At 37.7% G+C, this 144,179-nt stretch overlaps 1 protein-coding gene across 1 annotated transcript; it reads right to left on the bottom strand.

The window, feature by feature from the left end:
• Positions 1-30,781: 30,781 nt before the first annotated feature.
• ADAMTS18 (ADAM metallopeptidase with thrombospondin type 1 motif 18) lies at positions 30,782-97,775 on the bottom strand. Its single transcript, XM_042877055.1, has 23 exons — positions 97,674-97,775; positions 97,431-97,515; positions 95,289-95,605; positions 70,884-71,166; positions 68,592-68,791; positions 68,027-68,110; positions 67,046-67,205; positions 66,294-66,399; positions 63,300-63,437; positions 61,679-61,832; positions 61,131-61,226; positions 60,621-60,814; positions 55,217-55,389; positions 53,692-53,822; positions 53,402-53,525; positions 52,008-52,252; positions 44,062-44,200; positions 42,884-43,010; positions 38,433-38,637; positions 36,149-36,340; positions 35,569-35,781; positions 34,510-34,657; positions 30,782-31,465 (listed from the first exon to the last, which is right to left on the bottom strand). Exons 1-23 carry the CDS (start codon positions 97,773-97,775, stop codon positions 31,350-31,352), a joined length of 3,732 nt encoding a protein of 1,243 aa, XP_042732989.1. The 3' UTR covers positions 30,782-31,349.
• Positions 97,776-144,179: the final 46,404 nt, after the last annotated feature.

Here is a 144,179-nt window from a genome sequence, read left to right as displayed (position 1 = left end):
CTGCACTGAGAATGCTAAACTTCTATCAGATAAACTTCTGACCATCCATCCAAGGTCAAGCTTTGCAGCTCCAGCATGGATTACAAATGGTGATTTTGAATTAAAAGGCTTTGTAGTCCATTCTCATTCTTTTAGCTATCTGATCCCCTGGTGTGTTTTACTTAATGCATAAGCTTCCATTGACATGACAGAGCCAGAGGCATTACAATCTATCATGTCAAGACTTCGTACATTAGCAGTTCTTGTTAGCACGCATTGGCACAATACACTGTAATAGTTCTGAATTATACTAATGATCCATGGATAATGGGTCACAGGGAGATTTTTGAACCATACCTTTAAACCAGTGCCACAGAGCTTTTAGGATGTGTCAAAGAGCATGGAGGCTTGGCACTATAACATGCTTTAATGCATCTTCAGAGCACCTTATCTTGTATGCTTTGCTTTAATTGAGATTAAATGGCTTTGAAGGACCTAACACAATTTCAAGGACAATGCAATTTCTCATATTCTCAGTGAAAGGTTTCAAATGTATTTCCTTAAAGCTGAGACAAATATTCCATACAAACACATTACACCAAACTGATGTTAAAGGTCTAACTCAAACTTAGAGGAGCCAACACAATTAGAATTAAAAGCATGGCATACTATTCCTGACTGTGACTAGGATGGGGATGAGAGAATTGCATGGGATCTTGGGTTGTGACACAGCACCAACTAGCAGAATAGTAATGGAAGCAACAATCTGGAAAGGAGACCACTTTCATTTTTTAGGCACCTAGATACTGTTGAAAGGAACATCTAATTGGGGCCAGGAAAGACTGATGACAATATTCTTCTGGAGGTGTATGCTCTGAATATTTCACATGATATCAGGGCAGGAACAGAGTTGTCATGGAAGTTAAGTGTAGTTTGTACTTGAGTCTTTAATACATTCCTGTAACAGTGATTTAAAATAAGATTCAGCCCCCGTCCTCCTTTTTGTAACTTCAGTTTCTTATGTAGTGATTTACTTAGTTGCAAACTTGTCCTCTCTGGCTTGTTTCGATAATGATAAAAAGGTGCTACAGTATCTTGGAATGAGGTGTTGTACTCCAGTAATGGTAACTGTGGAGTTTCATGACCCTCCTGAGCTTACATTTGAGGACTCTCTAGAAAAACTGCCATCATATCACAAGAATGTGAGGTGTAATACAGCCATTTTTTTGAATTATTCATCAGAAGAAGGGGGAGAAAAGCAACAGAGTCATAGGATTTCTCTTTTTATTTATAGTTTTACTACTCTTCATATTTTTTAAGTGAAGGGAATACAATTCTCCCATCTCTTCCACAACCACAACTAAAAAAAGAAAAGAAAATATGTATGCTTGAAAAGTTGGGATTTCTGGGAATACATTTCCCTCTTTTAACTTGCATTTTAACATAAGGTAAAACATTTTTTTGACAAGGTAAGTAGAGTAAACAAAGATCAGTGAGAAAGCAGAAATTATTGAAGTACTGGAAAAACTGCTGCAGGCTACTTTTTCACACATTGCTGCTCAAGTCAGGATTATGCTATGACAGTTCTAACTCTCCTGCTGACATCCTTATAGACTCTATTACATTATTTACTTCTTGTAAAATAACATTCTATTACAGCTCCTTCATGTCCTGCTGCTATCGAAGTTCAAGGGAAAGAAATTCTGCTCAACCATAATTCTTTGCTTCCAGCTCGTTAATATGGCTCTGAGGAGATCATTATTAAAAAGACTGATATGTGGCTTCTATTTCATGCCTCATTTTCTGCTGCAGTAACAACTGTATTTCTAGAGTGTTGGTCCGCACTTAAATCAAAAGCAGTGCTGCATAAGATGCATTAGCCTGTGTCTTGGAGTATGAGATGAAGCATGCCCCATCCTGAGCCGAAGATGTAATGTCATTTTTATGTCAGTAAGGGATAAAGCTTTCAGACATTTCTCTTGCTCTTTCGTTGCAAGGAAAAGTGAAGCCAGTCATGCAATCAGATGTGATTTCAAAAGAATTGATTCTCAGTAGACTTGCCAGGAACATCTGTGGATAAAACAGGGTTAACAGCAGATAGGTTGCTTAAACACTCTGAAAACTGGCTTAGAACTCTGTCAATGTCAGGAGATAATCAAACATGTATCACTGAGTCCCACATCAGAAGTCTGTTGAAACTTGTTTTCTGGGAAAGCATACTTATTAGGGCCCAGAAAATTCATTTGCCTACTGTATTTGAATTCTTATGCCTTTCATCACTGTAAGGCCAGTTAGCAGTTAGGTGTACCGCTGGCAAAATATTCCCACAGTATGGTAGAATGCTCCCAGAGCTCCAGCCTTTGAAGAGCGGTGCTTTCATGACTGCCTGAAATCATCCTAGCTAGTCAATCATCAGCCCTGCTGCTTGCAGTGCAAATCTTGAAAGCAGCACTCAACACTTGAAGAACTGGCATCAAACCAAACAGCAGTGACCACATGGAGGTGGTCAGAGGACAGGGAACCTCCAGTGTTACACACGCTGTTCTGAGCAGAGTGCTTCAGCTGCTTTCAGAACCCGTTTGGATGATCCCTAATGACATTTACATTGCATTTTATCACTGATAATACAGGTAACATCATAATTATCAAGTTAGCCAGCCATTGGGAATAGATACTTGAGTTTCCCAGTAAAAAGTGAATCACTTATACTCTTTCTCAAGGCAAATGGTGAAGCAGCTAGGAAATCAGCATTGAGCATAGCAGCATTTTGCTATGTACATAGTGGGTCTTGATAAGAGAGTGCTGTTGGTCTCTGAACTTTGGCAGGGGCTAGGTGGAAAGGATGGGTGAAATTTACCTCTAACTCAGTCTGAACCAGAACTCCAGTGCCTGTCTGGTGTTTTCAGTTTGCTGCACAGCTTAAAGTTATGGCACTGAAACAGGGGATAAATTTCTGTACGTGGCTATGCGATGTTACACGCTGGCAACTGCTAACTCTGTCTTCCTGGTAAAGGATGTAGCTAATTACATATCCCACTCATCATGAGAAGATTCTCTGATGATCTTTCACAGAGGCAGTGTGAGGGATGAACTGCAGGGTGGTTACAGACTCTACTAATCAAACAGGATAGGTACTTGCCATTTCTTTCAGATAAGGGGCTATTGATCAATCTGAAAGAAATATTTTTATTCCTGGTACTCTGAGTTTGGTGGCATTTAGGATAGATTCCCATTACTCTGCTTCATAACTTTCTTGGTGGGTTTCTCTGTGTTGTCCCTGGATGGGTCACACAAATGCAAGCATAGGTCAGGTTACTGAAAAAGAAAAGCAGGTTACTTGTTAGTGCTGCAGATTTCACCTCGCTCAGGAAAAGTGATCCTCCTCTTCATCCCACTACTTTTCCATTCCCCTCCCACTCCTAGTCTGACCTCTTCTGTATCTGCATCTTCTATAGGAAGGGATGATTCTTCTCTGGGAAACATATTTTTGGTGAATTTCAGTTAAAAAAAATAAAAAAAAAAAAAAAAAAAAAAAAAAAAAGGAATATCTGACCAGCTGTTAAAGTAATTTAGTTCAAGTGCCTGTGGAATGTTTATAAGATCCAACATTGTAGTTCAGCTTGCACTGCAATCCAGTCTGTGGACCAGGGAAACATTATACAATATCTGTTTGGGTTTGAGTTTTTTATATCACCAATTACTATTCTCAAAATATCTTAAGTGAACTGTGTTCTAGGAAAGCGGATAATTTCACTGTAGACTGGCTAATATCTGATTAAAAATGAAGCTACCTTCTATTTATTGTAAAGGCTAGCACATTCATCAGCATGCCTAATTAAAATTTAACAATTAATAAGCTGTGGCAAACCCCATACAAAGGTCAGTAGCAACCTAAGAAAACTTATCAAAAATGCAGGGGGGTTTAGAGTTTTTAAAAAGTTCATTCTGTCCTTAATTAACAGATCTAATTACAGCTCTGCCATAGCAAAATGCAAAATGATCTCTTTAAAAGACAAGAAGTCAAAGATTTAATAGCGCAGATAACCTTCTTCTTCAGTACATACTGACCCGAGTTTAGAAGAGAATTTTATGTAGCAGGCATCAACACTGTTGATGGGATGGCTTTGATAGAAATTAAATCTAAGCAATACACAGAAATCCCAAAACAACAAAGGGATTGAGAAGGAATAAAAACTCTCTTGTGTTCTGGGATTTGAACTAACACCAAGTCAAGACTTTGGATAATCTCCTTTCTTAGCAAGTTGTCAACGTATTTATTCTGTGACCTTTGATGGTTAATTTTGAATAACACTTTCTGTTCTATAGACTGCATGTGTTTAATTATCACCTCATTCAACCACAATGGTTGGTGCAAAAATGAAGGATAATCTAGTACAGTAGAGATAAATACAATAGAACAAATCACTTAAAATTCCTGAAGTTAACAGTCAGCATTTAGGAGATGAAGGGCAATATTCCAAGTTTCATCAAAAGGTTTGGTTATGCATTACTTCTTCTAGAAGACTAAGACACCAGCATCAGATGCAAGATCTCTTCAGGGAGACCTGACCAATGTGGCTTGTGAATGAAATTACAACCAAAGGGATGCTGATAGCTCAAATTCTGGATTTCCTGCATCATAATTTTTTTTTTTTTTTTTTTTTTTTTTTTTCTGTGCTTCATTTTTCCCATCTAGAAAATAGGATGATGAAATAATTTTCTCACGGAATTATTTGAGATCTATTGATGAAAATGGTCCATCAGAGCTGTGGTTTTACTAAATAATTCCCAGACTTCCTCTGAAAGCCCTAGATGTAATAGGATAAAATACTAGATTTTTATTCTCTTACTCATAATAGTTGTTCAGAAAAGTTCTCTAACCTTCAAGAAAGTTTTGAGCCCGGATCAGCAGATTAATGTACTTTCCTCAAACCATGTTATGATTCAGGGAAATCAAATCTCAGAGTGATTTGTGTCCCTCTTTTGCCATGGTTATAACTTTATAGGAATCTTAGGATGTGCGCTAGTTGTTCTTTACATTCAGTGGCTGTTAGAAAAGGATTTATATCTGAAGCTTAATGTGTGGCTGTACTGCAGGTTGCCCAGTTTCCTAATACATCACAAGGCTAATTGTATTCAAGCATGAAGCTGAAGTGAGATGTTTTCCACAGAGGTCTTCCACTAAAGTCAAGGGGACTTCAGATCAGCAGCAAAATGTCTGAAGATTTACTTCATGGTCCGCAGCAGCTGCAGCCATCACAGTCATAAGCACTGGTCTCCACGAAGGAATCTTCCAGGGCAAACACAGCATAGAAACGCCCAGAATAGCTCTGTGCTTATGTTAAGCATTTTATCAGTACAAGAGGAGAGTTCACACACTTCAACAAAAGACGAAAGCAATGTGGAAATAAGCTCTGGCAATTAACTTCCTGTTCTTCTGAGCAGAACAGCCATGCTAACTGATACTAATGAAACTGCCAGCTCTGATCTCTGAGCAGAGGAATTGAACATAGTGTATAAGCTACCCTCATCTGCTGGCTCCGGAGCACAGCTGCCTTTGGCTATAGAGTTGTTGCACTCTGGAGTTACTATTAAGCCAGTCACAGTACTGTGCATTAGGAAGGTGGCACCTTTACTCATAGCTTGAACTAGAGACAAATTAGGTATTTCTCATAGTCAGAACACAGAAATTATTTAATTTGGAGGTTATTTATTTCATAATATTTGTATAAGCAACCTAGACTGGTAAGTAAGCTGCAGAAGAATGTGAGAAAACTGAGTTCAAAAAATCTAGTTACTGCTTGCAACTGCCTGAACAGAATTTTGTCCCTGTACTCCTTCTCTGCTCTGGGAGAAAAGTGAAGCTAGATATAGTCACACTCATTAGATCTGTTCCCTGTGTGTCTGCTTTCTTTCACACAAAAACAAGATCTCCAAGGTTGTCTTGAATTATCCTCGTTCATCCTGTACAATCAGAGCTGATGGGAAGGAGTCTGGAAGATTTTTCATCTTAAATTATCAGTAGTTTTAACTAAGGTGCCACATCAGAAGAGCAGTAAGGAAATGCATAGGCTAAATGCACAGCTGTGACTTTCAGATTTTGCAAGGCTGTCAGCTAAAGAAAATATATCTTTACCGGTAAAGTGGGGAAATTTATTCCATAAGACTTTGAAAGAAAATAAATTTGGAACTTCACAGTGATATTTATTCAGAGTCACTTCTCAGCGAAGAACCACTTCTTAATATTCTCACAATAGTAGGAATCTCGTAAGCGTCTCAATGCACCTTAAATTCTTACCTCTGTCAAGAGTCAGCAGCAAAGTTTATAAAAATATCTGGTATCTTGTATTTTGCTGGAGAGACTCTTTTAATCAGTTCACAGTTTTCTGGTACATGTCTAATTTTATGTAGCAAGAAAAAGATGAGCATATCTGCACTAACTTTGCAAGTTCAGAGATATTTTGCTTTGAAATGTACAAACAGATAGGATCCATGACCAGAATTACAAACATAGATAGGCATAACGCATTTGGCATTGCATTTATTTTCTTCTGAATTGTTTCTCCACACCTTGTCATTGCTTGTGTAACATATCAACAGGCCCAGGACAGATACAGTAACATAAATGCCATTAGGCCGCATTCACAGTAGAATGGAGGCTCTGATTTTGTATTTACTAATATATATGCTAACATTATTCATATTTTAGAAGAAAGCTACACATGAGATAATACAGGGGAATAACAAGGAACAAGAAAAGTTCAGTCTTAAATGCTTTATTACTGCTATATCTGGAGAATCTCTACTTCATTCTATGGAGTTTAAATAGGAATATCCATACTTCGTATTTGTAAGGTCAAAGCACATATGTGATGGTTTCTTCGTGCTTGGATTTTACTAACAGGAAAGTAAGAGAGGAGCCAGGATGAGGGTCTGTGTGTCTTCCAGTAGAGACTGGGTCCAGCTGCTACAAAGTAATTTACTTCCAGGTGGCACATGAGTGGTAATGAGTGCTTAAGCTCATTTAGGATCGGGGCCTCACTCTACTTCCAAAACAAGCTTGGCACTAATTAGCTCTTTAAATCACTGCCAGGTGAGTGTACAAAATGAACAAATGTTTATCTTCAATGTAGTCATTTCCAAATTATGGTGAGATATTTGCTGAGGATAGAAGACATCTTGAGTATGTTGTGCTTTGACTCTACCTGCTCTGTAACTAAGCGGAGAACTTGTAGTTCTGGCATTGCTCCTGGACTTTGCAGTGTCTTTGCTTTCAGTTTCAACCAGGTAAGTGATAAAAGGTCCTTTTTAGAAATGGCTGCAAGTATCAGAATTCACACTGTGAGGAAAAGTTTAAATATTCAGAAATTCTTTTCCAAAGCAACAGTTGAAAATCACTGTAAGAATTTCTGCACTCTTCTTTGTCTTTTATCTCAAGAAGAAAAGCAAATCCACAAAACCTTGAGAAATGAAATCTGTCTTCGACTTTATCTCTATACCTGAACTTGATACATGTGTGTTTGAAAACTGAGTCTTTTGTTAATTAGCAACTGCATGTGTTTGCAAATTTAATGATACTGTGTCTAGCTTTTTTTATTAGGATAGGATAGCTTAAGTATACCAATTAAAAGCTAATACAGATATTGAGCCTGTACTCTGCTAACAGTGCTAATACTTTTTACCTGCTACAGTGCACTTTGGGCATCTCTTAGTTTTGGTAAATCTGAGTTGATGTTGTCTTAGATATGGAAGAGAAAACCACAGCTGTATAACTTTGATTTTTTTTTTTTTTTTAGAAATTTGGAAGGGCATAGTGTGAATTGAAGAGAGTTGTCCCTTTGTTCTTAAGCTTTAAACTTTGAATAAATGCTTGTCTTTGTTATAAGCTTTAATTGTAGGCATTGGAACTGTAGTTGACTTCGCATGTTCTTGGCTTGCTGACTTTGCTCTACCCTCTTAACAGAATAAATGATCTCATGTAATAACAAACCTGACAGATCTTCATAATTGATCGCTATTCTTCACAGATGAAGGGCATAGGAAGCAAACAGAATAAAGCAGTGTAAGTATCATGAAATGCAAGTATTGATTCTCTTAATAGCAGTACTGCTTGTCTCTGTAAGTGCCTACTTCAGCAATAAGAAATTATGGGGAAAAATAGAAGTGAGAAGTAAAAAATTAAAATCAGGTGAGGGGGGAAAAAAGTATTACAGATAGCTCAGTGAGGGCCTGCCAAGTAGTCTTTTTGCCTAAAGGTTCAGCCTTATGCAAAGCCTTTAATTGTATCAGTAGATTATTTTTGAGTTTTTGAAGGCTAAAGCAGTGTAACTGAGGTAGGGGTAATACATCAGCTCTGCTGGAACTGGATACAAGTTAGTGGTGTTCAAGACCCCTTTAAATAATTGGAATGATTTACAGATGAGTGATTGGTGTAGACTGAGAGGTACTGTGGGTAATGGATAGAATGATGTGGGGGGGCAGCTTGTACCTCTTACAGCAGGCTTGCAATCTAGCAAATTGTGCTTTCAGAGTCCGATGTCCTTGATAAACAAGAAATGGCAAGACTTATTAAAGTGCAGTCCAATCATTGTTATACCCTGATACTGGATGAGATAGGTGTCAAGTTCTGTTATTGCTGAAGTTTTCACAGCATCTGAACGATCTCATTTGAGGTGTGTGAGGAGACACACTGGCATAATATGTGCACACCTATTCCCAAACCTGCAAAACCACTGCAGGAACCCTTTAACCTGCTCTTTCATCTTCTCTTATACATCACTGTTGTCTCACAATCTGCTCCCACTGAGCACGCTGCAGTTGTCTAACAAATTTCACATTCAGATGGTTGACTCGCATTACACTCCACAGGGTCATATGAATGTTCTGAAACTGACAGTTGTGATTACAAGTTAGTTGGGTAAGAAGAGGACCCCTGGGCACAAATCTCTGATGTACCTGAAAATTTTTTTGGCAGCAGTGACTAAATCTATCCCAAGCCTACAAGGTCAATTTGCAGCTCAGTTGCTATCCATATTTATCTGCCTCACACATGAAAATTTTGTTATGACAATGATAGGATCTCTAGAAGTAGTTTCTGTGGATAGCTTGTAATGCTTGCTCACTTGAAACAATCTTCCAGAATATTTCATTTTCCTGATGGTGATATCTTCTATTATTTTTAAGAAACAAAAAGTTCTTGGGGTAGTACAATTCACCTTGGTTTCAGATGTCAGTGGCCTGTAGCTTGGTAAGTCTTGGTCACACTGCTGTCATGGAGTGTAAGCATTGTTCTACTAAACAGTGGAGGGAGTTGCTTGTCTGCTAGAAGTAACTAGGATACAGCATAAGATCATCAAGTTACCCAAATTTCACATGCTAGGTATGACATCTCACATCACTGAGGCACTTGGGATTTTCCCTCCATTCCATATTTTTTCTGTTCCTGTTTGCACTCGCTACCTCTTAAGCACTTCCAGTTTCTGATGATTTGTCAGTAGGAGTTTGTGTATTCTCACATATTTAATCACAGCAGCAGTGTGACAAAAATACCAGGTTAACTACAACTATAAAGGGGAGGAATTGTTCACACATGTAATGTAAATTTTAGAGTTAGTAGGTTTTGGTTTTTTGGGTTGTGGTTTTTTTGTTTTTTTTTTTTTTTTTTTAGCAAACAGAAGGGGCAAAAAATTTGGCTGCTGAAACTGGTTTTAAAGCATATATAATAAGGTGATACTTGAAAAGTTTTGAGTTTCATCTCTTGCCAGAGAACTGCATGTTTCAGTCCATAGAACAACCCAAGCACTGCATGGCATGTGTGATATAGGTACATGCCTGAGATGGATAAAGGTTTTTACTATGAATTTGTAATTTACTAAACGAAATGGTTGACTCTTCTCAATTCCCAGGGCAGTCCACCTTTGAGCTGTTACATACTGCTAAAAATAAGAGTTTCATTGCTCTGAGGTACCTGTTTAATATTGGGATGGTTTAGCTGATATTGTTCTCTGATCTTCTTCAAGAAGAAAATTGTGTAAGGAACGTTTCACAGTGGCTGGGAGAAATTGTGGTATTTTTGTGGTAGGCAGTAACATGGGCACTGAAAGATGCTGGGGAGAATAGCTTCCTCTAGCACAGCCTTACATGTCTTCTGTAAGTTTTAATGTATCTAGGTAGCATGAGAGTTCAGGAACTTAAGCATTCAAATACTGTCACTGCAATTAATTGCACCAGAGGCCTAATATACCATATGCTGAAGCCAACGGGAGTATTTTCATCAGCTGGAATGAATTTTGGATCAGGTTCAACGCAGAAGAGTTGCAAACTCTGCAGCTCTTCACTCTCAGAGAGAAGCTCTCCGCTCTGTCAGCTAAAAGAAAACTCACTATTAGCTGAGTTCATATCGTCATCTGAGATACTGAACACATATACAGATTCTGCAAATGTAGAAGGTAGCATGCTAGATAGGCACAAAATGCATGTTAGTATCTTCAGAAGCACCAACTCTGTGCACTGTGTATGTGCTGTTATATGCCTTGCACAAAGTTTCTGCTCAGTCGAATTAGTCTTTTTAGTCTAGTAGTTAATCATAAGACCGTATCTTAGAAAATGCTCTCTGTTGAGTAACTTTAAGATAGGGAACTAAACTACAGGGAATGGAAATGCAAGTTTTTTTCAGCACCAATATGCAGTTCTTCCTTGTGACCTAAAGAAAAGTTGCTTCAGCTCTTTCTCCATCATTATTCAATTGCTAAAATAGCAGTTACACTCAAGTAGGGATCACAAAATGCTAACAGTGTTCTATTGTGAATGTACGTTCTTGCTGTTCACAGCCTGGAATACTAGCCCTGCAAATTTTCACTTTTTATTTATGGCTTTCTAAGCACATTTCTAGAGGGAGATGTTACAATCTCTGTCAGGGATACAAACAATAAAATATTACTACATAGACAGCATCTCTGAAGCTACAATACAATCCAATCAAACTGACACAACTGATAAAATTTGGTGCCACAACTCGTGCAGAGTCTTTACAGCACTCTGAAATGCTTGAGTACAGCATGGTTTTGAAATCAGTATGATGTTTTTGCTATAAAAACGCACTACATCAGTGCTAAAGAATAGTGTCCTTCATTGCAGTGATTTAGTGCTCCATCTCAACCCCATTCTCATCAGGAATTGGCCACCAGAGACAGCTTCAAGTGTTTTGCTCCTTTTAAGTAAGAAATCTAAATTAGTGGAAGCTTCAAATGGAAATGTATATTTTCTTTTGCTCCCAGAAAACACTCTGTCCTTTGCATCGATAACACTGATTGATTCTAAATGTGCTAATCTTGTTGAAAATGGTTTTATTGTGCTTTCTCTGAGTCTAGTAAATGGGGACAGAAGGTGATAGTTACAGTAGATACAGCGTAATGCAGCTGGTGAGTCAATTCCTATATACCAGCATGTGGGAGTTGTATTGCTTTAAAAAGTATTGCAGGGCTGAGTTGCAAAAATAATGCCTCCTGTTTCATTTTGGTGGCCCAGGATGTCTGAGGCAGATGTTGGTGATATGGCAGTAGAGGTTGAATCTTCCCACCAACACTGCATTACATTCTGTTGCTGTGCTACAGATGGTAGCAGAGAGGCAGTGTGACAGAATGGCGCCTGATGTGGCAGTGTGTATGAAGCAAAGGTGTGGAACTGAATTCCTCCACGTGGAAAAAATGGCTCCTATTGGCATTCACCGAAACTTTCACTGTATTATTTTCAGAGCAACTTATGTATTTCTTGAAGAACTAACTTTATATTTATTAGGAAAGCGTTTCTTCTCTAGAGGAGAAGTTTTGGTCTCATATTATCACTGTCCATTTGATGACAGGAGAAAATATTAACCATATTCACCTTTAAGATCTTTTTGATTATATGGTACACAGTATTACAGATTTTAAGACTAGAAGAGGCCAATCCTCCTATATGAATCTTGTCAAAGAATTTGACTGACAATTTGACTGACTTCTGCAGCTAAACCCAAGAAAGTTGTTCAGTTAACTATCAAACTTTACCACTTTTTGTTGTTCTTTCTTCTTCCCCTAGGAGCAATGTAAATTTAAATGAAAGAAGCTTTATTGTGCTTTGAAATAATTTGGTACATGTTGACTTCTAAGTATCAAATACTGTTATTAGACTTGGTGGGAAGGGTGAAAAAGACTGAATTTCTGTGTGGCATGGAATACACTCTTTGTAAGGCAAGCTCAGAGCAAGTCTCCCACCCCAGCACATTTCCTACTGCTTTCCCATATTGCTGCAAGTGATGCCACTGCCTGACTAGACAAAAAGAAACAGATCTTAGTTTTTCAAAGCTGCATCTTTCCTTCTTTCATCTGTTCTCTGCTTATCTCCTGCTGTCGTTCAGACCCCCTCTAGGAGGAAGATTAAAGAACAATATGGAAAAATAAAGGAAACAACAAGAGTGTTTATTTTTAAAGATGACTTTCTCAAGAGCCTCTGCTCTCAAATACTTACTGTCAGGTTTTAATTTTGTTGTTTGCTTTTGTGTTTAAACAAATTCCACTCTGTCATAAACACTTCTTGTATAATTTCTAGTGTCAGGAAGAGAAAATTGAGCTTTGAATTAATTGTATAAAGGTACAATCATGAGGAGAAGCACACAGCAGATAAAATAGTGGGTGAGTTTTCTGTCTGTCTAGCCATCCGTTCACTTATTGTTCATTTCCATCTGTCTTTGCCTCACTTCCAAGATTGCACTGTGTATTTTTCTAAGTGCTATTAAGTGCCAGAGGTTTGACTGTTGCATTAGCTTACCTCAGTAAGAAATAGTATTTGGTTATACTGAAATTATTTTCTGTTCAGATTTTTTAAAAATGTATTTATGTCTGCAGAAGGCTTTTATAAGATTTATTGTGTAGCCCTTCTTAACTAGAGATATTCTCCCTGCTACACAAGACATGCTTCAGGGCTTTTCTTTTCTTCACTGCTCACATTGTATTATTATTTTCTGTAAGACTTATTCAGCAAAATACTTCGCTTCTAAGTCTTACAAATGGTGAGGTTTCATTAGCATGGAAAAGGACAGGTTTCAGTAAGGTGGGTGGGATTGTATTCGTCATTTAAGATGACTTTCCTGAATTCTAAGCAGGTCTGATCCTACTGGTAGTTGTTCCATTAGAAGGGACATAAATTTCTTGCCTTTGTCTCCCCTGCTCAAGTACAGGGATGGTAATGCTACTCTCAGGTGCAAATAGCTGGTTGGAAAGGATCGTTAAGCAATACTAAGTGTTGACTGTTTGTATACAATGTTGGAAGCTGTAAAATGCTGCAGTCTCAGAAGAATCAAAGAACACCAAATTCTTTTCACTTTTCTTTTCTGGTGTTACAGCAGTATTTTACATGTCACATGAAAATCCGTGTATGTCAGAATGCAAAATCTGCTGCGTGGATTACCAGGAGTTTCAAGTTAGAGGATTAAAGTAAAACTGCTAAAATGTCACAGAATGCATGTAGAATAGTGACAGGAATATCCAGTGAACTGAATGATGTGATGTTAACAGTTCCAGCATGTAGAAAATGAGATGAGTATTTTAAGTTAGACAGCTAGAGTTAATGGCCAGGCACCAATGTCAGGACCTGCTGGAGGAAGGCCATGGGAACTGACCCAGGTCAGATCTGGTCCTGAGAGGGGATGCACGTTTTGAAAGAAAGATCAGGGGCTGGGGTGAGGCTATTTAACTTCAGGTTATCAAAGCAAGATGACAATTTTAAAGACTTAAAAATACAAATTCTGTCACTTTTGAACACCTAGAGGTGTGGTTACTGCTTTGTTCTCACTGTGGTTCTCTTCTAACTGAGCATTCAAACTTCTGGTTTCTTGTCCTGAAATAATGATTATGTGAATTGACTGAAAAACTCCACAATGTTGCTTAAGATCTTAACAAATTCTCAGCCGTAGCAGGGGAACAAATCCTTTCTCCTTGCTGTATTTCCAGGATCTATGTCCTTCCTCCTTTTACACATAGGTGTCCTGATTTCCTGTGTTAGCTGTGAAATACTTAAACGTTGCTGGACATTGAACATCATTGTAGAATCAACTCATCCTTGAAATGCCATACAACTTTATCAGCAACTGCTGTGCTATTATGAAAAGAGAGATATGCAAGTTATTTCTCAAGTTTGTCAAATGCCTACTTTTTTATCAGCTAAAATATATTACTGTTCTTTTTCATTATTATTTTTCACTGAGAATACTTAATGCGGTAGACTTCAATAAATATCATTTGGGTAAGAATTGTAGGATTAGACTCTCTTTTCAAAGAAAAAAATGGTTTTTTGTCTGTAAGCAGTTATTTTTTTGTGCTACAACTGGAAGTTCCCCAACAACCTATGCCTGAATTTCTGAAAGGAATAATCCCATCATGATGATTCCCATATGTTTTGTAAAGAGGGAAAATAGCTGTCTGTACCCAATTTGCTTGAAAAATATGCATTCAAAATATGTTATATATTTATGGTGGATACATACAACATATCTTAATGTCTTGTAAATAAGTACTTCTTTGGTTTGATGACCATTTTCATGTTGTAAGCCTTTTTGAGATACCATTCTGTTAAAATCTTAGCTGACATGCTTTGTTTACTGCTTTCTTACGACATTTCAGTGGTTTGGGACCTGCATTCTAATACCTCTCTAAATCTGATTTATTTTGTTGTTTTATTTTTGAAGTTGTATGGTTACCTCAAGGCTGCTAGGATGTTCAGAATGAAAAGAAGCGAGGAATGTTCAGTCTGTTTTACAAACCTGGCAGCACCATGACATGAACTGTTCTCTGTGTGCTCTCATGAGAGATTCCTGGTCTGAGGAGTCTCCAATCTTTTTAAAAATACCACAGCCAGCTCCTTTGTCATGTTCCCTTAGAGAATCTGAGAACATAAGAAAATTGTGCTTAATGTCCTCAGAATTCCTTCCCGACTATCTGCTTATGGGATATGTCATACTGAAAGCCACCCATTATAGACTATACTAATTGCTCTGAATTCCATGACTATTTAGATGCCATAATGATGTTACTGATTTTATCAGTGTAGTCAGTCCCATGTGTAGAAAATGTTTTCATGCTATACTCCCATCAAGCTATGTAATAGCTAACTTTGTCACCATTTTCCTTGGCACCTCTATGTGTGGATGCAGAGAGAACTGCAGTATCTGGGATATACTTGTGAGATCCCTCAGGGTAGTACTAATTCCTTAATGGCTACTGCGATTCATTCCAGTGAAATACTGCTTGCATTTTGTGATGCTGTTAGACGAAACAACATTTCTACTCTGACAAATAGACTAGATTTTCCTTAAAGTGTTTCTGAAGGAGGAAGAGAGCTGTTACAGTGTCATGTAGGCTGTCTTTCCAACCCCTCAGTATTTTTGGCAATAAATACACGAATAGGAGAGAGATGAAGCTGTGAAATTGAATCATGATATCTCAACAGATGGTCATAAGAATCCTAAACATGAAGTGAGTGCATTGCATGTCTTACATGACTCTGAGATTTACTCATTCATGTTTTACCTTAAAAGGAAATAGCTTTGCTAATCTAGATCTGTACTACATTATTTTCCAAGATACAGTATCTCCATTGCACTCTAAGGTAGATTATTAGTTATTCTGAGCCAGGAGGCATGTAAAAAATGAAGAAAGGGAATAGGTTTCTATTGAATTTATCAGAATAAGTTGATCAGTTGTATGTGAAAAGGAAGGTTGGAAATAAAAGTATGTTCTACATCCTTGCCATGACAGGCTATGGAATATTTATTATAAATGGAGACATAAAGCAGGAATAATCTTCCCCATGACCTCACTGTGATAAACTGGCTTCCTAATTCTTGCTGAGTGCTGATTATTGCTTGGCTAACACTCTCAGCTGAAGATGAAGCATGTGCTAAGTTGCAGGAATTCTTACAAGTAGGCTGAGCTATTTTCAGAAGGGCAATTTTAAGGACACATTCTTGTTATTACTTGCAAGATTATTTGTTTCTTAAAGCAATACAAGCAGATCCACATATATGGAAAACCATCAGGCAAACAGTATGAATGCAACTGCTCACTTAAGTATTCCATTTTGTACTTTCAATGAAGTAGGCTTGCAAAGTGGGGTTAGAGAGCTTGGTGACAGGCTGTGAAAGGCTTTCTCCATAAACACTTTTTCTTTTTTTTTTTTGGAGGTATATATCAGAAGAACAGGTGAAACATTAATAAACTTGCTTCCATTTGTAGCAACTTGAATAGAACGCTTCTAGCTAAGGGAGCTCAGAATGAAGTGGATATAGCATGAAAGAGCAGAATGAAGTGATACCTTATTTTGTCACTTGCTGGAAAGTTTTGAAATATATTTGTGCACTCATAAGAGGAAGGAAGGGTACAGCTTCTTGTAGCAATTTTGCCACCTGCTTTCAGATCTCTGGAGAAGAGTTACTATGAAATGTCAGGATTAATGCTACTAGTCACGATTTTCCACTTAAATAAGCATTGTGCTTTTCATTATGTAAGAAAAACATGGTTTTACCACTATTTGAATTCAGACAAAACTGCTTCTGGGCTGTGCTTTGGCAGTGGTAGGCCTTAATCAAAGGTTGACCGGAGCTTTTTGGACATACTTAGGCCATCTCCTCCCCAAACCTGTAACTGTAGCTTAGCCAACCTTTCCACTGTGCTGACAGCAGTGTAACTAAAACTTTGAACCGTTTAGGCTTAACCTGGACATGTGATTTTAATCAAGTGTACTTGAGCAGTTGTCTTGTTGCTCCATTCTCCAGGATGTGCTGTTGCCAATCTAGCACCAACTTTTGATCATTTCCTCTTATGTTTACACAACAGTGAGTGGTAAACATGAGCTCACTCTTCCCATGTTTTCAGAGCCTTGTAATGGTAGCCTCTCTGCAATTTTGTTCCACAGATCTCTTGATATATAGATACAGGGACAAGGTGAAAAGTGCTCAGGTTTTGCTGATGCCGAGTAGTAAGAATAGCACTCTGCTGGGTATGACTGTTTTAGCATTTCTATTAGTAATGTCCATGAAATATATATATAGCAAGGGCTGATCATTTCATTATGATCTAAACACCTATAATTTGCCTTAAAAATTTTTCCCACATGACGTACGAGTTTCTCTAAACAACTGATTCTACCATCTCACCATGCAGCCTGCTTCTATGACACAGCACTTCTGTTCCAAAATTAAGACCACTAGGGGAGATCAGTGGAGGGAACTGTCTCACAAGGGCAATGTAAAACGTCAAACGGTAGGAGTGGGCACTCTATTAAGTTCTGGATGAGCTGTGGGAAGTTTTTGCTTATATAAAGTGGCAGAGCAGCAGTATTGAACAGATTGTTGAATGAATGAAAGTCCTGGAACAGAATTTAAGACTATGCTGTCTTGTAGGTTCAGAAGCTGTTCACATTTTTGTTGCTACAGGCTGAAATTCTGTAATGTCTTATGGCTACTGTCAGTGCCACAGAGGGTAATTCCAATCACAATATTATGTCAGGACAAAAGGTCACAGAGGGGAAAAAATAATAATAATTTTAAAAAGTAACATCTGAATGACTGTTCATAAGAGAGGTGTTCTCTGTATCAGATATCTATAAACGTGCAGAGCTCATCCACTTTTCAGGAGCAGAGGTCAAATACTTGCAAAAAGTGATCTCTAAACATGATGGGAACACAGAATTAGAGAAAATACTCAGAAGGATTGCTTTTAGGGTTTGTCACTGAAAAGGTGTTAACTGCATAATGTAGAAGTTAGTGCCATACAAATATTACCTAAAAGAAGAACATAGAACTTTTACAGATGTAACAAAGAAGAAATACATTTTACACTTTTACAAGTGTTAAGAAGTATTAGCTGCTGTGTAGTCCGATAGCGATGAATTTTACACTTAAGGTGAGCTGCATAAAAGCAAGAATGTGTTATATATGTAGATAGAAAACTCAGTACCATCATGGCTTCAGGGCTAATAGTGATTATTAACGTTCAACTATTTTTGTAACTACAATCTTTGGTATAATGCTGCCTTAAAACAGTAGTAGGTAGCTATTTCCTTGTCTGTGTGTATAAATACTTAAGATCAAGAAAGGAAATCACAAGAATAAGCTACAGGACTTTGTCAGCTATGATAATACCAACTGTACTGAAGCAGAAGAAATAGTTGCATTATCTGTAAACATCTACTTATGTTCCAGTTGCTGGGCTGATGGCAAATCAGATTGCATTTGTGAGAGGACAAAGGGACTGTAAGTCACAGAAATATAGAATATCCTGCATTGGAAGGGACCCACATGAGTCACTGAGTCCAACTCATTGCTCTACACAGGACTACTCAACATTCAAACCCCCTGTCTGAGAGCTTCTTGAACTGCAGCAGCTTGGTGTTATGCCTGCTTTCTCAGGGAGCTGTTTCCATGCCCGCCACCCTCTGGTGAAGAACATTTCCCTAACACCCATCTGACCCTCCCCTAATGCTGCTTCATGACTCTCCACCTGTCTATGAGGAGATGTAGACCACCATAAGTCACCCCCTCAAATCAAGGGACCTCAGCCATTTTTCATTTGCATTGCCCTCTAGACCCTTTGTGACCCTCCTTTGGATGCTCTCTAATAGTCTTATATCATTAAATCTTCCTGAAATAAATATGTGAATGTTATCTCTCCTCCTCCATAGATTTTGCGTGGAACCTTTGTGCAGCTTCTACAGAGAAGCATGCCATATGTGCAGGCTAGCTCTTCTTGAGATGTTAAATAAAATCAAATCAAATGACACCAGCCCTACATGTATAGGTAGTGTCAGAACTGGAGCTCTGAGGGCTGGATGACAGTAAATTCCTAAGGAACAGGGTGGAAATTGGGACAGAAAAGCAGAAAGCAATGTGGAAAGGAAATGAGGCTCGGACAACAGCGTGAGATCTCAGTGTGACTGTGCATTTTGAAGTGAGCTGAGCCATGCGAGGAGTGCAGGAAGATTTTTGAGTGAGACCTAATTAAAATCATCTGGCCCTCATGAGGGAGAGGTCTTTTTCTTTGCAATTGTTTAGTGTGTGTGAAGGGTATTTAATTAGACATGTGGAAGTGGTGTTTGAGAGGGATTCAAAGTATGCTACTTTTAATATATTATTATGTTATTGGATTTGTGGATTACAAACAAGTCTGCAAGAACAAAGAAACTGTATTTTCAAGCTCCAGCAATGGTTTAGGACTGACACAGTCTACAGCTATGGTAGTTCTCTGTGTCTGATTTTTGGGAGATAGCAAGTAGACGCTTGTAGAAACTATACAGCATCCCAAACAGATTGTAATCCACAGTGTTTGTTACTTCTTTGACCTACTCACCTTCGTACAGTTATTTTGTGGCTTATTAATCTTAAACTTTGGAGAATGGTGATTTTTTTTTTTTTTAAATATATTTTCCATTAGTGTCTTAATGTTTTATTTCAGCTGAACTTTTCATTTTCAATGATCACAGTTTTAAAAGATACCATCTGGGAGCTTTCTCTTTTAAGAAGTCTTCATAGGAAAAAGTAATTTAAGAAGCAGTGGTTAATATGTAACCACTGGACAGATGAGGTTCAAGCTCTGGCTGCTTTGCTATAAATCCACACGTTCTGCATCTTCCTAACATGAGGATGAAATTGCATATTCTGCCTTTGTGGCCATCCAGAGCACTAACTAAAGATATGAAGCCATAAGTATGGAACTTTGCGGTGATCTCCCAGGAATAACTTTGCAAAGACAAACTCAGAAATCATACCTGAATATTCTGTGAACATTTATGGCTGTCTGTCAGGGGGCATTAGTTGGTTTTTGTTTTTTCTTTCACAGGGATGGAATTTGGTATGTAGTACTAAGTACACTTACAGCAGTAAATGTAGATGCTATTCTTTGTATGAACAGTAGTCATAGGTTCTCTTGTATCACTTAAGTCTTTATGTTATTTTCACAATGTTCAAGTTTCAGTAGCAGAAGTGTTTCCTTGAAGACATACGCCAGTGATGCATACTCTCTGTCCAAATTCTCAATTGCAAACCTTAGATTCTGGACTTTGGCTCCTTTTTTTTTTTTTTTTTTTGTTTTCCTTAATGTTATGTGGTGTAAAACTTTTCTATCAGTAGAAGTCTTTTAGTTTAGAAATAGTTATATAATATATAGGTGAGATGAAAAAACATATTGCAATCACACATGAACACTTGTTCCTAAACAGTTTGAAATTCACTTAGCCTTGATATCTTTTTTTTAATACTTAAGCTTCCACCCAAACATTAATTTATAGAATTGCTAGGTAATAAGGAATCTTTTCACAGCTGTTTAGTAATTCAAGAGCCTTTCTCAGTCACTGTGTTTACTATGAGGATAAAAACCTATGAAGCTCACTGGTAATTTTAGCATTGTAACTGTAGAGTAACTCCAGTCTCCCACAGTTCACTGAATTTTCTTCCAGCTCTTGATTCCTCACTAAGCTCACTAGGTGGCTGTCTAAGAACACATATTTTTATTCACTTGCTAAAATATAATTCTTTCACTGCCATGCCATTTTCTGATCTCACACTGGAGAGCACCCTTACATCAGCCATGGCAGGGATCAGCTGCAAGGTCTGGGCTGAAAGAGCCCCTTCTCCATGAGTATTGGACATCAAATGTCTCTAATTAAAACCACTTTCAGCCTCCAAGACCATGAGAAAGTCTGAAGTGCAGAATTAAGTATTTATATGAGCTAAGTCTGAGCCTTGCTTGAACAACTTCCTTGCAACACCAATTTTTCAAATTCTAGATAGTATTCATACAAGTAAAATCAGGGAATAAGAAATGTTATGCATAACTAAAGATATGTTGTTCTTCCAGGAAGCTAGAGGTGAGGCAAAGCAGCTTCCAGAAACCAGAAGCTGTAAGTTGTGAAAGCATAGATTCAGAAAAAAAAGAAGTGTGCTGTTCATTTAACATCCTTCACATTGTTAAAGTCATAGAATCATCTAGATTGGATGGGACCTTCAAGGTCATCGTGTCCATCCATCAACCTGACCTACAGAGTCCCATCAGTAAGTCACATCTCTTAGTGCCACATCCACATCTCTTAAATACTCTTAAATATTAGAAATTCTTCCAAACATCCAATCTAAATCTCCCCAGCACAACTTGAGGTTATTTCCTCGTGTCCTATTGCTTTTTACCTGACGAAAGATACCAGTGGCCTTGCTGCAGCCTCCCTTCAGATCATCATAGAAAGCAATGAGCTCTCCTCTGAGCCTTCTCTTCTCCAGGCTAAACTGGCCAGTCCCCTCGCCACTCTTCAGAATTTTTGTTTTCTAGTACCTTCCCCAACTTTGCTGCTCTTTGTGTGTGCCTGTGCAATTCATTATCCTTCTTGTAGTGACAGATTCAAAGCTGCAGAGTTCAAGATGTGATTTCACCAGAGCCATGTGCAAAGGGACAGTCACTTCCCTAGTCCTGCTGGCCTTTCTTGGCCGCCTGGGAACACTGCTGGCTTGCGTTTAATCTGCTGTTGACCAGCATCCCCCGGTCCAGTTCTGCTGGCCGCATTTTTAGGCACTCTTCTCTGGGCCTGTACCGCTGCATCCAGTATTACTTTATTGCCAGCTGTCCTTACTACCAGATGTGGTCTGAGTTTGGCTTGTATGTGCTGATTTTTGTATGGTTATGAATCCTTTGACTTATGGGAAATTACATCTGATTGAGATGAAAATTGGACCCCAAGGCTCAGACTGAGCTGATCTTTGGATACGTATCTCTGTTTTCCAGAGCTTTTCATTGGAAATCCTGACTTATGAAGGAAAATATGTGCAGATCTCTCTCAAGTCCATGTGTCATCCTATTGTCTTCAATACTGCAAAATATAAAGCACAGAATAAGACCACACAGGGCTGCATCTCTCTAGAGCATATCTCAATCTTTCTTGCATGGTCTGTGTAATTCCGTATTACCCCAGAAAGATGAGATATGGAATAAGCAGTATCTTGTCTTTGCCTTAGTATAATTGCAGCAAAGCTGAATCAGCACATGGCTGGGAATGATGTTAATTGTGTATGCATAGGTAGGGAGAATAGTAGGGAATATTAATGTTATCTGTACTCGATCCATTTTTTCCCATCATTGTATTTTCAACAGGATACTTCTGTTCCATAAAACAATATTTTTTCTTTTAGTGTAGTCTTGTTGAAAACCTTAAATTTACCTGACGCTTCAACAATATTCAAGTGGAAAAACTGAAACTAGATACTTCAGGCTGGGGGCTGGGTCAACTCTATATCTATCTTCCGGAAAGTCTTCAACTGTGAAATAGTTTGTTTCCTGTCATCAGGACATGAAATGCTGATGTACAGCTCACCAGTGCCTTCTGAGAGTTGTAATTTGCTTGTTTGCTGCCCAGCTCTCATATTTTGGCACCTTGCAAATATATGATACCTTTTCTGCATGAAGACAAATGCATAGTTTTAAGCCTTCATTTACCATAAATCTTAATTTGCATATTGCAAGTTTAGCTGAAATAATAACAAATTGCTGAAATGTTTTTGCATGGCCATCAGGAGAATAGAAAGCTAGTGTTCTTGGCTGAGTATCTGCAGGATTAACATGAAATGCTAAAACATGATGGTGGAGCTGATCAAACCATGCAGCCTACACCTGAGGGGAATTTTTCTCATGGAATTCATAAAACTGTCCTTATTTCTCTTGATTAGATGTGACTGTTAAGTTTTAAATAGAAAGCAGCAACTTATACATGAACAGCAGTGGGAGCCTTACTGTTCCAAAGCCATAACTTGTAATCAGCATAGTTCCCTGTCAGAGTGGATTATCCTAAGACACTTCACAACCAGCTCTGCTCTCACCTCCCCCATGGCTTCGAGGGAGAGAAAAACAGGAGAGAAGCAGCGAAGAAAGGGGATGTAATTGTCTGAGAGAGACGGAGCTATGTGCCAAAATGTCTGAAGGTCTCAGGACTGTATGTTTCTCACATTGTTGGTACTTTATTTTTAATCAGCTGCTGCTTTCAAAAAGATAAATACACTGTTTGTCTCCCTCATATATATAGTTAGTATGCTGCAGTAATGCAGTTTGGAAGCTGAGGTTTAAACTTTGCTTTCAAAGAGTTCTTTGGTAGTTGCTGGCTGGGATCCATCCAGTAGGCACAAGGTTCAGAAGGTTAATGAGAAGATCAGGGAAGAGCATTTACAAAAGCCACCATCAAGAATAACCCAGTTCTTGAAGTACTCTGTCCTTGAGCAAAGTATGACTGTCATCTAGGAAGCTTTCTTTACTTTGGTTATTTCCTGAACAAGAACAGATAGCATATACAGAATAGTAATTTTTCTTTTTTTCTTTTTTTTTTTTTTTTAAACTTAGTTTCTCATATAAACAAAAAGAAATAGCCTGGAAGGTTAATACTATGTATATTGTATATACACTGATAAGAACAGTTGGGTGGCAGATCATAAAATCTGCCTTGGTAAGGGAATCTCTATTCTGACCTAAAAGCAAACTAAGACATGATCTCTCATTAGAACAATGCTTTACCAGTGTCAGTAAGAGGGCCCCCATTGCATTTGGTTTCATGCAGGTGTGAGGTACTATCTGTGACCACCCCAAATAAAAATTATTTAACCAAGCTAATTGAAGAGGGATTGCTATACTTGCTATACTGAACTGGGGATGGATGGTCAAAGGGCTGAAAGCAATGACTTGTTTTGTCTAATCGGATCTGAACACAGCAGATGATTGCATCATAAGTGTAATGTCCAGGATGAACCAAAAGATTATCTGCTCTTTTGTTCTCCATTCCCTCTTCTTTCCCCAGTGAAAGAAACAAGCTGCAAATTTACTGCCTAACACCTTATAGCAGACAATACAAAATATTAAATACTCAAAACATGGTAATCCACAGAAAAATTGTAGAAGAGGTTAAAATATATGCAGTAATACTGGAATGTGTCTGAAAATGTCTGGATGATCTTATGTGGGTGAGAATAAAATCCCCCTTGTTGTTCACAGATGCAGCAATGGGTATAAAAGGAATGCACAGATCATCCAATTAAGAACAAGAGAGTATCAGCATATCCTCGGCAATATCTCTTTTCTGCTTGTTGCCAGTCAGAAGATAAGTTCCCTTCTATTTTCAAGTTATGCTTCAACGTGGAAAACTAATTTTTGGCTCCCACTGGAGCATGGATCAAAAACCAATGTGGTTTGATGCAAATACCGTCTACCAAACACAAAGCTCTTTTGCCTTGCATTTAGTGATCACAATAGGTCAAAGCTCAGGACCAGTGTAATTTCAAACTGTACTTCGTAGTTCTGGCATCAACCCTCACCTATTAGACAAGCAGTTCTGTGAACTCACTTCTCAGCTACTTAGCTCAGATGAAGCTCTTTCACCACTGCTCACACCCAATTTGCAACACTGTGGCATGGGCACAGGTTCTCTGGCTTAGCTCTACCTTACAAATGGCAGTATGACTGGTGAAATCAAATAGGATTCTTAAAATATACTGCGGTGCAGAATTGCTGTAGTAAGTAATAAATAAAATGAGTCATGAATGTGCCAGATGTTAAATGCCTTAATTATGTTCTTTATGTCAGCTACCTGAGAGTTGTGCTGATATGTTCTTGAATCAATATGGCTGATGTAGCATAAGTCTAGTCTAGCTAGAGGTTAGTAGACACTGACACTGAGCAAGCTGTATACTTAAACAAGAAGCTTATAACCAGTTCATAATTTTCTTTGCAAGTTCAATTGCAGTTGAAACAACAAAAAAGAAGTCAGAATTACATGTTAACTGGCCACAAGACACAACAACAGTTTGAGTTCAGAACGTGTAATATGGTAGACATATATCACAGTTGCTCATATACAATCTTAAGGTCTCACTCAATAGCTGAATACTTTCCAAATTAGATGTTACAGTTTGTTCATAAGCAATTTTGGTTTGTAACTAGCAGTTTAGAAGTGGACACCGAAAACCTCAAAATTAAATTGTGGTAAATGGTACAGTTTGAAGAAGTATATTCTACGTTTAATTGGAGCTGTGTTTACAGCCTATTATTAACTGCTGGTTGACTTTTCCCCACACACCAGCAAAGACAGTAATAAGTAAATCATGGTAGTGATGGGCAACATAGTATTTGAAATGTATTTTTACAAAGTCTCAGCTGATGAACTTTCTGCTGACAGGCACTATCTGAGTCCAGAAATGAAATGCTCTGATCTGATTAAAGTATTATCTATCAATGGAGAGCGACTGTATAGTAAAGTTCTTTGAAAGTTAAACTTCTTTTAGAGGTCTTAGAAGAATGACATTTCATCTTTCACAAAATATGATTTGCATATTTAATCTTCTTATTAAACTCCAACATGTAAGTGGTGAAATATCATTTACAGCATGAATAATCTAGAAGCACTTTCCTTTTTGAGAGGTTTATCTATTTGGGGAAGAACAAAGAGAGAAAGAAAGAAAAGAGAAAAGCCAATTGTGAGATGATTGGGAGATTCAGGCTGGACATTAGGAAATGCTGCTTTTCTGAAAGAGTGGTCAGGCACTGGAATGGGCTGCGCAGGGAGGTGGTGGAGCCACCGACCCTGGAGATGTTCAAGGAAGTTTACACGTTGTGTTGAGGGATGTGGTTGAGTGAGAACTATTGGTTATTTGTGGGTGATTGGACTGGATGATCTTGTAGGTCTTTTCCAACCTTGGTGACTCTATGATTCATCTGGATATTAATAATATAACATTGAAAACAATTTCAGCAATTTTTTTTTTTTCATCTGTCAACGTTTTGTTTAGAAGTATAGAGAAATCATTGGTGTGGGGAGAAGACTTCAATTCCTTCTTACTTGTTCAACAGGTATGCTGCATATACAATGTGGACATGTGAGTTCCAGTGCTCTGAGGACACATTGCATCAGAATGGCTTTTCCTGCAAAATGGGTCATAGCTGTATCCAGGGAAAACATCAAAATGGAAGTTCCTCTTATCTTTCTTTATGGAAGGAAAATCTATCTGTTTCTGTGCTAAAATGCTGCTTCTGCGTGAGCCCTGCAGGAATCCTGGCTGCCACTACAGTTTTCTGCAGTGCCCGAGGTAAGGAGTCCCAATGGTTGCCATACATCACCATCCCACAAGCACTATGAAAGTTGGTCAGAAAGAGCATTATAGATAGGATTAAGTATTCCGTACAAGAACAGCTCTTGAATCCTGCAGATGTCCTGAATATCTTCAGCTGCAATCTAAATAGAGCTGTGAGAGGGCCAGTATTTCCGTGGAAGCACAGGAGTGCAAGCAGGGGATTCCTGCTTTGGGGAGAAGCCTTTAGGCAAATCTGATGCAGATATTACATACACAGATATAAGGAATGGAATCCTTATGTATGCTTTTCTATGAAACCCGTTTACTTACCATAGGTAAGAATTTCCTAAGTAAATATTCATATGGTAAACCTTTTAATATGATTTTTGAATGAGCTTTTGTGTCAGTTCTCCTGTGTTGTTACAAAAGGATTATTGAACATTATCACAACAGAACATAATAAACTAATGCTTAGCAGGCCAACTCGCCTAAAGGATGTTAGGGTCTGTCTTAAGTCGCTGTGAGTAATCAGCATTTAAGAAGACTGAAATATATGGTGAGAATGGCTTGATTTAATGCTTGGAAAGTAAGTCCAAAAGTGAGGGTTTAGCTAAAGGTTCATGCCTCCGTTGGCAGAGTTGAGAAATTAAATCAGATACTGTTCACCATTGAATACTTATTATTGAATAGAAACTGCATAAAATATTTATTAGTTTGAAGTACGGCTCTTAGATTTTTTTTTTTTTTTTTTCCAGAGAGCACAAGGAAAATTGCTTAGATATGTCATTCAATTTTGAGGTCAGAAACTCAGGTTTCACCATTAGTTCTATTCACCTGGGACATTCAGACAGTTGAAAATGAGTCAGCAGCTACTTCCTTTAACCCTACGCAATGTGCTGACTGTTAGATCACTGGCCAAAAAACCCACTTCCTACTTACCTCTGTCCAGGGCAGAGACAATGACTTGCCATGGGCAATGCTGCAGGTAGCAACCAGTATTTGTGCCGTCCGCAGTACAAGCCAGTCAATACAGCCCCATTATCGCTGCATGTTCTCATGGGAAGCAAGTGCTACTTGTAAGTTGCAAGATAAAGAACTCCAGAAATATATACATCAAAGGGCACATTTCAGCCAAACCAAGTCCTGAATTCATTTAGAAGAGAAGAATAGCTGTGCTAATGGTGCATGATGTGCAGGAAGTAGACAGGAAGGTCAGTTTGATTTGGCTTATGTTTATATAAGGAAAAATTTAGGGTATTTTCTTTAGCAGCTGTATCTTCTTGTTTCAGAACTCTTTCTGATGGCAAGATGACTTACGTCCTTGCCAAAAACTCATATCTCTGCAGTCCTTGATAACTGCCAGGCTAACAAGTTGAATGATTCATAAATATTGCTTTCCTCTCATGATAGTCACTTTCTTGGTCAGGACTGCTATTATTATTAACAGTTTCCTACTAGCTCTGCTTTCCTCTCAGACTTAGCAATGCTCAGTATTTGCTTTCAAAGTGCAATCAAGATAGTTCATCAACATTTTGCTTTCAGATCTCATCTGCAATGTCCAGGCAGACAGTGACCCATGAGTAATATTTCTGATCACAATGAGCTTACTGTTAGCACATTCTTTCCCCATTGTTTCCTGTTGTATTCTGGGGCAGCAAGCCTTTCATGACGTACTTAGAACGTTGTACACAATGGGGCTTCAGTGACTCAGAAGGGTTGGGCTTCCATTACAATAGAAATAATAATGGTAATTTATTTTATTGATGCATTTGAATAGAATTTGCTGAAAAGTAAAGGAAATAGGGTTTGTGGATTGTGTTACTATAAAACCACGAGCAGCAAAATATTCAGCTCTTTCCAACATTTCATGTCTTCTGGGCATCCAAGGTAGTTGAGTTTGATTTACACAATCAAGCCATTCATTAAATATCTGTTTGAATTTTAGGCAGATGCATCCTTTACCTGAGTGATGAAATCTGAGTACAGGAAAGAGAGCTATTCCTTTGTGAAAAGACCCCATTCTGCTTCATAAAGTGAGCCTTGCAGCAATATACTTCTAAAAAACTGCCAAGCTTTGTATACCAAATACCGTTGTGAGGGCTTAGCAATAAAGCAGTTGTGGACTTGGGGTTGATCCAACCACACAATAGCACATCTTTAAGCAATATTTCCTCTTTCAACATCCATCTACAGCTCTGTAATTCACTGACAAGCGTCAATTCATTTTAATTCCAAAATTCTAGACTAGAACACGAAGCAGTTAGAGTCTGAATTCTTCTATGTGCTTAATAATTATTTAAATCACTAGTCCAAGTCACGTTCAAAAGAGCACTTGCTGGGGATCTGTCAGGAGCAGACTGAGCTATCATTTGTTAGCACCTACTAGATTACACTGTGAATCAGAAGTAAGGTTGGTATTTTCTAACAACAACACTCCATATAGCTCGCTGTTATAAAAGGCCTGAGTGCTAATGAGTGAATGGACAAGTGGCAAGTAAATGTTAGAGAGTATATGTAAAATATTTCAGTGAGTAGATGTTGTCCCTGTTAGTCCATACTGGGTAATGACTTGGAAACTTGTTAGTTCCACAGGCAGGTAGGAGAGATGCTGGTTCTGTGACATACGTGCTCGATGTACGTGTTTCTGCTGTCTTTAGCAGGTGAAGGGTGAATGGATGGATCTGTTCTGTGTTGCATATAGGGATGCATCTGTATTTTTGTGCATTTTAGCTTGTGTTATTATGGATAAAAAACTAAGAAGTTATGTCCATTTTACCTTCTTGTGCCAGAAAGGGGCAGAGCCCAGAACAACTGTTTCAAGGTAGCCATTCAAATGAGAACTACCATCTACTCTCGAAAGGCAGCTACAATATACTCACTTTGTTGAATAGTCAGTCATACATTCCACACTTACCAGTATAAAGGAAACTTCAAAAGTAGACAAGTTTCACATGACCTTGGAACATACGCCTGACTTTGAGTCCCTGAAAGGAATGACCTCCCCACCATTCATCATAGTGGCTTGTTAACACTCAAATGCACTGTTTCGAGAGCTCCTTACCAATATTAACCCATACAAAACCTGAATGGCAAGGGCAGGGTTAGGCAGAGAATTCATACGTAACTAAATTTCCACTACCCCAAGGAGCCCACTCTTCTGGGGGCTGCTTTAGTTGCTGTGCCTCCTCAGAACTGGAGTGAGTTCAGAGTCACCAGCATTAGGCAATTATGTGGTAGAAGAATAGAAGAAAATGTTTTAACGGTATTAAGGCATGATCAGCATAAACACAAACAAATGCATACACCACTTATATTACTTGATATTTATTTATAACCTCCATATTTTATTCATGAATTTTACAATTCCAAATATAATGAAACAGTTAAAGTACTTTATTACAAAGCTTATAAAATAATTAAATAATACACTTATATTTTTTGCTTTTTTTTTTTGTTTTTTTTTTTTATATCATAAGTCATATTTTGTGACACTGCCATTTTCTTTTCTCAGTTTTCACTTAAGGAAGTGAGCAAAGAAATATAAAGGAAAAGCTATGCATTAATAAATTAATTCTTTACATCAAATAACAAAAAGGACACAATTATAAAAACAAAACAGAAAAAAACCTTGTTGTTTTCCTAGAAAAGAATTCATAATTATACAATGTCGAATATCAAGACAGAGCAGTGTAGATTGAGATATGTTTCCAATCATCATTTCTTACAGTATCATAGAATACATGTTTTTAATTTAAATTGTTGCAAAAGGAACTGATAATTTTAAGTGACCACTGTCTGGCATTAGTGCTGAGCTGGCTAATCTTATGCTGAATTGATACTTTAAAAAAAACAGTAAAATGCAGCTACATTCATCAAAAGAAGTTGTGGGATTGGGTGGAATTAGATAAATATGTCCCTTATAGCCACTCCCCAGAAAATTACAGTAGAACACAGCTCTGTCTCAGAACGGGTTTGGCAAATATGTTGGGTTGAATTTTTTTCAAGAGAAGCTGTACCATTTGATGTACAGTGTCACATAACATCTTGGTATGGAATGATGACAAATATTGTTTACATTTGTTTTGTTTGCCGGTGGATTCTGAATTAAATGTAAGTATTAAGAGAGTGTATAAAAATAGAAATGATTTTTATTTGGTCAGAGAAAATAGTCTGCTTAGTATTTGCAATTTTTTCTTGTCACCTGTATGAAAATATAACTATTTAGAGAAGTTTGGCATGAATTAATGGACTATAATATTTCTGTTTTTTCATTTGGGCAACTGATGAAACAAAATTTGCAGAGATTTGAGATTAAAAGGAAGACATTCTTCAGTATCTTGGCATTTAAACAACCTAGCTTCTGAAAAAAATCTACTTTAATATATCAAGCTTAAATTTTAAATTTACATATCTTATGAGCTTAGAAAGTTGAAAACATAACATTGAGCTCAATAAATCTGAGTTCCTTGAGTTAGTTGAAATATGAAATTCTATTTTACTTGTAACACAGCAATGTTAAAAGTCCAAATATTCTAACACTGAATATTTCTAGGAATACATTTCAAGTTACTAGTTAACCACCTCTGAGTTTCTAGACAAAGCAGAAAATGAATTCTTCAGAACAAAAACATAAGCATGATGCAAAACTTGCTTTTCCAGCAGCAAGTACAATAGAGAAGCACCATATATCTTTGTAGTGCACTATTTACTTCTCGTGGTCACACGTGTGACACTGGGTTCTCCAAACAGTCATTTGAAAGTCTTTCTGTGAAAATGGCAGTAAACAGCTTCCTTGCCCTGGGACGATATTATCATAAAAGATAAAAAAAGGAGACACTTCTGATTCTGTGATCTGTCATGCTGCCATGCTGTAACCTTATTCCTTGAGATCCCAATCTCGTTTGCTTTGCATTCTGCTAAATTAGCCACAAAAGGCATCCTTGCCTGATTTTCTTCCTCATAACGTGACAGTGCAAAGTGACACTTGTAAGGAAAGAACTGCCCCTTGAGTCTGAGTGTTCAAGTGATCCATAGTACCCTGTACTTTAGTGAGGTCAGCAAATAAAAAAAAAAAAAAACATTCATTTTTCAACATATATCCAACAATTACTGTACCTCAGACATTCCCTTAAAAAAAATGTCTCTTCCATCAGTGGTTTACATGGCACCATGTCTTGGCTCAAAGCAAAGTTAATTTCAACATAAATTGAAGAAGAAAATTTTGCCAGTGAAGGGTTCGGATAACATGCTGCTATCAGTTCTTCTTTGTGCATGATTTACAACATTGCTTGCCATAGAATTTGTGGTTACAGACACCGTGCTGGGGTACCAGATGACACCAGCTGAAGAAATCCACGCAAGAAGGATCATCTGAGAGAGAGAAATCCAAGCAACGTTTTAGCATTTCTACAAATCAGACAGTAGTTCCACCAGCACCTTGCGAAGTTAATTTTCTGCATTTAGCTTTTCAGGGAATGTAAGGAATCGCACTTCTAACTTAAACACTTCAGTTAGGTGCCACGGATCAGGCTTTCAGGACTTTGACTATGCCATAGTGGTGAAAACTTAACTAGTGGGAACAGAGACAAGATGACAATGGTTCTGAAAAGCCCAGCTTCTAATTACAAAAATAAGTTAGAAAAAATGTATCATTATGATTTCATTTCACCAACTTATGTGCAGCTCATTTATGCACATGGCCCAGTAGCTTTAAAAGCATTTCATAGTTACTCCTTACTAGAGTGGATTCTTTAGTTTTCTTTAGAAGAGCAGAGTGGTGATTCATATGGATGCTTTGTAAACAAATCGACAATGTCTGTGAGAGCAGCAACACATTTCAGTGAGATTGAGCAAAATTTGTAGCTAAACTGAAATCTCCTATGAACAGAGAACAGAATTTGTTTACATGATCTATAAAGGGACTTCAAAAGGAGGCACTGAAGAAAATCTAGCCAATGTTGTCTGCACTCTCAGATCAATCATGTGGTTTTGGGAATTATCTTGATCTCTGTGTATGAATTTCTTTTGATTAGTTCACTACTTCACTTTTTTAACTTTCTTTTTTATGATGGTAATAGTGATACTTTTGTACCTTTATCATCCTCAGATTTATTTGAATGAATAGAAAAATGAAAAATACTGCTCAGCTTTTAAAAACATAATCCCATCTGTAAATGCTAATCCTAAGTAAAGAAAAGACTGTCCTTGAATAAGGTGTTTTATAGGAACTAGGAAGCTCAGTGTCATACTGCATATGCCTTAATTGAGTGTCAGGAGGGATGGATCTGGTAGTTTAGCACCAGCTTTCACTTTGCTTCAACTACTGCCCACCACACAGAACTTGGCACTGGGGAACAGACAGTGCCACTTTCCAAAGCAGTCAACAGATGAAAAGCTGCACAGCTCCAGGTAAGGAAAGCTGTTCTGAGTTGGGACGATCACCCAGCATGCAAGGGTAGATTTTCAAAAATTACAGATGACTGTTTTTGTTGTGGTTTGTTGTTGTTGTTGTTCTAACTTTATATGCAGTGAGGAGCTAATGTTAATAAATCTTTATCCCCTTTTGAAGACCAGAGCACAATGCTAACATTACAGAGGTGTGGCCAAAAACTTTATTCTTGGGACCTAATCCAAAGACTATTGGAATAAACACAAAGACTCCCACTAACTTCAGTGGATGCAGACCAGGCTGTCAGCTCCTTATTTCTATTTACTCAAGTATTTACATGTTGTTTTAATTTTGATTCATTTCAAGCAGTTGGATTTGTTAGGAGTTATGGTGACCGTAACTGCATCTAACAGATGGAAGTGACCCAGCTTGTCTAGGAAAGTGTGTAAACTCTCCCTGAAACATTAATTTCTTGACTGTGATCACTGAGCTGGAGCTGCATGGCTGATAATGGAGACTGATTTGCTTCGATGTGATTCCAGCACAGCTGGTTCCTTCTCTTTTTGCTGGTTTAGACAGAAAGTTAGAGAGCAGTGAGGAGATAATTGATCTCTAGAGCCTGACGACCCAGTTATAATAAAGGTGAAAGAGTTCTTGCAGATGTGAGGCAAGAAAGAAACAGGCCAAAGCCAAAATTAGTAACAGACATTACTTCAGACATGAAATATAGCAGAGGGAGACTGGGGTGAAAGAAGAGTGCTTGCTGTATCATGACAGAATAGAATGTAATACAGAAATTCTGAAGTACAGCAGAACTTCTTAGGAATGTTAATTAGCATTTGAATTGCTAAGAATATTTAATTAGAAAAATGGGAAAACTGCTCATGTATCTGCTTTAGGTATATTTTATCAGTATATCTTAGTTTGGATTCAGGTCTGATACTCTGCGTGTCTTGAGTTACTACAGTGGGTCTAACTCTTCAGACACCACTTCAGGGTGTTCTGCACTGAATATCAGGAATCAGTATAGATGAGGGGTTGTTGTCTAATGTCAAATTACAAGGTGCAGGGCCAGAGGTTGACCGTTGCTTCCAACTCTACTTCATTTCTCTTGCAATCCAGACGTTTTACAGATGTTACTTTCAGCATCTTGTTTTAAAATGGTAACAAGACACTTAATGTACAGTATATGAAATATATGAAAATTATTATATATTGAAAATTAACATTTGAAGTGCTTTAACATGTCTAGGTAACTGTTATTACACTGGACAAACCTGGACCTCCATTAATTTTTTTTTCCATCACTTAAGGCGTCACAAGCAATAGCCAGCTTTTGAGCAAATACTCTGGATGGGATAAATGCATCTCTCTCTTTCTTTGATGATTCTGAGAGAATTCTCATTCCATCACTGACACAAAGATTCTTGCTACTCCAGAACTCAAAACACATTGAAGATAGAAAGAGGGATATAGCAGGCATACAAGTTAGAAGAAAGCTGAATTTCATTTTCCCTGACCTATTGGGCCGTACTGATCAGGAGAAGAAGCAAAACTACAGTCTAGCAAAAGCATTTTTGAACACCCTGGAGGTTGTTGCAATCTGAAGCGTGGGTGGAATTTAAAACACTAAAAATAAATTGCAAATTCTTACTGTTTAATTCTAAAGCCACTATTTTTAATCATAAAAGAGTTCCAGCATAGGACATTCACAAAAGCATAAATTGAAGCTGCAGCTCAGAACCACACTGTGCTAACTTTTATTTATATATATATATATATAAAACATATCTCTATTCTTAAAATCTCAGTTATACTCAAGTCTGCTTTAAGGGAGTTAACTCTGGGAAGAGAGATACTATAGTGTTGAAAGTAACTGGAAAGCTGAAAATACGGGAAAATTTGTGGAGGAGGGTGTCAAATTTAAATTTTAAGTGGGTGTAACGAAAAGGTAATTTTTGCTGGACATAGAGTATATCTATGTACATCAGTATAAGCTGCTGCAGAACGTAGAGATGAGTTTTACCTCTTTTTGAAGGGGCTGGGCAAAAGTTAGTATTGCAGGCTCTCAGGATTGCTGGTTTCTGATGGGGCAGGCACCCAGAGGCTGGTCTCCCTTGGCGTAGGCACTGCACGCTCCGGGTTTGCACTCCCCCACCACATGTTACTGTACACTGTAGACAACAACAACAAAATTAATTATAGAGAATCTATCGGAGCCCATGAAAGCCAAAGGAAAACATTCTGAAGTGCTTTAGATGAGACTTTCAGAGAGAGGTCAGGATCAGATGTGTTGATGCTTGGCGATTCCTATCAGGACCAGATTTTCAAAGGTGTGTGCATCTGTTCTGCATTCTTGAGTCCTTTCGAAAGTATGGTTATTTAAGGACTCAACTGAAAATTTGGTTCCTTACTTAGGCATGTAGACAAACTGAATATTACAGAAAACCCATTCCTGATTGGCTGCACTGACTTCTTTTGAACTCTAAGCCTCTGGGCCCAATCCTGCTGTCGGAGCAAAGATAAAGCTCCCCCTGGAAACATAATTATGGCAGTGTCTGGGGAAAAACACTATGCATTTGCAGGAAGATCTATGAAGTATTTTAGAGTGAATAAGCCTTTTACTTGTATGTGTTTCGTGAAAAGTTGTCTTTAAGATAAATATGATCATTTTCATCTGATTACAATTGTCAGGCATACATTGCTTCATATAAATGTTATTAAATGAGTGTGTGGCTCATTGATATGTGACTCATAAAGTAGATAAGTTCCAGAAATACAGAAGCTTATTTGCAAGAATGTAGAAACAAATACAGACTGATCCTCAAATTAATCATAGTATTTAGGGAATTCCAGGAAATCTGTGCAGATCCTGAAATACATTGTGCATATTGCTATGTAATAGTTCAATCACAGTGCAGTTAGAACACTGAAAAGGAAGTGTTGGGAAACAATAGTGGAATCAAGTGGCTCTGAAGCACAAATAACATTTTAGGGCAACCTTCTTGAATCTTATGACAAAGAAGTTAACTGAACCAAAATACATAGATGGGAAAGGAGGGACGAGAAAGCTTCCCATTCCTACCTTCTGCCAGGGTGAGGAATACCAGCCAGACACCATGTTATACAAAGTTTGGGATGGACAAGGTCCATTGTTACAAGCTTCTTCCAGGTCTATGTTTGGTTTCTTGATGTTTCTACATCTTCTCTGAGGAAAGGTAATTAATTTCCCATGGATGCTTTTCTCACCACATTTTAGTTCTCGCTTGCGTACACCTGGGCCACAGGAGGCTGAGCACTGCAAAAGCAAAGCACACCTTTTAAATCTATAGAAACACATTCAGAGGAGACTGGGCTACACTCAAGATAACCTAAATTACATGAAACTACAAAAGCACTATAAAACCCCAAAGACCCCAAAGTCCACATGTGTAAACAGAAATATGAAGCTAAGTCACCGGAAGTCCAAAAAAGCAAAGACATCAGAGTACATCTAACTACATCTGAATGTAAAGAACTGTGTTTTTATAGCGGCTTGCCCACAGCACCTGATTTTCAAATGTCAGCTTAGCTTTTCTTTTTTTCCTATGCTGTTTGTGTATGTGTCCCCAAGTCAACATTGTCAAAATGCCAAAAGGAAGACAGTGAGCCCTACTTTACTTTACCTCACTCCAGGAAGCAATCACCCACTGGAGCCGGTCATTTTTGGGGCAGCGTCCTAGCACACAGGTCTGCTGGGATTCAGGTTTATGGTCTTGGCTGCACATACTTTCAGGCAAGATTTTAAGCTTGGGAGAAGTAGTACTTGTGCAGTAGACATCCCGCTTCTTAACACCTCTCCCACAAGTCTTGGAGCACTGTGATGGAAAGAAATGTTAATTTGAGCTAGAAGAAATGGACATTGACATTATTTGTATTTTACAGCAGAGCACAGGAACCATTGTTAATGTGCTCTGTAGCTGCTATTATAATGCAAGTAAGCTTGAAATTCCATAACAGTAATATCTACGTGTCAGTCTTACAGTGTTTTTCTGAGTGCTCTCTTTTTGTAAATTATGAACTCTTAACAGCCCCCATGTAGGACAAGTAACATCTTTTTTTCCGTTGATGAGGAAAGTTGGATTTGTGAGCAAAATTGTTTTTTCTCTAGACAGCACAATTGAAAGCTACTTCTAACCTCCCATCTGAAAATCTCCCACAGCAAGATGTTCTCAGCTATTTGTTATCTTGTCCTCATGTTGGCCCAGAGGGACAAGAAAGAGACAGAGAAAACTACCTAGGGAATCTATACATAACTTCTTCACAAGAATCTCACAAAAAGACAGAATCTGACATAGAAAATGGTTAAGATGCTTGACCGAAGTTAATTGCCAAGATTACAACGAAGCTTAGGACAAGTCACTAGTGAATAAATATGTATTGCTTGAACTGTGGTTCAGTTGAAAAGACATTCCATAGCTTTCATTGCCTCAGCAGCCAACAAAATGCACTAATGAGCCATTTCTGATGAAATGAGGAAATAGCCCTGAAATAATTATGTGGACTCTCTATCTTGTTGCATTCTCTTCTAAGTGTTCTTACAATAATTAACAGGCACATTCCAACGCAGAATACCACATTATCAGTGTACAAATTAAATCATAAATGTTTTCTAAAGATTTCATGAAAGCAGAGTGCACTGACATAGAACAGAAATACCTGTTTGCTGAAAATCTCTAGTTGTAATCTTATCCCCAAACAGATGGAAAAGCCTTTCATTTAAAATGATTCTCTGATTTGTGAAGAGAGACTGGGTAGTTTGCATTTTTTTCTTTTAACTCTTTTGAGCCTGTGATATAGCAGCTTTCAGCTGACTTAAAATCTTTGCTAACTTGTTGAATAAGTCTGATAAGGACTTGTGAACTTAATTTTTATAGGTTAATTTAAAAAACCCAACTTGAATCATACAGCTCCTAAAGAAGGGGATAATTGATTATTTTAAAATTTTTGGTAAAGTTTGAAAATGTGAATGTGTCTGAAGATTTTGTTCTTCCCTTTTAAATATCTAATTGTCATATCTGTTTTTCACAGTCTTTTGCCATAGTAGCGTTGCTACTAAGCTAAGCTTAGTTGCACCTAAGGAATAAAAGTACCAAGAAGAGTAATAGAATTTTCAGTAAATTTAAATCCACCTTGGGTTTCACTAAATGAATATGAAAAAATCAAAATAATTCTTTCTTATATAGGTTTACTGTCATCTGTCTCTTACATCTACAGATTTCCCAATACTTGATTTATCTTCACGTTCACAGCTCGTGCCAGCAGCAACAATAGTCACAGACAGAGCAGAAATGACTTTTGTGTAAGCATGTGTGTGCTTTTTAACTCAGACTGGTTTAATGTCAAGCTTTTCACAGGTTTGTGAAGCAGGGTGTGTACACACAGGAATCTGCCTAGGGGCCTTATGTTCCTCAGGGAGATTAACTGCTGCAGTGTTCTACTTAGAGTTACTCTAAGAAAGGCAAAAGTAGAGAAACAATTATTGTATGTGTAAATCACAGCTTTATCAATTCACAATTAAAAAATGTGTGTGCATTAATAAGTCCAAATATTTCTTCATTCCTTGGCTGCCAGTCATCTCTAAGAAAAGCTAATACTGCTGTAGGAACTTACCTCAGACAGGAGTTAATGGCTTTGAAGAATTCACTGAGCATTAAGTTACAAAACCAGAAAAAAATCTTCCATCTGCTTGTATGCAGCAGAAAGGACACCACATGTCCCCTTCTGGAAGCCCTCCTTTCTGACCACTTACAAAGGCTCATTAAAATATAGCTTACAAGTTATCATTTCAAATAGAACTATTTGTACAATATTGGTTTTCACAGTTTGCACTGTTTCTTTCTGCATAGAATTTTTGGCATAATTTTCATTATGTCAGCAATAGGAAACACAAGTTTTTCTGCAGATTACCTGAGACCATTGTCCAGGGCTCCATTCAGGTGGGCATTCTTGACTATTGCATATCTGCACTTGTGTAGGGGTGCTAACAGGACACAGGGAATGGGCAACTACCTCCTCCCTTTGGAAAGCCTTTTTCTGGACACACTGGATGAGACGACTTTGTTGCCCTCCTCCACAAGATTTGCTGCATGCACTCCATTCACCTGCTGACCAGCTTAATGGAGAAAATGTGTATTAGAAACACAGATGCCAATTAATTTTATAAAATCAACACACGTGAGTCACCTATGAAATGTGAATTATTCAGGGATTCTGCTTAATCTACTCTACTGATGTACTGATTTCAATCGAAAAACTTTAGTTACTTAATCTTTCTTCAAAGAAGAGAACATTTTGAGTGGGATGAAATATAAGAATACAGCTAGAAAAACTAGTATTAATTATTTACAACTCACACGTCTACCAGAATTATCTTGCCTATTAATCTAACCTGGAATCTGGAATTCCATTTGGACAGAGAGAGGCACTGCCATTGAGGCTGGTGCAGTATCTAGAAAATCTAACAAATCACCATTCCTTTTTAACCACGTCAGTATTTTAATTGAAAAAAAGCCCTCCCTGAAAATGGAAAAGAAAAATATTCCCCAAATACATGAGTGAATGATCACTTTTGTCACTTCAGCTGCTGAAGAGACCTCCAAATAGACTAACAGAGAAGAGAACAAAACAGAAGTGTGATGGATAGGCAGTAGATGAGATTAGCTCACTGGACAGTCCTGACCTTTGCTGTTACATTGCTCTCCTTGTTACCTCTCCTTCAAAAAAAACACAAACTGGAAGAAAGTTCATTCAAGCAGATACGAGGAGAAAGCTGGCATTGCAGGGAAAATGGAACCAACATGAACCTCCCAGTGCATTTGTCACAGCTCAACAAATGTTGACATGGTAGTATTCAGTGATATTAATGTCAAACCTTAGCTTGCCTCTATTTACAAAAAAGAATAGGCTTGCTAAAATCAGCAGTCCTGTCAATAGCGTTTGGAGGATTTAAATCTCCTCAGACTAACAAATTTGGCAGACAGAAGATGTGGGATCTAAATAAAACAGTAAGAATTTAACCAGCAAAAGCTGTTGGGCAAATCTACACTCCAGTCGCAGGCAAGCTTCAGTTATGAATACTGTCACTAAAATTACACAAAGACTGAAGAATCTGCCAATTGCTTAGGCTGAGTTCACTTTTGAAATGTCAATAGCTGCTTAGTATTGCTATTACTAGCACTGAGTGGGTCCCCAACCCTTGTGTAACTCTTCAGACACACATCCAAGCGTCTGTCCTCAAAGGTTTCCAATGTAAGATCATAAGGAACAACTAGATGGGAAAATAAGTGAAGAAAACAGAGGAAATTATGAATGATTAAAAGATTACTTGAAATCTCATATTGAAATATGCAGCACTGAACGTAAGTATTTTACAGATTTTTAGTAATTTATGTCATAGAAAAGCTTGGTTGTCTTTTTTTGTCTCAAATCCAGCTGCTTGGCCTTCTATGGTTTCCTACAGCATTCACCCTGTGAGGACTAGAATAGCTGCTTACATACAATTTTAATGACAGGAAAGGTTTTTTTTTTTTTTCTTTTCTTACTGTGTGAAAGATGACCAGCATCCCATTTGCCTTTCTGATCACATCTGCCTGAAATCAAAACTATATTTAATCGTTTAAAAATATATAAACTCCTACTCTGGTAAAATTCCTTTGGGAACAGAAGCGATCCCAACACTCAACCTAGTAACTTCAGTGACTGTCAAAAATACTGAGAAATATAAAAGGGCCTGCTATAAGGACAAAGAAATATTAATATGAAAAGTCAGTAGTTATGTATTTCCAGAACACATCAGGCATTTTCTTTTTGTCTGATTTAGAAGTATGTGGACCTTCGCAATATAAACATCTGGACAGAAGTTAATAGTTTTAATCCATTCTACAACTTTTAATTACTTTCCCTTGATGTTTTTGACAACCATGACTGGCAGAGCAATCAAAAGCAATCATTTTAAAAGTCTGTTTGCACTAACTGCCCAGAAAGCTCCCTTCTTCATAGAGGAGAGGACAATAAACTTTCTTTAATGTCCTCTAGTAAACTGCCGTTTTCCAAAATTATCTGGGCTGTGATCCAAGAGTATCTTTCATTAGCTCAAATAACATAAGTAATTATGAGCAGATTTGCCAGTTCTGAAATCCAACAACAGTGTGTAGTTCTGATGCCTATGTTCTTACTGTTGGGATGGCAGTTTTGTTCTCCCTCAGTCTTTGTTCCTATGCAGTAATTATTCCTCACTGACCTTTACAAGTCTGGTGTCTTCTCTTTCAAGTCACAAAACAGACACACATCTCATCTGTTAGTCACTTGCTTTCCTTGCCTACTATGCCCACCATATTTGTTTCTTCTTTATTCGCTATTGTTTCCTCCATTATATTTACTAATTTTTTTTTTAATGTTGCCTCATGTGGTTTTAAAAATAATTAATTAGTGAGTTGAATTGTTTTTTACCCACATATGTAGTTTTGGGAAGCTCAGGGCTTTTACAGTTCTTATTTCTGTACTTTTTTAGGGATCAAGTTATTAATTGTGTTGTGGTAATCTAAAAATATCAGAGGAATTTTAGCATGACCATGTTGTGCTGCATTTCAAAATGGACATTCAGCATTTTCAGTGATATTTATACCAGTGGATCTTCAAAACATATCATGATATCAGTTCAACAGAAATAGAATTTTCGGTATGGTCCAGAGAGAGAAAATAGAGATGAAAATCATTTTGCTAAAGTTTTATAGCATAACAATGCTACATGAAAATGAAGGTGAGCATAAGCTGATGAAAAAAGACTCCTGGGAGCATCACAGACACTACATTTCTGCCTACATGATGCTAAGTTCATTGGTTAAAAATAAGTCTGGCAGGAGATAAGTCATATGCAAACAGATTGTACAAAGATTACTTAAAATTAGTATTCAGAAATTCATGTGGCTAAAAGCAATCTAAAGAAATTGCTGAAGCAGGAACATGGGGCTCTGATGTGACATGCTGCCATTATTTAAATCTTATCTCTATCCTTTTGTGGTTGTAATGTATAATTTACCATTTGGATTCTGTGCTCTGTGCTGTAATCTTTAAATTTTGCAGGAAATTCCAAACTATTACCGGACTATTTTTTAGAATGTTTAACATATTGCAAATTAGGGATTTTGAAGCAAAAACAACACTACCATAAAGCATATCTGTCTTTTTGCCTTGCCCCATCATCCTTGTCTGCACTGGGGCAGATAGGGAAAACCATTAAATGTGTTATTTTTATAACACATTTGGTGGGCTTCACTGACTGCTTTTACACTTATTGTATTCATCAGCACAAGCACCAGCAGATGACACGAGGACTGATGCGCCTCACTTCTTCTGCCGTCTGCTGCTTGTGCACTGGAACTGTGTTTTCAACAATTTTCCTGTGCAACAGTTATTTTTTTCCACCATATCACTGTAGAAAATCTTCTGTCCTGGAAGTCAAAAGTTTTTTTCTGATCTTTAATATAAAATTAATATAATGTTAAAGTTGAAAAGTCAGGAGTCCAAACGTGAAAAAAGCAGCAGAAGACAGACAGTCAGTGTACTCTTAAATCTCCCCATTTAAATTCTAAGCCACATGATACTGTGTTTAATTATATGAACACACAACATTTTTTTTTTCCAAAGGACTCCTACCACAGCTACTATAAATCAGTGTGACTCCTTTGTTTTTAAAGGAGCTCTGTTGATTTATACCAGCTGGATTCTAAAGGCTTATCTGTATGTCATTGTCTTCCTTTGCATCTCACCTTCCTTATGTCTTAGAAAATAAGGTTGTTAACATAAGAAATGTCTTTATATTTATTTTTGTGGGAGCAGGAGCATTGCTGACAATTTATTTGGCTAAGATAGTCCTCTTACTGGTATCAAAATACTGTATGAAGTATTTTGCCCAAAAGTCACTAATTGCACTTCACAAGATTCTTTTAGCCTAATCTAATATGTGGAATCTGAGTCAGAAGGCCAAGCTTCCACGTGGGGAGTAGCACTTTACTCAGGAAATGGTCTTATTGATTCAAGGTGAGTAAAGGTGGCAGAATGGGCTTCTAAGTAACTTAGATTTACTCAGTGTCACATAGCTAACCCCAGCATGGTGACAGAGCTGCAAGCAATCCTCAGGAGGTCTTGCTTAGCAACATTAGAAATACTGCCTCTATTATTATCATTGGGCAGAAGCCTACACAACTAACGTTTTTAAACAATTACTGTTTTAAATTATAGAATTAAAATGGGTTCATCTAGCGGGCTGTACAATTCTATGTGCCTATCTCAGAGAACTTCCTTGCTGGCTAACTCAGTCATAAGGCACAATGAAAGGCAGAAAAATAAAGAGAACTTACTGTGCTGGGCAAGGATTAGTATTGCATAGTTTTGTTTCAATTAAAGGCTTCATCCGTGGACCACAAAAAGAGGAATTAACTCGTGTACGATGATCTTCCAAACAAATTGCTTTTGCTGTAATGTGTCCTATGGAAGTATTAGAAAAAAAATGTAATAAAATAAATGTTTACTCAAAATTCAAAAGAAAAATAAGTAGGAAAGAATTTTATCTGATCCAGTCCAGGGGCATCCTTGGTACAAATCCATTGACTTGAACTAAATAAAACAGGACTTCATTTGGCAACCAGTTTTTTATGCTAACTTCCTTAAACAGTCTGCTGGCATGCTGTGAAGTCTTAACAACAAACTAACAAAATATTTCTGAATTTCACATTTTTTTTCAAATTCAGGAACATAACATGGCATTTACTTGGGTCATCCAGTCCAATTCTCTGATATTATGGGCAATTGCATCATAGAATCTTATTTACATGACCCACTTAAAATTTAAAGGCCACTCAAATTTTAGTTCTCTTTTTGTTTTTTTTTTCTGCAAAATTTCCTATGTGCCACTTTTCTGCTTTCATTAGATCCTAGAATTACTTCCATTGGTGGAACATCCAGAATTTAAGAAGAATAAATACACATTCTGGTTCTGAGGAAAGCAGAATACCCAGGAATACCCAGAGGAGTATGGTAACAAGAAGTCTTAGGTTATGTAGGATTTCAGAGTTTAAGTTTGATGAACTCAAATATTTGTAATTAAACAGTGAGGGGATCAGTGTGCAACTGTCAGTAAAGTTCTTTATAGTATTTTAGTCCTCAGTTGCTCTCTACAGGTAGATAAAATTTACTCATTATTTGTTATCTTTCTGTATTCCCAGGATACATCAAAGCACATATTTAATTCCCATGTTACTTCAACAGCGAGATATGTGCGCAGATTGACCTGAAGAAAAAAAGACTGCCATGGTAAGTGACATGAATTGAGACCATCATGATTTTTTCTTTCTACCACAGAGGAACTAGGAAAGGTACTTGATCTGTGCTGTAAGTTGTCAGATTACAAAAAGCGACCAGGTGATCAAGGTATGTATTGTTACACATGCTTACAAAATTAAAGGCAGCTGAAATGTTGGAGATGAATGTGTAAAGAAAAATGAAAATGAAGAGCAGCAAATATTAAGAAGTTACCTACCCCCACCACAGGTAGCTGAGCACTCTGACTGCACTGTCACCCAGGAGTGGCTGTGCTTTTTGACAGATGTCTTGTTCTCGTTCATTTTGGAAAATGTGTATTCCCAAGCAATCCCAGGATTTTTGCCTTGTAGCAGGATCTACAGATGGGGAGTTGGAGTTTGGTTTTAAGAAAAACAAACAAACAAACAAAAACAATTGGCGGGGTGTTAAAAAAAAAAAAAAAAAAAGGGATTCTGTGATTTGGAAGGAAGATTAAATAAGCATGATATATATATAATGTATTTATACACACCATGAAATCATTTTCCAGAGGCCTAGTTCTTTGTTATACTAAAACTCATCACAGCAATTCCTAAACTGATTCTTTGGACCAACACCTGCAGGATATACAAGGACAGTGCAGAAAGAGTCTGTGTGTCCTTTTAGTAAGTCACGTGTCCAAAGAGGAGGACATTTTTTTCATACCTCAAGATCACAGTAATGCCGAGCTCTTGCCTGAACTAACAACTGCCATGAAGTTGTTGTATTTAAGTGGCCAAAATAAGAGTAAAGCTTAAAATGTCTTGCAGATATCTTGAAGTGTTAGGCTGTGAATATTTGTCTTCGAAAACTGTTCCCCACTTCCCCACAGCAGATGTAAGAAACAAAGCAAATGCATCCTAAATAACATAAATCAGAACACAGAAGGGGGAGGATGAGAAGATATTAAAAGAAAAAAAATGTGGCAACCAGCTTTACTGCTGTGGAGCAGTATTATCTTGGTGCTTCAAGACAACAAATGGGAAGAGAGCAAATGATCCTTGGCATGTTGGAACAAGAGATGTTAGTATCTATCATTCAGAGAACAACCTCACAGTAATGTCAGGAACTTGCAGCCTCCAGCTGAGTGAGAGCCTCTGTGTAGCTCCTGTACATCATGCAGGCTGCTCTGTACACATTTTAAGTCATTGGGCTACACTCCCTTCTTCTGCATTGGGAAGTAGATACAATTTTTACAGGGAGCTGAAAACTGTAACTTCCTCTCGTAGCCAGCAGCCAAAACTAGAGCCCCTTCCCACCCTTGAAACCACAAGAGGATATGTACACAAAGCAGGAACTGCATCACATTCAGGTTTCTTATATCCTGTATCATCCCAGCTACAGATTAAAAGGGCAAAAATCAAACTCTGGAAAAGTACTGGAGACAAAACATTGTGCAGAACAAAACCATGTAATTTAAAGTCCCTGGCACTCAGTTGAAAAATGTTATGCAATGCATAATGTTCAACCAAGTTTTCATCAGGAATGCAGTGCTATTGCAAGGTTACAATTTTGTCAAAGTACTGAGCATATAAAAAGTTTTCTATCGTATTTTCAAACATTCATTATAAAGCCTTCCTTTAACAACCCAATAACTGAAGTCTGCACATACAGCCAAGTTATCAGACCTACAAATTTGGAAAGACCTCCACTGCTAGTTCTACTTAACTGGATGCATTCCAGCATCTTTTCAGCCAACTGGCATTTGCTCCCAAATTTACAGCTGGCAAAAAAACCTCCTTAAACATTTCCAGTTCCTCAATACTGTTTAATGTCTACCTTTAACACACCAACCACCTGACTTCAGACACAACACTCAGCAGCTCTGACCGCAGGGCGCAGAGTTATAAAATTTACAGCTTCTTGAGTTTGAAAACCACAGACTCTGTGGCTGGAATCTGCCAGATCTACTCTGAAGAAAAAGGACTGTGGCTTTTGCTTAGGGCATAAAATGTTAAAACAATGGATAAATTGAATTCTCTTGAGTAAAGAACCTTTTCCTTTTGCTGCTAATTTTGATTTCAAAGCTAAACCAATAAGTTTTCAAAACTAGCTGTGCATCTGCCTCATTCTTCGAGACTCCCTTTTTTTTTTTCTTTCTTTTTTCTTTTTTTTTACTGTGGTTATCCTATGTCTCCTGTGCAGTACTCCATTTTGCAGGTCAAAATGCTAAAGAGGCTGTCAGTATGCCTTCTTATGATTGAGACTTTGTGCTTTTAAGGTGATCTGAAGTTGCTTGCAATACACTGAAATAAAACAGATCAATTTACACAGGATAAACTTCTCTTTCTCCCATAATAATCTAACTAATGTACAGGAATATATTCAAGAGTCTAGCAGGTTAGCCAGATGTAAAAATGACCTAGTCTCTGCGAAGGAGAAATAGGCAACTACTACTTACAAAGTCAAGCTGATCTTAAGCAAACAGCCAAGTAAAGGAATAATTACTGTTTACCTGGATGTGCTTCCTGTATCTGCTGAAAGAAAATATATTTTCTTTTTTAACTCACTCTGCATGCGCATCATTTATGAAATGGGCACGAGCCCAGACTTTAAGCCCTCGCATACATGGTAGCTTTGATTTGCATCTCCAAATTGCATCAACATTTCCTGGGTCCCTCCCATGTCATGTAAGTCTTTGATAATTTCTTGAGGCGCACGTTAGAGCTAAGCTGTTTCCACTGAGCTGTAAGTTACACCAGTGAGGGCAAGCTAAGAAGCTTGTTGGTGCAGAAGATCAGTGTCTGGCTATGTTATTTGGATTTTCAGAAAGATGCTTGTGAGACTGCAACTTTTATCCACTCTGAGTCTACATGCCATTTAATAAATGTATTAACATCCAACATGCTAACCCAGATTCTGATTTCTTTGATCAGTCAAGATTAATCTCACTGGCATTCACGAATTCAGCTTGTTTTCAGTAGTGTAAATGGAAGAATGGAGTATATGATGCTTGTGGAAAGCTGTTACAAACAGTTAAAAAACAGGATCACTGGCTCAATGGGCAGTTACATTGGATCCCTGACCATGGCTAACACCAGGAGCTTCAAAGGAAAGTGAAAGAATACCTGTAGAGAAAATCATCACTAAAGGAAGAATTGCAGCTATGTTGGTTGCTTAAGCCAGACCTTAAAACAAAAGAGTTTTTATCCTTTCAATATTTCTAAAGTCACTTTAAACAAAATCTTAACTAAAAGCTTATGACAAACAGTTTTTTTTCAGGAAAATCCACTAAGGTCATTAAAAGGGAAAAAAAAATAATAGAGTATCCTTGAGAGGTCCTGCATGATCTCATTCCTACTTCAGCTGTTTCAAATTTATCTTATGTTGTTATTGTGTCTCCATTTTTTAAATTTTTTTTATTTTTTACTGTTCACATGCCAAACGTACAACCTTCAGGGACGCTGTCCAGCTAGTCTCTCTTCACTAAAGGAGAACTCTTTTATCTGTTGTATTGAATCAACATCTGTATCTTATAAGCACATCTTAGCTTTCTTTAACTTACTTTCTCTTTAGGGGAAATCAGTACAAATTTATCATCTAGTAGCTAATAATAAATGTAATGTTTTATAACTACAACTTGGCTTTCTCCCAGTGGCAGCTCTACCATCAGAAAAGTCTTTCCACCTGGCCTTCTTTCTCTTTTTTTTTCCCCTATTGACAAAGAGGAAGTGATTTACTGATTTTAATTAGACGCTTGCTTTCAAGATCCATTAGCCTTCCTGTGAATATTTACCTCTTTGTAAAGCATCCTTTCCATCTGTTACTTACCGTTGTCAAAATAAATCACATTTTTTTCACCACTATTTCACAATTCCTTGATCAGATATTTCACCAAGTCTGAGGTAAACATCAATGAAGGCACTGATTGTATCTCATCCTGAAAAATGTTACAGGGCTTTCTCAAATCAGATAGAAGTTAATTCCTCATTCATTTACTGATAGAATGGACAAATCAATCATCAAACTATTGTGTTTTTAAGTTAGCTTATACAGTATTCTTGGGGTTGGCCTAGTAGTTCAATTTCTTTTGCACTGTCAGAGTCTTTCCCTTAATTCCAGTCAGTGGTGGAAGATGACTGAATATTTCAGCAAACTGAAGTCATCAGTGACCCTCATACGTTGAGACCTGTGTCAGTGGAGCCCTCTGATGTCCCTGATGCTCTGTGAGCATCTTATGGAAAGTAATTTCAGCATTTAGAGGTGATGACTTTCAGCCCTCATTTCCTAATCTAGATGAATGAATGACAAATTTACTGTTCGTTCTTCCTCAGGTTAAGTATTTTTCAGTTAAGATAAAAATACTGTCAAGGTCTTTAAGTTGGCAGTGGTGACCTTACATGACTGACAAATAAATAAGCTGAATATATTCAACTACTTTTAAAAAAATCCAGTATGTTTCCATTTAAGATGAGACAATTATGCTACAGAAATCATATTTTCAAACCTGGTATTGATTTCTGATCCTGAATTATCATTTAACTATCATATTTCTACCATGTTGACCTTTGTTATTTCCTGTCTCATCTGAATTTGGACATTCTGGGAACTGCCTTCTCAAGCCCTGAATATTTCTCATTTAGGCTTTTACTGGTTTCTACAAACCCACAATCACCAAAGTATCAATATTACAAACAGCCATTTCAGAAAGATTTACAAATTTTGAAGGGCACTGGTATACACTGCTTTGCTTTTGCTACATCTGTCAGCTTACTTCTTCAACAGTCCAGAAAGTGCTTTGATAAATTCTTAAAATCTCATTTAAATCTGCATTTAGGCTTCCAGAAGTTGTACTCACGAAATACCCATCCTATAATTTGAATTGTGCATTCTTCACACAATGTTCTCCTCCTCCTCAAAAAACATTTGGCCACTGAATTTTGTAATTTTCAGTCCCACAACCTAGCTGAAGTACAGAATTGCTGCTCTTTGTCTTCTTTGGTCTGACTGGTTCCATAATTACACATACATAACATATGTAAATGTATATATGTGTGCATTTGGGGTCGGGTTTTTTGTTGTTTTTTTTTTTTTTAATTCCAGGACAGATAAAAAAAGTATTTTGTGATTTTCGTCTCTCATCCGTTACTGAATAGGACTGCAAAGTCTGATTAAATGACACGTGTCAGCTTAGCTATTGGAAAAACCTGATAGAAGAACACAGATGCACAGGAACATGCTGTACAATGAGACATAAATACGAAACGTAGTATGACTGTAAGGCTGAACTATTACTTGTGGTATGCAAGACAATAGGGAATTTCAAGGTTTTTTTCTTATTTAGGTTTCATTCTTCCTTCTTAATACATGCTTCAGATGTCTCTTTCAAGAAAATATTTTGGAGAAAAACTGCATTTCAAAGGAAGTGATTGCCTTGAGCACAGATGTGCTAGACCTTGCTGGACCCATGTTTGCAGAGCACTGCTCCCATCCTCTCCTGTGAATGTTGCTCAGAGGACGTGTGTAACCTCAACCTTCTGGATGCAGCAGATTGATTTGCATCCAGAAATGCAGTTGAAACCCTGGGTTGCTTGGGTCACCACACAAATGTCTAGCAAAACTATGACTACACAACTAAGCACAAGCTCTGCTAATCTGTCTTTCTGATCATGGTAGAAAAGCAATAAATACATCTACAAAAACTTGTATTTGGTGCTTGCTTGAAAAATTCCAGTATTTACTCCTGCAGTTTATTCAGTTTCTCAGTCCCCGCAGTGTGTGTTCTTACAAGGACCTCCACTGAATTATTCTGGAGAAAATCTAATCCAGAAAATAATTATTAAATTGGTGTTGAATATAACATAATTAAAAATAAAGAAAAAATATTTAAATTACAGGAAGAAATTGAAGTCTGGACCCTGGAAAGCTTCATCTTACTGAAAAGCAACTTAACTGGATAAAAAATTTGCTGGCAGGATTTATTTTGTACAATTCTTTCAAAGTTACAAATGAGATAAAAGCAAATCTACAACATAGCATGCTTAAATGTTCCATCATTCAGCCTTCCAACGGTTTCTAGTATTTATTGCTGAGTGGGACTTGTTTCACTATTATGTTGCAAATAGATATTCAGCAATCTGTGTTTTCACACAGAAGTGTGTTCTTTAGTTTTCATTGGCATTTTTTTGCTGCTTAGTTATTGATAAAGCATAAATAATGGAGATCTCTGAACAAACAAGATTTTGCATATTTTCCAGAATTCAGCTTGTTGCTTAAATTATTTAATGACATCTTTATTACAGCTTACAGATACATATAATTGGGGAATACATAACTTTAACATTTGCAGTTGTTAGAATCCCTAGTTACTAAAGTCAGTGGTGTAGGTATTTCAATAAAAATACAAGGAAAGTTTAAATAAGCTTTTGTAGGAGCAATAGCCTCGAGTTAAATGCTAAATCTCAATAAAACTGTTTAGCATAATATGATAGGATGAAAATAGAAGTGGTACTTGGCATTAAGTGTTTTTTCTTTAATCTTTATTCTGTGAAGTATTTGCATGACATGCAGCCAAGTAAGTCATCTAGAGGCAATTTATTATTCATACTTTAGTTCTATAATAATGGTGTTCAATTTACTTTGTATTATGACAAATAAGATTCCTGAGAGTTCAGATTAGCATTTCATAACATTCATAAGTATGCTTATTTCTTTGTTATATGGCTATTTTGGAAATGATTTATGGACATGGAAGCATGTCTGTAACTTGTAGGCCAAAACTCTTCTTTGGACTAAAATGTTCTTGCTAACCTATATTTTAAAAAGGGAATGCAAAGTGTGATGATTTGCTAAAATACACACCTTTTTCCTATGTCAAACTGTCCATCCTAAGGTAATTTAACATATGTTCAAGGTCTGTGAGCTTCAATAGTGCTTAAATAGATGCTCATTACTCAGTATGAATAATGGTATGGCTTCTCAGTATTTAAAATAAAACTTGACTGAATAGCTGTGAAAGTTTAAATAATCCTTGAAGAATGTATTTCATATCACAGTCTATATTTGTTGTGTTTCTAAGTTTAAAGGAACAAAGCTGTGTAATGGAAACAGGATGCAGATTTCTTGGTTAACCGCTCCTGCTAAACTTGTGCAGAGAGCAGTGTTCAGTTACGGTGTTACGTGATGGGATGAAGAACCACCAACCACTGCCTCAGAGTGGGTACAGCCCTCATGCTCCCCACATACTCTCTAGAGAAAGGGGTGTTTGCTAGTGAGCTGGAGAGGGTATTGCTGGAAGAAGTGGGAAGGAATTGAATCTCTCCTGGGGAGTGCTTCTTCCTTCTCCCATGACAGGATTAATCAAAACACACATAACAGACAAGTTAAAATGCAGGGATTTGCTAGAGCCTTCCAACAAAGCAGGACAACTAATGTGGTGAACGATCCACTTAGGTGATTCAGTCAGATATTGACCCTCAGATGTTCTGATACATTTAAACAGAAAATCTAGTGAGGCAACCCAATGCAGAGATGTTTCCCACAACAGAAGTACTTGTGGCTCATTTTCAGTGCATCGGTGTATCAAACCATCTATGTACCAAATTTACTTTCTCCTCAACGTAGTCTCAACACAGGACATCTGGCAGACAGAGTAAGTAGTACAAAGTCGAGTGGGAGATAAACATATACAAAAGCTTTTATTCTAGATGCTATCGCCAATAAAACCGAATTAACAGAAACTACCCAGGAGCCTAATGTGTGGTGCTTAGACCATCTGTGTCCCAAGGTAGACGTAAAAAGGACTACACGTGCCTGCATTTTCCAAGGTACTATTTGAAAGTGTTACTTTTAAGCCCTATAGCATAACTGAGATTTGTTTTTTTGCATCACTAAATTTTATAGCACACCACTTGTGGGATGTGCTTATAATCACTACTACCATTGTGCAGCAAAGGAGAAATAATGATACACGCTATGTTCTATGCACCTTTCTTTTCACTGAATTTGTGACAGTTTTGTAAACTTCAAACCTTGATGAACTGCTGAAAGGCCTTTCGATGTAGCATGACTACACAATTAAGTCTGAATACTATCATGACTCAACGCTGTTCTTTAATCTCTCTGAGAGCTACAGCACAGAGCTAAAGCTGTCGTTACTGATTCTGTAATAGACATCAAGGGAAGAATAAATAGAAAAAAGCTTACTTCAAAGACCAGCGTCTCATTAGTTGGTCCAGCTGCATATAGACTCTCTGGATGGTTAAATGAGCGCTGATAATCAAAAACTGTTCCAGCAAAAGGAAACTTTCCTGGCCAGTCAATTGTCCAGTCTCCTGTTAGATAATACTTTTTACTGAGATTGCGCACTGCGAGGTAGCTGGTGGAGATCTGCATTTCATGGAGGTGAATGCTGCGTGCTCCTGCTGGGACAGTGACCACAGCATAGTAGTCTGAAATAAAAGAAGTAAAGCAACATTTTTGCAATTGTACAGACAGAGAAGGCTTCTCCTTCTTGAGCCAATTTGGAAGATACTGAAGGCAGCTGTTCTGATCTACCAAAGTTACTCCATTTCCATAAGAAGAAAGCAGTTCTGATTTTAACCCCCCTATGCAGTCTGTAATCAGAGTGACTCTGAGGTATTTCAATTCCTAGAATTTTTGTGTCACTCAAGACAAGAAGCAGCAAGTTCACCTTAGAAAAATGTAGAACAGAATAATGATGGTTTCACTGTAAATGTTTTACTATGTTTTCCCTGTATTTCTCTACAGTAGGGAAGGTCCTACTTCAGTCATCAACAATCCTTTTGAGGTCAGATGCACCGTGATAGAGCCCCCACAGTGCCCCATATAACACTGGATCACTACTTCATTCTACAGTCAGTTCATACACTGCTGACAGCCTCCAGCACTCACATTGCACACAGCTCATTTTGCAAAGCATAGTTAGATTATTCTAGTATTATATTTCTATATAACAATATCCTAAATAATTTCCTGCTACATCTCACTGTAGTGAGATGTAAGATGTCACATATCTTATATCTTCAATTAATGGATCTGCGAAATATCCATGGGGGTAAAGAGATTGTGCTTCAGTGAGAGGATTTTATAGACCACTGTAATAGACCACTAAAGAAAAGTCTTCATCCTAGTGACTGGCTTATCCTCTATATCAACTGGATTGCTTTCAATCAATTTAATTTGAAAATGGGCATGGAAATACTCTCCTGTTTGGCATTATGCTGTGTTTCACTTCTTATGGTACACATAATGGGAAATTCCATTGTCCCATTCCAATCAGAACTGTTGACACACTTGCACAAATCCTAAAATCTTTTTAAAAAGGAAATTCATACATAAAAGGAAAGTGTTTTAAGAAACAAGAGGAATTCCTGCAGATTAACTAACCAAGACTTATGTTCGTAGCTTTCTTGTTACCAAGAAACAGGAGAAATGTGAACTCTTCTCTCACTCTCCCTGTGATTTTCAGTTCACATCTGGACTTTTAACCACTGCCCTAATGAGCAAGGAATCATATATATTATATGGGGATACAGAAGAGCAATGAGTTGATGATCATGTGGAACAGCTTTCCTTACCATTAGCTTTGTGCTGGATCAAGTATTGGCCTTTAAAGAACTTGCATGTTGAATTATCTCCTTTACAAACTCCACAAGCATCCAGTACAGCTTTGGAACCAAGTCCATGATCACACCCTACTTGCTGCAACCAAAAGGCAGAAGTGAAGGACTCAGACACAAGAGATTTGAAGAAACAGCTGCATTTTCTACAAAGGAATCAATTTCCCACTTATTATTATTAAAAAAAAAAAAGGAAAAAAGGAACAGTAAGAGACATTAGGATTGTAAGGAACTTAATTTTATCTTACTTCACAAATTCCATCAATGCAAACGTCGTAATTATTAGGAGAACACAAGGTTCCATCCTTCACTTTGCTGGACATTGCAAAGAAGAAGTCAAAGTCTTCAGCTGTGCAGTACAATTTACATCTATCTTCCTCTGAAGGGAAAAAAACAAAAACAAAGAAGTATTACTAGACCTGGGGCATGGCTTGAAAATAAACAAAAAAAGCAACACAAAGCATCCAGCTGCTTCTTCCTGCATCCTAGGTGGCAATTAGCAGCTACAAGAATTAATTGTGTCCTGACATGTTAGGATCCCAAGATAGGTGGAATTACAGCCAAATATCGTTTAAAACAATGTGTGGGTTTAATGGTCCACATACTCAGAGAATTAAGAGTTGAACAGCAGTGTAAAAGCAGGCACATTCTGTGAGCTTTGCTGATGTGGCCATGATTTCAGCTCTATTTGTCTCCAGTTTCAAATTTCATTTTTTATTAAGAGAAATTGGAAATTGCAATATTTGTACTAAATGTTTATTAAAATTTTAAAAAGATAAGATGGCACAAGTGCTCAGCTGGAAGCTAGTACTGGGAACAGGTTTTCCCCTAAGCAAGGCACATTTCCTCTAAAAAGTCCAAGCAACTGTCAATCAAATTTCTTCTTATTCACATATAGTGCTTATAAAAGACTGATAAATTATATGCTGGCCAATACAGTGATGCAATTGTATGTGTTGACTCAAAGCACCATTTTAATACCAATAGAGCAATATATACAATGTTCAAGAACATGAAATTAAATTTGAAACAGTATTCTTTTTTATTCAGTTGGGTTTTCAGTTGTAATTAGGACTCCACTTTCTACAGAGGCAAAGCATCTGTAGCAGTTTTGAGAAAGAGACCATGTTATCAAGAGTACAGTGGAGAATACTGATGCAAAGTATTTACAGAATAAAGATGCATAAATTAAAAATATTATTTAATTCCACAAAAGACAAGAGATAGCTATTGATACCTAAATTTTATAAAGATCTCTCAGTGAAAGATGACTTCAGAAGATGTTTGTCAGTACATTGTTTATCTTTCTGATTCTTACGGGACTGTACCAGTAGAAAAGTGAGTTTTGTTTATGATTAGATTTTGAAATCTGAGACCATTCCGTAGAAAAGAAGATTCTGGTAGTTTTACTGTGTGAGCTCACATTTCCCATGCAGAAAAATTAATGGCATTTTTGTTGTTGTCTGTTATTTTGGCTTTATACTAAAATATATCTAATATAATATTAAAGAAAGGAACAGCAATGGCGAGGGAGTCATGCTAAGGACAAAGATTTAAATTCTCAACCGAAATGAACTCTGCATGTTCGTACAGATGGTATCACATAAGAGGACGGATTCAACTATGCTGGAAAGCAAACATACCTCAAATAAGCCAACTGAATTTCTGTTTGCTTACATCAGGGTGATATTTGCCTAACGAATATGGATGAATTACAGCTGATAGCTTGCTTCCTGCAATTGCCTTTGTCCATCGAAGCTGTGGCATAATTACCTTCCACTTTAGTATATGGTTTCCATTTGTAGTACCATCCCCGGAAAGGTTTGCTGTTGTATTCTGCACACTGCTGGGCACGGAAGTCCAAACTATTTGCTGGACATGGCTGATTATTGCAAAGTTCATAAATACGACTGGAACCTTGGCAGAATTTGCCACCATACTGTGGCCTTAAAAAGAAAGAAAAGAAAAAAAAATCATTAGCAACATCTACTTTTTATGTGATTGGCATGTTACACACACATTAACAGAGAAAATAAGAGTTGTCTTGGGGAATCGGTATTTCTTACGCAAACCATTAATTTTCATAGTTGCTAAAACCCAGCAAAGCAGTTGCCATGAATTATCTTCATGGATCACTGCAATCTCAGCAAAGATGCAAGCATCTAGAGGTGAACAGTGTTTTCGCTAATTAAAATTTATAGGGCTATTTGTGTTGGCTGATTTCGCTCTTTTTATATGGCTATCCTTACTCTGCTGTAATGCAAATGAACATGTGCAAAAATTGCCTGTCACACTAGGAGTTAATAAAGGATAACGCAAAACCGATCAGATGAGAACAAAATAATCACATTTCATTGTTTTTATTTTCTGGTAAATCGTTTTTTAAAAGCTTGGTTTAAAACAGTGAAAGGTAGTAGGAAAGTATGCATAGTTGCCTCCTGTAAGATACCACTGATATCTGTGGGTAACTTCAAATGTATCATATCTGCTTCAACAAACCATAATTTCCCTTACTCTGGAGAGGATGAAAAGAATGCATTCTGTTAGTTTGCTCATATCTTATGCTATCAGAATAATATGTACGTGTGTGTGTTTGTTACTACTTGATCTATGCACACAGCTGTAAGCCAATGTAAAAATGTAAGAACTGCATTTTTTAAAGTGACTGAAGGGTCTCATAAACTGCTGAGAAATATACTCACTCACTTTTTTATTCCCTCTGGATCTCCTAAGAATCCACTGATGTTATTTTTGCAGTTCCATTGCTCTCAGATATATATCTGCAAGCATTGAGCCAAGTCTTCAAAACCCCAAACTCTTAAGAACTTTGTGATACTATATTATTTCTTGCATCAAATAAAAAAAAAATAAAAATTATTCACACATCTATACTATGATATTTAAAAATTAGGAAAACTTGGAAAATAAGCTATGATCTTTCAGTGGTTGCCATGAGCATATTACACACACACACACATTAGGGAAAAATGAGCATAAAACATATGAGATGGTAAAAGTACTTAGACAAATTATTAGTTATTTAATAATTAGTAGTAGTTAAGATAATTTTAAATATAAATACTATCAAATACATATTTAAATGTAAAATATTACATAGAGATGATAGCTAAATGTATAGTTAATATAAAAGGTATGGGTGCAGCAAGTATGATCAGTATTGCTTGTTTAAAGCCTTAAAAAGCATACTGTAAACTGTAAGCCATACCAAGTATCTCAAGCAACTTCTGATTATGGAGTAATACGGACACAGCTTGGTCCAGCTTCGAAGAGAGAAGCACTTTTCTACTCCATTTAAAACTGAGTTGAAGCACCAGAGAAACATACTGTGGAAGAAACACTTTAGCTGACCTTTTCTTGTGCTCATCTACTAACTATGCTGATACTAGACAGTACAGCAGTAAAGGTCTTAGAGTCAGATTTTCTGTCTTAGGTGGTGGCAATTCATTCCTTGAAGGGCAGGAAGGATGTGAAACATCCATGAAGTCCAGGAGTGTTTGTGTTGACTTTGCAACTGGGGGAGCTTGCAGTTAAGTCAGCCAAGTGTTGGGTTCTTACTCAAGTCTCTACAGATTTTCTTTTCAGCTTCAGCACATGTGTGATTTTTTTGACCTCTTCTACCCCAGAGAACAAATCTGCTTTAGTGTACAGAAAAGAAGCAACCTTATTCCAAGTAAATGCCACCAAATAAATGATATAATAGAATTATTTATGGCTAGATCATGATCTCTAGCCACAGGCTTGTATTTGAAGATGGTATAAAATTCCACCAAACTAGGGAAACACTGAAACAGGCATTCTGTTCTCCAACCCTGTCACAGCAGTATTTTGATCTTACAGTACACTCTCATTACTGAAACTGCTGGCCAGAAAATCCATAGAAGCATTTCCAACTTCCTTTCTTACATCATGATGTCAGGAAGTGTTAAGTAACTCACAGGAATCTAAAGGGCTATAAAAGCAAATTTCAGGGAAAAGGCTATTATCTACACCGATAAAATCATGCTTCTGTTAGTTGGTTTATACCAACAGGTTTTAGCTTTGAGGCTCACAGAAGCTCTGTGAGTATTACCATGCTCATTGGTATTCCACTATAGCAGTATAGTGCCCTGAGTGCAGATGAAGCCTAAACTTTCATGTGTGTACCTTCCCAGCTTTGGCATAGGCTGGTAAAGATGCTTGCATGAATAAATGCTGATAGAACTGAGGCCATACTGATGATAACTGGAGAAGTAAGTAAGTAACTAAGTAAGAAAGGACTGCAAAAGATCTGTGTCCAAAGAATGAATTGTAAAAGCAGCATGAGTACAAAGTTGCCAAACTCCACTTCATACAAGAGTCAAATATTAAAATGCTACAAGTGGAACTTAAATAAATCGTACAGTTTCTACCCTTTTCAGAATACACTTAATGAACAATGACGGAAAATAAAATTGCTATTCACTGGAATGCAACATGAAGTATAAAATCATGGAACTAATCTGATGAGGGGAAACATTTAATACATTAAACTGAATAGGGAATTAAACTGAAATTTCTGGACTACTTTTTTTTCCCATGGTTTGTAATTAATTTAATTCAACTTCCTACCCATATAATGGCCATGTTATGACAGTGTCACAAAGATGGACAATAGTTCTCTGCACATATTCAAACGGTCTAAAATGTCTTTCACAATCAGAGATATGATTTAGGTATTCATTTAAATCTCTCACTCTTTAGGTTCTTTCTCAGCAAACTATTAACTGATTTAACATATTTGTATCTTGGAAAAGTACCTTGATTGTAAAATGTGATGTGTGAAAACCAGATCCATGAATTTACACTGGGACAATTTAGAGAAACATAGTGATTTTAGCAAATCTTGCTGGCCATGTTCTACAGATGACCTCCATACGTGTTTGTTATTACAAATTCACACAGAACTGAGGTGATAATTCAGAAGCCATAGCCAGAGCTGCTTGGGTATAGACAAAACATCCATCTTGTAATTATCAAACAAAAGGAAATTGAATTGGTTGGATATCATTTTCAAGAGGTGAATTTCACATACAAACACAGATAATGAGATTTTCATAAGCAGCAGCCTGGAGCTACATTCCTCACCTGTCTTTAAGCTTTTAAGTAAGGTGTGTCACCACTGAAATCACCAGAAACCTAGAAGTTTCCCTCAGTGTTCCTAAGTCAGTTGTTCAGAAAAAATGGAGTACTAATCTTAAAAAAACATGTTAGAGTCCAGTCAGTTCTTCAGAGATCCACAGCCCCTGTCATAATCTCTTATACAAACACATATTATTTATTGGCATTCTCAGAACTTTGCTATCCAAAATCATCTGTCAGGCATTTGAACAAAACAAACATTAGCTCCTACACAAACCTGGATTAAGAAGACTGAAATAAATATCTTACGTATGAAATAATATATATATTGAAATGTATAAACATCTGAAATGTATTTCAGAAGTTCAGAAAGAAAGGAATCATTATTCTTTGTTTATCTGTAGATTTAGAAGTGAACAATGAACAGTCAGTAGGCTATAAATCTTTCCATATGGTTTAACATTGAAAATGGGTAGGATCATTTTTCTAATGATTCTACTTACATACGAAAGTTCTGTGATGTGAAATACAGTCACCTGAATATTCATTCACTGTTATACAGTGTTGTGTAGATGGCTTTTATACAGTCCTTTAATCACTCTTACTCTGAGAGAGATTTGCAGTTTATTCTCTTTGCTCTGGATAAACTGGAGTTACTGGATAAACACTACTGTAATAAAATTAGATTTTGTAGAGATACAGTCCAGTTCTGACATTTGGTTTTACATCAGGTTTTACAGAAGTTAGAATAGACAGATCACTCTGAATGCAAGTTTTAAATTCAAAGTGCTACAACAAGGCACATTTCAAAAAGAAGAGCTTTTGCATTAACATCATTTGAAATCATTACTAATTATTACAATGAGCCAATCTGAAACATTGCAACTAATGTACTTTTTTCTGCCTCAGAGGGAAAGTGACATCCATACATGCAAATGTAGCAGGAAAAACAGACTCTAAGGTAAGAAAAAGATTTTGATATATGTATGACAAAATTAAGGCTTTATTCTCTTGCTAAATACTTTTAAAAATGAAAATATCCAACTAGTTTTATGTAAGAAAAACCACAGAGAAATGACAGAAAAGGTTGAGAATGCTCTGCTATGAATCTGCAAAGATTGACTGACTGAGGGTAATAAAGACTATTTTAACTAATTTACATTTTTGCATTTTCCCTCAACATAATATATGAAGCTTGGATATTACTAGTGTAGCACTCTATAATAGGTATGAGGGTTCCTTACAGCCTCATATAAACTTCTCATGTTTTCTTTTTTATTATTATTATTATTACTGTAGTTTAAATGCTGTTTTTATTGTGTGCAATGACAAATTCATATGTATGTGCCTGTTAAAGTTTTGTATGGAATAGTGAAATCTTTTTTTTTTTTTAGTAAGTTGCAATAATTTGAGTACTTGGAAAAGATTTTGATCTGATAACATTTTATTTCTACCCTGAAATAGTAGTGTGTGGAATAGTAGTATTTACAGCAGTAAGACATTCACTAGAGGAACAAACCAGAAATGTTTTATGAGGTACCATACAATTCTATGGCTCAGCAACTTTATGACCTGTGAAACGTGGAAGAATACAAAGAACATGGCAGACATACAAAGTCATCTGTCTACAACCATTTTGATATTGACTTTAAACAACTTTGGTTTATTATACAAGATAGTCTGATCCCACCAGGAGTCTTTTAATAGCTTATAAGAATTATTTCACTTACTCTTAAATTATTAGGTGTGAATGTGTCTGTGTGGCATTTCTCTACTGCAGCAGGTGTTTGATAAACTGCAGTGTCACACAATAAATTCAAAAAGTTGGGCTGTATAGATGTTTCAGTGTTCTAGAAGTCTTCAGTCAGCCACTACTTTCTACTAGCAGAACATACGCCTGTCCTTCAGCTACTGACTGGTCTTACTGGACATGGAAAAAGAGCCTGAGAAGCATTTCACACATATTTCTCTCAAGAAATTGACTATATTCTTTTTGTTTTCTTTTGTTTTAATAACATAATTAGTATAAAAACAATACCTTTTCATATCTATGTCTTACTTTGGATTGTTGCAGTGTCTTTCTTGATATGTGACCCCACTTCCACAAGTCCGAGTACACTGTGACCACTCAGACCAGGCAGACCAGTGGCCATTTACAGGCTTGGGTCCATGATCACCATATTTGACACACTGTCCTCTTCGACACCACTGCCAAAAGAATGCCAAAAAATATCCCATCAGAGTTAGTGGTACCTAGTAGGTGCAAAACAGAAAAAAAAAAAAATAGGACATTTAAAAGCTCAAGTGCTTTAGCCTAATAAACCAAATGTTTCCAATTGAGATAGTTTTCAGTTTGACAAGAACTCTGAAGTAGAACATTGTCCAAGCTCTGAGTTTAAGATCTTTAAAGTACAAGTCTTCAAAACTGTTCTTTTGCAGAATATATTTTTTGGGTAATGTTCTCCAAAAAAACCATGTTAACTGATGGTCCTGGGCTGTCAGAACCCCAAAACTTCCCACGTTATTTAAAAATTCTGCTAAAATGTTTCCCCTTTTGTCATTCACTTACCATATTTATACCACAAGCTGTTCCTTCTGCTGCTGGCATGAATTTTGTTTCACATCTGTGACCCACTTTATGGCACCAGAGAGATTTGCAAATATCCTGAAGAGAAGAAGAAAAAATACTAATCCTTCATCACAAAGTTGAGTCAGTTTCCCTTTTTTCTTATATAACTTTATAAATCCTTACCAGACTTCCAAGTTAATGCATAGTAGTAAAACAAGAAGCTTCCTCCTTTTGCCACCTCCCACATCCCATGAAAGTTTTCATCAAAGCTGTATTGCCTGTTCATTTCCTTAAGCATAAGGAAATAAGCATAAAGGCAAGGTCTTGGGTCTTATGTATTCAACTGCACTTCTTACAACTCCTGAAAAGAACAAATTTCCCTTTGAAACTCCTCTGGAATGATGACATCTCTTAAAGGAGGCAAAAAGCCTTCAAAGCAAATTGCCAAGCAAGGTATGGTAGATAAATAGTCCTGGCCTCTGGAAACCTCACTGTTATTTTTACATTTTTACATATTGTAACAGTGTTACAATAATATCAATAGGTACCTTTACAAAGCTGAGGTTGCACACTTTTGCTCTTATTCCAAATTGCCATTTGCACTGGGTGTCAGCATCATACATCTGCCCTGGCAGTTTGTCAGGGTATTTATACTGTCCAGTTTGCTTAGGTTCATCAATCAGGCAGGCAGCTTGAGCTGTACTATAATGAGAATGTAGTAATAATGACTGTGATGTTCGTATCAAAACAATTTGTTACAGAACAGTAAAAACACATAGCATGGTATACAGTACTTTTAATTAGATTTATAGTCATGTACTGAAATAAGAATATCTGGTTGCAGGAGCCAAAAGATCTTGACACATCTTGTTGATAGCCTGACCTGCAAACTTTTATGGAGGCAAGAATTTCCAGGCTTTGGCTGTTGTGACAAGAAAGAATTATGTCACTTTCTTCAGTTCTCTTTATTTGCATATAACCAAGAACAAGTTAATCTATTCTGCTTTTTTCCTGCAGTGGGTTCCCAAAATCAGGAAACAATGGAGACAACACAGATACCAGCTCATTGCAGCATTCACATATTGTAGATTGACAAACAGAAGCCTGCTGCAGCTTGTGTGCTTTAGGCCGGCTGGATCCAGCTAAATGCCAAAGCTGTGCTATGGTCTACTTTTTTTCCTTTATCTGTGTTTGAGAAACCATATATTTGGAAGATCACTTTGGATATATCTTCCAAGTGTAAGTCTCTTGGGCCATACTGCACACTGGAGGGCTTACATGGTTTTTTAATTCTAAATTTGGGTAATCTGAATATGCTGCATCACTGAGGAAGGCAAAATCACCAGAGCTCTTTCTTTTTTCCCTTTTCCCTTACTGCTTTAAGATACTGAATTGGAATTCAAGCATTGGATCCACAGAACATAGGTGCTTGATTCTTGCTTACTTTAAATCCTAGATCTACAGAGATCCTCACAGATCCTTACTGGATCTCTGTCTGATACCTGTTACACGCTTTTGCATAATGAAGTATAGCCTCCCTATGTACGACAAACTCAATAAAAGGAAAGTTCTATGAGAAAAGAGTGCAGTTATGATGACATCAAATGTAAACTAAAATACAGCTTGTTTAAAAGCATCACTGAATAATGCTAACACTCCGGAGAAATAGATAGATCTTCAGATCTTCTCTCTTTTTTTTTTTTTCTCTCCACGACAAGTGTATGAAAAACTTAAAACTTAAAACTCATGACACGAGCTAGATCAAGAGAGAAACTTTAGGGAGAAAGTCCACTAATGTTAATTTGCATTTTGTAATGACTTTGGTAGCACTGACTGCTCTCTTTTATGTTTACTTCCTGCTAATTCTCTAACAAAGCTAGTTGCTGACAGGAATGCCTGAGAAGGAATGATATGCCAGTCATTAATGTAGGATATTCATAGAAGATGAAAGCCATTCTTTTGAAATGAGGCAGGACAAAGGCACTTAAATACCATACCACCTGTATGCCTCAAAAGTCCAAGTGTGAGAGCTCAAATAGTGCACTGGTTTGAGTACATTTTAAAAGACGTACATTTCACACTTAAGTAATTTTTATGTCTGTTCAAAAGTTCAAGCCCAGTTAGTAAGATACATTCCCTGGCTCTGGCCCAGATTTACATCTGACCTACCTGAGAAATTTGTTGAGATACTGCCTGCTGCATACAGACCAAGAAAACACTCCATTGTTTCCTGTGAGTGTGGGAGACATAATATTTCCCTCAGCTTTTCTACAAGGATTTCCTTCTCCATCATGAATCATACCAAAGCTGAAAAAGAGCCATACATAAGAGTGAAAATGTTGATTAATCAGAAGCCAGAAACAATTTGAGGCAGGAGAAACACATTACAGGCAACGCTTCTATGACTGAAATCCACAGAGTTGAAAACAAGCACAAAACACCACAAAAATGACAGTTATTATGAAACAAGCTCCATTTAGTAGCATTCAGATTTTACTGCCTTCAGTCTAATTAGAAAAAGATAGTAATTTTTCAAGAAAGACCCATATTGGTGATGAATAGGAGCTCTGTAGTGTGAGCCCATGACAAGACAGTGGCATCTAATTACCAGCTGCAGACTGTATGAGAAGTTTTACATTTAACCATTTCTTATTTTTTCATGAAATCCTGCCTGTTTGGTTTTTCATGAATTGCAAGTGAATGTTATTATCATCTGTTTTATGCTACATCTAAAATGAGCAGATGCATTCAGTCATGAAAGCCTTTCCCTGTGCTTACAAAAACAACTACTGCACTTGGCCACCTTGTTGGACGTTCCATAAGAAGCCAACAACTTACAGTATTTGGAGTCAACTGCCTCTTGCTACTAATGATATTGCTCTTTGAAGGAACACTTAGAGGGAATACAGAGAAGAATCTACTATATCACCTTCTTCAATAAACAGATTAACAGATGATGAATTCCATGCAATATCATGGTGAAACAGAGAGATACTAAGAAGTTCAAGTCAAAACTATTGTTCTTTGTCTTCACAGTCCTAGTCAAATGAAGCAAATGAATGTCAAAATCAGGTTTGTACTCTAGATGCTCTATGTTCACATCTCTAAAATATTGAGTACTTTATAAGGAAGAAAAAAAGTCAGTCAACCAAACAAAAAAACTGCAGCTGATGAGTTGTGCAGCTAACTGTTGTGCAGAAATTACCCCAGAGTCACTATTATTACTAGTTAAGGACAGCATGTAGGGCCAGTTGAGGAAAACATGCATAGTATATAAAGAAGCATTTAGTAGCATTAATAATAAGTAAGCAATAATAAAAGCCACATTGAAAGTGATAAATGATGTGGAGCTTATGATCATAATAAATTTAATTTTCATAATAAATTTAATTTAATAGGTTTTGTTTCACTATGTTGTATTTACTCATTATACAGGGTATTTGTGAATTTCAGTATGTTCTGAATAGAAATTTCATAGTCTGTTACTTCAACATTGTAATACACTGGCAACTTTATAAATGCAATGCGTGCATGTGCAGAGAATATCCAATTTACTGGGCTCAATCCTCTATTATAAATCACTGCAGGCTCATCAGTTACTGAATGTGTTGCCATCAACTGTGGCTCCAAGCATGCTAAAATATACGGCTCATTCCACAAATGGACAAAAAAAAGTCCCAACTGAGCTAATATTTTATAATCTTTTATAAGATACAAGCTTTGTTCACATGCATTGCAGCCAAAGAATCCAGTTTTAATATCCACCGACAAAATGGGCTCTGAACTCCCAAAGAAAATGTTAAAACTTTCAGGTAAAGACATAAAGTACTTAAATGAAACCATAAAAAGACCGTAACAAAGAGGTGTGTAACTTTCAAAGACACACAATGAGTGAAATGAGAAAACTCCAAGAAATGTCCTTTATGCATCATCTTGTCAAACAAATACTTTTTACCATAGTATGAACTTTCATTATTTGCCACAGAACATCACTTGTTCTCCAACACAAACACAGTGTAAGAGCACTTCTTAACCTGTTATATAAACACTGATCAGTAGACAGAGATCCTGAATGTTCAGAATTGCACTGAAGTACCTCACACCTTTAGATCATAAAACTGAGTACTCTTCCCAAAGCTGCATTCTGCGTATTTGTGATTGCTAGGATTTCCTGGCAATAGTTTTGAGGACATTTTTCTTCCACAAATCTTTGTATCACAGAGACCAAGTTCTGTCATTTTACATGTTACCCTGGGTAGTCTCAGGAACACGAACATGAACATAGGATAATAAAGCTGGTTTGTATCTGGGGTAGATGTTTTCCAGAATGTAAGATGCATATCATTAGACAAGAGTATAGAAGTATACCAAAGGCTGTGTAATCAAAAGAATCAAAAGCAGTGGTGGAAAAGAAAAAAAAAAAAATCAACACTGAAGAAAAGATATTGCAAGTGTAATCTCTCAAAGTCAGTAAGAAGAAAACAAATAAGAAGGAAGATTAGTCTACCAAAGGGGGTAATTCTTGAAAAATGAGCTATGGGCATAATTCTCTTCCTAATTCTGATGGAAGCGCATTAAAAATCTACTGAGGTCAGTGAAATTGCATTAGTGTGGCAGGAGGATCAAGCCCTACGCATTTTACATATTTGGTCCTACTGAATGCATTGGCTCTGTTCCCATGGACTTCACTTGTAGCTGGATTATTCTTTAATTCCTTGTTTCCCTTCAGATGTACAGAAACTTGTGAAAGGGTCACTCATGTAGACGTTAGGTCATAGTATATACTGTAGAGCATATTTGTACAATGAAAACTAAATAGTCCTGATTCAGCCATGCAGAAGGATTCATGCCTTGAGCAAACAACAGAATACAGTAGCACTGCTTTTGAAAGATACACAGTAAAGTGACCATATGTCCACACTTTCTCTAAGCCTTGATTTCAGGTTTGTTCCATAGAGAGTAGTGATGCTACTGTACTGCCAGTGGTTAGCCAGAATTCACAGAGTCACAAAATCCTCAGGATTGGAAGGGACCTCTGGAGATCATTTAGTCCAAATCTCCTGCTAGAGCAAATTCCCTAGAGTAGGTTTCACAGGAAAACATCCATTCACATGCAAATTAAGCTATAGAAGGAGCAGGTGAGACTCATGAAATGTAACTTACTTGTGTCCAGATTCATGAGCAATTGTAAAAGCCAGTCCAAGGCCTGTATCTTCATTAATGGTACAGCTACGGTATTTGCTGCACATACCACTGATAGGTGCAAATCCTGAAGGAAGGAAACAGTAGAAAAGGTTGTTCCTCTACAGACTGCTAAATATATATATCATCTGCACTGATCTTAATAACCATTCTATCATGGTGCGTAAAGATGCAATATGATTTTCTTCTTCACCAGATTTATTATGGAAAAATTAAAGCAGACTTCTATTTGACAATAAAGGAGATCCTGTATCAGAAGTTAATGCAACACAATCCTAACCATCCTAATTGCACTTTATTGGTAAGGATTATTCTTTACCCCTACGTGTCTTTACTGTTCCCAAATAAGGGAGGAATCTCATTCAAAAAGGGTAAGTAGTCATAATATAAAATATAAAATGTAAAATACATAAAATAAAAGAAGGTCAAAACAAATCTAATCAGAGTGGCTCATAAACATTTTCAAAATCCCAAATATTCCTTCCAGAGGTGATAATTCAGAAGAACGTCTTCAATGCAATAATTCTGGAAATCTTTCTCTGCTAGGTACTCCAAAGAAAACTATGTAGTATTAATACTGCATGGTAGTACTGCTTTTTCCTGTTCAACAAGTCTAACATTATATGCAAAAAATGACTTTTCTTATTTTAAGACACTGCAGTGTCTATAAATGAAGATGTTGCTGTTCACATCCAGAAGTTTTCATATCATACCTAAAGTATCACAGGGCTCATTTTTCCAGGAGCAGATATCAAAACCTGTAAGCAAGATGGCATGGTCGTGGCGCTTTCCATTCTTCCCAACTAGAGCAGATTGCCATTGACAAAAGCTATTCAGTGACTGGTCCGCATGGTGGTTAATCAGTAATCCACCCTGTAGGTATTTCAAAGACAGAAATAAGATGCTTCCATCAGTACTTGAGAAAGATCACTGAAGGAAGAAGAGTTAGTTAGGGAATAGGGATTTTTCTTTCTCTATGTGAACTTATGCATTCCTATATTTATTGTCTGTGAGGACCAGCTGGTGAATGAATGTATTAGAATTATAGAATAAAACTGAAGCATTCCCCAAATAATATTTTCAGAGTCAATGGTTGGAATTACAGCATACAAATACATTTGATTCCCAATTAAGCTGAATGCTGAAATATTTTCTACCTTGTGATTAGTATGTGTGATACTTCTCTGGAGGACAAATATTATCCAGGTAAATGAATACCTCACAAATTTCTTTTCATCAGAAAGGTTTTTTCTTCTTCTCTTTCAGGACTATTGACAAAACAGTCAGTTCCATTCCCACTTCTGCTGTATGCTGTCTACACTGTGACTTTTGACTCCTTCCTTCTGATTATCACACTGGAGAGCTTAGTTCAAAACCTTTCAATGTATTTAAATGATTCTTAATTAGATTTCTCTTTACAGCTCTCTCTAAGAAAATGCAGGATTACTGTTAAGATTTATCTTAAGGTTCTAAAGAACATTTAAGTGAAAATTAAGATTTAGTATTAAAAAATGGAAAAACATGGAATGTAGAAAACATGCTTTTTGAGGTTTTTGTTATTTCAGTGTTCTTCTTACATTTTATATCATAACAAACTCTAATGAAAGTTCACATACATAAAATGGGAATGTCCAGTGCTCCTTGCGAACAGTATGAAACAAAATATACACCACAAAAATTCTGACACAACTCACAGGCTCTTGTTCCAAAAGGAGGAGGCTCACAACGATAATGTTTATGTCACTTCCAATTGTTCCATCTTTAAACAGACTAGAAACCTGTAGTGATTATTGAAGAAGAAACATCAACTACATATATTAAAAAATCCTTTTAAAGTAGACTAGACGCATGAATTGAGTTATCACGTTCAGCTTCAACTTTCAGTACATTAATGAAATTATATACCTTGTAGGATTAATCCAAACCCAGAATTATGCCCCAAACCACTCCACTTATTCAAAGTGAATTTTTATTTCTCATGAATGACTCCTTTGTACTACACGATACACATTTTAGAATTTAACATTTTTAAATATTTTCCAAACATTTATGTTCTTTACACGACAGTGATCTAAAAACCCCTTTTTTAAAAAGCTTCTTGACCTAAGTAATACACTAGATGACACCTGAAGAAGAGTTTGTGTAAGGTGTGCATGCTCTTTTTGGTATCACAGTTTGTCTGATGAAAGATACGAGTTTGACAGGACAATATTCCACAGGACAAACGTCATAACACACTTCAAGTACATCAGATCTTACCATATTCATAACTGTTAAAATGTATGTTGTTACATTTTCCTTGCCATGTTTCTCCACCATTTTTTTATCTGCCACAACAAGAGTTTCAACATTTAGACTTCCATTTTTCTGAATTTTAGCAGATGATCTCCTGAACCTAGCAGAAGTCCCATATTCATCTGAACGAATATATGTCTCTTCTGTGGGTGGCTTAGGTGCATCTAAAAGGAAATAAAACTCAGTTTGGGGAAGGGTTCAGATCATTTGTGAGCAGTTTTCATCAGATAAGGAAATAACAAAGATTTAGAGCCTTAGATTATTTTTACAGTATGTAATACTTCTGGGCAGGAAGCTCTTGTATATTTATCAAGATCTGATTCCTTCTTCAGGGTAGGATGATTACAAGAAGAGAACTAAATAAGAAAACCATACACGTACATATAGTGTAAAGTAAATAAATAAATAACCAATATAATAAAATGGTGGCATCTGTAGGAAAAAAATAAAAATAAAAAATTAACAGAATACCCACATTTGGCCTGTCCTGAGGAGTTTGGGATGTGCTACTTACATAGCAGGGTTCATAAAAAAACTCCACAACAGATGTCCACTACCAACACAGAAAGGAAATACCACAAAAGTAAGATTCTTGTATTCCTATTTACATGTTCTGTAGACTAATCTACAAGCAGTAGAATTTTGCTCTTGGATGAGTTTCACTGCTGCTAATAGAACCTAAGCAGAAATATGTTTTAAGCATGATCTACTGACTAGTCACTTTTTATGATCTGAAGCCAGATTGTGAGGAGGAGTTTGAAAGATGATTATCTTTTCCAGCCCTTACAAACTCCCAATACAGGAAATTTTAAAATATGGTGAGTTGGTCAAGCTGTCTTTATGACAGACTGCTCTTCCCTCCTGTTCAGCAAGCATTGATTCATTCCTAGGTTAGGTTAAATTAATCTTAAATACAGGCAGTATTAATAGAATTGATTTCTGTTCTGCTTCATACTCAGTGCTTGTGCATTTGTTTTTTCAAGCTAAAATTTTCTATTCCAGGTGGCCAAATTAGATGTTCTCATTTAATACAGGAACCAGCACTGTGTAAAAGCTGAGGAGGACATGAATAGTTCTGAATTTGGACAGGCAGTAATAGAGGATAGAGTGAATAAGATGTAAGAAACTCAAGTGAACAACACAAATAAAATAAGATACCACAGAGCACATGAGCTATTCTAGCAACATTTCGTTTGCTCTGAAGCAGTCAGCATGAAAACCAGATAGGAGGGAAGGGTCTCCTGTATGTAATGAGGTAGCTTTGACCTTCCTCAGAATGCACAAGTTTACAATTTGAATCACAGCACCTGGCATTGAAGCCTAGCTTTCAATTCAGGAAACAAGGCTTCTGAAGAAGCAGTCAGTTTTTAAAAAGCAGTTTTCAGGCTTCAAATAGGCCTCAGTCTCAGACAGCCATCATTTCTAAGATCTCCTTTCTCATTCCTTCCCTTCTATTTGTTTTTTTCTCTGCATTCCCTTTATGGCTTTTGGAAAAGGAACTTGCTCACTTGCTCAAGCAGGAAGCTGGAAGAATATAACTGGATTGACAATATCTTCAATACTGTGAGCAATCCTAAATCCAAAAGACCCTTATTAAGAAATTCAAGTCAGAAGCAGATCAGCTTTCAAAGAGACTCAACTGAACATTCTAAGTACACATATAGAGTCCAAAGGGACTCTAAAATGCTTAGAAATCTGGGGCCTAATGAAAGACTCGGAATAGACCTTGGCAGGATAATATGTTTTAAAATGTCTTTTAGGAAGTGGCTCCAAAATTTTATTTAAACAGTTTAGTTAGGAAGTTCTCAGTTGCTGAAAATTTCATTATCATACGGTGAGTTCCGACAGATTTATTCTCCATCCTTCATAAATGAATGATTCAGAAAGCTTCTCCCCCATCTTTAAGCCTAATTAATTATATTTCCCCAAACTAACAGGGAACAGTTCAGGGACTATCTGTGGAAGAGCAGCAATCTGAGACAGAATACCTTACTGAAAACTATGTAAATGTCAAAAAAAAAGTCAGGCAAGGGATCTTTTAATCTAGATAAACTAAACAGTGATTCTGATTGCTTAATAAAGAAATTATGAAGTCAATTTAAAGGAATAATCACATTTCCCATATCTATTTCCCTTTATAGCCATACTATTTTAAATTATTACATCTCCATCACAAAGCTGACTAAACTGCAGCTATCACCATACAGTCTCTAAGAGCCACTATCTCAAACAAGGAGAGAAAGTTTCCTTACATACATTTCTTGCGACGTCCACAAAAATGTTGCTTTTGAAACCTTCCATGATGGTAACCATTCGCTTGCGTGTGATACTTGTGGTAAATGTGAGTTCTATGATGGCCAAGAGAAAAGGATTTGGGATTGGACTCTACTGTGTACCGGTGCACCTTTTCTTCAGCTGTTCGTTTATATAAGACATGAGGATGGTGCCCAGCAGGTGATGTGTAGTTGTGCTCCTGCGCCAGCTGCTGAGGTAATGGAGATATAAGGAATTCGATCTTCCGTGTCCTTATCAAACCTGACTAAAAAAAGGAGCACAAATTAGAGGACGATTGTCAAAGTTTACAACTGGAAAGTGCTAGCTCTTAAAGCGATCTTCCAAAGCCTCTACACAGACTGAAACGTGGTCCTCTAAATTGGATTTACTCAAGATTTAATCTGGATAGTCCTCCCAATTAAATATACATTGTTTCACTTTGAATATGGCCAAGTTTCATGTTCGGTAACACGAAGAACAAAAATGTTGTACCCCACAGTATTAGCATAGCACTTTCGCACAGTGTTACAATTAACTTTTTAGGCAATATTAATGCTGGTATCAGGTTAATCTAAGCAGAAATCTAAGCATGTTATGGTACAGCCGTGCAAAAATAAAGCATCTAAAAATTTGAGTGCCATCATTCAGTGATCAACTCCCAACAATTTAATCAACATGAAGCTATTTACAATTTTTGTCCTCATACAAAAAAAAAAAAAACCTGATCAGTGAAATCAAGTATCTTGTCGTTTTCTTTCTTGGAGCCCAGAAGACCGAAGTATGGGAAATCTATGTTGTATTTTTCACATAGTGTCTACACATAAAAATCCACATGTGATGAAGTGTTTCCAGGATCAGGGCCAGAGAAATGTGGGTGGCACTGAGGAAGTATTTCCATGCAGCTCATTAATCAGTTATGATTTTATTTCATTTCTTGGTTTTGTAAAACATGTAGCAATAAACACTCCTTTTTACCAAGTCAAAACCCAACAAGTTTCATCAGGTAATTCTATTACATTATATATGCAATACTAGATACAGATTTTTGTTTTGCATCAATGAAGCTCTACCATGTGCCAACACTATCCTGCCAAAAACTGACATCCCATGAGAACTACATATCTCTAATGCTTCAGAAAAATATGTGCAGACACACAAATGTCAATTATAAACCATCTTGTCCAACTTATCAAGTCCCAGCTCACAATTCTATCTCCTTTCTCAAAAGACATTCTCTGAAATGTACACGTTAGACAGGTATTCTCTAATTTCACCTCTGAAATCGATGCTTTTCTTTACCCAAACCTCCTGCATCCAGAATGCCAAAGGTATTCAAAAGAGAACAAATTTTAATGCCTAGTACAAGCCCTGTTTTTTTTAATGATTTTTGAAATTTTCTGCACTTTCAGAACTGTATCCCATGAGGAAAAATCAACAGAAAATGTAAAGCAAGTGAAAATGTGAAGTTACATGTAAAATCTTCACATCTTTAACTGTCTACTAAGTCAATACTAAAACTGAATTTAAGTGTATTCCAGTTAAAAAGATATTTCAGAGACATACAAGCTCTCCATAGACTATAGTCAGGCACTATGCACTCTGCAAGGAAATTCACTTCTGTTTTACCAACTCAATTGCATCTTCATCATGCTCTCTGGTATGGAGTCCTAATGATAATACTGTTAAAATCATATTGTGTTCTTTATTTTGACAACATAATTGATGCCATATTATTAACTGGGATGATCTGTTTGACTCCTGAAAATTTATATGAAAATAAAAATAGATCATACTATGATTCACAATTTACCCCCTCTCCTTTCTTCTACACAAATTCATAATAATATATCTACATCTACTTGACGTTCTAAAGAAAGGCTAAAATTGCCTCTGTTGATAAAAGAGAGGGAACACAGACAAGAATTTAGTTTGTCTGCTCACTGCAATAAGTTGGCATATTTCAAATGTCAATTCTCATTTGGTAATGGTAAAGTACTTTCCTATAGGAAAGAAGACTAATATTTTAATCTTTGTGATGCCATTATACAATTTAAAAGTGGTTCTGAGATGCAATCTTTATCTTCTGAAATGTACTGGTAACTGTGAAGTGCTACTTTTTTTTCTTTCTGTTGGAAAACAGAAATACAGTAAATCTGGTTTTTATTTCCCCATTTTAAAGATTTCCACATCTGAAATTATTCCTGTAGGATTCATTCTGTAAATGAATCAAACCATATGGAACAAAGGATTTTCTGCATTTTCCTATAAGAAACCATCCCTGATGTACACCAATTTGCACCAAATGTAGCCCCAAATGTAATTTCTGTATTTAACATCATAAAGGCAGATTAAGAATTGTGGGAGGGAAAAAAAAAATAAAAAATAAAAAAAAAAAAAAAAGCCGACTGAATTCTGTACTTCTTGCATATTGCTGTACCACTTTATAGGCTGTCATCAACAGAGTGCCTTACAAACGTATTCATTTTTTTCCAGTAGGAATGATCCTGAATGTCCCATAAGACTTATTTTTTTGACTTTACATCAGATGCATCCTTCAAATGGTAACATCTAGTCTTACCAAGTCATCATCAAGAAGAAAGGAGAAGTGCCATGCAGCAGTCTGGACACTCAGTCACAGACCATTCTCCATTTCTTTCCATTTCTTTCAGGTATGTAATGATTTCAATGAATCACATGAAAATAATCTCTTTGGTATTTCAAAAGCAATGCTGAGAATGCTGACCTGGCTTCTGACAGAGGCACTCCTCTGGATTGGTGCAAAGTGGGCAGCGGGGCAGTAACTGCCAGATACTCTTCTTATAGGTTCTTGAGTGCTTTGGGTAAAGTAAAATGGTCTGTGACTGTGGCTGGAAAATATGCCAGCTGAGAAATACTGGAGCACAGAGGCAGGATACTAGCACAGAATCATCTTTTCTAACTTCCCACTGCCAAGGAATTTCAGCTCCTCGAAGCAGACTGGGTTTTGGCTAGTCTGTACTTCTGGGCAGTGTCAGTGTCCTTTGGAATTTTTCCTACACATACACGAAACATCACTGTAATCATCAGCTAGATGCAATACATTTCTCCACCTCAAGTAGTTCAGTAGATGAACAAATATTGTCAAAACTGTCATGGAAATTTTAAGTATTAGGTTTTCATATTGCCAGCATAGCTTTAAGTGCAATTACATGTGCTTTTCCTTGAATTAGAAGTCAATGATACCTTTCCATTAACTTTGATGGTTTTGAGACCAAGCAAGAAGAGGAACAGATAAGTCCAGACCCCTTTTTTTTTTTTCTTCAGATTCTCTGCACTTGGAACACCATGAGAGAAAGCAGCATGGCAAAATCTAACATTTTTAACAAGTCTAGACAACACAGCATGAAATTGACAGGGGACTCCCTCTGTCCCACTGTGGCTATCATTAGCAATAGCAGTGATTGTGAGAATATGGTGGGAAGGAAAACCCAAGAGACTGCTCAGTTGGAATCTGCTCTCTCTAGTTCTTCCTTCAAAACACACATTTGGTGTCCTTCTTTAAGGCATCTTCCACACCACTGGGAAGTAAATTGAAAGACTGTGTAATTGAAAGATCTGTGTAGGTAGCAAATAATTCAGAATCAATACATTGGAAGAACTTACAGTTTGTTTGCAGAAAAGCTGAGAGAAGATTGGAAGGCAACATTCTTCCCACTCATTATGTGCAATGAAATGTTTGCTCAGCTTTGGGCTAAAGAAACTTTCAGACAAGAATACATCTTCGTAAGATTCCTAAATATCAGGGGCCTAACAATAAGGTAAGGCACTTGTTCCATTGTCTTGGTGCAGTTCAAAAGGAGGACAAATCTCAAAGAGAAGTTTAGAGATGGGAAATGATAAAATTTCAGCTTCAAGATATTTTAATATTATTCTAGAATAAAAACTGAAGAATAAAGGGAATTCTTTGAACTACCAAAATTTAATTTTAGCCATTAAAAACTAGATAAATCTTCCACTGGTCTCAAACTCACTCAGTAGTCTTGATAGAAAAAGGCAGAAAAATGTATGTTAAAGACTGTTCTCATTCTGCCTTTTAGTAGAACTGCAAGTGGCTGCTTCCATTTGCCTTCCTCTGTTTTCTTAGACTTAGTGAACAGTATTGGAGCTTACCAGCCAGTAAATCTAATTCATTTGTATGTTTCAGGATCTCTAAGAACCAGACCCTCCATAAGAAATGCAATATTGACAGTGAGGGATACACCATGCAGAGAAGTATTTTTGGGACTTCTACTTCTTGCCTTAAAAACAACAAAAAACCCTACATTCGGAGATAGTAAGGAAACCCTTGCTCTCAACCAGAAGAGTCTCGTGGCTATCATTTCTCTATTTGCATGTAAGACCCTTTCATTAAATGCTAATAACATTAAATGCAACAGCTTGGCTACATGCATGATGAAGTTACAAGAGTTTCGTAATTGAGATAAAAAATCCAAGTAATGAAGTAAGGAGCATAAAGAAATGAAACAGAAAATTAAAATGTGAATAAATGAACTGCAATGTCTCTGCTTATCAAAACTACTCAATACTGACTGAGGCAAAATTGAATTATGGTTCGTATGACCAGGAGTATCTCAACTAAACCAAGTGTTAAAAAAAAATGCATAAACTATCTAAGCAATATAAGTCATTTCCAGAATGCTTTATTCAATGTTATGAGCATATAATAAAATTAAGTGTTAAAAAACATTTTGTCATAACTGGTGGCTGTTAAGACTGCGGCCAAAGAAGTTAATGAATCCTATTCCACTAGGTGGGTATGCATGTAATCAAGATGAAAAATCTCTCAAAAAGGAAGAGTTAAATGTAGTTACACCCATTAAAATTGCTCCAAACATTCATGCAAAGTTTTAAGAGATTTGACACAAGGCCAGTCGAAATTGGCATAAACCTTTACACAGACAGCAGTGGACATTGATCCAAGACTTCTGTTGTGTTATTTTCCAACTGTCCAGCTCTTAGAAAACACAAATCATTGATTCAAACATCTTAACAAGAGTTACAGCACGTATCAGAGGCACAAAGTACAGCTTTTACTTCCGCTTAAATAAAAGTGTAAAATAAGAACATTTTTGAAATAGAATAAGAAGACATGACCTAAAAATGGTTTCTGGTTATTTAAAATTATCTGAGATCCACAACTACAAGTTTCTTTTTATCTAGTATTCACAGTATAGTATTTTTGGAACCAGCTAATGTCACAGCATCCTGGAATCTTTTCCCATCGTTTTTGTAGTGAAAACTCATGAAATCATATTGCCATATGTTGCCGTAGTGCCCATACTTGCCTCCAAAACTGGGCAAATGTCTGCTTTCAAAAACCAAGATACTGTACTGCATGCCAGAAAAAGGGAGAGGTCCCCCAACACACTTGTGCTTCTGCTCAGACTTCACCAGGCTGGTGGAGAGATGAGTCCTTTCCCTTAGGTTTTATAGGTGGATAATGGTGGTCTTTCATGAAGTACAGAGATGACCTTTGTGTTTGAGATCCAATTCTGCACATGGTCTAAGGCAGCTGGTGGCAAGCCAACCTTGATTAGAAGCAAAGTAGCTGCTGAGAAACTGGGTTTATGAGCTCAAGCATGGCATAATGTTTACACATCCACATGGTATTTTGGAATGGAGATAGTTCTTGGCCAGCAGTTTGGAGAACAGCAACGGTCATTTCAGATCCACTTCAAATGCACACTCAGACCTGACAGTCCCCTATGTATATAGCAGCAGCCTGATACAAAATTTTCACAATGCAGGGCAAATGTGCCGGTTGTTTATAATGAATTTTGGGAAAAACCTTGAATAGGGGGTAGTGATCCAGCTTTCTTATACATACCACAGAATTTTTGTTTCTCCAAAGCAAAGATATTCAACCAATAAGAGTAGAAGGTTGTTCAAAGCAATGCCACATCATGTAAGCAATCTAAATAAATAATTATTTATTTATAGAATGTGTAATGGAAGTAGACTCACCTCTTGGGATAGGTTCAATTGGTAGTCTGAAAAACATGCAAGACTACAACCTTACTACAGTGATAAACCAAATTATTTCCAAGAATTATAGCCAGCAATATAGTACATGGTGACCTGGAATTAGAGATACCTGATATCACTAACTGACTTTTTGAGAGATGGGTTATTGAGTACCTCTCAGGTTAGGGTCAAAATGTTAGTGCTCTGGAAACTATAATAAAAATGAGCAAATTAAGATGTAAAAGTGAGTAGAAAAAAATACATGCTACATATCCGGCAAAGCAGAATGAAGGAGCTGAATTGCAGCAAGTATAGCAGAGGTGAAAGATATCTTTACCCTTGGGAAGCAGCACGAGCAAACAGCCAAACCAATGGCAGTATATCACGGTAATTAAAGAAGTTAGTTCACTCTGCTATGACCTACAGCCTTCTGGGTTGTAGCTGCAATGGAGACAGCAGCAGCTAACAGAGTTAAGGCATATTTTGCCTCCATATGGTGCTTCTGCTCCCCTCAGAAGGGCATTTCAGCCATGTGCCCATGTTGTTGAAGCACGGGGTGAATTAAAGAAGGTTCTGAGGCACAGCAACAGGGACACAATCCATGATTTTCCATGCTAGACATCCAGGAGCTCCTGTTGAACTGAACATTGTCTCTGGACTGCAACATTTTCAGGGTGCATTTATACCAGTTTGGGAAAGAAAATGTTCTGGGAAAGTAGTGAGAATGGACTCTCATGAGGTTTCCAATAATATACAGGCATTATTGAAGTCAGAGATCCCACGAGTAAAACTCGGAGCATTTTCATTTTTGATCCTATCCCAAACCAGGCAGCACAAAGTCATGCGAACACACTAAACAAAAGAGAATTCAAATTAACTAAACTTTTCCCTAGCTTTTATGTTTGCCAAACAAATTCATCCATTCTTCAGAAAAGTATCAAGTCTGTACAAGAGCAGTTTCTAATGACTATCCCAGTCAGGCAAGTACAAATGTTACATTTTATTGGTCTCGGTCCTTGGCTAATGAGAATAACCTCAGCAGACCTTTCCTGATTTTCACCAGATTGTAATATCTGGCTCTGTACCACAGCAAATGTTTAGATTAAGTTAATGGACTTTATACATACTGAAGTATTTTTATCATCAAAGAAGCATTAGAATCACTGGTTGCCTATTTCAACTTAATAATTGTACAGAAGATCACATGTTTCTTTAGGTTTTAAATGAATCATACAATAACTCAGTTTACTTTGTTTTCCAGCATAATGTAGATTTCTTGCAAATACGAAATGTTAGGGATTCGTAACAACATACCATTTTATTATCTACGGATCTGACAGAAAGAAAGTAAGAAGTTGAAACTGCAATCTGAGTTAGTCATGAAAGACTACTCTGTATGGCTGCTCAAAAGAAGTGCAATGCAGAACATTCAGCAATTACTAAAACAAGGTAACAAAATTGCATGTCTTTAATTATTCCTAAATGAACAAAGACAACGTTATCTCTGAATAGTGCCTTTGTATTTTTGCAGTTGACTGAACTTGTTTAAAACATCTTTTTGCAAACCTCTGTCAACATAAGGCAAATAAGGAAATACTCTTGTTTTTTCCTTCATTGAGGAAAAAAACACTCACATTGGTATTTAAATGTCCTAGATGTATTAAATTGGTATTCATTGCAGGGTAATGAGATATTCTAGAACTAACACAAATTTCATTGTTTAGCCAAAGATTAAATACATGCTCTTAAGTACCTGAGCTTCCTCATTTCTCATGTTAAAACAAAACAAAACAAACAGTAAAAACAAAACCCACATAAGCAGTCATCTTAAATAGACAGAATAAAAATAGTGATGTAGACTACATCATTATGACACCATGGACAGACTGTTAAGATTTAAGTGCCAAAGGTTTGCCAAGCAGCACTCAAGATCACTTCATTAGCAGTTCCATCAGTATTGGTACTGACTGAGTTTTTGGCTTGTTATAATGTTTCTGGAAAGCAATTAGCTAAAACCAACAACTTGAATTAAGACTTGGTGGCTGTACAAGCAATTGGGTACTGCCTGGTTAAGCAAATCCCTGCAACTGTGAGATAAAATCTTGATGTTTTATTAGTTATGACAGTTCTAAAATCCAACACAAAGTAAACAGGAAACAGCAGGATTGTTTTATGAATACACTTATGTTTCACTTTTCCTAAAAAGAGGCAGCCCATATTTGTCATGTACTGTCTTACAGTTGATTAGTTACTTATGGCACACCAAGAGTAATAAACCAACTGACCTCAGAAGATAGTTTTAGTTAGTCTCCTAAACTTGCATGTAAGAAAGGTCATTGCTGGATCAGGACTTAATGGAACCCTTTGCATGTGAGAGGAGCCCTACCTTCTGGAAATTTTGAAGCACAGAAGGCACAGATATCCTTGTCCTGTCACTCTGGGTGGCAGAACAAAATTAAAGTACCACTATGTTCTAATCAAGTCTCTGAAATGTGACTTCAAAATACCTACTCAAAGGACTAGGTGCAATGAAAATGCACTGGAAAGACTCTCTTCCTTCATGTACAGCTTGTTTTATGTTGATGGGATTAATACGTATTAATATTCTAGGGAAACTGTATGGCTTCTGAATGAATCTTCCGATCCTGCAATTGTGATAAAGGCAAAACCAGTAACATTATTTAAACAATAATGACACTGAAAAAGGACTGCTCAAAGAAAAAATACAAATGATGATGATAAATAACTAAAACCAGTACTTGGAAATTCTTTTCCATAGGTATTTAGCATTAGCAGATGCTTGCTTGTTTCCGATCAGCAACATTCCTTCCTATCGGACATGTAACTCTAAACACTACAAGTCATAAATCAGGCCTCACAGGAAACAATACTGTAAACTGTGAGATTTTAAAACAAAATGCTGAAGGTCTTTGGTGTTTTGTTTGCTTTCTGATTTCTTGAACCATTTTGGATGAATCTTTAATTTTTTTTTTACTATTTTATGATTGTGTGTATGGGAATCATAGTCCTTCTTTTTTTTTTTTTTTTTTTTTTAAGTGAAAACTCAGCTTTTCCTGTGATGTTAGGATTTTGGCAGCTATTCCTTTCAGAACTCTACGTATCATGAATGAGACTGGCAGACAAGCCTGAAGACACCCTGTTGAAGTTGCAGCCAAGACACTGAACACACTCAGCACACCGCTAGCTGACAGCAGACACTTCACTCTGCTCAGTGACTTACACTGACCGCACCAAAGATCCACAGGGAATACTCTAGACAGTGACAGTTTGCTACCCATGCCTACTTTTCCCCAGTGAAGATCTTCCAGATAAAAGCTCTGGCCTGGCAGAGCTGATGCATTTGCATTTGAGGGGGCAGAAGATCTGAGCCTGTCTGACCCGCGATAATTTGCATTCAAACAAAATAAATCCAGTTCAATTCCCATAGCAATTTTATTTTGCTATGAATAGCTCAGGCAGCTCCAATAGCGAGGAGCTCGGGTTACATCTGATTGCCAGCTGTATTGCTTACTAAGAAGTTAGGTCAGTGGTTCCCAACCTTTTAATTTTCCTTGTTGGAGTATACATTGCTATGGATTAGTTACATGAGAGAGTGGTCACAAGGAACTCTGTAGGGAATAAAGTATCAGCTTTGCTGATATTCCACATACACAGACATACATATGTTGAAATATCTACGTGGGAAGGAGAAAAGGAGTGGAATAAAAGATCTTAGGCCATTAAGGGAATGGAAAACAAGAAGCAAAGATGGCCCAAGGGTGAGAACGTCAAGCTGATGCCTGCGTTATCTGGATTCAGCTCCCAGTTCTTTGTCATACAGCTTCTCTGTTCCTTATTTCTCAGTTTGAAAGGCAGGATAGTGTATTCTATATTGTAAATGCTCAAAAAAATTGCAAAGACACACATTTGACCAGTCAGATGATTCTATGTCCCTCACTATAGAAGCTCACGGCCTTTCTCCTGCTGCAGCCCCAACCTTCAGGGTGCCACTCAGCAGCTTGAGCACACAAACCCATAGTAGCTAGGTACTTGCCACTTAGCAGGACTCTGCACCGGTAAGCGCCCTGCCCAAAGATGTGCTGCTCAAATACAGCTCTGACCACCATCTGTGTCTCATCACATCACTGGGTAGACTTCTGCCATGTGGTCCCCATCACAAGAACCTGAGTGCTAATACATTATGTGACCCAGAAAAGTGGTCACATCCACTGGAGTCTGAGAAGGTTTGATAGGGTCGCTCCTAACAAGAAATTCCCTTACTGTAATTCTGGCTGCTTTACACATGGCTATACATAATGTGATTATTTAGCATTGACAAGAAAGGAGGAGTGGGAAAGAATAAACTTAGCCTCTGCTTTTGCTTGTAATCACATTTTCAAAACAGGCCAGTAGCCTGAATCACACTGTCTTTAGTTTCAGCTGGGATGGAATTGTTTTCGTCAAGAGTGGTATGATGCTATGTTTTTGGTTCCAGGAGAAAAACAATGCTGATTACACACTGATGTTTATAGTTGCTGCTAAGCACTGTTGTACAGAGCCAAGGCCATTCTCATTGAAGGCCCAAAGGAGCTGAGAGGGAACAGAATCAAGATAGCTGATTTAAATTGGATAAAGAGGTATTCCATATCATATGATAACATGTAGAAGAAGTTTGGAAGGGAGTGGGAGTTCACCTCTCTCTCTCTTCTGCTGCTCAGGGTGCTAGCTGGGCATTGGTTGGGGGTGGCAACCATAAGCAATTGCTTTTGCATCACTTGTTATACGCATTTATATATATGAAGTCATAATCATTATCCTTTTCCTTTTCTTTATCTTAGTAAATAGTTTTATCTCAACCCACAAGTTCTACTTTGTTTCTGATTTTCTTCCCCATCCCACTGGGAAGGGAGGAGTGAGCAAATGAGTATGTGATGCTTAGTCACCTGCTAGGTTAAACCATAATGCATTTTCTTTCTAAGAAATGACAAATCAGTAAAACTTCAAAGGCAGTTCATACTATTAACTTGAAATAGGGCAGCAGCATATCACCAAATTAAATTTAGGCCTCACCGTTTTCTCAGCTGGTCACAACACAAGAAACCTTTCCAGGACAACTCCATGTAGAAATCAGATACACAGTAAGCCATACAGACATCCTTAGTATGCAGGTCTTAGTTTAGAACAGACATTTGATTAAGAAGTGAGTTATTTGCTAAGCCAAATATAGTAACTGCCATCTATAGTCCATGTCATGAAATATGCCCACATATTTCTGGGCACAGCTTACAACCTGCCTTCACATTATATTGTCAAGTATACCATAGATCCAAAAATTTGATTCCTTAATTGTAGGCAAATGCAACAAGCTAGCAAACAGTGGAGCCCACATGTACTGCCTCATTCCTGTTCTGCTTCAGAACTGTGCACTCATCCATACTCTCTCCCACAAATTATGCTATTTTTTAGTATAAGGGAACGATGCACAAAGGTGAGCATGCCAATTCTTTTGCTGGTTTTACTAGTGAAATTAAAAGCAGAAAACCTGGGTGAATTTGTCCCCTTTAGAAAAGCATTTGATACTCTTATAAATGAAAGTTTGGTGAGAAATTATTTTCAGTAAAATTTTCTAATTGCAGTAATTCCTGTAATAGAAGCAAGTTTAATCTCGTGCAAAAATCACTACAATATGTTCTGGTGAGGTATGAAATATGACACAGTGTCAAGACAGTCCTCCTAAAATTGAGATGATAACAATGCTGCTTTAATTTTGGTCCATATTTTCAGTAAAAAGTGAGTTAAATTCACCCCTTGTCACTCTAACACACCAATTTACATCTGTTGACATCTGTAGTGGAAATGCTAAGTCATGGCTTAAAACAGGGATTGAACACCTGGTGGGAAGGCAGGGCCAACCCAGGGGAGCTCAGGTGCATGCAATGCATCTGAGTGACTGGAAGGTTTGGAGCCAGGATCCACCCCTTCCCAGACCTCATTTAAGGATTGGCAGTGGAGGTAAGGGTTTCTTTTGATAGAGATCCCTTCCTATGTGAAACCTTCTAAATGTAAGTAACACTTTTCCTTCATTTCTGTGTCTGTGGCTGCTTTTGTGTTTGTTCTCATTTGCTGTAGCTAAAGACCTGCTATTACCATCCCATTATAGCATTACAACATCCTATCTGCTGATAGGGTCAGAGAGCAACACACAAGTCTAAACCAGCATCTGGACTGTTAACATAATGGTTTGTAAGTATTCAGATCTGTATTTGACTCAGCCTTCCTTACTAGGCCTGCAGAATTACAATGGTTATGAAAGGTTACTCTGATTTTCCTATAAGTAGACTTTAGTATAAGCCAGTGAATTAAGTTGAGGTGAGTCTTGAGAAAAATATGAAAGACTGCATGGAAATAGTTACGTATTTTTCATTAACAAAACTAGCTCCATCATGTACCTCAGTAAATCAGTGATAAGAACAGAGTATGAAAAAGAGCATGAGGAGAAGACAAAGATTTCTGTTTCTACACAGACCTATAAAAACTGATCCAAAAAAACAGGCCTTTGATTCCTGTTTCAGCAAGCACACAATAGTGATTTCTTTTTTTCAAGCAAGTGAATAGCATTCATGAAAGTGTTTGTACAGTAGAGTGTACTACTCAGTGTACTACTTCCTAATATATTTTGTGGAGCTCCAGAGATCAAAGAAACCTTCTGAGGATATTTGAGACCTCAAGAAAAATAAAATGGCAAAGGGAAGGTTGTACTCAAAAGTAACTTTTTGTTCTGTGAGGTACTGTCTGTATTAAATGGGTTCAAGAAACCTGGAAATCTACTGCCATAAGTGTTGCCACAATGATAAGCACTATCAACCTTCTACATGGAACAAAAATGCAGGGAAGTCGAGGGAGATAAAATCCTATGGAATATGTTGACATCTTAACATGTTGCGAAGTTATAAAAGGATGGCTTAAAAAAAAGAAAATCAGCAGAAGATTTAGCATGCAAAATTTCCTAGGCAACCTGACCTTCTTTCTGCAATGAATCTACTGAACAGTAGGTTAAGCAAAGGTCAGGTTAAATACAGGTTAAGAAAAAAGCTTCCAAGAAGAGGAATGTGCTGTCAGGTTTACAGAGGCTCTGGGACATCGTGGAAGTGAGTGAGAGTTACAGGCACTTCAGTCTCATTTCTATCCCAGGGCTTGCTTGTGCTCCCTGCTCCAGCCTGCCTCTACAGATCACAAGAGCCCCAGTGAACACTCGTGATTTACTATTCTTGTATTCTAACTTCTCAGCTGTATCCTGTCCTATCCTAAGCCCATCTCTCACATTAGTGTACCTCTGACTTGTCCCCAAAGTCATCTGGCTGCTGAGTGGTTACTTGGGCTTTCCCTGGCTAAGGGGTCTCCACCTGCACTGCCTGCCAAGAGACCAGTGACAGGAAGGTATTCAAGTGCTATTCATCTCTACACATTTTCCTACACAAGATCTTACATGTTTCTAGGAATTAAAATGCGGTTTTTACACTTCTCAGCGTGAATTTGCCCAACTTAATATGTCATGACTAAAGATGGGATTGTTCATGCAATCCATGTGGATCATCAGTCATTTACTCCACCTTTCCTTCTTTCCATGTGGTAACATAAACAGAGGAAAAGCCAGAAAGACCTCTTGTTGTGAAACACTTCCTCTCGTCACATTATGTTACACTTTACACTTCTCCCACAAAATAAAACCAGCACTGTTAATGTCCTATAGAAGTAAATTAGTCACAAATAGCACCATGGGGAACTGAAATATTTTGAATATATACCATATAATCAGGAAATGCCCACCCTCCTTATCTGCCAGGGAACCAGGAAACTGAAAGCTTTGTAATTTTAAACTGCCCATCAGTTGCTATGAATCAATCACACATCTCACTTTGGAAAGTTAGTGTACATAAGGAATGCAGTTAAGATAAGAGAGGGCTGAAACTACACTCCCACTCTTGTTGAAATGGTTTCAGCCCGTGATTTCACACTTGATGACTCCTGTCCTGGGCTCCTCTCTTTGTGCTCCTCAAAAGGAGGATACTGGACATATTTTTTTGAAAACATTTATGCTATTATCAATCAATCCTAAATCTATCTCATTTTTTTTGTATTAGTAAATCAATTGTATAAGATACTTTATGAACTCACACAATAAGTTCTTCCTTTAACATATGCTAATACATAACGATTGAAGTAATGCCAGAATAATATATGTCACAGTCAGTTTTTGCAGCTACTTTACATCCAGCCACTTACTATGAAAACCAACCAGAGATGAACCTCATCAACTCTCTCCTTAAAATTTAAGCTAATTTCTGGAAGAGACATGAAAGAGTTCATTTAAATAGCTAGAACATGGTATCACTATTTAATGGCAGAGAAGATAACAGCTCCAAAAAGCACTACCCCGTGCAACTTTACATAGATAACAGTGCATTAATATTTCACTGTCTTTTGTAAAATCAAGATCAACATGGGTACCAGTTCAGTGCTTTTGTATAGACATACACATATGTATACATAATTTTTTTTCTTTTTATTGGCTAGTGAAATGCAAAAAGTCAGATCCAGAAGGTGAAGTGCCACATAGTCCAAATGCCACACTTGACTTCATCAGGATTTGATTGTGATTAGACCAGGTAAGCTCTTTCCAGTTATTTATCTTTGAGTATGTTGCTGGTTTTCTGGGAAGCTGTTTGAATTCCTGCTTCATTTCACTTCTGGCTGTTACTAGCCTGAGCAGGCCATGAGAAGAAGATAGGGTCAGTCTGCAGATTGGTTTCTTTGCCTTTCAGGTAGGCCTGACTCAGTGTAATCTGTTTATACAGCTCTACCTTGAGCTACTTACAAGATGTGTTTTGGGTCTGCCAGTGGAAACTGACATGCTGCGCTTTCTTTATAGACTAGCAGTACCTTCCCTCTGGAAAATGTATTTCTAAACCAAGTAGTAATTACAGTAATTTTACCAAAAAGGTGCTGTGTGCCTCTTGATTCAAAGGCCAGGATGGAAGAAGAGAAGGGAACTTTCTTGAGGTCAAGTTCTGATCTAAAGAATTATAGAACATATTACTCATCATAAACTTTAGATGAAGCCCCTAAAAACAGCAGGTACCTATAAGTGACAGTAGAAGATATCATGCTGCAAGGATTAGAGCTGTACACTTCTGTCTCAGCCTGCTAAGTTTCCTTTTTCCTCCCCCTTTGCTGAGGTTTTAGCTGCTAGAGGCAAGAAAACAATCTGATCATCAGTATGCATTGTTGGGAATGCAAAATATATCCATACAGCCTTCAGCATGGTTTCTAGCATGAAGAATAGCCAGTAACCAGAGAAAGAAACTGGGGACTGGAGATACTGTTGTGGTAGGCTGGTGTCTAGTGTTTTTACAGACAGTTATTATAAACAATGTAATGTAGAATGATCCTCTGTCAGAAAAAGTAGTAAAAAGGGGCAAAAGTGACAGAAGCATATTTTCATCCATATTATAGTAATCCACAGCTCCACGGGAGGCTGCAGAAAATTCAGGCTGGCCCTAGACCAAGGTTTGTACTTCAATCTTTAATTTATACTTGCATCAACCAAAATAAATAGCACAATTTTCTGTCAAGTGTTAACAGGAAATGAAACTGGGTAGCCACATATTTAGAAAGGTTTAAACTTTCTTCTCTGACAGCCTTTATACCTACTCTATACCATTACCAGGTAATACTTCAATAGCTATATTCAGTGAAAATACTTATTGAGGTTTAGTCTAGCCTGAATTTAAGAACTACTGTTTTGGTGAATTCTTTCTTAAAAAAAAAAAGAAGAAAAAAAAAGTACAGCATAAGACAAGCCTACTTATGACAGAATTATTTTTAAATCATAAAATGCTCAGTGTTCTCACCAAAGTGCACTAATTTGCAGAAAGAGAAAGCAAATCTGTTTTTAATTTTATTATTTGAAAAAATCTAATCATATTTTGGTGTGATATAAATTTTATATTTCATGGCAAAAAAACTGTCGATCTGAAGAGTAATCCCTGTTTCATTAGTTTGTGTATTCTGACACAGTATATAGTATTACATTCTTAAATTAGTTGGAAGCTGCACTGTGCTGCAGAGTATAAAAACAAAAGTGAGGGCTTAAGCTAGGTCAAGCATATTTTGTACAGGTCCATTAAAAATCTCATTCTATTAATATTAATAAAGATGTTGAGACACAAAAGTCCTTCAATTAACATATTAGGCAGGCAGGCACAAGCTTTCAAGTGATCCCACTGTGAACAGCAAGAATCCAGTCCTCACAGCATAAAGCCATGAGTGTGCTGTGTACATAGTAGTGCAGCTAGAAATGCTAATGCCACAGAAGAGTGAAAAGGCAATGCCCTATTGTCTCCATAAGTAAACATCACTTTATTGCTTCAGCTTCCTCTTTAACTAAATGTGTGAATGCTGAATGTTGCTATTCCAGTAAGAGTAACTTCAAGACCTGTTACCTCTGTCATCATACTTTTTTTTATTTCACTACTTTGTGGCAGGAACTAGCTGGGAAGCTACATATAAGATTCAGGAAAATGATTTTTGTCTGACTGCATAAATTGTTTGTAGATTTCCCTAGCCTATGGACACTGTAAGAAAGAAATTAATTTGAACTTTCCAGAAATTACTTTGGATAATAATGGTTCCCACGGTACTAAGCTCCAACCATCAAGACTCATTCACTTGCATATGACCTAATTACTTGACATTTCTTCACCTCATTCTTAGTGACTTCCGAGCATGATAAACAATAAAAGGTTACTGATGTCAAACTATTATGAGTCTCTAACACACACTAAAGCTCGTACTGAAGCTTAATACATTTGTAAATTGTGTTGATCTGCAAGGCATTATGATTTCAGGTTTCTGTAAATGTTTACCTCAAAGCTTTAGTCAATGCTCTGCTGTCTGAACCAAAGTAAAGTTCTGCTTCCATCAGCTATTCACATAGCTGGTCGACTCACTGTCAGAGCAAATCAATAGGAAATTCCTTTTGCATACTGTAATTTATGGTAGACCTGCAGCAACAGAATTGGGATTAAAATGGGATAAGAAAAGGCAAGAAAGAACCAACATTTCTGCTCCCAGTGACATGATCAAAAAGGCAGAGGAAGACCTTGTTTGTAATACAGTTATACATTAAAGTTCAATTCAGATACCATGTAAGGGCTAGTCAGAGCATTCCCAACACAAAATGAGTGAGTTTTAGGAAAAAGATAATGAAGACTGAACTTCAGTTGTGTAACTTGCTGTTTAGAGATTTAGCTCTCGCAGAGATAGCCAGGTTTAACCCCTGTTCTGCTAACTCACTGACAGAATACCATTTAAAAATGTGTCTCACAGACCAACAACTTCTGTGCGTGATTGAGAGTCAGGCTAGAGGAAATACTTCTAGTAACTAACAAAGCTGTTCACCTCAGTGGAGCTGTTGCCAGTTTATCGTTGGACACTGAAATTTCCAAAAAGAAGACAGGTTTTTTTCTAGAATCTCCTTGGAGAGTTACAAATACATAAATGAAATCAGACAAAGCTCTGAAATTGTCTTACTGAACCAACTATAATTTATTGGCATAGCAGCCAGTTGCACAGCAAGGTCGCAGTTTTTATTGTACACTATCCAAGAACTGCGAATTTCAAATCACAGAAGGTGATAACAGGCCTCTGTCATTCTCTCACAGCTGGCAGTACCAGGAATCAAGGTCAAGTTCCCAATTGAACACAAGCGTAGACATCACAAAGCTGTCATACTCAGGATGCTGGTTTTGCAGAGAGGCTAAGGAAGGAGAAAGCTTAGAGGGAAAGAAAAAAGAGGATTTACAACAGTTTTGATACTATTGTTTGTTCTAATTAAGTGGGCTGTATAGCATGGTCAGGGCACAACCAGCATACCCCTCTGCTTTCCACTGCTGTGTGCCACGTACAGAACTTTGGGAGTGGGCTGCTTGAGATGGACTTGAACTACAGTTTCACAGACTGTCACTTTGTTTTGAATAAGTGAAAGGCTTTAGATTCTGAGTCTGCAAACCTGGTATTTTCCTCAAATGCTTTTGAAGTGGAGGAAGAAGGAAAAAGAAATAAAACCTTGTTTATTAGTAACAAAAAGCTGCTACTAGTTTTTAGAATCTGCTTCTACATAGAGAAAGACTTTGAATGTTCAACAGTTCACTGCTGTGGAGAAAAGAATATGTTGCGTCTCAGCAGCAGAGATGGTATGATCCAAACAAAAATAGTGGCACTTAAAATAAAAATCCTCATTTACATCAAAGACATCCTGTTATGAGGAGGTCAAGTCTGTGCAGACAGGTCATCCTCTCTTGACCCCTATGGAGGCATTTGACTACTTGTTTCTCTCTAACAGATTGACTCTCTAAGGGAAACTGTGGGAACTAAAAGTTGTGGAAAGACTTTGCTATAGCAAGAAAAATGCTCGTGTTTCAAGGATAGATGAAGTCTACTGATTCCTTTAGAAGTTGCATCACTGCTTCTTACAGAAGAAAGATAAACTGCCTATTTATGCAACAACTCTGTTTCTGGAACTGTTTTTAGGGTGCAAGCAGTGGTGCTCATAACAGGCTGAAGTTTGGTGTGAGAGACACCAAAGAACAATTTCTGTGCTCCTACTGCCTGTTAAGCAATAATGGAGCAGGCAAAAACAAGTGAACAGGCTAGCTCCTGTGGGCAGCCTTGAGACCTGTTGGATGCTCACAGCCCACTGTGTTCATGCAGATGGGGCCAAACTGCTCTTAGACAGTGACACAGTATTTCCTCTATGCGTGTGCAATTTTTTTTTTTATTATAAAACCTGGAAAAAACACTACTGCTATCACCTCTCCTGCCCAGTGTGGGCAGATTACTTGTACAGCATTTAACCTCTGAAATTCAAGTTCTCACCCGTGAGAAATCAGTTGGCTCACAATGCCTGGGATAACATAATCCTTGTGTTGCAGAGTTAAACAGAAAATTTTTCAGACAGCTATAGAGAAGGGTAATCAACAATAACCTATTCATCATGCAATTCAATTCCAATCGGAGGTCAATAGAAGGCTGAAGTCAGAAGTATTCTGTATTTGTCTAGTATAATTTAAAATATCTTGAAGAATATGGCTTTTCCTCACTGTCACTTCATTTTCCTTGAAATGATTTTCCTCCTTTCCTCTTGATTGTATTAAGAGAAGAATAATGGCACAATATCAATCAAGACAGGGGACAAAATGATGGTCTTGTGAAACAGTTTGAATTTTATAAGGGACAGAGATGTAATGGTGTGTGAATATAAAGAAAGCCAATTAACATATGTTCCAATGCTGTTCATTTTGTTCCCACGTAAAAGCAAAAGTACAGATTTGCATATTGACTTGTGGAAGGCCTAAAAATAGTTTTGAGAATAAGTCAAATTGTCATTTTTGTGCTTGGTTTCTTTTCGAGGTCCTACTGGGCCAAATTTTGTCCTATTTTTACAGCTGTAGTTTTCTAAAGGACCTTCCTTATAAACAGCAATTGTTTTGTACTTTCACCAGCAGCCTGGCTCACTGATTTTGACGGCAGTTTGTCTGAATAAGAACCTTGGGATTTGTCTCAACATACTTAATTGGACTTAAAGTGTGAGCTCTAGGAATAAGAGACTGTTGTTAGCATGAACTTAAATAATGCTAATACAGGGTGCAATTAAATTACTAAAAAGAATGGGTACATGAGTTGCCTTGCCTGCCTGCCTCTTAGGTGGCCAGACTACATTAAGAAGCTTTAATTTTGTGGCTTCTTTGATACTTTGAGCAAGTCCTGCCCTCAGACATGTACACACAACTACCATTGAATTAATACATCTCCTGTTTATCTCTCACTACTACATCTAACCCTTTCTCCAGTCGTAGACTCCTCTGACAGCTCAGTGAGTGTAACATGATTCATCCTTCCCTCCTCTTTCTCTTCCCTTGACTAGACACTAACAAACAACAGAATTTGAGACAAGAGGCCCCTTATAATGAAAGATTCAATCACATCTTACCAAAAACAAAGGAGGGCACTGGCTAGTGCATGAAGCTGACTCCACTCTTCTAATTGCTGCACATAAATAAAAGGGCAGAATGGCACATATTCTCCTCTAGTATAAGCAGGAGCAGTCTGTCAGGTCTCCACACTGGCGCACTTGTTTAGGGTTGAATTTGGCCTAAGCAATAAAATTATGTATTTTATGGGACTTTTATTGTTCCATTAAATTGATTATAATGTAAAGCTAAGAGAATTCCTTCATGTTGTATACATATTTCTTTAGGGGGCACATGCTTTGTGTTTGCCTAATACATGACTCCTCCACCAAACAGCTGCAACACTCCCACAAATGTTACATAAAAACCAACTCATTCATTATGATCAATATTTTCTACGTCTTGTGCACTGGAGTATGCTATAAACTTCCTCGACTCTTTCAGAGAAAGGTCTTGTTCACAAGGGAACATCACTTCTGATCCTAGAAATACATGTTTAAATTACTTTCAAGAATGTCAGCAGTCAGATTATGTTCTTGAGACAACTTGAGTTGTATTCTGCCCCAATTTAGTGTGTGCTGCAAACAACTTGCCATACAAGAGACAGAACAGAGAGAAAAAGTATATAAAAAGAGACAATCAAACCACAGAGAGTAGTAAAGCTTTTAGGAACAATGTCATCCTGAAGTGGGTTTAAAGATGGTGAACCTGACACTAATATCTGTTTTTAATACAGGAGAGAGAATGTCATGATTAAAAGGATGGGCAAGGAGAATACACAAATGGCCATATTGAATGCTTCCTAAAAGATTTTCTTATCCTAACAGTGGCCTACACTATCTCCTTCAGAAAACCCCTTTATTATGAGTGTTTGGCATAGTCTGCGTTCCAGTTATATAACTAAAGGCAATTACAGGTAATTTGATATTAACTGAACAATAGTGGGAATCAAATTTTAATCTGAATAAGTAAGAATTAAGTCAGGACTTCAGAAAAAAATATATATAATTTTGGGCAGAATGAGCAGTTTGAATTGAAAGTGAGATGAAGTGGCAAGACAAACCAGTAGTCTGGATGTACACACTGGGATAGCACAAGGAATTGAAGGAAACTCCAAAAAGTCATGCTTGACATACACAAGAGTTTTATTAAAAGTGATAATGAATATCAGTGAAGAAAGGAGTTGGAAATTTTACCCAATTTTCTATTTGGGCCACATTAAGATGATGCCAGAAGAACAAACTGCTTTTGTATTTACAAATGTAAATGAACTCACTGACCCAAAGTTAAAAGAGTTGAACAAACAGAAACAGCCCTGAGAGTAAGAATGTATTAGCAAAATATATGAAAATTAAAAATAAAAATTATCATAGTTGTTTTAATATTGTCTTCTCTCCAGACAGCCCAGAATATATATTTTTTTTGAAGGTATATAAAGTACCATTTTTTGAGCATTTTTTTATAAACTGAGCGAATCTGTGGGATGTAGAACATAAGCCTGAATTTTACTAAATGTGACACACTTTATTATTAGGTATGCATGATGCTGTTACTTAATGGCCGATGGTGAAGCAGGCATGTAGAAATATCTGAACAAGATTTCCTGCATACAAGTTAATTTCATCAAAAAGACTGGAAAAACATGGTACAGCAAGCAAGGCATATGCTGAATAAAGAAAAAAGGGCGGGGAAAAAAAAGGAATTTTCCTGTTGACAATCAAAGTACCTAAATATTTGGGTGATGAAAAGGCAAGAGATATCACTCAAAGCAAATGTGCATGCATTATCCTAAAATGCTAACTTAATTTACACCAGATAAAGAGCATGGATCCAAGTTTGCCTTTTGACCCATCGAGAAAATTATCTTGATGGATGGAAACGTTTGGTTTCCAATCAACAATTCAGCATGAAAATGTGAGGCCTTAGTGTCATCTAAACTGTTAAAGTGTTAGATGCACACATATCTTAATAGATGATACTGAAGCAACAAATTCTTGCTCCTTTCCAGTGTTAAGGTTATTCTGTCTAACAAACCAATTCATATAGACTCTCTCAAGAGTCCACTCTGCAGGCAATGGCAGATAACAGACAACTGAATGACTGAATACTCTAGGTCATCCAAAAAATTAGATCAAAGAGTCCCTGTAGTCTATTGAAATGCAATTGCTTCCAAATCACATTGTGGTGTTCCAGGCCTGAAAGAATGGGTCACTGCAATTTTATTGTAGAGAAGCTATTGCTAATGAAAGGAACAATGGAAAGATTAGTGCTACCAACCATATAGAAGAAACACCACTTTCGGTTTAATTGCAGTGAACAAAGCAAATAGGAAAGAAGGGCAACCAAGTGACAAAAGTAGTTGGTGCAAAGAGGATATAGAAGCTATTCACAAGGTTCTCCTGGTCAGGGCAGAGCGTCCAGACTTAACATATGATTACTGAATTTGGATCACAGTAAAAAGCAACGAGGTTGTCATTACAAACAGCTGATGAGACATTTTTAAGAAAGCAGTCTTGCAAGCTGAAAGACCAAGAATTGTGTTGATAATTTTACTGCCAGGCACCAGTTGCACAGAAATTAATAAAAGGATAGGGAGAAAGGAACAATTATATGTTGTGATACTGACTGTGCAGGAGATTATTAGAAGTTATTTTAAATTGGTAAATGAAGTAAAACAATTTAAGGTGAACTATGTTGAATCTTGGGACTGATTAAAGAAGGAGACAGATTCCAATTGATAATAGCATAGATACTGAAAAGGTTCTGCCATAATAAATTTTTTGAAGCCACAATATTTATTCTCTTTTGATCAGTTTCTGGATCTTTTGTAAGTAAAGCTTACCAGTCATAACAACCTGTATGTCGAGACAGTGGTAAAAGATCCATTTCAGTCTCAGTTAAGATCACTACATTCTGTTTCTCTGTGACCCGAGGCAGACTTGAACCTTCCTTCTCCAGACAAGACATGACAAGCCCAGCTCCACTTAGCTCTTGATGCATGTTAGAAAATAAAACGTGACCAAACAGGGAGATCACCCAAACTCCAGCTGTTGTACAGAGGCAGAGCGCTTCCCTTACAGGACATGGCAAACACTGCAATAAGTTAAAACAGCTTTTGTCTAAATAAAAGTGATAATACCTATTAGTTTTGAAAATTAAGTTTCCATAGAAATTCCCGACTAAGCACATTTGATAATGACAGATCAGTACTACAAACATAAAAACAAAAAAATTCATTCCAGCTCCTGGCATTTGCTCCAAAGCCACATTTGCAACTGTTCAAATGAACTGGAAAATACTAATTCATCTGACTGCTGTGACCAACGCATTTAAGTAGAGCATTCAAAATATTACCAGACTATTTCAACCAATTATCAGTATTCAACAGCTCTTCCTAGTGAACCACCCTCTTCTCAAGTCTCTGATTATTATTTCAAAAGGAACACTGGATGTCTGAAGTGCCCCTCTTTTAGTCTTACCATGCAGTTTAATAGCCCTTATGATCAAGTACCTTTGCAAAAGAGATTTCTAGACAGTGACCCAACACATCCTTTGGACCTCTGAACCATACAGCATAAAGATAGCTCCATATAACCTAGCACTGTTGAATGTCACTGTTCTAATCTGTGTCCATATGAAATTTGTGAAGTGCAAGATCTTTTGCCTTAAAGCCATTAATAACTATTAATTCTGTAGCTAGCTATTCTGAATTACATCAGTAAAGACCTTTCTGGAGGAAAATAGCACTATCAAATACATTTTGGAAAAAAAAAAAAATCATTTGTGCATAGTAATTTTTCATGAACAGCCATTAATAGAACGTATGCAAAGACAGCATTTAACACGTTCATAAGAGACCAACTCATCAAGACTTATAAACCAAAGTAGGCTGGAATTGCCACAGGAAGCTAAGGGAAATTGGTTCAAAACTCCTGCTGTGTTAGGAAATTCACCCTTCCTTAAAGCAGTTGACAAAACTAGGTATACATTTTTTTCTCATTAGCGTGGAGTTTGATTTTTTTTCTTTATTCACAGCAGTTCACAATAGCAGGAAGAACATTTATTTAAGAGGAAGCAAAACAGGTAGAAACTATCACAAACTACAACAAACGAAAACTTCTATGGGATAGTTACTAGGCCTAGCAGTCTTCTGCTTTTTTCCTGAAAGATCCTTAAAGGTGAGATACAGTTAATTAACTATACCTATACCTCTTCTGTTAAATGCAATAGCAACCAGTGGTATTAAGAAAAATCACCAAATGGCATATGGTACATAAAGATCTTTGCCAAAACAACCATGGTTCCACGTATGAAAATAGTTTTGAGTACTGATTTGTTTGAAAGAGACACTTACCAAGCCTACACATGTAGATATTGCTACTGATGAGGTACTATCGTTCCTTATAAATCCCTGGTAGAAACACTGCTCAATTTCATGTTCCTGAGACTTTGAGACTCCATCTTTCCCAAGTACCTGGACAACAAAACTGTTGCTTAAAATGGTTGAAGGCTTAAGTTCTAAGTGAAGCTCCTGTCCAAATGCTGAAAATTTGTAGTGCAAGGAACTCCTTGAACTGTGAGTTGATCTCTTTTTCCTAGTACTGTGCAAAACATTGTGTGAAATGTATGATCCACTGGCATCCACTTTGACGGGTGTCACAAAGACATAATCTGTAACGATAAAGTTAGCCATCAGCTTTAGCATCCAGCAAATACGGTGTCATTCTAACACAGCAAGCAGCAGGCTTTTGTTATGGTATGAAGAATTCCCCCATTCAGGGAATAGCCTGAAAGCTCCACAGGCTATGTGTATATAGGCTTGGCTGCATGTATTCACCCTGTAAGTCACACAGCCTCTCAAACAGTGTTTGTTTCCTTTCTGCCCCACTGAGAGGTACAGACTAAGTAGCATAGCTGTGAACATTCCCACAATCACTCTTCTGAAGACATTTGTCATCACCAGCAGATCTGTAGATTTTCCCCTCCCCCTGTATTAATTGCTGTCAAATGTGAAGGCTGCTTTGGTTTGAGGTTTTTTCTTTTTTTTTTTGTCCCTAAGAATGCAGCAAATATTGTATCACTGTAGGGGAAACCATGACTGGGACTTTGTAGAACTGTACCACTTGTTCAAATGGATTAAAGGATTAATTTATTAATGCCTTAACTGAGTGAGACCTCATCTCTTTGTAGTGACTTGATTAGACTGGGTTTCAAATTGTAACTGACCTTCAGAAGAAAGAGATTACATGCTACCTAATAACCTTTAGTCAGCCATTGCTAATTGCATGTCAAAGAAATTTATTGTTTTGGATAAAATACACGAAAAATTACAAAACTTAGCTGAGATCTACTTGTAGTAAACTATGAAAGGAAAAAACAGAGGCTCTGATTCAGCTAGCTTCACAAGCAAGTGCCTAGCCTGAAGTCCATCACCACTGCTCTTGATCTGTCCATACAGAGAGCCTGGATACAGGCTCTGAATTTTTGTCATTTGCTGAACTAGCACCTAATCCCAGTGCTGTGAGTAAGTATGGTGAATAAACTGCTTCCCAGCCTCACTGAGCTGTTGAGTTGTATCTCTGTGCACCCTTAAAGATGCCTGTGCATTTGACAGTTAGACAACTCACTCCTCTCCCTCAATTGAAATAAAACCATTACAAAAGAAGAAAAAACCTTCTTATCTTGTTAAAGATGTTTCAGATACAATTTCCTGGCCTGAGTAGATTTTACTGGGTACACACTAAGCTGAACACATAAGCAGTGATAGGCTGTTTCTCTTCAGTGGAAACAATGCATCAAGAGCTTTTGCTTTCCTTGAGTAGCATTAATCAGCATCAGAAATCAGAACGCTATGCAGGCTAGTGGCCAAAAAATGCAAGCAGCTGCTGGAGTGAGGGAATCCCCTGGTGAACAGGCAATGGGTGCAAGAGGATTTTCCTTCCTGCACCCTGGTATGGTTCTCCATTGTACTTTGTTTCCCCACTCATCCAATAAAAAAACACATACTGCACTTCAACCTTCCCAAAGTCATCAGCATCTAAGTGCTAGTCTCTGCAGCCTGGGAACAAACAGGGCTCTCATCACACAGCCTTTTCTCTCCAGGTTTGCTCTCCCTTATCCTGCAGCGTGCCACTTCCGCTGTCCCACCCAAATCTTTTTACTACTTTTGTCTCCTTGCTTCCATAACAAATATATGAGGTTTTGATGTTGTGGCTACATACACATTCATCTTTCTAACTGCATATGTATATATGGATGTATTTCCCATCTCATTTATTCATCCTCTTTGCCTGTAGACATCATTCCTTGTAGTCTTTGCACACAGAGCTGATCAAGTCAATCTTTGCCCAGAGATAGCTGTTTTACAGAAGCCAACTCACTTTCACTTTATGCTCCCCAAACGCTGAAGCTTCTTCACTTTAACTGCTCAGTCTACCAAGAAAAAAGCGTCTACACAAATGTTCATATGCAAAGATACAGAAAGAGCAATACAAACCATGGTTTAATTCACTGCTACTGATGCTGTCACTGGTTAAACTTGCTGCATGAGACATGCAACAGAGGCAACACAGCTGAAGGGTCTGCAAGAGAAAAAAAAAAAAAAAAAAAAGAGAGAAAAGAAGTATTGGGCGAGATTCACTTGACAAGGGAAGGCAGAAAGACAAGGCATCAGAAACTGTGCAGTAACCTGCTGTGCAAGTACACTAGGCGATTGCAAAAGAAAGTGCTCTCGACCTGCCTTTACAGCGTTTCCAAGCCACAGGAAGGTCGGGAACTGCATGGAGCTGCCGCTGAGAATCGCGGCAGGTAAAGTCCAGACGACCAGCAGGAGACAGTCCATGTTCCGCCGTGCACCTGGCGTGCTACCTGCTCCCCGAAGCGCGCGGCGGCCGAGCCCGGATCCCCCGCATGGTCACCTGGGCTCTGCCCCGCAGCAGCTCCGGCGGCCGCCTCGCAGCGCCGCGCCCCCGCCGTGCGCGACGGCGGAGCCCATGGAGCGGCGCCCAGGTGAGCGCGCCCTCGCCGCCCAACGGCGCGCACGCTTTAAGCCTCCTCCGCCACCGCCGCCGCGGGGCAGCGCTGCCTCCGGCGCCGCGTCTCGGAGCGGTCGCCGCCCGGGGGGCGCCGCGGAGCGGAGCGGGCGGGACCAATAGGGAGGCGGCGGGGCCGGGCCGGGCCGGGCCGGGGGACTGGGGGCCGGGGCTGGGCTGGGGGGTGCGGGGGGAGGCACCTGGGCGAGGGGGAGACGGAGGCGGCTCCTGCGACGTCCGGGAGGGAGGAAGGGCAGGGCTGAGGGGGAACGGCGGTGCCGCACACCTGCGCCGGCGGGACGAGCGCAACTGGGGGCGAGAATGGAGAGCTGAGACGCAGGGCTTCATCAGACGGACAAGCGGGTGATGATATGGGGAGAAGGGAATTGGGGAAAAGGAGAAGAGTCCAGCGCGAGCCATCCAGGTCCGAAGTGCCGTTCGTTCGGAGAGAATATGCTGTTATTTTCTATTATTTTCAGAGGAAACACACAATCAAAACCAAAGATTAAATCGCCCGTGGAGAAAACATATTTGTGATAGCCAAGACCTGTTACTGAACACGGAACACTGATGCTAGTAGGGGAGCTGGCTTTGTGCAGTGGCTTACAGGTACTAAGCCAAAAGCAGCAGCAGGCCCTGGGCTTGACACATCCAGTCCACACTGTTAGGTTACAGTTTGTCTTCTACGGAAAATGTCAGTAAAGGATGAAAGGTCTAAATAATCTGGAAGGAAACTTAAGTAGTGGAGTTAATGGGACAGACCCAGGTTAGCACACAATACAGAACTTGTTTCTGATGGTTTTGGCTGCACATAGAGAAGTGTCCCTCACCTCACGATCTACCTTTTGTGCTGGAGAGTTTTCCTGTATCTATCTCAATGCAATCTCACTCAGGATCTCCCCCTTCCTGGTGTCACACCATGCAAACAGGCAGTGGCTGTGTCACCACCAGGTGCCCACTTGGCTCAGGATGCAGCTCCACTTGGCTCAGGATGCAGCACAGCACGGGGTGGGGTGAACTGGGGGCCAGCTCCATCCACCTCCTTCCCCTGGGCTGTCTGGTGGTTGCTGGGGGGCAGTGCCTCACACAGATCAGAAATGCTTTCCCTTCCAAAGCATTTCTGTCCCTAAACCTTAAAAAAACATCATAGGTGTGGAACTTCACCTCTATTTCCCAGTGGTTTTACATTATCACCTTGCTGAATACATCACGGTAAAGTTTCAAGACCTTTTTGTAACAGCGCACCTCTCACCTGTCACAGAGTATATTCAGAAGGAACAGCTGGCTAGAAGTTTACAGCAGTCAAAAAGCACGTAAAATGTGCTCTGCATAGGAGATAATAGGAGAAAAGAATAAAACCACAGGAGCTATAATTTTATTATCAGCCTTCAACACTCTGAACAGACAGACCTAACTGTTTTCAGTAGACTATCTGACTGGAAAAACTGACATTTTATTTGCTGGAAAGGGGAGGAAATAAGTATACAAACCTATAGCAATTACAAGAATTGTTTAAAAAGGAAACAACAAAACTTTCATCACAAGCCTAGCACTCCCTAGAAGAGAGTCCTGCTCTTGATTTCTGTGGAATTAAGACTTCACCCCAGGGATCTGTAGTTTCTGAGAACGATCAAAGAAGAAAAGAAAAAAAGCGATACTGTTTTGCATGACTACAAATGACACGTGTCTAACTTTGAGTTGGCATCAGGCAGGGGACCCCAACCTTCCTTGGCCTGTAGGCAGCATCACTGATCAGTTAGCATGCTCAGACAGCATCATACTTTGCTCTCTGAGTCAATCATGACCCCAGCAGAGTTGGTCATAAACATCAGAGAATCCTGCAGGCGGCTCCTTACCATGTGCAAACATTGTTACCATGCAAACCATTAGCGAAATAAAGCTCCACAGTGTGGTAAACAACGTTGTGTCAGAGGGTTGGCTTTCTCTCCCACTCCCTAGCACTTCCCATCTCAGGCAAGCACCTAGGATGTATTCCTTCATTGCCATAACACAGGCTGTTCATGGATTCTTCTCTCTTCTCACCAGGCCATCAGGTTGGACACTGCTAAAATTTTTTCATGCTAATCAGTTCTGTCATATTTTCAGCGTACTTGTTAGTATCCACCTGCTGAAATTCTCTTCTATCTACATGAGAAACTCTTCTGTTACCAGTGAACACAAGGAAATGAAAAGTCCCAGTCCTTGATTATTTGTCTAGATACATTTGTATTAGAAATTAATCTGAATAATGTGTATCAGATTTCAATCATATATGATTGACAGCTGGGAACAGAGTACTTCCAGTGAGAAAAAGCAGCAGTGTAGGCTTATTTATATCAGGTACTTTAGTCACACTGTATTGAGTGAGTAAGAATAGCAAAATCAGAGCAAAAACAGTTTCTTGCTACCTCTGCATTTACTTTCTGCAACTCCATTCCTCCTTGACCATTTCTGTGACTGTTTCTTACCAGGGAACATACTTGTTGGGTTGTTCAATACTCCCAGGTTAATCTTGATGCTCTCTCTGTGCTGATCCTCATGAAGATGTTTCACTCTCAGCAGGCTTTGGTGCTGACTGATCACATGCTGGGCTAAACTCCTCGTGGAAAAGTCTTCATGAAAACACCTTTGCAATTGAAAAGGATCCTCTTTAGAAAGAGCTGGTAGTTTTCAAGACTGTCAAGTTCATCTTTGTCCCAAGCTGAGTAGTCTCCAAAGTGCAATTACTTGGTTAGGCTCCATGCATACCATAACATTTAAGTTTTTCCTTTCTTGTTGTATTATTCATTCAATAATCCCAAGGCAATTTGTGAATTTATATACTTCATCTACACAGTTCAGCAATTATTACTCACTTGTAGCAAGGTTAAAAAAAAATCTTCCAGATCTTCTAGTCCAGCAAAACATGTGTGAGTTCATAATTTGTAGAAGTGTTCATACAGATTACATGTAGTGGCAGGATGTAACCAACTGGTACAAAACCAGCATGGCTGTCTGCGTGTTGCCTAAACTCACAGAGCACCATGCAGTTAAAGAAGAGGACAAACCTCTCCAGCTGGCACAAGTGGCCACTGATCCTCTGCTTGGCTGGCACACAGACTCTGAGGAGACAGGCTGCTGCAGTCCTTCCTGCTGGGATGATCCCCATGCAGAAGAAAGGTTGCACACACTGCTCTTACCTTAGTTGGTCTTACCTCCACAAATCACATTTGTAAAGCATAGACAGTGCCTGCTAACAGCACAGCTACTCCTATACCATATCCTCTCCTCTCTCCCCACATTTTAAAAGCTACCCTAATGAAAAGAAACAACAAATCCTTCTTTGTTTACTTCCGTGAAATTTGAAGCTGGCCACAATATTCTCAGGAATGGGAAATGCCAGATTAGCATATACCCAAAAGCACATGCAAGACACACTTCAGCATTTCTAGCCAGTATATAGCTTATAATATAAGCTACTGTAATAAAGTTGCTTTTGCATGATGGTTAATTGCATTCTTCAGTGACACATGGCATGGGCTACACAGCGTCACTGGTTATTCTGTTTATAGGTAACTATATTTCAGCTGACATGGAAACTGTATAAGTAACAAAAACATCTACTGCTTGACGTGGTGTGGTTCCTCCATTAATTCATGTTCCTTAAGGGCCTGAAAGTTCACAGAATAAAATTCCACCATCTCTCCAGTTTCTGTATTAAATTCTGCTTTCTGCAGAAGCTTCAAAACACGGTGTGAGGACTGAAGTTATTTCCTCAAATGGTCTTTAAACACAGTCTTCAGATTGCATCCTATAAATTCTGGCAAACTCCAAGCAATAAAGAGTAATCTCTGTGGAATAGGTTTTCACCACCATTTACAGTAATATTTTCTGTCAATAAGTCCCTAAGTTCATTTCACATAGCTTTTTAATCACCGCCACTGGAAAAGGAGCTTGATCCAGCATTCCTCCTGCACCCTAAGTCCCAATGAAATCAAAGAAACAATGTTTACATTTTTTCCTCACCCAATTTGCACGTAGCACTGGGCTGTTATAGTCCCAAAGAAATGCTTTTGATTACAAATATTAAACACAATTTTCTGCTTACATGCATTTCTCTGTGTTGCACAGCATGTCCATCCTAATTTGATTAGTTCTACACATTTACTTGTGCTAGCTGGACATCCTATTTTCTGGCATGGAGCATGGAGTTCCAGCTATCCTGCTGACTTGCTCCTATTGTACTTGCTCCGTCCTGCCACACCAGAGATTTGGGCTCAGGAGCGGAACTAAACCCACCTCCACGCTGGATGCTTACGGCTGACATGCAGAAACTTCCCAGAGCAATGTTCTGCATTTCTCTTGCAGTCAGTGCTGTAGGCTAATGCTTAGATTTTAGACAAGATTAACTGACTTGCACTTCCAGTGTCACCAGCAATTTTTAGAAGGGGGAGGGGAGACCAAGGCAGCAAGAAAGACAACATAAAAACTCGGCAAATTGCGCTTACCTGGCTCCAATCCAAATGTCAAAAGTTGCTGCCATGGCATCCCAACACACTCTGTGGCTGAAAAGTGAACAGGGGGAAGCTGCAGTTCAGAACACGGGGGCTTTGTCACACACCCACACCAGAATTAAATGAAAATGTCCATCACTAATAGAAGAAAAATAAAAGCTGTCATTGTGGGTGGCCCGACTATGGATTTGCAAGCAGTACATTTTAGAAGAGTTTTCCTGGACAATTTCCAAGTGTAATTAAAGAACAGGTACCTCCAAACTCACAGAATTCTAATAAAAACAATTATGCAGTTTATAATGTTGTGCACGTGCCAAAATTTCTATTTATACAATGGATCAAAAATGGCACGGGAGAAATCGTGCAGACCAGCAGGTTCAAAGATCCACTTTGAAAATGCTTTTCATAAATACTGATTTGCAGTATACCTGGAAGGACATGTAGCCTACGGAGTTGCAAAGATGTATTTAAGATTCCTGCAGATTTCTTCTAAAACACTTTTTGTTTCAGACATACTCTGGCATAACGTGCGAGAAGGAAAGCCCTGCCCCTGTTACAGTCAGCCAGCATCTGCATCCCAGAAAAGGATAAACCAGGCCAAGAAAGAAAATTCATATGGAAGTTTCAACCTCTTTCTTCCATGATAGGAATGTATGAAGTTGCTCGGCCCCAAAACTAATGGCATTGGGATGAAATGGTACCTCAATCATTTCTTATTGTGTACAAAATGTACTTGTTTCATCCAAGTGTGGCTAGATGTTCTTCTGGCCTGCTCCTAGTAGCACCACTTCTTCTCACCCAAGCTTTACATACTATCTCCCTCTTTAATATAATTTCTGTGCTAGAAAGATAAATCCTCCTGATGTGGCTTGTATCCTTATTTTAAAAGCTACCATGTGAGCATCAGTTTGGGTTGCTGTTAAGACAAGATCCAAGAAGAAGGTTTTCCTGATTGAATCCAGTTAGTTTTAGAATGAGACTCTTCCTGGGTTGAAAATTTCCAGCGCACTCTGGGGACTTAATTTTCCAAGGTACTAAGAATTCAGAGCCCCATCTGAGATCAATACGAACTGAACCTGCTCAGCCTTTCTGATAATGATTTCCTGTACCCTTTTGAATAACATGCCCTGAGAAGAATATTGCTCGGAAGATTTTGTCTCCAGTCCCTTTTACATATGTTTCTTCTTTTATTTGGTACTAATTTCATGGGCCAAGCAAAGAAGAAAATTGGCTTCTCTCTCCTCTGAATTTCATTATTTGCAGATTTTTTTAATACAAGATAATGCTTCTTTGGCTGGCTCCTGGGATTCTTCTATTAAAAACTTCCCCCCCTTTTCACATCAATAAGCCTTTGTTACTTCAGTCTTCTTGCTGGGAACATAGACTGCAGAGAAGTTCACAAAGTTTTTCAGTCCCTTCCACGTAACAGTTGCAGTGTACCTGCAAGTACTTTATTATAACATTTTCAATTAAGCATAAGCCCATTTCCTAGGAAAATTAGGTGCTTTTACTTCAGATTCCAAGTATGTTCATCTTCCCTTTGCAGTTGTCTGTCCAGACCTACAATCTTTATCTTTTGCTTACACAAAATGGACCTCTGGGTGGGATTTTTAAATACTGCTTGGCAATTGAGTAGGAAAATGTCTCCCACAGATACGGAGCTGTTCAGTATCTGCTTCTCTAAGGGTTAACAGCACCAGGCAATGCTTTACAAACAAGGTGTCTAAAAAACCTGCATAGATATTCTGTTTGCTGTGTATTGAAAGACTTCAATCTCTTTTACCATAATAAGAGTGGGATGTGTGTTAGACATTGGAAAGCTGTATTACTTTTTTGGAAGACCAGATTTTAATTTCCTATAGGCTATTCTGTACCAGATTGGCAGCAAACAATCACCTCACAGCTCTGTATGAAAGCATGAACTCTAAATATTTTGATTACTCTACTGCCTTTCACTAGTAAAACATGGCCTTCACTACTTACCTTTCATTGTTTTGCAAAGGACATTTTTTACCACTATCTTTCTTGCCAAAAGATGACAATAACCCATGAAGAATATGGTAGTGGTAGTTGTACCGAACCCTGTGAGCTTCATGCTGAACACACACAGAACGGAAAATTGGTCCCTATCCCAGGAGCTCAGCTTACAGTTTTTAATTTACCACAGCTTTCTTTGCATTCCTAATTTGCAAACAAAACTATTCCCTGACTGTGGTGTTGATTTCCAAAGGTAGTTCAGCATGTTTAGGAGTCAAACAGTTTTACAAACAAAGTGTTATACTGGTTGCTGTGACAACATTTAATAATATCTTCCTATGTGTGTGTACTGAGCGGAAAGTGTTTGATTTGTCTATTTTCAAGAAAGCCTGGTGTTGGGAAGAAAAAGGAATTAAATCATTTTAGGCTGTATGCCTGTAACATTGAAATTAACAGCCACTCTTCAGCTGAAAGCGGTACCAATGGAGTTGGACCTAATGGTGGCAATTCTGAACTATTTGGACAAGCTCTTTGGTGGGGAAGAATGTAAAGCTAACCAGTATAGTTAAAGAAGTGATTTTTAGGCATATACACAAAGAGAAATGTGGAACAATATTCATGAAAATCCCAATGATGTGGGATAAAACCCTACTCAGAAAACCCTCACATACAAGTCTAATGTTACGTATGCCCGTTTTTGCTGAGAAGAGCCTGATAAGCAAAATCCTTTCTTTCCTTTCTATTACAAAATACCAAATACTGTGAAAGTGTTGTTTCTTCACTATGTAGATGAGCTTTTTAACATTAATAAAATTGATTCCATGCCCTTTTTAATCATTTCCCTTTAATGAGAGAAGAGTATTTTTTTGTTTTTTGTTTTTTGTTTTTTTTTTTTTATCTTGAACTAAAATGAGATTTCAAATCTTCTTCTTGGCAATGCTGACAACAGCAACATTGTGCTAGAACTTCATAACCAGAAACTGAAACCGATTAGTTCATTTGAGAGTAACCTGATTATTTTTCACCCATGCTCACTGGATAAGTTTACTGAGTTGCATCTAGCAAGAAGAAAAGTGCTGATTTCAGCTCTGCCAGGCGAGCAAGCGTTGCGTCTGTCCTCGTGGTATGAAACTGCTATCATACACTGCACAGTGTATGGGGCATTCATAGCATCTTTTAGAGGGATATGGAAGGCCTCATGTGTCTCAGACATAGCCAAAAAAAAGCAATTTGCAGTCAGAAATCTATACAATACAGTATACAGCTTGAGTTACCCTGGTCTTTTTTCATGATTCAGAGCAAAATGGAATGTAAGGAGAACAGAAATGTGATGCGTAAATATGAATTAGACTGACAAAGTGCTTTTCCTTTTTATGACCTGTAATAGTGTAAGCCACAAGTTTTTTCAGGATCTTTTATGTCCTTCTGATTATATATCCGTTCACTTGCAATCACATTCTAAAGGTGTCAGGAGTAGCAAGACCTAAATGTTGTTCTCATGAGTAAACATCACTGTTTGCAACTGCACTACGAACCGAGAGAAATAGGCAGTTTATTAGATATGTCTTTTCCAAACACATTTTTTTCTAAAATCCTGCTTCATCACAGTGTACAGACAATGCGATCTAAAAGCATATTGCTTTGGATGAGGTCCAGCCAGCTGGGATTCCTTTCCAAGGACCTGAAATAGAACCAAGGCAGGGCATACTGAGGTGAGCAGCTTCCAGATTTTACCTGCAAGCTCTGTAGGTGGCCTAAGGCCACTTGAATCTAATCCAAATCAGGCACCTGGCCCTGGCCTGGATGCCTGCCAGTTTCATAGCATATTCTAGCCCTGAATTGTTGTGTCTGGACTTATTTCATGGCTTATTGTTGTATGTCTTTTCAAACTAATTCCTCACTGAAAGACATTTGAAATTCAAAGCTTTCTTCAGTTTCCCACCTTATTCTGGAGTTGCAGACACTTGCCTTACTAGGCTCAGGGAAAACCTGCTCTAAGAACTCACTAAATGGAGCTTAACACTTTAGTAGCATGCAGGTCGTTGTTCTTGAGAGGAAGAAAAGGGAGAACGGGTGCTTATGTGCTGGTTTACTTTGTTGATAAACATGATGAGATACATCTTTTGTAAGTTTTCACCACAGAGTTTTAAGTGCCTGTGCTGTTTAATTTTCAAACTACTTTTTTTTACAGGTGTGAACTGAGTGATCTCTTTGCAGTGATTAAAGCTTGGTTTTTTATTAACTAAAAATGTGGCTTGTATATGCTAGCCCTTGAATTATTATAGGGCTTTTGTTATGGCTCAGTCTTTCATATTTTAGGGAGATTTTTCTAATTTCTTCCTTATGTGCTGCCTAGAAGCAAATCTAGTGTGGGGCTTCATGACTATTGGACTTTTTTTTGGTGTACCATTTCAGACTTTTTCATTCTCCAGAACTCCTAATGGAGAAAAGAAATCCCCTAAAATCCAAATGGGAGCATTTTAGTCACTGTTCCCTCTACAGAGGAATAGAATACTTAAAATACTTAAGGGAGAATTTAGTAGTGGGTGATACATGTAAATATGTGAACTTTTCCCTTAAAGCCAAATGTTTTGCTTTTGATGTTGAAATATTTTAAGTGGAAAACACTGCAGGATTTCTCAGTGTTACAAGGGCAGCTTAGACGGTAATGTATTCATCTTTCTTCTTCCTATCAGATCTGTCAAAATGGTTTGTATCTTAATGATTTTGTAAAATCAGCAAATCTAATCCTTACCAGACGCCTGGACTTTATACTGCAGTGTTGCATATTCCTAATTACGCTGCTATCTGGCCATTTTAATACTTGATTATCATCATTACACCAAGCAGTCTACTTAGCTGAACTTTTAAATGAACAGAATGGTGATAAAAAATTCAGCAGAGATCTGCAATCTTCTTTCCTAAGTCTGATGGCTTTGCTCCCACAGAAAACATGCTGCTGTTTAAACAGCCCAGAAGAGGATTACCTGACCAGAATAAATAACTACTGCCTTAGGGCATGTTCCCTCTTGAATGTTGATTTGAAATTGCTGATCAAGTGTTAGATTAACTAAATTATTTACAACTCTCAATTAATAAATACCAAAGCAACATTGCTAAGAAAACCACACAGAACATTAAACAAAGAGAGTAATGGCCATGTCTGCAAAAATCACTTGGAATGGTTTGTCAGATAGCAGGGTATTACGCAGAGAAGAAGAGAATCATCTTCAGGGCTAAATCAAGGAGAGTCTGTTATTTCCCACCTGAAAGTCTAGTAAATGACTCAGAAGGATTTAAGGACTGTTGGGCCTACAGGAAAATCACAAGTAACTTCAAAGTCAAGAGAACACTTAGCCTGAGATTTATGTGTTGTATCAGCAATAACGGAAAGCCCAGGAGAGATGAAGGGTTCAAGACACAAACCTATTACGTGTGTGTGTAGAGTGTGGAATGTGGGAAGCTTAGGGCTACCATATTTCTGTCCACATTTTCCCAGACAAAATGAAATGCAGTGAAACTAATGTGTCTGGGATGCATCCTTGATTTATACACATGCACTAAGTCCAGAGTGAATTGAACTTACTGTGCTCACACAGATCACCTATTCAGTGCACACACATTAGATCCCATGCATCTCAAATGTTTGAGATCCATTGTTCATATAGCCCAGAGCAGATGCAACCATGTGCCATAGATACACCTGCAAATGACCTCGATCACCTCATCAGAATCCTAAGCAGACATCCCAATACTTCAGAAAGCATCTAGGTAGAAGAAGAAGAAAAGGTTAGATGCAGTTCTTGGTTATCCAGCATAAGTACAAATTTCATTTACTATGCTGACTGGTATCATTAGAAAAATATCTGAGGATATCACTCAGATCAGGTCAGAAAAGAGGACCCGCATCAATAGATATTTGAAATGGAGAGTTCCACTTAATTGCCCAGAGTGCTTTGAGAGAGAGAAAAAAGAAAAAGACATTACTGTCCAGTCTTGTCTAAAGAGGGACAGAAAAAAATGCTGATGTTCAGGAGGCAGAGATACATCTTGAAATGTCAAAAATCCAATAAGCCATATTCTCTCCAGTCTAGTAGATGTGTTTGATCATATGCATTAAAAATCCTGACCTTAAATACAGGTTTGGAGGATTTTTGTCACTTTTAGAAAGTGTATTGAAGCCTGAAGCCCCTAGATAAAGAAAGACAAGGCTTTATATTCAGCATAAATGAACTGTTTGGAACTCCAAAATATACGCTAGATGGTTTTCAAGACTCCTTCAAACTCAAGCCATTCTACACTCATGCATGCCTTGCCTTGAATTGTAAAACTGGAAAGTCAAATATTGAAGTAATTCTACCCTGCACAATATACCACCATTACTTTGTATACTGGAGTACAAGTGCATTTGGAATGCATAGTGCAACATGCTGTGGCTGACAGCAACTCAAAAGCTAAGTTGTCTGTAAACTAGTTCCTTTGAACCCTGTCTAATGTCACTGTACCATGACTCATGTTCTGCAGTTACTTAGTGACTGGCAGTTAAGAAACATTTTAAGACAAAAGTCTGATTTTACTTGGCAATATACTATGATGATTATCAAGCCAGGATAACTTATGCAACTCCTATTCCTTTGGATTAAAAAAAAAAATAAAATAGGGCTACTTTTTCTACTTCTTCCTAAAATCTATTTCATTTCAGCGCACAATGACAGAGAGACATTCGATGTTCAATTCCAAGCTTCTTTGTCTAAGTAACCTAACTCATAGTGTGCCCACAAATATTTTCCAAAACAGTATGAAAATAATACTCAGCAAGTTTTCTAAATTCCAAGGGCAGGACTCACGAAATCACAAACCCTGTAGTACTTATCTTGTGACTTTTGCACCCAGTCCCTCTGCATGCCCTAGCCTGAAAAGCTGACAGTGTGAAATGGACTTGCTACACACCTCTGAAGGATACGCTAGACCTAGTGCGTGCATAAAGGAATTCTGTTCTACACCACCATAACATTTTATACCCTGTCTGCTGCAGGTCAAGACAAATTCCCTCTGCCAATAAACCTGAAATTCCATCCAGCAGATGTCAGAAGTGAGCCTTGCACACTCATATTCATGTCCCATGCTGTTCTGTAGGTGTTTCCATGGCATGTACTGAACTTAATTTACAGATAAAATGTAGATGACATAAAGACATTGAAATATAATTCAAGTTTTATGTAAAAAAAAAAAAAAACAACAATGAATATTTCCATTCAAAGGGTGATTATGTGGGAGACTTTTTGCCTTTTTAAGAATTTCTAACTTCTGTCTTTTGACACTCAAACTGATATGATTATTAAAGCTATCGCTTCAGTTATAACTTCCATTTTTTAATGTCCTGTTTCCTTAGATGTGCTGTTATCATTGATAGCTGAGCTTTGCAGAATTTTTGTGCTGCCACGTAATTCTGAAACATGGAAATTTGTAATACCAAGGCCTATGACACTGAGGCAATTTAATCTCATCATCACTAAGTCACGACAGGCTGTTTTCTGCAATCTCTATATCCATTGCTCTACTGAAACTGAAGCAAAAGTCTGTAAATAGCAAAAACCAAATACGCTGCCTTTCTCATTTAGAGAATCTTCCTGACTATCCACATAACTGACAATTCTAACAAAATTCTCAAAATCTCTGAATGTATGGGAACAGTTGAGTCCCAGCCTGACCCACTGATTGAGCACCCGGGGAAAGAACCTGGTCAGTCCTGGAGCACAGGTGAAGGCAATTCAGCTGTGTGAGCAGAAGGGCAGCAGCCTGGCTGCACCTCTCTTAGTCCTCATTTAAGGGTTGACTGCCACTGGGAAGGATCTCTTTCTGGAGATCCCTCCTTGGTGAAGCTTTCCCCTGTGAACCTGGAATCTTCTGATACAGGTGAGCAATCTTCTTTTCTTTGTTTATAGCACCTTTCTGTTGTGCTGGTCCTTTTGTCGTCACATCTTTGTTATAACCCCTTTCCCACTGTAGTGATTTGTCTAATTGCTACACTTGTACCACTTCTCAGCAAAAGTAGTTGCAGTAAATCTGGGTATTGGTTTGCTGAAAACTATTAATGAGGCTTCACAGGCTCCTTGCTGTGTACGAGAGTTGGATTCTCCTGAAAGTCTCTGCTGGAGCATAGCTCCACTCAAGTTGTGTTTCCCTGCCACTTCTAGCTAGGCAGGATTTTAGCTAGCTCAGAGTATGACAAATCAGCAGTGCTGCAACAATAAACATCATAGCAAATTTTTGCTAGGAAACATAAAGCAACTCATGAAACATCTGAAGTCAGTATAGATGTCCTATATTGTGTATACCCATAAACAAACTGTAGGACTCAGTCCAACAACTGGAACTTTCTGAGGGAAAGAGAATTGCTCCCTTTCTGTCAGAAGGAGAGGTGAGTGCTATCATAGGTTTGTACAGCCTGCATATGGAGAATCACTGCAGTGACTTTTGGGAAATCAATACAAAGATACATTAGTACACTTGGGAACAACTTCCAGGAAGTAAGTAGAAAGGAAGGTAATTAACTCTTTGCGAGTTACTATCTAAGTAGTCCTTAGTATCTAAGTGCAAGTACTAAGAGTCACTATCGGAGTACCTAGCACTTATGTTATGGCATCCAAATGCACTTCTGTGTTTTCACAGGAAGACTTTGCTGGTGGGGGGGGGAACTGTTAGGGAGGATTTTGTTTTGGAAGGCAGTGCAAGACTGGAGACTACTCTGTTGTGTTGCCCACCACAGCTTATCTATCACTCCTGGAGAAGGGGAGTCCTCCAGAGATGTTCCGAGAGAGGCTTTGACTTGTAAGATGTTTCAAAGGAGCCTCTTTTCCCCAGCAATGGCAAGGTGCTTTTCTTCCACAGAAAATATATTGTGCATAGGTTTAGGTCTAGCAGCATCCTCAAGGTCAGCTACATGATTAATGTCTATTGAAACCTTTAACTGGCACTAAGTCCGCATACACAAACCTGGGAGCCCTACTTGAGTATCTATGTTGGTGGTAGTTATTGTACAAAAAGAGGAGAATTGGTTCAGTTACCTTAGCTTCAAAGAATTCTGGTTGTTCATTTTGTTTTTAAAAAAATATCACTCCAAATTCTAATCTGTAATTAGCTGTTGTAAGTCTGCAGGTTAAACTTATAATTTAAATTCAAGAGACTTTAAAACTGTCTGGACAAATTAGATATGTACTTAGAGTACTTGGCAGTTCTCCAAGACAAACAGTATCTGTTATTATCAACAGTGCTAATGTTACCAGAATAGTTAGGAAGCCTTACAAATCAGCATGACAAATTAAAAGGAGGAAAAACAAAAGTCTCCGAAGGCAAGGAGTTTTTAACACTCATTTAAATTTAATCTTCATGGCTAGATTTGTTTCCACAAACATAAGTTTGTTGTAATTAGCTACTGAGACTGGAACTTAATGAGTTTAATAAATATTTCGGGCTGTTAGGAGATGGAAGTGGCATTGTGATGACTGGAGATTTTCTGCAGTTCAGTGAAATATAAATGAAGATTAGAAATTAATAATTAAAAGAGAATTGCAGTGACTGAATCACACATTTCCTAAGGGCACTATCCAACTCTCTGTGGAGTGGAAAAGTCATTTGGAACAAGGCATGGACCATAAGCTTCTAAACACTTGTCCAGCACAAGAACAGAAGATCAGGCTGCTGGAGGTACACATTAAGGAAACATAACAATTACGCACAGTGCCAGCAGAATATTTTCCCTAAACAAGAGATGGAAGAGTGCAGCGGAGGTCCTGTCATTTGTTTTAAAGCCACGTTCACTGCCACCACCTGTGGTTGTAACATAGTGGCATGGTGCCCTGTGAAGAAACAAGTATCAGGAGCTGCAAATTGAACTGCAGGGTGTGTAATTCTTCAGACAACACCCCTCTTCACATAGATTTTTTTTTTTTTTTTTTTTTGAGCAGCAAAGTATTTTTCCTTTTCATTTGTTCCTTTGTCTTAGAATACGTCTTTGAGATCCTATAGGAAGCCTTAATTTTCAGTTTGGAGTTTGTAACTTTTAGATCTAAGTATATTTCACTTACATGTAATGTTCTTATATACATGTAATAGAACTAGCCCACTGATCACAATCTAGATTCCTATATCACCAGAATTTAGAGACAGTCAAGGTTTATTCTTATCTCTAGCATTTCTCATCAGATATGAGAGCTGTCTGCAAGATCAGAATAGAAATGTGCAAGTAATGAAATTGGTATGTACTGATGTTTGCATGGCAGATTATGCAGTAGAAGTCAGTTGTGCATATGTTGTTTGCTTCTTTTTCATGTAAAGGAAAGGTCAAAGGCTACAATAACAAGATAGGAACTCTTCCTTTTTAAATGAAAGCTAATACACTTGTATTACCACATGACTTCAAAGAGCCTGGAGCATTACCTCCTCTTCACTACTATCACCAAAGTTAATAATAAACACTAGAAGTTTAGACATTGGAAGTTCCAAATGCTAAAGTTTTACTCTTTTAGTAATGACTGACTATTCTTACAGCAAGGATGATCTTTGCTTTTTAGATGATGAAATCACTCTTCAGAGAAAACAAGTTAAATGCTGCTTGTTAGGGAGATTATATCTCACAATCCACCTTCATGTGCCTGTGTCTACAGATACTTCTTTAAGACCAGCCAAGGACAAAACACTTCCATCATACTGGAGCAAGCACTAACCCAGACCCTGCAGCCTGAAGTGGAGTCAAAGCTATTGCCCAAGCTCTCAAGAATCTCATGTTTTGTGTTGTGTAGGGAATAATATATGGATTACCTAGTCCACACTGTATAATTCACTACTTCAAAGGAAACAACCACCTGTTTATCAGGTAATTCTAATGTCATGGAAGACTGAAGGCTGTAAGATTAGTTTTAACTATAGAAATAGGAAAATAAATATCTAAATACCAACATGGAAACACCTGTTACATCCCATAAAATATATTTAAGGCTCTGAAAATAGAAGAACATCCAAATAATGGAGAACTGTCTTCAAGTCTGTTCTCGACTGTTATTTCAGTATTTGACCATGTTATCATTCCATTATTAGGTATAATCTAGCAGGCAGATGGCATTTTGCAAAGCAGTTTGGGGCCACTATCCCTTACCTTGATTCCCGACAAATTCTGATACAAGTACAACAAATACAATTATTTTAAAGTGGTATGAAAATACCTTGTCAAGGACACTTGTGAGGCTTTTCCTTTTCTTCTTTTCTGGATCTTGAAACTACAATGTTAATTTAGCCTGACTCTCAGGTTAGACAAAAAGGTAAACAACCTGAACTTTGATTCGTAGCGAAGGGCTTTTCCTCCATTCATTGCATCTTTCTCCATTTTATTCAGTGGTCCTGAAAATGGAGCAGCGTCAAACTTGTTTTCCTGGTTTGACTCATGCCTCATTCCTTATGCAGAAGGAAAAGGGGATTTTCACATGAGTTCAGTATGTCCTAAATTATCCTTATTTTATGTAGTTCAGACAGGCTCTTCCCCTGGTTTAAATACTTTGCAAAGTACATATGTCTCAAGAAATATCATTGTGTTAACCATGAACATACCAACCACAAAAATCAGCTTATCTCAAGCTGTTCATAGAGACTGGAAATATAATGAATGATGAAATTAGGAATCAGCTGTCATCGCTTTGTAATACTTTCACCCCATCTCTTCTCATAATTTCACGTGGTTATGTTACAGAACTCTTTAATGACTGTACAAGTTGTGTACTGAGGTGGAAAGATTCAAAATTGCTAGGAAACTTTTTTTCTCACGGATTTGTCAAGTTTACCTTTTTATTAGCAGATGGCAAAGCAGTTGAAAGCTTCTGAATAGTATATTTCAGTAATTACTTCCAAAGAATATGAACATGGTTGAAATAGTATAGATTAGTAAAAAATCAGAAATTCAAATAATGAAAGCTGACCAGAAACATGTTGAACACTTTGCAAATAAATCTTTAAAAATCAAAGCTCACAGAAGTATATTCTCATGCACTCAAGTGGAAAAACATGATCTCAAACCAAATGTTTATTTTTCAAACAAAGGAAGAAGTAAGCAGTCCATTTTATTTCACTGTCTTCATTGTGGTCTAATTAATCAAATCAAAATGGAAAAAAAAAAAAGGTAACAATTTGCCAAACACATAAGTGATGTCTGATTCTGATGATTACACAAACAACTCCCCCAGACAGTCTGAATTATTTCTAAAGAACAGAATTTCAGGGTCTTAAGAGCTTTCTGAACTTTTTCTCATAAATTACTTTCAGAAGATAAAAAAATAAATTTACCATCCAACACTTGTATTATGTGGAGAATTTAAAAGAGAATTTCAGTTCTTCATTTGAATTCCTGTGTTTACAAAAAAAAAAAAAAAAAAAAAAACAGCACCCAGATCTCCTTTATAGAAAGGCTCCAACTATGAATACCTTCACTAAAATAGGTATGACTACAAAATGAGCACAGATGCAGGTGTTTGATACCTCATTTATAACATGCATTCCTGATGAACTCAAGCAAGTCATTTCTATTCATCTCTCAAGTAGAAAGCAAATACCAATACTTTTATGAAGTGCCTTCATTAAAAGAATTCGGAGTTTAACAGATGCTTGTTTCTTGCCACGTTTCCAGCAGCTTGCCAGGGGCAGCCTTTGTGCCTGATGGCAATGTACTTAACATTATTTTACACTTATGGTGACAGATCTGTCCAGTGACATTCTCTATTTTCATATTAATGCCATGTTAGAATTACACTCCTACATCGCACACATGTGACTCACAGACATTCCTGAACAGGTTTCTTACAGCTGAAAACTAAATCTATCAGTCACCAAATATAAAATATCCCTGAAGCAAAAATGCATCTCAATAAATAATGAAGTGAACATAAGTCACTGTTATTTTGCCAAATGACTGCTTATTCACTGCAACCAGAGAGAGAGAGGGAAACTGTTAAACGTAAGCATACTGGAAACACTGCATCACAAAAACAATGAGGATGTGCAGGTGAAGCAATTTCTTGAACACTACAGCTACGTGTTCCCCCTCAGAGCACCATGTGAACCACCACACTGGGAATTTAAACACAGCCTCCTTGTGTTCATATGCAGTATGTAAAGACATCTTAATCTACGTGTTCATGCGCCCTATGTGTGGTCTCACTTCTGCTGTTAAAACTCTATTCCTGAATTTCTTACTATAAAATAGTTGTTCTAAGTTGGTATGGAAATAAAGCTCCTCAGTTGAGGGAACTGCTATCAGTATTATGTTCCCTTTACCCAGGATACATGAATTTAAAGGTAATTGTTTCCTTAATAAATTAGTGGAGGCCACTGAAATCAGGAGGAATCTTTTCGCTTGTGCTTTTGTTAGATTAGGCTTGTATATACTGCCTTGCTGTAACACAGTATCCTGATAATATTGAGAAAATCGAGTCTCCTTTGCTTCTGTGGTAGCAGAAGAAGCCCTTCAAATTCTGCATAAAGAACCCACTCATGTCTGTAGTCAGAGGAGCACTCAGAATCACCTTGCTTCTGAGACAGCAGGCTGGCTTTGGTTTGGGATCAGTGCATCACCTCATCCCTTAGAAAGACTGAGCTCTCAACATCATCACAACATTTTCACACTGTCCTTGCAGTTCAGCTGTGGAAGTTCAAAGAGGAGTAAATTTTCACCTGATTATGGCCTTAATATTTCTTGTTATTATTGCTTTTGAACTAACAACGTATGCTTTAGTCAATAGGGTAGTTGTTTTCTTTCTGCCAGCCATTGGAGTCTGTAAAGTCTCTATAGCTGAACCAAAAGAAAAGAGCAGTACATTTCATGAAACAATTTATTTAAAGAACATCTGCTTGAGTTTTCAGAATGTTGCTGTAGGATACAGTTACATTAAACTGTAAGACAAAAATGTCTGGTTTTACTGTGTTCAGTATCTCAGTTATTAAGTCAATTTTATAGGACCACTTATGTAGGCTGAAAGTTTTCCTAATAAATCATTATAGGATATTTAGGCCTCTCTCTCAGTTTGTGGTCTTTGTTTGTTTTCCAGTAACCACAAAACATCTGAATTAAATTATCTGGCAAATTTGATTACTTGTATTCCAGAAGTTGTACATCTTCAAGATATGTGGATGTCATTGCTACATCAGCAGTCTTGTTTTCTGACTGCATTTAAATCACTAGGTTTCTCTTTCATTGTATTGCTATCACAGAGGTGTTAAATCATATACAAGCAATATAGCACAGCTTCAACCTCTTCTAAATCTGAACATATAAATTAAAGCGGAATACTAATATTTAGGTTACGTTGCATCCTGTTTGTCCCTTTTTAGTCATGACCCACTGCTCCTCCTGCTGATGAAGCAAAAATGTCTCACCCTGTATAATGGTACAGACTGTGTGGCTTTATCAGGAACAGTTCTGAGAAAAGGTTTGTGACAATACCTATGTGACTGTTTTGTCCGTTTCCACAAGTTCTCTAATGAAACTAAAACAATTACATTTCCAAGTGTCTGAATGATCCATTTGAATATGACTTGCCTTACAATGACTTGATTGTATTGAAAAATTTGAAACAACATTTTGAGGGGAACTCAACTTCTTGCTTTTCAGAACTTAGATTCTTCAAAATAACTAACAGCCCACCTTTTCACCTTGATTTAAAATGATCTTCTCTTCATAATCTCAGTACCTTTACCACATATTTATGTTCCAGACAGCTATGTTTGTTTGCTTACTTGTTGCATCCACAGTGCAGATGAACTAGCACAGCAGGGGTGGTGAATGCCTCTTCATGGGACTGCAGACAGTAAGAACTAGTCCACCTTAATTTACTAGAATTATGATATCTTCACTTAGATATTACTTTTTTGAGAATTGCAAGTTAAAAATAAATCCCCTCTTAATTTTCTTTATTTTGCTTTTTCTGCTTGACAGTGAGCTATAATTGTATGGAAAAACTCTTAAATCTAAAATAAAAATCATTTAAAAACAGCTTAAGCCACTGGAGAGCAAGCATAACCCATGAAATCCATTTGCTATAGCCTGGGAGGTGTATTTCCACGTTAGCACAGGGAATACAAAAGCTAATTAAATTAGTTATTAAATTAAGCATAGTTTTGACACAATACAGTGCACTGGAATTTCATACAATAAGCTCCCGGAATTACTTGGGGTCAATAAATAATTACCTCGGCAGTCCCCCATGGCACACGTTGTCCCATCAGGCAAGAGAAGAATGCCCCACGCATTCCACAGTTCAAATTGGGCTTTTAAATGTTTAGATTTTTTGGGTGGGCGGCACAGAAAGAAAAGGAAAATGAACAGTCTTTCAACAAACAGTTTGATACAGCATAATAGGAGCAAAGAGCCTTTCGACTCTACTTTGCTCTCCTGGACCATACTGCCAGACAAACGGGCTTTCAGGCACTCTGTCACACTCCAAGCTACATTCCACATTCCCTTGCTTTGGGCACCATCTGTAGTTCGCATATTCCTTTAGGACACCAAACATCCCTGGGAAAACAATGACTAATAACAAGTCACACACAATGCATAGCCCATTTTCACACAGCAGAAGCCTCAGTCAAAAAATCTAGACGACAAAGGCTTTAAACAAAAAATACTATCTATCTCTAAGCAGAACAGTATTTATCTGGTCCTCTAGAGAATTTTTCTCTTGTTTCTGGCTTTGGGGTTTTTCTTTGACAGAGGGTGCTCTGCTTCCCTGTTGTTTGAGGTAAAGAAATCTACAACAATGTCTTTCTCCATTAAAATGTCCTTGCAAATGTCTAGAGATAAATTCACAGGATTTTTAAAAGCCTCAGTGGATGCAAAGCTGGAAAGCTAATGTTGTTTTACTGCCACAGCAAGAATGTTACACAACATCAGAAAACCTAATGAATCTTCGTTCAGAGCACACAGTTGGTTCATTGCAACACAGCTTGCCTGCAAGCACAAAGCCCAACAGTTTTGTCCTCACCAATCTGCCTGTGCCAGGCCGAGGTGCAGGGGGAGGCTTTCTTCTCATATGCTCAGTGTTTGCAGAAGCTTTGGCTACTTTCCCACATATATTTGACAGCTGTTTTATCTTACGGATCACTCGGTGCTTTCAGGATAAGGGAATGTTTCTACAGAGGAAGTTGGTGAAAGAAAGCAGCAGAACACCCTTCCTTAATGTATCCCCATTTTCATGCCGTTCCAGAGGTAAACTGCTAAGCATTAAATGCATTATTCACCATGTTCGCATCTCAGGGGGTTTCCCAAGCCTTTAGCAATGCTCTACTCTGTGACAGGAAAATTCCTGCATTTTACATGCATTCTTTTTGTTATTATTTAATGTTCCCAGTGTACGAATTGTAGAATCTGTGCCTATGGCAAGTCTGCTGCAGGTCTGAGCTTCCGTGGGACACAGCGAGATGTTATGGAGGCCTAATAAGTCTTTCTTTTCAAATAGGAACAGCATGGAACTGCTTAAAGGTGAAGTTTTCAGAATAGCAGCAGAACATAGCATGATGCCTCAATTACTCTGCGCTACCAGTGAAGCAGCAGCAAGGAGTATGGATCTTCTTTAGCAATTCACGAGGACATGCAGGTACTTGTTCTGAACCCTTCACTTATTAAGCATAGTTCAATTCAAGGCTTGTGATAGCTCCATTTCATAAGTTGTCTTGCTTGAAAGCATGATCAGGATCTTAGTTCCTTCATTTGGTCCTCTGAGGTGCCTTGCACCAGCTCTTTCCGTTCAAAGATATCTCATAGAACAGTACAAGATGACCTGATCTCAGCAAGGGAGCCCATGCCTGACATAGGAGAGATGTACAGATGGGTGTATTTTTAACATCCAGGATATGTATGCTTTTGCTTTTCTCTTCTTATGGATGCACATTTTAAATCATGCTTTAAAAAACTTACCTCTTGCAGAAGAGAGACATAAACGGGAGTTAGGAGGATTAGAAGAGAAGGAGTAATAAAAATCTGTAGTAAGTCTTACTTCTGTTGCTAACTGAATATGCATAAGAAAGCAGTCTTATGCAGTTTTATCTATCTTCTCTCTGAAGCTGAGCTGAGCTTGTACTTTGTACTGAGGAGGAAAGACAAAGATCTGTTTTACTTTGTCATGTATTTGGTCTGGCTACAGCAATAACAGCCCCACAGAAGAAACTCAGCCCGCTGCCTTGCAGACATGGCTCTCTGTTTACATGTCCTACAGAACATTAGGGGGTTGCTTTGTTCGATTGTTACAGAGTTCACCACAGCCTAGTTCTGAAGCCCACCAACATCGGAATTTTTGTTTTTCAATTTGCACCAGGTTTTCCTGCAGCTCTTTGACTTGTATGGACTTGTATTTCGTTGTTTTCATTGGTCAGGAAAAGCACGAAAGGATTTCATAGGGAAACTTAAGAAGGTCTCAAGAATCTTCGGTTTCAAAGATATTAGTAGGACAGTTCTATTGAATTTTTGGGTGGCTCCAGGCTCGGAGCCCTCCTGTAGTAGGCACCCTATGGTATATTACTGGCTGTTTCCAATGAACTAGTAGGAGGTGATTTATTAAAGAAAACAGTACAGTAGAAAAAGATGCTGTCTTATGATGACTAAAGGATCTTTAACCTATTCAGTATCAGTACAAATCTGGGGCTGAGCAATGTATTAACTAATTGCAGCATGTTAGGTTTGATATGGGCCAAGAGAGATCACTGTAACACGTCTCTGAAATATACTTTTTCTTTGAGCTCCTCTCATGTTTTTGTATCTCCCCATCAAGTATTTTGTTGTATTTAAATTACAAGATTGTTTGTCAGAGATCTGCCTTTATTAAAGATTTGCACAGGGGCCAATGGAACAAGCTGCTACCTTCGAGGAGCTCTACAGTGCAAACTAGTGATGGCAGCTCTCCCAAAACCTGGACGCAAAAGGACTTTAAGTTTATGAAGGACAGATTTTGCAGCCAGGCTTGAAGTTTCCTCTCCACTTGTCTGTGCAGTCTTATTTTGGCATGCATGTCTTATGGTATGAACTCTTATTACAATCTCATAGGCCTTGTACAGGAACAGGCAATGCTCGCTACTTGACCAAGTCCCTTCCTTCGCTGCATAACCTCCTACATTCCCTGCTGCACATCATCCGTACTCATGCAGTGCCAAATACGCTGTCTTGCTTTGATTGCCTGGTTTGAGAAGCATAGGGTTTAACTTTTAAAAGCAATTACATTATACAGCACGTTTCCAATCAGAACAGATGGCAGTGCAACAGACATCTTGTCACATCTGCAAATCAGAAATATTAGCTTAGATATCTCGAGTTGGATACCCAGAAAATGAGGAACACAACATTACCATCTCCCAAACCCTGGTTTAAATCACTTACTTGTATTAATTACATGGAGTGTCTGCCAGACCTTGAGAATCCAGTTCACTAGACAAGCACTGAACTGTCTTCCTACTTGAATCCTCTGCCCCTGTTACTGCAGCCATGACACATCTCCTCAGAGATCTCTTTGAGCTGTCAATTATGAAGTAGCTTCTTCTCAGGTATGAAAGCTTATTTTAGAATGTGTAAACTGAGCAGCTGAAGATAGGTGCTCATTAGATTCCTATCTGGGAGGAGAATTTGGCACACATTTACTGCCTTGCCTCAGTTTTCAAAGGAAGTACCTGTGTGATCCTGCCACATTCCTAGTCCAAACAGATTGGAAAAATGTGGCCTTAGAGCATGTTCTGTCCCACACCTGTGGCAGGTCCAGGTATAGCCTCAGTAATAAAATCAACTGCAGTACTCCAACAGTAAGTTCTCATAAATTTCTACCGCGCAAAATGCATAGGAGTCCTCTTCAGTCCACCAGAGATTGATCTTTTATAATTCTGCACAGCTCTAGGACTTGGCTTGGACTTTCAATCTCTTTGATCTGAATTTGAGCCTGGAATTTACCAATTGCTCTACTCTCCCTGTCTGTTTCAGGCTTTATGTAATGACCACATGGTGATGTTACTTAGAGATCCACAGAACAGTCCTCTCCTACCAGCCTTATCAGTCTCCAGATGTAATCAGCAGTTCCTTTTCCACAGTGAGTATACTGTGCCAATTACTATGCAAAAAAGAAGCACGATATCTACCGTCTGCTTTCAAGACCCATCCTTATAAACCTTTTCATTTGCTCAGCTACTTTTTTGCCCTTGAGCTCTCTATTATCCAAAGCTGTCAAGCCATCTCTGAGGACAAGGAGAAAAGAACCCCAGTAACAAGCTAAATTGCCTATGCCTGCAAAAATAATACATATGGGCAAAAGAGTGCTTATGTTTTAAAGCTTATGATATAGAGACGAAGATTCACTCTCCCCTGAAGGAGATGGAGATGAGAGTATCTTCCTCTGAAGTTTCTGTATTAATTAAAGAGAAAATAGTGCTCCTCTGGAACAAATCCTTTGTGTTACTTCCTAATCATCAATTTACAGGAGCGGTTTCTAAAGCAAGGCCACCCACGGATGGCTCTGAGATCATTAACAAGATATAAATCTTTTAATAAATAATCTCATAGGCATGGCATTTTAGGAAGACTGGTACCAATTTCTACACTGTGTTAAAGCCTGCTGTGAAGTTAGGCTGGATGCCAGTGCTGGAAAAGAACAGCCTGAAGCTTGGCATGGCAAACTTCCAACGAGCAGCTTTAGCCTGTGCGTGGTCATACTGTGCTCTTCTGGGGCACTGCTCTGCGGATGTTATCACAGGAAGAGGCCCATATACTGTAGTGGAGTATTAGTGATGTGTAAATCCAAGTGTTTTCATGCTGTCAACTGAAGCCTACTTAATACAGATTGTGTGTGCAGCATGTAAAATAACAGGGTGAGCATTTCCTTTCCCCACGTGCTACAGCCAAGTCCTTACAGCAAGAACTGGGAAAGAAAAATAACTCCCTGTCAATTTCATTTAAATTTTTCAATAAAAATATGGCATGTAGTGTCTTCAAGGGCACATGTGTCTGTAGCAACAGAAAAGTACCGAGAACTTGCAGAATGAACATAATCATGCCTGTGCTTTCCCTGCTTACACAGCTTTAAGCGTGATGGGTGATCTCAGAGATAGCTGAATGTAGTGCCTTTCTGACTGGAATCATAATGCCAACAGGGAGATAACAAATGAGATGGAATATCCAAAACGTTTTTTGAATGGGGTGTGAGCAGTTGCCAGCAGAAATAAATATGTATGATCTGCCTTTCTGCTGCTTTGTGTATGGAAATGCAGCAAGGTGATGGGTGTGCATACATCAATTCTCCTTGAGTGTGCCAGAGTAGGTAGAAAAGAAGCCACGAGGAAGAATTATAGTAGTTTCCCTTTTATTTTTGTGATTTCACTTGTAGTCAGCCTTGTTCTTTCAGACGTTTATAGTTGTGTTGTCTGTTGTGTTTACTGTTTATACTACGCCCATAGTCAATGCATTTTGTATGGAAAGTGTATCTTTCTGGTGTCTTTTAGCAGCCTTTCTTTTCCCTGTTTTTAACTGCTTGGTCTGGCTATCAGGTTTGAATAGTTAACATATCCTTAGTCTATTCTATGGACACTAGCATAAGGCCTAGAACAGCTTATTGGGGTGTGTTACAATCAAAAAAGACCTGAAACAACTTAGAAAGGATGCTTTGTGTATTCCCTGCTCCAGCTGACTTAACTGTTGGTTAGGACAGAAGCACAGCATGTGGTCAGCCTCTTTATATGCCTCACATTGTCTTCCTTGAGACTATGCTAACACTATATTGCTGAGTACAAGTGTTCATTTGTTTATGCTCTCCCCCTCACCTCCACCCTGGGAATATATATAATGGAAGAGAAGTACTTTGACCTATTTTTACGCTTCCCAGTATTCTGGCACCAGCCAACCTTCTGTATGTAGCTGTTATGGTTACAAAAACACTGTTAGACCAGCACCTCGGCAAGCAAAAGAGGTAACGAAGTGCTGATACTGTAAGACATGCAGTCCTCATGCAGATGACTCTGACAAGTCCAGCTGTAAAAGATAATCAGATTCCTTTTCTTAAGGAATATACGTGCAGCTCTCTTTAGTTTTCTGACTTTGGAACTTCAACATTTTGCCTGCTATGGTAGCTAAAAATTCAATCTATTACACTTTTTATGTTCGTAACACTTTTTCTTTTAATGCTGATTGGACATTTGTTCACAATGTTGCAAACTTTTTTTTCAGGCAAACACAAATTCAGTGATGTAGTTCAAATACTTTAAGATTTAGTAATGGATGTGAAGCTTTAAAGCTATAGGAATTCAAGTTTCAAGGGAATGAGACATAGAAATCATGTGACCTGAAGTCCATGGGACACACTACAAAAATTTTATCAACGGGATCCTGAAGTTGAGTTCTGAAAAGGCCTATGTGTAGTAGCAAAAAAAAACAAAAACAAACAAACAACTTGAACTAAGAGTGTGCTCTCATTTTCTCAGCAGCTAGGAGGTACATTCATTATTTTTATTGTTTTGAATGATTTACATTCTTAAACCTATTACATTTATTAGGATGAAAAAGGATGGACCTGAATTAATTCTTATTGATAAGTTGGTGAAATGGCTCTGAAATAAATGGGCACTAAAAGTGTGTTTCATTATATTAATCTCATCAGCCATACGTCTCCTGTCCTACAACACTATGTAACTGTTCAGCCCTTGGAAAGTCAGTCATTTCTTATGATGAGTAATTTAACTATTTTCACTACATGCCCTCAAGATAATTTCTCCAACAGGATGTGCAACTGGTTTTGTTTAACAGTAAAGTATTCATAAGGAAGTATTCAATAGTGACGCATTACAGGAGTTGTCAAAGCAGAATGAAAGGAAGGAATAAATGCAACTCTTATACATATGTGATCTAGTTCAGCACATTCAACAGCTATAAAGAATATCTCTAGATTCATTTCACAGACAGCACTCATAGTTCTGGGTCCATTTTTCACCACTTCAGCACCTGGATGGACAAAAGTATACAAACTTTGTCTTAAAACTGATGTTTATTTCAGGTAATTTACTTCTGGCCTTTGCAAATATCCTACTAGTTTGAGAGAGGAAAAAAATAAAAATTATCCTGTATACTAAATAATTTTTCTAATTTTCTTTTCCTTGCAGGAAGCCTTAACAGAAGAGTTTCTAGAAAGCATGACAGAAACCCACTTGAGAACATTTTCTCCTGCAGATGTTGTCATCCCAAGGGTAAGAAAATGTCAGGAATTGTTTTGCTGTCCCATGCAATTATGTGACAAGCTTCTAAATGCATCTATCGCAGTTATCCACAGTTGCTGAAGCATAAGATAAGAAAGATTAGGTTAGCTGAGAACAGATAAAATATGAGGGTCTGCTTGTATATTAGTCATTGGTTCTGCTAAACTTGTGATAACAAAAAAAGTCTTGCTGCATTGCTTAAGATGTGCTGCAATCACTGCACCTGCATATGGCAACATACTGCTTTTCACTGTAGGATTTCAGCAAAACAAACTTTTCAAATATGAGTGATGCTATAAGTCAATTAAAATAAAGGTTTGTGGAGGAAATAAACTTGAAGGTCTAATACCTGCTTGTGCTGTGTTACGCAGCTTTCTGGCTGGCAGTTGATTTGGGCCAACTCGCATCATAGTTAAGATTCAGGAGATTTGAACATTTATTGTAAACTGAACTTGTCAAAAATGCAAATTATAGTTATTTAAATTCAAACTGGGACCTGTGATGTCAGTCTATGTGAAAAAAAAAAAAAGTCAATGACATGTAGATAAATAAGGGTGGATTTGCACATGGTGGTTTTTAGCCAAGCAACCATAAGTTATTTTAATCGGCAAACGTGAACATGATTACTCCTGAAAGCCAATGTAACTATTTTCAATAAGCCATCATCAGCTATTTCTTCTTTCCATTCAAATCTGATATTCTCAAGTCTGGGCCAATACAGTCAAGACCCATCAGACCCTCCTGCTTGGAAATCTGAAAGTGAATGAAAAACCTGCAGATTCTTTGCTCCCTTCCTTCTCCAGTAGTCAGGTTTTCTGGCTCATTTTCTCTTCGAATCAAGAAAGCAGGACTGCTTTCCTAACATGCTATGGTCAGTTGTCAGCGGACAGAGCAATCGTGAATCCAGATGAATGCCAGAACAGAAAAAGACCTGGTTCTGTGCAGAACGGCAGGAGATGAGTAATGCTTGTAGATGAATTGTGGCACTTGTTGGCAAATGTTTCAATACTCAGCAGGTGGTTTTCCCACTGGCCATCCCAAACCACAGTGCTAGCAGAGGAGAGTATCCTCCTAATCATTAGGTCAGCCTCTCAATTTTTCATTAGATATAAATTATAAGGTCCTTGTAATTGAATTAAAGATTACTTTTATAGGATTGTAGATGATCTGTGAGATATATGTATATATATGTATATAAACTCTTATATGCCAAATGCTTTAATACCTATGAGAATCCCTTCTTTGATGAAAGATTTGAGCTATATGATCTCTACTGAAAAATTTGAACCAGCAGCTCCCAGAAAATGTAATTGACAGGGCTTCTTATAAGGAATTTTAACTGAGTAAGAGATAATGGTATGTGATTAAGTAATTAAAGCAGGTTATCAGAAGAAAATTCAGAGTGAGATCTATTAGACAATGAAAATGTTGTTCTCAGGAAGTGACAAAAGCCACATCATTTGAAATATTTAAAGCCAGTTTGTTTAAAGCTTTAGAGAGGATAATTATATTGAAACAATCTCCATTCACAAAGAATGAAGTCAGCTTTCATTCAGGGGTATGAAATAAATTACATGTCTGGCCATTGTTGTCTCTAACCGAGGTGATTCCACGCTTTTGCTTATCTTCAAGGGATGCTGCATCATTCTTTATCTTTGTTTTCACATAGGAAAAACACTTTAAAAAAGGAACAGCCTCCCAAAGCCACTGCACTAGTCAATGCATTGCATACATAACAGTATAGTACGACCAAAATGAGTAAAATAAACGAATCTAGTACATCAAGTTTCTGATAGAAGCTGACCAAAATGACCAACATAAAGCCAAAATTATTAGTGATTTGTAACTGAATTTTTACCTCCTTTTCAGTTTTTACTGGAGTATAAATGGATGGTTTGTACAAATGTGTTGGTTTGTAAAGTCCCACTCTGCAATATCTGACTGATGGTCTATGGCAAGCATGTGGCTCAGCACAGCTTGCAGTGCAGTCTCTGAGAAATGCAACTACCAAACATCAGTGTGCTACTAATCCCATCTGGGCTGAAACAAGGGCATGGAGGGTAGTGCAGTGCTAACTCAAGTTATGGCAAACACGTCTATACATTTTGTTATACTGACTAAACATAGTCCTGTGAATGACAAAAAATATGCAGCCACGTCTTCCATTTTAATAAAGGAATCTGAGAACAGGTTTTATAAGGGCTGCCCCAAAAGTAATGTCTACTATTTTACAGTGTAATACAACATCAAGAGGCAGATGTTAGTTGAACCTTCCTGCCAATATTCTGTTACTGTTCAACAGATGACAGCAGAGAGGCAGTCTGACAAAATGACATCTGACTTGAAAGTATGTATGAAGCAAAGGGGTGGAATTGAATTCCTCCACGTGGAAAAAAATGACACCCACTGACATTCATTGATGCTTGCTGAACGTTTATGGAGACCAAACAGTGGATGTGAGCAGCAGTAGTGACAGTGGGTTACCTCTGCTGATGCTGATTTTTACAAGTGCAGCATGCATGCTCTTGTTGGAGATGCTGCTGGCAAAAATGTGAAGCTAATGGTGGTGAATGCGTTTAAAAAATAGTGTTTTGTAGCTGAGAATTTGTTCTACCAGTGTTACTGTGTTCATTCTATCTGTTGCAGTTTCTATGGAAATAAATAGAGACATTGCTTTTAGAGTGACCTACATGCATGTGGCCTAAGACAACTCCTTTCTTCAGGCAAGCTGAGAGGTTGGACAGCCATGGTCTACGGTGTGTTCTCCTTAAGTAAATTTCATAGGCTCATCTGAAAGCACTTTTTGCTTTTCCATAATGTTAAGTCTGAATTCTGCTGAATGGATGATCACAAATTAGGACCACCGTGTCGTTATATCACTCGCTTACATCATAAATTAGCCACAGATGGAAAACACTGAGGAGTAATTTATAAGCTTTCAACTCTAGGCCTCATTGAGATGTGCTGTAACTGTTTTGCAATTATCTGTTGGAGGAAACATGTAAGAACATTCATAACTGGGCCACTAGTGTGTTCCTGTCTGAGAACAATGAAAATGATAATTACTGTACAGGAGTTGTATGCCGTAATAGAGACTTCATATTGAGGGCTGATATCCAAATAGAGGTTTTTGATGCAGGCATCTGCTAATATAATATTTACTACTTAACTTTGATATGGAAATAAATCAGCAAGTCTGGTTAATCCCTAGACAATTGTTAGGGCAAAAAGCAAAACAAAACATCCCTCCCACCCCTTAATGCCAACTAAAATGAACAATTATACAATATATTATTACAACAAGATTTCCACTTTAAAGTCATTTACCAATGGCCTTAAGTGCCATAGCAAAAGGATCAAAGTCTGCTACAGTGTGATCAAAGATCAAGGCGCACATCCATTCAAATAAATGCATATTCTTTATCAATTACCTAATACATATCCCTAGTTCCAGACACACATGGACTCATATTTAAATAAATCTTGGTGGCAATTCATTGATCATAAGTGTATCCACAGTGCAGTGGCTTAAGCATATGCAAAAATATCTACAGGAATGGGAAATTAATTTTCAGCATAAATCTAATCATATGTTATGCAAAAGTATTAAGGAGAGTAGTTTGACTTTCCTAAAATTTGTTTTTAAAAGGATTCTATGTCATTTTGCACAATTCTTAGTGTCTGCATACACAAACACATGTATATTACCTTTTTAAGGAGATGTGTACACAAATGCAAAAATAAATACATGTGTATCTACATACTTATTACTTAACTACTCAGCAATTAAATGCATGGTTGTGGCTCAGTGCATTTTTTTAATACATGCAAAGCACACAATATATATTACTATATTGTAATATTAGTAGGAATTAGAAAGAAATAGCAGAAGATTTTTATCATGAAAGAGTTGGCACTAATAAAGAGAAATAAATAGCTGAAAATCTGAATTCTTCCCTAGCAACTATGGGGTGTAATTTAGTCCCACTCCCTTCACCATGTTAATGACTGTTTAAGTTCAGAAATTCATGTACAAATATTGCCACCAGGCATTGGTCAGTATTTCAGTTTTGCATGTTAATCTAATCTCTCCCGCCCATACACAGAGTCAAACTTCAAGCTTTACTACTTCTTCATGTCTCTATGGTACCACAAGCACCACACAGGCCACCTCCTGACAAAATGAGATAGCTAAATTACATGGTACCTACGCAAAAAGAAAATGGTGCAGCAATTCCAGCTGTTTCACAAGCTGGAGATAGACCAGGGACTTCTACCTGCCCTGTAACATTTTCTTCTGAAAAGCACTGGGATTAGCTATTCAGATTGTAGGCACTGTGCCAGCAGCCAGCATGCAGGAGGACAAAGGGCTGCGGAGAACAAGACAGGTCTAACTCCCTGCCAGGCACAGCGCAGCACAGAATGCTATCCTACCATCTCAGTTTGAGAACTGGCCTGAAAGCTTGGACTATTTCTCTGTGCTACAGTATCAAAATAAGTTCTCTCCAATCCTTTTCTGCACTGTCAGTGTGGTTGTGGCACACCTATGCCTGGATACAATCAAATGATTCAGCTGGCATTAGTTATCTACATGATCTTTCTAACATCAGTTTGTTTTGGAAAGCAAGCATTATCAGTTTGAGTGGAATTCAGCCTACACAACTCCATTGGCTCCAGAAAAATTCCAAATATAATTTCTTTCATAGCCAATTCAATTATTTCATGATTAATGATGTACAAAATTTGCTTCCTAATCTAAATTGGTCATGGTACTAAAATAATGTATAAATCTATATAAAATAAGATACGCTAGATCCCTGTGTGTTCTGTTGCTAATATTATTGTACTCCTGTATCTCATTTAAGATGCAAATCTGCCATGTACTAAAAGGCTATATGATTTGTCCACATTAAGACAATATGTTTGACTAGAAATCTGATTCAAACCCTTTCAATGTGCTCTAGGTCCTAAACCATCTTAGACTTTTTTTCTTGCAGTATCTTCTGGCACAGCAATTATTTGACCTCTTTTAGAGAACATTTTGCATACAATATGAGTATTTATTATATATAATTGCATAGCATTTCCTCCAATAATTGCCTAATTTTTTAAAAAGCTAATTTGTTTCCACAGCATTTGGAGAAGAACAGAAGAGCCTAACATTTCTGGTCTACAAATTAGAACAAGCTGCTTGAAGTCTGATCATTTAATAAGCCATGTTAAGCCATTTTTAGATTTTGGCATACAGTATTGGGCTGAACTATAAATTTTCCTTTTCTTTTGAGCTGCATTTTTTGTCAGTATAAGGCCACACATGTCTGTAAAAGTCATAAATTCAAGTATGGCTCTGTGTGTTAATTTGGAGGAGTCAAGAAAGATAAAATAATATGTAAACAGGGACAGGACACTTGCCCTTTAGCTCTAGAAAACACTAGAAATGCATCAAAATGTTTATGATTCCCATTGCTCTCTGCACATCAGTGTGAGAAATCCAGAACTCCGAAATTCTCTGTGCTAACAGGCACTTGCTGTTTCTTATTTGCGTAAAATTTATGTTTGATTTGCAATTTCAAAACACAAAGGGTACTGGTGTTGTTCAGTTTTTCCATTCCAGATTTAAAGGAGTTAGATATAAAATGCAGTATGAAACAGCATTAAAACAGGACTTCCTGTGGAATTTATTTCCAGTGCTCCTTAAAAGTTGCGGCTGAGTTCATTGAATTCACTAAGGAGTGTGGTATTACCTAATGTGAGAAAGTGGATGGAGGGGGGGTGCAGAATCTAAATAATCTTAATATCTTAATATCTGCCATCAGAAAAAGCAGTGGTAGGTATATAACACACAGTTAGCTTGTATACAATGAAGTGCAATCTTTGGAAGGTACGCCACATCCACAGGATTCTCTCCCAACATCCCTTCAAGAAAGCTGTCCTTTTGTATATACAGCATAGCCTCAGTGTTACTGTTGTATCCAACCAGGTGGGTTCTGACATTCTGTGAGAAACCTGATGGATGCCTACAGCAGTTTCCCTTCACGGGGTGAAAATAATTACCTGGCTGATATATGGGCTTCTGTTGTGGTTACCAATACTTCATTTTTCCATTAAATCATAATTGCTATTTCCCAAAGCACTTTGAACCAAATGCCTATCATCAGCCAGATAATTATATTTGTTTCTGGAGATTGCTAGGCTTCCATGTCACTCACTATAACTGCCAGCCCTGGTGGAAGATCAGGGTCATGAGAAATCTGTGTAGGGAGGAATAGCTGAATTTGCTGTTTAACAATAGTTCTTAACAGTTGGCTTTGGCTATGTCCTGAAATGCGCAGCCAAGTGCAGCTCCAAGAAAACTCTCTATAAAGCTTTTTCAGACAGGTGGCAGCTGCAATGCAAAGGCTCCTTTTTCAGCTGAGAAACAGACCACATTGGGAGCATATATTTAAAAATTTTAGATGTACTTTTTCTGCTTTTGCAGTTTCTGAAGTAACAGCTGCTTCAGCTGAGTTGCCGTGGTCAAAACTCTCAACATCCTTCTCATAATAACAGATGCATTATTAAGCAATATGAAAGACTCTCTCCAGGGGAAGGAGTCTGGTCTTGAGGTGCCAAAACCCACAGATATTAGTAAAATGATTTGTGAATTTGAAACTGCTTAGTTCTGTCTCTCCCTGTGTTAATAATGAATTCATTACAGTAGAGCTGTAGTCCTCTCCACTGTCCAAGTGAATTGTTGCCTTTCTTTGTCCAGCAAGCCAGCAGTTCCTAGCAGAAGTCCTGAGCTGATACTTAAAGAGATTGCAGAGACAGTCTCTGTGCAAGCAGTCACCAGGCTCCTGTGCAGCCCAAAGGCTTACAGTAAGGTTTCAGTGCTAGTGACCTCAGGTGGTTTCAGATTGTGTCATCTGAGATGTGGACAGAAAATATGTGTTTATACTCTGAATGGTTTGCTACCAAGCACTGCTTCTAGCCTGAACTAGGAACAAGGACAGTCAGACCAAAGAGAAAAAGGCCAAGGGCTGCATTTCTTTTTGGTCTCAGCTAGTGATAATGCACTTCAGTTTCTGAGCAAAACTACTGCTTTATACAGTCAGTTTTAAAGTCAGTCTATTAGAACTGGACATTCCTTAGATTTATTCAGTGAATTGACTTTGTCAATCCCATTACAAGTGGAAAACAGCAGTGAAAATAATAAAAGTTACTACAAGACAAAATGGTCCAACATAAAGAAAGGGGTCTGGCAGGGATGTATTTTGTCACTCACTCAGCCATTCAGACCCTACGGCAAAGTGGTAATGTACATTGATCATTAGATTATGGATTCTGAATCTAAGGAAACAGATGGTGTGGTCTTGAGTATAGCATGATGATGATGATGTTAATGATGATGATGATGACATCCTTCCTTGTTGCTTACTCAGAGGAATCTCTGAGTAATGGGATTCTGGTCATCGGAGTGTCTAAGTTTGTGTTTTTTCTGAACAATATATATGTGTGATGTTTTCTGTTTTCCCCTCTCTAAGACTGATAAAGTCCAACAACAATAGAAACTGGTACTGTAACATCTGGGGAGGAATTTTATTTATTCATTTTTTCCAGCATCAAGATAAGGACTTCACCAAAATATCCATGAAAGATTAGTGATGGCCCATGAAAACCAGATAACAGTGAAAGGCAATATGGACAATTACAGAGCTTGCTCTACTTCGTGGTTTCCTTGATTTCCTAAAGATAGAAAAGGTACAGGCGTGGCAGATAGAAATTATATGAATCAGAAGGTAGGGCATTAAGTAAATGATGCAGTGAACTCCTTAAAAGGAGCTTAGTGGAAAAATACAGTCACTTATAAGCTTAGTTGAAATACTAATCATGGAATCACTGAATCACCAAGGTTGGAAAAGACTTCCAAGATCATCTAATCCAACCATCCACCTACCACCAATATTTCCCCTCTGAACTTTGTCCCCTACACAACATCTAAGTGTTTCTTGGACACCTCCAGGGACAGTGAGGCCACCAATCTCCCCCTTGCCACAATCTCCTTTCAAATAGTTATGACCCAAGTGCAGGATCCAGCACTTGTCTTGTTGAAGTTCATTGCATTGGCCTCATCCCAGCCCCTTATCTGTGAATGCATCATAGCATCTGCAGACACCAAGTCTTGTAGACTAGTGACCAACCATATAATAAACCCCTAACACTGTGACATCATGTGACATAGGCCACATGCTATCGTATCTGTGAAGAATATTCAATGCAGCAGCCCTATCCCTTCTCTGTAATACATCTGGAAACAGATGTTAGCTGCCATGTGTAATTGGACCATCTTATTAATTTAATGAGATTAAATTAATTTCCTCCTAGAAAATATTCTACAGTCAACTTGTAGAACTGCTTACTTAATGGATGTGGTACTCAAAACTACACATCTGTGTAATTTTCACACATTTCTTCTGGAACAAAAAAAAACAACACACAAAAACCAAAAAAAAAACCTGACCAAAGTTCTTGCCTGACCAATATAGATGTTTTACTTGTTCTTATGACCATTCAAATCACCCTTGCCATTCTGATCACTATGTATTAGTTAGATATAAAGAACAAAATACATTTGGATCTGAGTATTACTAACATATAGCAAAATACAATAAAAATGTGCTGTTATAGTAACACAGTTGCAATGACACTTGCTTCTTATTACATTTTTAAGGAGTAAGAATTTATTAGTGCATAATTTGTGACTATTAAAAAAGTATTCTTTTGGGATGTATTGCTAATAATAGGAAAATGCTATGTGAAGATCAAAATGATAACATGTATTATGCTTGATATTTTGCATGCAGCGATGAAAAGTTTTTATTCTCATTTTTACACAGACATTCTCTTCTCCTCAAGTGATTTTCCTAACTCCTTTTGAAGGTCAGACCAGCATGGAAGCAAGTTGGCCTGAGTCAGCACAGATAGTAGCTGTATCATTCTTTACACTTTTAAGCCTAACTCATGTATTTTTTCAATTACAGAAAAAGAGTTTGCAACAGCTTTTTCAACATATTGCATTTCAGCTTTCAAAAATAAGCCTTCAGATATATGCCCTTTTAAAAACACAAAAAGGAGATTTCAGTTCAAAATGAAAAACCCATCATTCCAGTTAATAAAAAACACTTGTTAAAGCAAAGATGAGACTTGGTGGAAATGTAAGTTTAAAATTATTTGGACTACATGTATGTGTAATAAAAAACCTCCCAACAGAGAGGATACATTTTTACAACATATTTCTGTCATTTCTTGTTTTGTAGAGTACAGAAGTACTTGTAGAACTGTACAGACAGAAGATCTTCTGGCAAACTACAACATGGAATCATACTGAAAATAATGTAGCAACGCAAAGTTTGCTCAGAGCTGAAAGCACAACACATTTCCAGTCACTAAAATAACATGCAATTTATTGCCATTTTGCTAATTAGAAATATTTCTATTTCTATGATGACTAATGTGAATGTAGTTACAAAAAGCTACAGTTGCTATTAAGAATAACTGGGTTAATTTGTTAAGGGGATTTCTAGCAACTTCAGTTCAATTGAAGAGCTATTGTAATAACACAAAGTGATTTACTTAAATCTTTATGCAGGCATGCTATCTGTTACTATGTTTTCCCAGGATATGACTCACAACAGTCAGAAAAACTGTTTATTCAATTCACTCAATTTCTTAGAATGCTTAAATTTAAGTGACAACTCCTCTACAGTACCTTCAGTATTATATTCAATATTAACCCTTTTTTCCCTTCCAATTTTCTTTTTTTGTTCCCATTAAATCAAAGTAAGGCAGCAGAAAATAACAAGGTCAGTGACAGCTTTCCCCAAAAAGTAAGATCTACTCTCCTGTTGGCTAAGGACTCTTCTCAGTTAGTGAGAATGCTTTAGGCATCTTTCATTCTTTCCATTCTAAAAGTGGAGAAAAAGACCAACTGCCCTTGAAGCAGCAGGAAGCTCCGTCCCAGCTGCTGAGACAGACAGAGATAGCAGCAGGGGACCCCACTCACTCCAGCAGCTGGGAAGCATCTATTTGGGTGTGTGGATTGGACTTGTGTGACTATTTGTGGAATCTGTCTGCGCGCAGCTTATGAATCCTGCATTGATACTTTGAATCTGTTGCTATTAAATTTCTTGAGAACTGGAATGCCATGGTGGCCCACAACCAGACTTTAGGTGGGCTGACCAGAGCTCTGACAGCGTCGCCCCATTATCCATACAGGCAGCCTAGATATATGCAGACCTGACTTGTAAATACAATATGGTTGCCTCATGGTAAGTAGGAAAAAATGGAAGCTATGTGTGTTCTTTTTCATTGCCAGTTTCTACCACAAGATCAGGAACAAGGGCATGTGACTAACCTGAATTTTGACAGAACAATTAGTGTGTTAAGGAGACGAAGCTAAAAATGCTGGTGATCAGAGCAAATAACTGAAAAACTTTTTTTAGTTCAATCTTGCACTGGAAAGTGCAGTATCTCTTAGAAGGTAGACACATGCATGCTCTATGATATAGGATTCGGAGAAAAGATGATATAACGTATTTCCCATTCATCAAAGGGTTATACTTCATAGTAGAGTCATATTAGGAGGGCTTTATCTTCTGCTCAATCTCTCAAAATATACACTCATCAGAAGAGAATTTGTGGCATTCAGGTATACACAGAGATGAGAGAGGACAGCTGTAGGTGAGGGACTGCTCTCACTCTCAAAGCACACATTTTGACTTTGAATCTTCTGAGGGATTCTTTTTCTATTAAAAACTCTGTTTCATTCCATTTCTGCTTCCAGATTAATTACATGCAGTGCTTACGTTGATAAGAATGTCAACTTTGTTATGTACCTCTTTTCTTGTCACTCCACATCGTTGCACACTGAAGCTGTTGATTTATTCAAATTATTTAAAACTAGCTTCATAGTTTTGTATGTTTTCTCCTGCCTTTCTCCTGCCTTTCAAACTTCAGTTGTCCATTTATCACTCCATCTCAGTCTCCACTCTTTTGGTAAGAACTCTACTGAGCAGAAACTATTTTTGGCTCCATAAAGTGCTGAACGGTCTAAAGGTGCTTGACACAAGGAATGTTTGATTCTCTGGAGGTCATGCTGTTAAAACAATATTATAATTTATCAAAAGATAAGATTCAAATCTCAGTTCATTAAAAAAAAGAAAATAAAAAATACAGCACAGATACCCAGTTGTATGAACTCTCAAACCACTCATGAATTACTTACAGGAATCTGTACTGACCTGTCAGAATAACATTACATTTAAAATTATGAAAGACACACAAGTTAGATCTTCCTATTTATTGTACCTAAACATCTCACCTTTTTACTGCATCTTTACCGAAATACATAGATTATATCATTTCATTAGTGAACTGAGCTTCTTTCGGTAAGGAAGTTTTGGCTTCAGTCCCATTGTGACCAACAATAATTCCCTCAGTCACAATTCTGACAATGTTCCTCAATTTCAAGGTCACATTTTCGACAGGAAAAATATCAGCCCCATCTTTATTCAGATCATCTTGAATAAAAAAATATTGTAATCAATCCTTCTCTGAGCTCCAATCCACAGTTTTCAAAGGAAAGGACTGTTTTATATTTAAATATTTCAGATTTACAGACATACTGAAAACACATTTCAGAGATTTATTGCTCTTTTTTTCTGGCTGGTCTTATGAAGATGGGTCTATGTTGCTGACACCACAAAGATGTAAACACTCTGGATAAGAAATAAAGAGTAACCCCCATCAAGAATGAGATCCAAGCCACAAGACCTATAAAATGGTTTTGGGTGTTGCAATGCTAAAAGCATGCTTGCTTGTAGACTGCTAAACTTGTTCTAGCAAGAATTCTGGACTTTCAAAAGTCTGTTGTATGACATGTACAGTACATAGTTCTGTGCTCATGCTCTGTGAAGATTATTTACAAGTTTTTATAGAAAGAATAATATGTAGAAACTGAATATTTTAAATGAATAAGCTTATTTTCTTTTTGGTTTTTTTTTTTTCCTATTAACATTTTCCTCTTCCTTTTTTTCTTTGTTTCTTCCTTCATTATCCTTGCTTTTCCTGTCTTTTCCATGTTAAAGAATATCTCTGCTCGTTTTTCCTTTCCTAGTGTCAGCTTTGAACCTGTGCCGGGCAAAGTGACTGGGAGCAGAGTTTCTGTGCCATGTGTGCTGGCTTTGAGTACAGAACAAAGATTCTTCATAGTTTCAGAAAGGGTATTTATCTCACCTTGAAAAAAATGCATGAACAATGCATCCCCAAAAGATTATTTATGTTTGCCTTTTGCTTTATGAGTATTGAAAAGATTAGTGGACATGAAAATGCCTGTGGCAGTGTGTGCAGTGATGAAAAGAGACAGAAGAAAGGAAAAAAAAAAAGAAAAAAAAAGAGGAAGTCCGACTTACTAATTAAAGTTGATTAATGATCAAACTTCTATTGTTTTGGGGACAACTCTAGGAAAGCTTCAAAAAAGAAGCAGTAATGAATTTTTATTCCAGAATCACTCAAACAACTCAGCTGAAGTCAACAGTTTGGCTTCTTGAAAGCTTGTCTTAAACGCCTTTCAGATAATCTCTTCAGCACTGTGATCAGTAGTACTCTTTCCCTTCAGATAGGGCCATGCATCACTGATCTAGTATAGTCCCGATGCTTCTAGAATTGCAGAAAATTCAATATTTTTCAATAGCAACACTTAATTCCTATGCTAAAATATGGTCATCTTTTTAGCTTCAGAAAAACAAATACTGCCCAGAACTTGGATTTCCCTTCAGTCCACTGCAGCATGAGAACTAGCACTTGTATCCAGTTAATGCTCTGTTCCTCCCATGCTCACACAGTTCGTTTGAAAGGATTGCCCTGTATATTCTTCCTGTACCGAAACTGGATGGTTTGGCTCCCAATTATGAGCAAGTGGAGTTTTCTTGCACATGCCAAGGAAACTGAAAAGAAGATTATCTTCAAAGACTGTGGTTAGCTTTAAAAATGTCTAGCGGGTACTGAGGATGAAAGGAAAAGCTTTTATTCCTGCCCCTTGTGTTTGACCAGGGAGAGAAACTATCCCTTCAACCAAACATCATTACCTGCCTCAGCTTCCTTTAAACGGTACATTGACAATTCAGTGGCACTGCTTGATGGAACCACCTACAAATGGCATTAGAATTGGTACCATTTGGGCTATTTTTCTCCTAGTAATGGACAACTTTTCTTGCAAAGCACAGTCTAATATTCTGCGTTCAGTACTGTGCCTATTCTTGTAGCTTAACAATCTCTTCTCAAGATTTATGTAATCAAATGGCATCTGCTACATTTCAAGAACAAATATGGGATATCCAAGACTTTAATTTAAAGATGATGCCTTCAGCTGTGTAATACTAAATAATGTCATGTGTCTGACATACCCATTAGAGCATGTGGGATACACCCTATAAACATGTTTTAAATTAATTTATGCTTATGGAGAAAAAATTGCTTCCTTGCTTATGAGAATTTTTTATTATTATTAAGGAATTTCCTGGGCCAGCCTTTTTTTAACTATAGAGCATGCTCGTTTGCCTGTTCTTGGAGAGAAGGTACATCTGACTACATATTCACTCTGCATGTCAATAGCATGCCAAGATCTCAAAAGACAGGATGAGGCAGAGAAAGGATTTCAACTTCAGATTTCTGTATTTTTTTCTCATGTCATAGCACAATTTCACTTTGGTGCAACATTCTTAATATGGGCATTAGAAAATAAGGATTAAAATGAAGGTAAAAAGAAAATTCAAAGCAGGAATTGAAGTAAATTTGATGTAAATTATTTATCCTACATAGATTGGTAGTTCTTTTAAGTAAAGATACTTCTCCACTTTCACAATTATGGAGTTAACACAGACTCCCGTTTGCCTCTTCTAGATTAAGTATCCCCAGGAATGTGATCAGAAGCCATTGATCTTCTTGATTTTCGAATGCTAAGAAGCACAAGGAAAAATTTGAGAGGATGGGGTGGCTGTTGACTGTCAAATTCAGCCTACTTCTGATAGCTTCTTAGAATACAACTCCTCGCTATTTGCTTACCCCTTCAAAGTGTTGCTGTAATGTAGTGTAACACAGGTACCATTGTTCCTGTAATCTCTAGGATAAAACTATTTGAAAACTTCAAAAAGAACACTGATTTAAAATAACAAAGCAAAAGCTCTCAATCCCAGTACACTTTGGGCAAAGAGACAAGTTGATGTAGGTTTGTTATCAGAAAGTTACTTCCTCTGACTAGTTTTTACAATGCATGCCTGTGATATATTGAATTATTCATGTAATTGACTTCACCATAGGGTACTACAAGGTTGAAAATTACCCTATTACCCTTTTACTTTGATCTTTAAACGTTATTCTTTGTAATCGTGAGTACAAATGCACTTGCAAGAGCAGAGTTGGTACGACCCTCTGGACTAGTTTATGACCCTTTGCACTGACTTCTGAACAGGAACTCTCCTGTGATTAAAGTTGGGTGCAGCTATATTAAGCTGCTTGCTTACCGAAGATTCTGGTTTTGCATGTACTATAGAAATGAGTTACTTGTGCAGCAGCAACCAACAGTATTGTGTTGACTGCCTTGTACCTACTAAGGAACTAATTCAAATATATAGTTAACAAATTAGACTTGAAATTAGAGTTCTGGCTGAGAAAGGAACAACATAACCAGGCCCAAGAAGAAAACCATTTCCTTTTCATAGAATCATAGAATCATTAGGAATTGGAAGTGACCTTTGAAGGTCATTCAGTACAACTCCCTGCAGTGAACAGGGACATCTACAGCTAGATCAGGTTGCTCAGAGCCTGGTCCAGCCTTGCCTTGAAAGTCTCCAGGGTGAGGCATCCACCACGTCCACAGGCAATCTGTGCCAGTGCCTCACCACCATCACTGCAAAAGGCTTTTTCTTATATCCAACCTAAATCTACCCTCTTTAAGTTTGAAACCATTTCCCCTTGTCCTATCACCACAGATCTTGATCAAGAATCTGTTCCCCTCTTTCCTGTAGGCTGCTGTCAGGTCACCTCAAAGCCTTCTCTTCTCCAGGCTGAACAGCCTGTCCTCATAGAGAAGTGTTTGATCCCTTGGATGATTTTTGTGTCCTTCTTCTGGACATGCTTCAATAGATCCATGTCTTTCCTGCACTGAGGACTGCACATCTGGCCACACTACTCCAGATGAGGCTTCACCAGCACAGAGTAAGAGGGGCAAGATCACCTCCTTTGCCCTGCTGGTTTCTTATCATGCAGCCCAGGATACAGTTGCTTTCTGAGCTGCAAGGGCACATTGCTGCCTTATGTCCAGCTTACTATCTACAAGTACTCCCAAGTCCTTTTCAGCAGAGCTATGCTCAATCCATTCATCCCCCAGCTTGGTGGTGGAGGTTGCTTTGACTCAGGTGCAAGACCTTGCACTTAGACTTATTGAATCTCATGAGGTTCTCCTGGGCCCCTGCTCTAGCTTGTCTAGGTGTCTCTCAAGCTTTCTTTTCAAAAGTTCCTCATACCCATAGGCTCTGGAAGTTTCTGTCAGTTTTGAAGACATAACTTTGCATGGAACTAGGAACACTCTTTATATCCCAGAGTTTTATTATATTGGAATAGATTAAAAACACTTCTACATTTTGAGAATTAAACTACTACTATTGTTCTGTCATTACTGAATAATTACTGATAACAAATATAACAGTCATTAGGGAATACAGCTTTTATGACGCACATGAAGCAAAGCAGAATACCCTTCCCACTGGGGCCACTGTAATAGCATAAATAATTACACATTTCTGAACTGTAATAAAATCAGTAGAAACAAAGTTTGTGAAACACAAAAATAAGATTCTGCAACTGATTAAGCAAAAAGAATGGCATTAAGACTATGATGTAAACAAAATGGAGTTCCAACTTGGTAACATGACTCAAATCTGTACATTAAGAGTTGGCTGAAGGTTCATATTCTTTCCCTCATTATTCTCCTCTCGTGTTGTGCAGAGGCATAAAGAGCTGTTTGGTTCATTTGGGAAAAAAGGGAATCATATTATATTATCTTTCCTATGATAATCTTATGAACTGGGACAGACTATCCCAAAGCTTTCTCAGCATTCAAGATGCAGATGGATTTGTATCATTCTGCTGTTACTAATCACTACTTGTCTTTGAGAGTTCTGAGCTAAGATGGCAGTTTGACTGAAATCATTCAGTCTTACTCAGAAAGGACCAAAGATTTACTTACATACACTTGCCTCTTTGTATCATAAATGAGCTAACTGTAATGACCAGACTGTTTCCCACTGACAAGCCTAATCCTTACACATGCACTTTAGCTTGCCCATCAAGTCAATCCCCATGAAACCCTGAGTTATATTTTCCCATCAATATCAATGACGTGATCAAATCTTTTCTGGTACTTATCTTTGCAATCAGGTTGTCATTCCTGAAATGTCTTTCATTCTTTCCCACAACAAAGACAATCAACAAAGAAACTCAAAAAAATTCACTGTTTGATGAGTGCAGATTTGCCTGTATCTTTTAAAGTTAGCTTATCCACTAAAGCTGTAATTAATTCTTATACACGATTATGTTTTTTCTTCTGATCCCAGCTTAAAGCCAAATCTGTGCAATAGGACCAGCCACATAGAAAATCCTTCAGCTATTAAACTAAAAACACACTAAATCCACATCTTAAAAGATGAAATTCAGAAACGTGTAATGACTACTACAGGAACAGCAATCTAAGTACATTTAGTTTCAACTTGAGTGCCAGTAATTTCGAATAGCCTAATTACGCTGGACTTTTTAGCATGTATTATTCTCTGACCTTTTTGATTGGACTAGGAAACATTAGGACTTAGAATGTTAAATACTAAATTACACTGGTGAATGATGACTCATTCTGAAAAATGAAAAGAGGTATTGGTGAAAACACTCAAATTCGTGAACCCCCCCAAAACTTTCTAAGAATCTCTCACACTAAAACTGCACAGTAAAATATTCTGCTGCAAGTATAAAAACTCACCACAAACAAAAATTCCAGTTACATTTAAAAATATTAGACATGTTAGGTTTTGCTAAAAGAATGCCAGTCTCTTTTAAGCAGCTCTGGGAGGAAAAAGAAAGTTGACTGTAGCTTTTGTTTTACAATTTGTACCAGAAGAACAGAATACATGAAGTGAAATAAAAACCATATCAGGACTCCAGTGTTTCCTGAACAGAGTATGCATTTTTGTCCATGGACTTGAAACTGTGCGTTAAAGATCTGAAGCTTTGAAAAACAGGCTGCAATGATATGACTGGGCTGAGAATTTTGCTAGAGCAGCTCTATCGGAACAGTAGACAGTTAGGTTATTAAGTTATCATCTCTCAGTTCTCTCATGATTTACACATAAGTTTATGTTTTACAAAATAAACACAAAATGTTAAGTTTAAATTCTGAGTAGAATTGTATTCAAGTGATCTCTTGGAGACGGATGAAATTAAACCTCATTAAGATTTCCTGCCTCTGAACATAAACAGTGACAGGGTTTCAAAGAAAGACAGACCTCTGAATGAAAGACTACAATAGCTATTGTCATCTTTCAGATGTGCAGAAGCCATTTTGAAAATTGTTCAAAGTATAGGGGAAAACTTTATACTTTTGCAGAGTGGACACTAAGGCTGAGAGAAGCCTGTGTTAGGCTCTTGTCTCCAATTTTCTGCCCTGATTAACTACAAAGACTGCTAACTGTGTATGGATGTTAGTTAAAAGCATTTGGTATTTGGTATCTGTCTAGTCATGTCAAAATTAAAATCTTTCTGTGTAAATATTGGGTCAAGGAAAGCACAATAGTGGTTTTCGCTCATTCATTTTTGTTTATAACTCCTTTCAATTACAAGTATTTGTATTTATATCATATCAAATGTGAATGCAGCCAGTTACAAAAGCACAAATTAGAAAAAAATCAATTATAAAAATACTCAGTGGAAATGGCAATTTCTAAATGTCATTAATCTGAGGCACAGTTTGTAAACAAATAGAGGATCTGATTTTCAGCAAGCTGGACAGACCATTATTCTTGAGTTGCACATCTAATTTCTGTTTACTGTTATTATACATCAATACACAAGTGAGGAGCTAAATTCTGCCTTCTTTTCCTTGCCTAATAACACTGATTTTCTTACACGGATCTTCCCAGACATGATATAGCCAGTATCCTGCACACTGACAAGACCATCTTTATGCCTTACAGTCCACTGAATTTCAAGTTCAAATTCACATTTTTATATTGTTTGCCTTTTCATTCCTGCTTTTACACAACCTGATTGATTGGATGATTATTCCACAATGGCTTACACATCTGGGAGTCCAACATCTGGATATGTTCCCATTTAGTGCATGTTCCCAAGAGCCATCTTATATTGTCAGTGGTGAACTGCATTTGCCTCCTTGTATCTTACATGAAATAATCCAGAAGCTGCCAAGTCCTGGGGGTGGTACCTCAGTAATAGTTTTACCTCCAAACTTAGGGTTTAATTTAGTGCCACTTGCATGACTGCAAGTCATTTAATCCAAGATAGTAATTTTCTTACAAGATTCAGTGATCCACCACAATTACTTGTGGTAGATGAGCAGCGTGCAAATTTGGTCCATAAACTTTAAATCTACCTGGAAACTACATGCACACACAGTAACTGTTTAATAACTGTTTCATAAATGATGTTTTAAAGCTTAAAACTGATGTCTTAAAATCAATTTTTAACAGCCCTTTTGCAATGCGACAGCAAAAAATAGTCTACTGCCTTGAAATTACGGCTTGAAAATATTCTTAATGCGTTGCACAATGAAGTCCAGTCTCCCTTGTGGTGCAGTACTCCTGGGTGACCATGTTCAACTACTGAGGACACCAAGAAAAATGTGAAACAGAAGAGTTCAGCTAAATAGCCAGTTCGCTGGTTAAATAAAAGCCATCCTCTCAAAGTTCTCCACGTCCCTGGGACTCTAAGACATCACCATGGCACAATTTCTCTGCTCCTGCAAAGTACTTGCATTCTACTAATATCTTTTTTTTTTTTTTTTTAAACTTATTGATTAAAATGTTCATTTGGACTTAAAAGAAAAGGATCTGAGTTTAGCACTCCTCTTTGTGAAGTGTATTTTTGGACTTTGTAAAACGAGCTTGTGTTCTGACACTCCCAAAGGGCACTTTCACACATCCCTTTTGCTCTCCACCATCTATACTATTCATTCTGTCATTTAAAATTGATCCCTTTACCTTTCTCCTACTGCTAAAATAATTTCTGCCACAAATAGTCATTACATTTCCACTTGGGTCCTTTTGCCTATGTAAATTAATCTCACTTTTAGAAGAATCAAGATGTTTTTCAGGTTTCACATGCAGCTGCTTAAAGAAAGGGAAATGTGCCATATGAGGTTTACTGAGCTCCAAATTAGATGATTCCTGGAAATTC

The sequence above is a fragment of the Lagopus leucura genome, unplaced genomic scaffold (genome assembly GCF_019238085.1).
Source record: "Lagopus leucura isolate 7727_CA_CO unplaced genomic scaffold, USGS_WTPT01 Super-Scaffold_100017, whole genome shotgun sequence".
Lineage (NCBI taxonomy): Eukaryota > Metazoa > Chordata > Aves > Galliformes > Phasianidae > Lagopus > Lagopus leucura.
Note: the sequence above shows the minus strand (reverse complement) of the source record. Positions and strands in the feature narration are given on the sequence as shown.

Bases quoted from the DNA above. Each gene is read 5' to 3' on its own strand.
- ADAMTS18 (XM_042877055.1), bottom strand. From the start codon at position 97,775: ATGGACTGTCTCCTGCTGGTCGTCTGGACTTTACCTGCCGCGATTCTC. The intron at 53,823-55,216 runs GTAATTATGCCA...TTTTCCCTTCAG, and splicing joins ACCATATACTAAAGTGGAAG to AGGAAGATAGATGTAAATTG. The intron at 31,466-34,509 runs GTAAAACTCATC...TCTCTCTCTCAG, and splicing joins CCCAGCCCCTTCAAAAAGAG to ATGATCCTTCTTGCGTGGAT.